General features: G+C 36.4%; 3 protein-coding genes across 15 annotated transcripts; 1 reads left to right on the top strand and 2 right to left on the bottom strand.

The window, feature by feature from the left end:
- Positions 1–8,208: 8,208 nt before the first annotated feature.
- Positions 8,209–26,425, bottom strand: LOC148311198 (uncharacterized). 3 transcript variants are annotated; one of them, XR_015837299.1, is made up of 11 exons: positions 26,295–26,403; positions 24,218–25,370; positions 21,772–21,864; positions 19,711–19,866; positions 18,018–18,178; positions 16,227–16,416; positions 12,357–12,499; positions 11,553–11,684; positions 11,166–11,252; positions 8,770–8,990; positions 8,209–8,501 (listed from the first exon to the last, which is right to left on the bottom strand). XR_015837299.1 is itself a non-coding variant. In XM_088257055.1 (10 exons), exons 1-10 carry the CDS (start codon positions 26,297–26,299, stop codon positions 8,870–8,872), a joined length of 2,310 nt encoding a protein of 769 aa, XP_088113181.1. In that variant the 5' UTR covers positions 26,300–26,415; the 3' UTR covers positions 8,593–8,869. The 3 variants fall into 3 exon arrangements, 2 of the variants coding, with proteins under 2 accessions (XP_088113181.1, XP_088113182.1); XM_088257055.1 differs by lacking the exon at positions 8,209–8,501 and having other exon boundaries at positions 8,593–8,990; positions 24,149–25,370; positions 26,295–26,415; XM_088257056.1 differs by lacking the exon at positions 8,209–8,501 and having other exon boundaries at positions 8,632–8,990; positions 26,295–26,425.
- A 2,726-nt stretch (positions 26,426–29,151) lies between these two features.
- On the bottom strand, positions 29,152–41,076 carry sel (canopy family protein seele). Its single transcript, XM_088257087.1, has 6 exons — positions 40,855–41,076; positions 38,668–38,735; positions 36,641–36,740; positions 34,358–34,509; positions 33,579–33,668; positions 29,152–29,418 (listed from the first exon to the last, which is right to left on the bottom strand). Exons 1-6 carry the CDS (start codon positions 40,943–40,945, stop codon positions 29,206–29,208), a joined length of 714 nt encoding a protein of 237 aa, XP_088113213.1. The 5' UTR covers positions 40,946–41,076; the 3' UTR covers positions 29,152–29,205.
- A 1,580-nt stretch (positions 41,077–42,656) lies between these two features.
- On the top strand, positions 42,657–109,611 carry Sin3A (SIN3 transcription regulator family member A). Of its 11 annotated transcripts, none has more exons than XM_088257085.1 (29): positions 42,657–43,052; positions 60,728–60,847; positions 68,658–68,748; positions 73,519–73,661; positions 75,318–75,535; positions 77,024–77,147; positions 78,411–78,498; positions 80,090–80,195; positions 80,959–81,199; positions 82,930–83,058; positions 83,470–83,649; positions 84,622–84,747; positions 87,332–87,443; positions 89,152–89,311; positions 90,291–90,484; positions 91,513–91,635; positions 92,646–92,869; positions 94,777–94,950; positions 96,113–96,217; positions 96,928–97,071; positions 98,285–98,513; positions 99,504–99,661; positions 100,914–101,049; positions 102,735–102,910; positions 103,290–103,494; positions 104,408–104,736; positions 105,310–105,555; positions 105,982–106,200; positions 107,261–109,611. In XM_088257085.1, exons 2-29 carry the CDS (start codon positions 60,770–60,772, stop codon positions 107,453–107,455), a joined length of 4,653 nt encoding a protein of 1,550 aa, XP_088113211.1. In that variant the 5' UTR covers positions 42,657–43,052; positions 60,728–60,769; the 3' UTR covers positions 107,456–109,611. The 11 variants fall into 11 exon arrangements, with proteins under 11 accessions (XP_088113211.1, XP_088113206.1, XP_088113202.1 ...); XM_088257080.1 differs by having other exon boundaries at positions 42,872–43,052; positions 78,411–78,513; XM_088257076.1 differs by having other exon boundaries at positions 42,872–43,052; positions 78,411–78,513; positions 94,777–94,953.
- Positions 109,612–115,411: the final 5,800 nt, after the last annotated feature.

Below are 115,411 nucleotides of genomic sequence, written 5' to 3'. Positions count from 1 at the left end.
CACTTTTGGTAGAGCACAAGAGACCCCAAAAAACATTGTACAGATCAGAATTGAATTTACAGTTACTTGTGATTAGTATACGACCTTGATTAGTGTACTAATTGGGAACATGAATGATGAAAAAACTGCCCGATAACAATGTGTTAACCCTTTCCGGTCCCCCAAAATTAAAAAAAAATCTAGGTAGACAGTTACATTCCAGGAAAAAAATATTTTATCCTCTGCTCCACATTCTGTTGTAATAGATACGAATGACAAAAATGTAAGCTAGGAATTTAAATAAATAATACTAATGATGAAAAAATGTGGAATAACATCCGACATGGGACCTAAGAGGAAAAAATCTATGTCGAATGAGATAATATAGGTGCACTGTGCACCATTTAGGTGCAGATAGGGTCAACGAAAAGTTGAACAAAGGTACCTACCTACCCAGATGGACATTCTCTTTTTTGTTTAATTTGATCTGCAGTGAAAGATGTTTTTTAGATTTGTGTCACATAATAAATTAGCCGTGCAGCAATTTTCTGTACATTATCTATGATTTTATCCCAAAGTCAAGCATGCGACTATTGAAAGGTATAGGAAGTATAATCAGTTAATATCTTTATTATTTAAGTATGTGTGCAAATTAAAATATTAAAAATATACATTTATGAGAGCAATAAGACTTTTATTGCCAGATTAGTTACCAGTAAAAAATATGTCTATAATAGTTATCTATCCCTACAGAAATATATTTTTATTGCATCCATAAGTGTATTAAAAATATTCGTTGTTAGTTTTCATATCTGTTGATTGTATTTATAATTATTGGGTATATTATTTTATACAAAGAAAAAAAACAGTTGATTTTCCATATTGAAATTTTCTGGTAATTTATCGAACAGTTTGCTTAATGGAAAATCCCTAACACAGATACATATTGTTGTTCACGTTTGTGTGGGTATATTTCACACATACGTGTGGGTATGAGGTTAATAATGATGAATCCAAAATGTCAAATATTCAAGAGAGACAAATTAACCCTTCCCTTACGGTGCTTTAACTTCCGCGTGCACCGGTGATATATCGCTCACTCCTTTCAAGAACGTCATAAATCAAAAATCGCCAATTTTCAGTTGTGCGTGTTTCATAAATCAAAATTTGTCAATTTTCAGTTCTGCGTGTTTTCGGAACGCCCAGAAAATGTACTATATCCCAGCAACAGCGGCATATTTTTAACATAATATTTACCCGCTACAGGACAGAAAGTATTGTTTTTGCATTTTGAAGAAAAGGTATTGTTCAAATATTTTTTTTAATATACTCAAAAATTTTCAAATGGAGAAAAAACCTTCAGGTTTTACCTAAAAAGATCTGTTGCACAGTAAAAAGTTCAATAAGTGGCTTGATATTTATTTTTAATACATTGTATTATATTTTTAAACTTTTAAAACGTTCTCCTGAAAAATCAAGTTTTTTGATTTATGACGTTCTTGAAACGAGCGAGCGATATATTTTGTACACCATATTAAAATGTGATTAAAAAACGGGAAAAATGTAAATATTCCTAAATGATGCTTTTATTGAGCATATTTGTAGTTGAAACGTATCAATTTTGTTATGTTAGCTCTGGTAAATATCTAAAAAAGAGAAAAAATTACATCGCAAGTACCGCCACAGCTAGCATAGCGACACGACCACCCTGAACGACAACTGGTAAAACAACGCAACTAAATTGAGATTGTCGGAAACAGTATGAAGTTGCGTGCGCGTGTATGTAAAGTGTACATACTCTGAGAAACGTTTGTGTATTGGTGATTCTATCCGCGATTTTTCTTACAATTTATTTATTTCCGTCGCTGAAAACGAATTAATGAACTTTATATTATAATACTTTTATGTAACACGTAAAAGTATTACGGAGGAATACAAAAATTCTGAGCCCGTATCTATTATATTTTATATTTATATTCTCGTTTTAAAAGTCAATTTGTAGTAAATACATTTCGCCGGGAGGAGAAGGTTAATAGTGACAAGAATTGATATGACAAAAATGTAGCTTTTGCAAATCGTAAATATATATATATAAAAGGATAAAAATCTTAACCAATCGCTAATTCATCTCCTTGTACATTTGAAATTTCGGATTTATTACTCTTTATCTGTCCCACAAAGATATATAATCCTTGTATGTACATTATAGGCCAATGTACATGAAGTTCAACGTACGTTTACCCTTGTATAAGAAGTCCGTTAAAATCAAATATAATTAAATATACATGGTAATAATACAATATTTTATTTCTAAATGCAAAAAAAAACCATACATTTTATTATTTTTTCACAAACACATCACAATTTCATACATTTCTTTCTAAATATTTTTTTCCATTTAAACCTACATCACGTTGACAAATAATCAAATCAGGATTAGAAAACAAACGCGTGTATATAATATTCATCTAATGACAAAAGTTTCAAGAATCTTTGCATAGACCATAAACAAGTTTTAAACATCTTTGTTTTTCTCGAAAACTTTGTGATTTTGACTTTAAACTAGCGAAAATAAGTGTCAGATCAAATATTTATACTAGATTTTCTCGCCAGTGTGATAAAACAACGGCCATCTTAGCCGGTGAACCAAATTTATAAAAAATAAAGCCTTTTATAAGTCTATTATTGTTATCAATTCTAATATTTTTACTACTGAATACATAATTTTATATTCATTTATTACATTTCGTACCTCTAGTTTTGAAGTATTATGTATACAAGTTCAAAATTATCATCATTTTGAGATGAATTATAAGGATATTTTATTTATTGTTTCGGCATTTACTTTGTGGTAACACCTGTTGAAATAATTAAAGAAAACACTTGTTTTTTTACCACTTGAGTTTATTTGAAGACTAGTTTCGGGAGCTAAGCTTCCATCCTCAGGTCTAAATGTTTACATTTAGGCCTGAAGATGGAAGCTTAGCTTCCGAAACTAGTCGTCAAATAAACTCAAGTGGTAAAATAACAAGTGTTTTCTTGAATCATAAGGAGTTGGTGACAAAAATAGCAATGTTAAAATAGCTTTTCTATGTCGCTCACTCCTTTCAAGAACGTCAGAAATCAAAATTCGTCAATTTTCAGTTCTGCATGTTTTTGGAATGCCCAGAAAATGTACTGTATCCCAGAAAAAGCGGCATATTTTTAACTTTATATTTACCCACTTCAGGGCAGAAAGTGTTGTTTTTGCATTTTGAAGAAAAGGTTTTGTTTAATTATTTTTTTAAATATACTAAATATTTTTCAAATGGAGAAAAATCCTTCAGGTTTTACCTTAAAATATGTGTTGCACAGTACAAAGTTCAATAAGTGGCTTGATATTTATTTTTAATACATTGTATTATATTTTTAAACTTTAAAAACGTTCTGCTGAAAAACAAAGTTTTTTTTTATTTATGACGTTCTTGAAAGGAGTGAGCGATGTATCATATACTAAGTTTCAAACACATTGAGTGTCACAAGCTAAAAATGAGTAGTTTTCAGATATATTTGGTATGACAATCTTCAATGAATTCTCTACTTTGCCATAATTTTGACTTGTAACATTTCAAAAGAGTACCAGAGGTACAATTTATAAAGCTAATATATTCAATTATTTTTTTACAAAAACTGCACCTCACAACGCTAAACATTTTACCTACATTGCGATATATAACATGTTAAAATTACACTTTATTTATAGTACAATGTATACATTTTTTACATAAGTATTTTTTAATTAAAAAAAAAATCTAATAGTTGCATGGATTTAATCCAAAATGTATTAATAACAAAATGCCATAAGGGTTTATATTTTTGGTGCCAAGCTATGTTCAATTATAGCCTTTTTATATATAAAATACACAAAGCTGACAATTGATCAAAAAAAGTGTAAAAAAAAAAAAATACATAATGCTTCAATGTTTAAGCTACAAATACAAGGAGATTATTCGGAACTAGCTTTGCCTAAACACGCGTAGCTGTGGCCCGGTCTAGTTAAATGGAAGAAAAGAAAAACCACACCTTTGATTTCACAATGCTTGTGGGCATACAATATTTTAGTAGCCGTCAAAAAGCACACTGACCGCCATTAGCAATGTTTTCTATTGCACATGCTGCTGTTACATCAAACAGGTGGCACTGCCATTGCGATAAAAAACTGTTTTAAAAATAAAAATTACCTGTCGTTGCGCTGTGTTTAAAATTCAATGCAATTGGTGAGTAACACAGAAGATTTAAGATTTTGAATAAAATATTTTCATTTTATTTATATACATTGTTTCGTTGAATATTAGCATATACCTTTTAGCTAAATATAATAAGAACTATTTATTTGCATTCTCAGACCTTTAAATTATCTATAATATACAATTTTTAATATCATTTTAGGCTATTCAAATAAAAACGGTATACTAAACTTTACACTGCGTAATAAAAGCTTACACATTTTACGCACATTTTTCTAAGTTTATTTTTTCTAAATTCATATGTTATCGAGTGGTCCCGGCCCTTATACAAACAAAATTATTATTGCATTCTTTACACGTCGATCTACATACTAAAACATTGAGGGAAAAATGTTACATTAAAATAATAAAAATAAAATAAAATAAAATGTTGCATTTTTATGCCAACCCCTACAGACTGGAATTAATTCATTTAAATAATTCAAAAATAGGGATATATCGCTCACTCCTTTCAAGAACGTTATAAATCAAAAAACTTGATTTTTCAGGAGAACGTTTTTAAAGATTAAAAATGTAACACAATGTATTAAAAATAAATATCGAGCCACTTTTTGAACTTTTTACTGTGCAGCAGATTTTTTTAAGTAAAACCTGAAGATTTTTTCTCCATTTGAAAAATATTTAGTTTATTTAAAAAAATAATTAAACAATACCTTTTCTTCATAATGCAAAAACAACACTTTCTGCCCTGTAGCGGGTAAATATTAAGTTAAAGATATGCCTCTTTTGCTGGGATATAGTACATTTTGTGGGCATTCCGAAAACATGCACAACTGAAAATTGTCGATTTTTGATTTATGACGTTCTTGAAAGGAGTGAGCGATATGTGCTTTCACATTTTCGTTTAAAGCCAAAACTCCATGCAAAAGTTCAGTATTTTTTTGCATAGAGCCCTAACCCTTTGTATCCTCCCCCCATCCAGTTTTCACTATTTTGAATATTTATTAAAATTATCTGTAATACCAACATAAAAAAATAAAATTTTAAAAAAGTACCTAATTGTTCTGGCAATACTGATAAGTTTCAGTTCAGTTTTAGCCCGAATTAATTGCAATTTATAATTTTATTCCTAATATTGCTTGGTTTTTGTTTAATCCGATATTCAAGTAAATTTAGACAAAAAAATATTGAATACATATATATTTAAATTTAATACACAATATTGCTCATTGGAGATCATTTTTATATATCACAAAATAATTAGGAGAAAAAGAAATCCAGTCTACCAGATTTCATACATAAAAAACACATTCTTCTTGCATAATAATTAATCTAAATTACATTCCATAATGGGACTTTTTCTGGGCAAGTTTGGACAAAATCCGGTGCATTCACAGACCGGGATCAATGCCAAAATTGTACATAAACCAAACCGACTTTGACTCTTGACCGTTCTCAACGTCTTGACTTATGTTGGCTTAGCAAAACACGGCATTTAAACAATAAAAATTTGGTAATTTTGGAATTATTGTCCGCCCATATATTTACAAATTGGAATGCAACAATAAGTATGGCATATTTTTATAAGTTTGCCATTGCTATGTGAAATTTCTCTGTATAGTAATAAGTGTGTTTGGCTACTATGCTAGAGGTCACAGGCTTAATTCCCAGGGGGGTTAAAAATAAACATCAGTGATTTTTCACATTGATGATTATTTAATTACACCCTAGATTGGTACCTGAAGTGCAAGACTGATTAACGATCAAGACAACACCGTGTCAATACTATGCAGTGCCCTATGCACAATTGGGAGCGGGATAGAAGAACAAGAAGAATTACATAGCAGTCCATTTATGAAAATGAAGTACAAAATGTATAAATATTGCAAGAAGCTGACCTAAATTTTCCTTATATTTTTAAACACATGTATATTTTTTTACTTATGTACACATTATATAGGTATGTACTAAGAAAAATAACATATGTACATTTTTTTTAAAGATATTCAAATAGATTTGCTCAGCTTCGATATTTAATAGGTGAAAAAAAATTGCCCCATCCCTTTAAAAATAATGATTAGATGTCCTATGCTAAAGCTCTATAATAATCATTTTAAAAAAATATCACAATAAAAATATACAAGACCTAAAGAAAAGTTTTAGCAAACATGACTTATAAATATATATATAAAAAGATAAAATAATATGTATATATAAAGTATTTTTCAGAGGACTTAATACTTTCAGATAAATTTGTTTTATATTCCATTTTTAAATATAAATTATTTAAATGAGAAATAATGTTGGCATTGAAAAAAAATCAACGACAAAAATATTCAATACTGTGTTACCTACCCACCACAATAAAAGCGGGGTCTGATGTATGTTTTTTTTATTTTATTTCATAAAATAACATCAGTAGTGTTAAAAAGTCATCAGAATCACAGGAAAACAGGTGCATCCGGCGCATAATAAAAATGAGTAATTAAAACCGCATATATGTAGCTTTTGTGACACTTCACTTTTTTTTGCTGACAACAAATATGGCTGATACATTGATTGAGTACAACATTTTGAGTGTGTCCAAATACTTGTTCACAAAATCTGGATTATCTCCAATTACAGGAGTTATTTTCATATTATTTTTTGACATCTCATCAAAGATGAAGAAGAATATGGAAGTCTGGGCATTTACGGGGCTGACGACCGTCATCTCACCAATGTCTCTAATGAAGTTCTAGTGATTCAAGAACAAGGTTTCTAAATTGGTTCACATATAAAGAACTTCCAAGATTTTGAGTAGTGTGGTTGTCAATAATGGGTAGAATTGGTGAATGTTACACGTGTGTAAAGTGATCACTTAAACCAGCCTATGACGGTCGTCAGCCCCGTAAATGCCCAGACTTCCATATTCTTCTTCATCTTTGATGAGATGTCAAAAAATTGATTGAGTACATTTTTTGTAGTGAGATTCAAATACATAACAGAATATTTTGAAAACAATCTCATCTGACTATATAATGTATTTACGCAATAATTTGTATGATCTGAAAGGATACGCTAACATAAAAACTCTTCATTAATCAAAAAATTTATATTATGTCTTTGAATATTTCGCTTAAAATATTATAAATAAGTATAATATTTAAACATTGAAAAAATGAAAATGGAGAATATGATTTAAAGCTTTTTGCCTGTTAACCTTTTAACCGCGTCAACTTTGTTCCTGAGAGACGCCCATACGCGGCGGTATTTAGCCGTTTTTAAAATGATTACTTTTATCATGTATTTAGTTAAGAAACGATTTATTTTCCTAATCAAAAACGTTCAATGGGATTCATTGTGCCTTTTTGGTACTCTATAATACACTTGTGTCACATTATTCTTGAAATATATCATAATATAAACAAATAAGATCGTAACATACATAAATCAAAGCACGCATCGTGTGTCACTCTTACCCACTGGCGATGCGTAGCGTCGAGAGTGAGACAGATATAGGGCATGATTATGGCGCGGACTAATTACCGACCGCAAGAAAAATCAGGGATCTGTTATTTTATTTATCCTTGCGATGTTACAAATTATTAGTCAGATATTTCAACAGATGTCATAAGGCCAAGGATTGACGTATTATTTTATCCAAAGTTCCACACCATGAAAAAATCCCTCCAAGTTGAACTGAGGTTCGAAACTTGGACCTAAGTGAAAACACAAAGGGTTATGTCAGCCGCGTGTGGGGAATGTTTTGTAAAAACACATACGGTTATGCGAGCCGCGTGGATAGAGTTAAAAGAAGACAAATGACCACTAAAATAGCCTTACAGCAACTTCGTTAATTTTACTAAATGATATCAATTTGCTTACTGAAGGCGTTACCTATTCAAACTGTTCCCGCAGTGCTTGAATTAATCATTCGTAAAATATAAAGCTTTAGAGATATTTAATGGGCAAGTATTTATTTTAAAGAAAAATATAGTTATACAGAATGAAATACTATTACTTTTTTTTGTTTTTTGACATCTCATCAAAGGTGAAGGTGAATATTTGAAAATAACTCCTGTAATTGGAGATAATCCAGATTTTGTAAACAAGTATTTGGACACACTCAAAATGTTGCAAATACTATTACTATTATTCGCAAACTAAATCACATTGATATTTGCGCACGGGACGTGTGTGACAAAATTTGCACGCATTCCAAAACCCATATTGAAATATAAACAGTAATAATATCTTATTTTGAGAAATAAGAAGACTGTTTTTTGATCCACTCACATTTTTATTAACAGCCAACTAGTTTCGGCAACAACCTGTTGCCCTCTTCAGGGTTTAACTTAAAGTCATAAATTAAACCCTGAAGAGGGCAACAGGCTGTTGCCGAAACTAGTTGGTTGTTAGTAAAAATGTGAGTGGATCAAAAAACCAAGTCTTTTTATTTCTCAAAATAATATATCAATATGATCCGCAAAGTTAATGCTTTCAATATTCAAAAAAAGTAATAATATCATTTTTAAGTATAAAATAAAAAAATGCTTTCAATGTATGAATTACAGAATGAGACAGTTTCGAGTGTGCGTGATCCAAACAAAACAGGCGGGAGAATAAACTCAAACACGCGTCGGTGCGGGATTTCTATCGCTGTTTTGATTGGAGGGCATTTTTCACGTGCGCGTGGCCTCGAACTGACGCACGCGCTCCGGTATGGACGCGGGCTCCACGGGCACCAGGTTGGACAGTTCCTCTAGGCTGTGCACGTACGTCAACTTGCGAGAGAATTTCGAACTGAAAAAAAATGGCACATTAAGACGATTTTTTTTTATTACTGTCTTAGCCCTTTGGCTACTGGGACTTTTGGGATCACTATGCTAGAAATTTCGTCAGCCTCCGTAGTGTAATGGTCAGCATGCTCAGCTACCATACTGTCCCGGGTTCGATTCCCTTACTTACTTACTTATAACCCTTATCCATAGGGCACTGCATCAAATTGACGCAGTGTTATCTTGATCATTATTTACATGAAGGCAAGGTGATCACTCTTGCGCTTCAGGAACTAATCCAGGGTAATATTAAATGCATATTACAGTGTTGAATCACTAATATTTATTTTCACCCCCCCTGGGAATCGAACCCGGGACCTCCAGCACGGTAGCTTAACACGCTGACCATTGCACCACGGAGGCAGACTCCCATCAATTCCCAGGGGGGGTTAAACAAATATAAGTGATTTTTTCACTCTTATATTTATTAAATATTACCCTGGACTGGTACCTGAAGCGGAGGGCTGATCACCTTACCTTCATGTGGTCATGATCAAGATAACACTGCGTTTATATGATGCAGTGCCCTATGCACCATTGGGTGCAGATGAGGGTTTGAAGATGAAGAATGCTAGAAATTGCATAGGTGCTTGACTAGAGGCCTAGAACAAGATGTAGAAGCGTGGGTAGGCACTTGACAAGATGGTCCAGCGACATTAAAAAGCGGCGGGCCTGCACTGAAAGAGGAAGGCCTTGGTTCAATACTAGACACAAGAAGAAGGCTGAAGGAAGAAAGTATGCTAGAATTATTTATGTATTAATGTTAAATCAAACACAGGTTTTTTGAGTCTACTAAGTTGTATTCTATTAACAAAAACACATAAAAAATTATCAAACGCATGTCATTCAAACATTTGTTTGATAATGCCCTAACAAGGCGAAACAATTGTCACAATATTGATTTTTTATGTGTTTTTGTTGATAAAATACAACTTAGTAACTAACTAACTAACCATCACGCCGCTTCCCCGCAGGGGTAGGCAGAGAGAATAGAGCGCCACACCACGCTGTCCTTGCAAACATTCTTCGCCTCTTCCACGTTCATGCATCCGTGCATTGTTACGACTCTTAACCTGACCACTTTCAAGTATTTGGCATACCTGATCATACAACTTAGTAGACTAAAAAAATCTGTGTTTGATTTAAAATTAACACATAAATTAAAATGGAGTTCTAAAAATTAACCCTTATAGTGCTTAGCTAATTTTCACATATTTTGCATAAATTGCTAATTGCTTTTCATCATCACTACTTTACGAATTTGACATTTTGTAGGTAGAAATAAAAAAACTTTTACTTAAAAAAATACAAAAATCAATGTTAAATTCACAGCAAAATAATTTTAAATGGTTATTTATAAATGTTATTAACTTATTAAAAACGTTATACATGCGCGCGCCAAGACACGTCCGCACAGGTCGATACTTAAATCAAATTGCGCAATAGTCGGTATTCCGACTCTCCGCACTTTATACGCATTCATAGAGAGTCCATCTATCGACAGTTCGCACTCTAAGGGTTAAACAACAAATCGATAAATAATGCTAGAAATACTCTGATTTCAACATAAATAACTCAAAAGTAAAATGCGTTCGATAATTTATCAACACTCTGTACTATTGTTGAAATAAATCTATTTTCGGATTCGTCATTTGGCGAGACAATAATTTCACAGGCCGGCTAATTTTGGGCACATTTGATATCTGTAATTTATGATGTGAGTCGTGGCAACTCACCAAAGCTCAAAGCAAGAAACTAGCAAGTTTTGAAAATAGGTGCCTGAGGCGAATACTGGGTATAAAGTGGTATGACTTGGTCAGGAATGACGATGTGAGGAGAAGAACCCAACGGCCCCTCATACGGGAAGTCCTGAAGAGGAGAAGGTGGCATGGTTGGGACATGTCCTTAGAATGCCAGCTGAGATTGGAATACCATTCACCGACTATACTTAGTGGAACTTGGAGGCGCCGGACTGATCTGGGAGGAAGCCAAGAAGATGGCGCGTTACAGAGTGACTTGGAGACGTCGCGTGTTGGCCACATGCTCCACCTAGGGAGCGAACATGGGAAAAGAAGAAGAAGAAGAAGAATTTATGATTGTCACCCTGCGTTCGGAGACCTTGTCTATGACTATGACTTACCTGATGAAGGGTCTAGTCATCCACATGATAGATTTGAGCCAAAATGTCGGATGGACGAGGTAGAGATGCTTCAAGCTCTTGCGTAATCTGAAAACACCATAACACGTTATTTAAGAATCTAAAAATACAATAAAGTGGATACAACTTCAAGCCAATCATTCATCCATGTCCGTTTTGCGTATGTAGATTCGTTACCTTCTTATAGGTATCTCAACATGAATTTTGATTTAATTGCGACATATTGTGTTATGTGACCATTTCAGATATTGACCTGACGAAGAGACGGGTACGTTTCGTAACCGGTAGACATAAAAATCTCGGTGAGTGGTTATATACTGATATTATTAACATTTTTGCAAAAAAATAAATAAGATCCATTGTTGTTACCTTCTGTCTATGAGCTGGTAGCACTTCTTGAGCCAGTGGAAGGTGGGCATACTGCGCTTGGAAGCGCTCCCGTGCAGGTATATGAGGATGTAGTCATCCGTCACCAGTTGCTCCATGGTGGTGAGCACATAGCTGCAAACGGAGACACTAAACGTCAGCTCATGGGTTCATGCAAGTGTAATATAATAACCATAGACAGGGGAAGAGTAGTGACCTGGTTGGGATTGTATTTACTTTATGGTATTTCAATTTTTTTTTTAAGGAATAACCCGCAAAGCCTCTATTAGAGGCTTGTCTGCAGGTAGGATAGTAAGGATAGGGAAGGTAAATGTGAAAAATACATCACAAATACCCAGACTAATTGAAAATAAATCTTTCTTGAAATTATTTTGCACTTGGCAGGAATCGAACCCACAGCGCCAGTTTCGCAGTCGAGCGTGTACCTAACTACGCCATGGCTCCTGTCATAGATAAAGATATAGAAGTATGGGTATTTACATGGCTTATGACTTGTCATAGGTTGGTTGAGTGATCATGTCCCTCAGACATTGACTATCACATGTGAGAATGTGTCCCTATTTTGGGCAGTCCGAAACAGCTTTTTGAGGTTTTTTTTTTTTGAGGTCAAGGGATCTTGCACCCCTTATATCGCTGCGACCTTTTTAGGTCTATTGTGACCTCCCTCTGCTAAAATTAACTCTTTGCTCTACCATTTTGCTGAGTTTTCCGAGAATTTTTGTTAGTTCCCATCAATATCTGCGAGCCAAAACTCAATCCAACAAAGCCCCCTTCTGGGATACTTACAGGAATAGGTTGTCCATCACATAGTTGTAGTCGACCCTCGAGCTGTCGGGCAGGAAGCAGGCACTGAAGACTACGATCGCGTCGCGCCGTCCCGACAGGGCATATCCGCCGTGCGACAAGACGCGCTTGTAAGGTTCTATCACCTGCAGGAAGAAAGGAAAACACATAACAAATCGGCAGTATTAACGCTAATTAAGGAAGGAATGCAAAGCTGAGATAAGCATTATCGATAAAATTAAGAAAGGTGTGTTGAGATGGTTTGGACATGTAGAACGAATGAGTGAGGAAAGAACGGTAAAACAAATTTATGAGGCGAATGTTAGTGGGAAAAGAAGCAGAGGAAGACCGAGAAAAACATGGCACGATCAGGTATGCCAAATACTTGAAAGTGGTCTGGTTATGTATGAGGAGATGCATGAACGTGGAAGAGGCGAAGAATGTTTGCAAGGACAGAGTGGTGTGGCGCTCTATTCTCTCTGCCTACCCCTGTGGGGAAGCGGCGTGATGGTTAGTTAGTTAGTTAGTTACTAGAGTACTGCCATAGAGGTGGCATGCATGGTTTGCTGTACTACTTGAGTGCCAAAAAAAATAGTTCTTAATGCTAATATTTTCAATATATTGGCCATATTATTTTTTAACCTTTAGACGCTCATATGCCGCGTGCAATAAAGGTAGCCGCCCTACCTGAGCATTTTTGTGAAATAATCGTGCGACTTGCTACCTACACGTAGCTACTAAAATATTTATCAGAACTAAAAATAAAATGATGGATGGGTATCTCAAAGCCATTATTTGCGTAAGCTAATATTCAGTTTTTGAATACTATTGTCATAAATGAGTCTTGTGAGTTTGTCCGTCTCTGTAGTGTAATGATGGTCAGCACGCTCGGCTACCGTTCTGGAGGTCCCGGGTTCGATTCCCAGGGGGGTCAAATAAATATAAGTGATTTTTTCACTGTAATATTTATTCGATATTACCCTGGACTGGTACCTGAAGCGGAGGGCTGATCACCTTTCCTTCGTGTGTAAACGACCAAGATAACACTGTGTTCATACGTATGAAGCAGTGCCCTATGCACCATTGGGGTGCGGATAAGGGTTTTTATTATTATATTGTCATAAATGAGTGTAATCCAATAGCGAAATGCGTCCTATACAGGACTGGTAGGCATTGAACCACGCAAATCCGCGCTCCCGTAAAGGACCACTGGGCGGCTAGAGGTTAAAACTGAATCATAAAAATGCAATTAAATTTCATAAAATATTTTAAATACTTTCCTTGGTCTTCCTCTACTTCTAATATATTATTAGATTAAAACCAATATTTTTAGCTTTTCCACTTTATTTTTATTTGACCAGCGACCGGGTTTCGTCGTTACCAACATCATCAGACTGGTGGGAGGCTATACAAATTGTTATGTTATATATAAAACAAGGCAGTTTTTTAAACAAGGCAGTGTTTTATGTATAACATAACAATTTGTATAGCCTCCCACCAGTCTGATGATGTCGGTAACGACGAAACCCGGTCGCTGGTCAAATAAAAATAAAGTGGAAAAGCTAAAAATATTGGTTTTAATCTAATAATATATTAAAAATGCAATTCCATCACGAAGTGTCAGTGGATAATATAAATTCCTCTACTTCTATTATCAACCACATTCGCCTGATAAATTTATTTTACTTTTTCTTTTTCCATGTTTGCTCCCTAGGTGGAGCATATGGCCAACACGAGACGTCTCCAAGTCACTCAGTCACGCGCCATCTCCTTGGCTTCCTCCCAGGTCAGTCCGGCGTCTCGGAGTTCTCGGTTCTCAGTGTTGCTGTACGGATGTGAGTCGTGGCACCTCACCAAAGCTCGAAGCAAGAAACTAGCAAGTTTTGAAAATAGGTGCCTGAGGCGAATACTGGGTATAATGACGATGTGAGGAGAAGAACTCAACAGCCCCTCATACTGGAAGTCCTGAAGAGGAGAAGATGGACATGGTTGGGACATGTCCTTAGAATGCCACCTGAGGGCATCAACCCCTCGTGTCTCTTCTCCCAACCCCGAGGATTCCGGCGCCCCGGAAGGCCGCTGACGACCATTCACCGACTATACTTATTTTACTATCCTCTCTTAACTCATTCGAATCACATGCCCAAACCATATCAACACACTTATCTTGATTTTATCGATAATGCTTATCTCAGCCTTGCATTCTTTCCTTATTCTTTGTTCTATATCTAATAATTTTAAAGAAAGGCATAGTAGGAAGGTGATTTGTTCTCAGCAAGCTGTTAATATAGTTTGTATTATTTCTAAGTAAAATTTTTCACGTTTAGCCAATAGAAATAACCGTTAATGTGTGTCCGTATGTCTACTCCAACACAAATATCTGTGGAGGAATATCGTCTTTTTCGGACAATAACTTGTTTGAAAATCCCCCACTTACAACCATTAACCTTTCCGGGAGTATGGACGTAAATGAACGTCGGTGCGAATTTTCCTTAAAGGAGTATGGACGTTAATGAACGTCTAAGTCCGTCTGTCAGTTTGTATGATATAACTTGTATAGCAATGACATCTGTGGATATTTGTGTGTAATTTTGTCATAATTGAAAAATATTTCGGAGGTGTTTTTTTAAAAAATTATTGTAAATATTTTTTTTCTTCATAATACATCGATTTAATGAAGGTTTTTTTTAATGAAAAAATAACCCACTCCCCGGAGAAAGTCGGACATCATTTTGTGTACTCCCGGAAAGGTTAAAAGTACCAAAACTCGAGTGACAGGAAAACATTCAATATAGATTTCATTCACTGTTTTTAAATGTATGAAGAAGTGCAATTATTGAAAAAAAATTGCAGCACATCAGAAGTGAATGTATGAAAAACTAGAAGAGAAAAATCTTTTTTGAATTTTCGACCTGGAAATTCCAAAAAGTTTCAACAATTTATATCTGTTAGCGGCTTATTTTATTGATATCTCAATATGAATGAAAAGTTGTATGGAAGTCTGAGTATTTACAGAGCTGTCATAGGCTGGTTTAAGTCATCACTTTATACATTATGTAACATTCACCATTCTACTCATGATCAACAACACATCACTCAAATTTTGGAAACTGTATTTAAGCTTTAATTGAAAAGGTCAACTGTATGTTACTTCGTCATTGTCATTTATTCGGCTGTCCACACTCAAAACACAGTAAGGGACATTTTTTGTAGTACGTTTTTTTTGTGTCCGACCCATCATGACGTATGGAATCGAAAGTAGAGCAGACACCGCTGCCACAAAAAACGCGCTTAGAGTGTCAGAAATGAAGACTCTGAGAAGCATAACAGGCAAGAGTCTTCGAGATAGATTGAGAAATGCCAAGATCAGGGAAATATGCGAGATCGAAGATGTCGTTAGGTGGGGAAGGCAACGAAGGAGACAATGGCATGTGAAGAGAATGGAACCATCCAGACTCCCCCACATCGTACTGTTTGGCCAACCCCATGGTAGACGACTTCCAGGCGGACCACCAAAGAGATGGGCCGATAACTGGGAATCAACGTCGCAGGAGGCTGATCCCTCTTAAAAACAGGCCGCAAGGCCTATAATAAGAAGAAGAAGACTTTTTTTTAATTTTTGGACTAAGTAGACTCTACTTAGTCCAACAATGCAATAAAAACGTATTACAAAAAAATGTCCCTTACTGTGTTTTAAGTTTGGACAGCCGTATAGTTGAAATTAATAAGTTTTTAATTGAACACAAATTTGGATATAATATTTTGTGAATAAACAGCATCAGATTTTTTAAAGGATCCCTAAAAAAAAAACAAGACAACAAATAAACAGGCCACAAGGCCTACATCAAGCAGAAGATGTTTTTTTTTCAATACCTTCATATCGATGGACCGCTTCTCCCCGGCCGGCAAGGTGACCTTGAGCCATCTCCTCGCCTCGGAGCGTTCCTCGTTCAGGGAGTACTCCGGGATCTTCTCGGGGGTGCCCTGGCCGTCGTCAGCTTCATCCGCGTCTCCCTCTTCATCCTCGTCATCCAGCGACCTCTGCTCACTCCGATACGCCACGCTGGCAAAGATACATATATGTTTTTTTAGACAGTAAACTTTACTTGGCAAGGACACATACATTTAAAAAAAACTAACTAACTAACCATCACGCCGCTTCTCCGCAGGGGTAGGCAGAGAGAATAGAACGCCACACCACTCTGTCTTTGCAAACATTCTTCGCCTCTTCCACGTTCATGCATCTCCTCATACATACCCGCCGATTATTACGACTCCTAACCTGACCACTTTCAAGTATTTGGCATACCTGATCGTGCCATGTTTTTCTCATTTTTTTTTTAAAAATAATAATAATAAAACCCTTATCCGCACCCCAATGGTGCATAGGGCACTGCTTCATATAAACACAGTGCTATCTTGATCGTTTACACATGAAGGAAAGGTGATCAGCCCTCCGCTTCAGGTACCAGTCCAGGGTAATATTGAATAAATATTACAGTGAAAAAATTATATATATTTAAAATTATATATAATACATATATTTTTAACCACTTTTTTATTGGTGCATTTTTTCTTCAGCCGGTTTTGACAAGAACCTGGTCATAATCAGGGTTTAACATGTACTAATTCTAAAACATTGAAATATTCATGGTGTATGTGAGTGGGCAGGATTAAGGAATGGGTAATTAAGTTAGGAGTGGGGGTGTGGAGTTTTTATTAATGTTATTTCTAGGAATAATAATAGGAAAAATATTAAAAATAGGAGGATTACTGAAATTCAATTGATTAAATTCAGTAACCTTTCCAGCAGTACAAAAAACTGATGGCCGACTTTCTCTGGGAAGTGGGTTCTTTTTACATGAAAAACAATTTTTTTTTTCTTCATAAAATCGATATATGTATTATGAAGATAGAAAATAAGGTTAAAATATATTTTTTTTAAAAAACATCTTTTCGAAATATTTTTCAATTATTACAAAAGTACACACAAATATCCACAGATGTCATTGCTATACAAGTTACATCATACTAACTGACAGACGGACTTCGACGTTCGTTAATGTCCACACTCCTTTAAGGAAAATTCACACTGACGTTCATTTATCTCCATACTCGCAGACAGGTTAATAATATTTAACTATGTTTTATCGCTTTTTTAATTTCTAAAATTTCTAAATTATGCAACCCTGATGATAACAATTTTTAAAACCATTATCCGCACCCAATGGTGCATAGGGCACTGCGTCATATAAACGCAGTGTTATCTTGATCGTTTACACATGAAGGAAAGGTGATCAGCCCTCCGTTTCAAGTACCAGTCACGGGTAATATTAAAAAAATATTACAGTGAAAAAATCACTTATATTTATTTTACCTCCCTTGGGAATCGAACCCGGGACCTCCAGAACGGTAGCCGAGCGTGCTGACCATTACACTACGGAGACTGACAACAATAGAGAGCGATGATAACAATAGAGGGTAATAAATGTATGAAAATATACAGGGACTGAATTAATTACACGCAATTGGCGGGAAAATGTTAAATCCGGGTTCCCATTAAACATTTAATGGTCCTTATTATTGAACTTCTTTTACAAAGTTCGGGAGAGTAAGAAAACAGTTAAGGAAGAGTGAATAGATTACATCGATGGCTTTCCTCACCACACAGTGTTGGACGGCGGCTGTTGGACGTCGCCCTCCTCGGAGCGGATGCTGTAGCCACACAGGCTGTCCACGCTGCTCCCGCTCCCCGACCAAGATCTACGCTGACCGGGCAGCCACTCCGAGTTCAGCGCCGTGACGGAATCCGTGTCCGCCTCACTCTGCAGCATAAGATTAAACGCATTCTCAGTATAAAAATTAAACAGTTTCAGTAATCACACACAGAATGATGGTAAGTATTGTGTCAAGATCAAGCTATAAACGACATTCAACCCTTGGTACATTGTATGAACACTATACTCGTAGCGTATCTTTGTAGCACCTCAGGCGTGGGCTACATTCCAAACCATAGTATTTCACTTGGTAAATACAACTATTTCTTAAAATTCTTTACAACATTTTGAGTGTGTCCAAATACTTGTTCACAAAATCTGGATTATCTCCAATTACAGGAGTTATTTTGATATTAATAATACAAATAAAATTTAAACAAAAAAAAAAAAAAAAAGCTTCTTTACATCTCACCAATAGATGTCTCTAGTGAAGTTCTAGTGATTCAAGAACAAGGTTTCTAAATTGGTTCATATATATAGAACTTCCGAGAATTTGAGTAGTTGTTTGAGTGGTTGTCAATTATGAGTAGAATTGGTGAATGTTCCACGTGTGCAAAGTGATCACTTAAACCAGCCGATGACGGTCGTCAGCCCCGTAAATGCCCAGACTTCCATATTCTTCTTCATCTTTGATGAGATGTCAAAAAATAATATCTTAAAATTCATTGTGACTCGTGTTTCAATGCATTCCGCATCATTTTTAAGCACCGTATGTGAAGCTACATCTTAATTTTATAGTCGTGTCCTTGGGACGTTCGAGGATAGAGAGTGTAGGAGCTGTTTCTTTATTTTAATTTATTTTTTATCAGTGGGAACATAGACAGGCTTTGATCGTTGTTAATTGTGGGTTTATTATTATTTATATTATTTATCTTCTTATTCTTCTTTAAGGACTAGGTCCTGTCATTCTCGGGTCGCTCCTGGGAGGTGGAAGACCAGCTATCCTTCCATCGTTTAGGTGGTCTTCCTGGGGGTCTGATCCCGCCTATGCTGCTGTCCGCTGCCACCCTCACCACTCGATCCGAACTCGCTCATCTCACATGATCTCTCCAGAAACGTCTTCTTTCTCTTCCCCATCGCACAACATCTTCAACATAGCAGATTTTTCTTATTTCTGAGTGTCTAACTCCGTCGCAAAGTGTTATTATTTATCTTCACCGTCAAATATAAATGAGCGATCGAATAAAAACCCAAGTTTCAGTGTGTGCGTGCTTGGCATGCTTTGTATTTTATGCGCATGTCGTAACGTGTTTACTGCGCCAGAAGTGCGCAGATCGTCTTACGCGGCAGTCGTGTCGCTACGCCAGCTATTGCGGCTACTTGCAATGTATTTTTTTCTCATTTTCAGATACTAACCAGAGCTACATTACAAAATTGTTACATTTCAACTTCAACTAGAGTCAATAAAAGCAACATTGAGGAATATTTCCGTTTTTCCTGTTTTTAAACCACATTTTCATATGGTGTACAAAATACATATCACTAGGATCTAGGAACTAGGAATCTGAAAGAAGTAGTAAGTACCTTATTTGGTTTTTAGATATAATCATTGAGGTGGAGCAAAGATGAATAGGGCTTACGATAAGTGGTTTAATCCTCCTCCTGGGGGCCCCGTGCGGCGGGGGACCCTGACGGGGTTTCAGGGACACCTTGCCCCCGTAGGGGTCTACCTCGGCACAGTACAGAGACTTCTCATTCTCATCGTGGGACTCCGACGAACTGTCTGATGACAAATCCTGGATAGAAACAAACAACATTACTGCTTCTCCCGACCGTTATCTGCACCTAACCTAACCATTATCTGCACCCAATGACGCATAGGGCATTGAATCGCATCGACACAGTGTTTCTTGATATTTAATTACATGTAGGCAAGTTGATCCTGTCCTGCACTTTAGATACCAGTCTAAAATGATAATAATAATAATCCTGGATGATTTATACAGCGCCATTTTCGTAAAAAACTACCTCAATAAATCGATATTTAAAAAAGAAACGCTGATATTTATGTTGATCTTACTGGGAATTGAAAGGGGACCTCCACCACAGTATCCAAACGCGCTTACACTATGGAGGGGTACATTCTTCTTCTTCTTACCCTTATCCGCCACGAATGGTACATATGGCACTATTCATTAAATACACAAAGGAAAGGTGATCACTTCTGCACTTTAGGTACCAGTTCGGGGTAAAATTAAATAAATTAGAGTTAAAAATCACCCATATTTATTTTGACCTCCCTGGGATTTTAACCTAGGACCTCCGGCATGGTACCCAAAAGCACTGACCACTAAACTATGGTTGCATACATTACTACATATCACCCGTCGCTAAATAAAAAATAAAACAATGGCGTTGGCGCATATGTAAGCACGATTGCGTTTGTGTTTTTGAGGTCCGAACAGGGAAATTCATCAATCAAAGAATTTATCATTCCACATACTTTGGGTTTACACCTATAAAATCAAGTTAGGGTTGGATGACCCAGACATTCATATATTTTTTTTGTTGATCTAACCTCACCTAACTTAGAAACATATCGCTCACTCCTTTCAAGAACGTCATAAATCAAAAAACTTGATTTTTCAGGAGAACGTTTTTAAAGTTTAATAATATAGGACAATGTTTTTAAAATAAATATCAAGCCACTTATTGAACTTTTTACTGTGCAACATAACTTTTTAGGTAAAACCTGAAGGTTTTTTCTCTATTTGAAAAATATTTAGTATATTTAAAAAAATAATTAAACAATACCTTTTCTTCAAAATGCAAAAACAACACTTTCTGCCCTGTAGCGGGTAAATATTAAGTTAAAAATATGCTGCTTTTGCTGGGATATAGTACATTTTTTGGGCATTCTGAAAACATGCACAACTGAAAATTGACGATTTTTGATTTATGACGTTCTTGAAAGGAGTGAGCGATATGTATTGATATAAATACATTTTACAAAAATAATACACAAATTTATTTAAAATCTCTAAAATGCACACCAAGTCCTACCAAAATTCATTTTTAAATCGAGCCTGCGATATGTGCAAAGTAATGCTTAATGAAATAGACGTCAATAATGTTTCTTTTAATACGTTTAAAACAAATATTGTTAATGACTATTTGACTAGTTAATAAAGAAAATTTCTATTATTTGATAAAAAACATGTAATGTAAGTCCGCCTCCGTGGTGTAATGGTCAGCGTGTTTAGCTACCGTGCTGGAGGTCCCGGGTTCGATTCCCAGGGGGGGAGGTGAAAATAAATATTAGTGATTTAATACTGTAATATTTATTTAATATTACCCTGGACTGGTTCCTGAAGCGCAAGAGTGATCACCTTGCCTTCATGTAAGTAATGATCAAGATAACACTGTGTCAATTTGATGCAGTGCCCTATGCACCATTAGGTGTGGATAAGGGTTTAAAAAAAATGTAAGTTAATTATATAGTTATACTTTTATGTACATGACAGTTTATTTTTATTTTTAGATTACTTAAGTGAAAACCTCTAATTGGAGTATTATTTTTATTTTTTTTATTTTATTATGTTATTTTTGTTAAATATTCTGTTGGTTTTCCAATAAATAAAAAAAAATAAATTAAATTAAATATAAAGAACGCTGTTACACATTAAATAAGCTCAACTTACATCTGAGGCGACAAAATTGGACAGCGGTTCGACCGGGGGATCATAGTTCAGAGTAGTTCTCAACTCGGACGGTGAATCGGGGACATCAGAAACCTGCAACGCAGAAAATGTAACTTACCATACAAATAGACAATTAATAAATGAACAAAAAAAAGTGTTTTTGCCTAGAATTTTCACTCATGAATTATAGTAACATTAAACACAAAGAGTAAATCCACTCACGAGTAGGCATAGGCTATGAAACTTAAAAAGTTGAAGCCTGAGTAGCGTCATGATAAACGGTGTTGCAAAAGCTGTAGCTAGATTACAGAGTCACTTGGACGTTAGGAATTCAATAGGACGTTAGGTAATTCAGTAGGACGTTAGGTAATTCAATAATAATGCAATAGGATTGCTTAGTTTTTCATTTTGATTTGCACTATTTGCCGTACTGGCCACAGTTGTGTTATTTATTGTTTCGGCATTCACTTTGTGGCGAGACATGATTAAATTATAAATAAAACACTTGTTTTTTATCACTTGAGTATTACATTGTTACGACTAGTTTCGGAAGCTACAGATGCTTCCATCTACGGGTTTGAATATAAAGTTTATATTATATTAAAGCCGTAGATGGAAGCATGTGTAGCTTCCGAAACTAGTCATAACAATATAATACTCAAGTGGTAAAAACATGTGCTCTATAATATATGTATTAATTTTAAATTTATGTATTAATTTTAAATCAAACACAGATTTACATCCCCCATTAGCTACTGTTGTCTTCCATAAATTATTGCTGCACGTGTTAAAACTGTCACTTAGAATTGTATAGCTACATAAGGACTGTAGTCCATTTGATCTTCACATTCGTTTGATAATGCCCTAATAAGGCGAAACAATTGTCACATTATTATTTTTTGTGTTTTTGTTAATAAAATACAACTTAGTAGACTCAAAAAATCTGTGTTTGATTTAAAATTAATACATAAATTAAAATGGAGTTCTACAAATTAAACGCCAAATAAATAAATAAAAAAATAAAAAATAAATAAATAAAAATTTAAAAAATGTTCTATAATAGTTCAATACGATTGTGTGTGTATTAAAGGTGAAAAGCGAAAAGAAGATAGCGCTGGTGATATTCTCAATTGTGATAACTAATTTTACATAGGTGGAAAAATAAGATATATTTTTTTTTTTATATCGCTCACTCCTTTCAAGAACGTTATAAATAAAAAAAACTTGATTTTTCAGGAGAACGTTTTTTTTCTTATTAAACTTTTTACTGCGCAAGAGATCTTTTTAGGTAAAACCTGATTTTTTCTCCATTTGAAAAATATAAAGTATATTTTAAAAAATAATAAAACAATACATTACAATAAAAATATGCCGCTTTTGCTGGGATATAGTACATTTTCTGGGCATTTCGAAAACATGCACAACTGAATATTTACAATTTTTGATTTATGACGTTCTTGAAAGGAGTGAGCGATATGACAAACTCACTCCCTTCAGAGAAGGTTGGATATCAATTATTGTACTCCCGGAAAGGGTAATAAACTCGGAAGTGGTCTCGTATAAGTGTTTTATTTTTATATTCAAATAATATCCAATTTAATAAAAATCATTTTTTTAATCACCAAGTTAAGTGGCATGATTTGTGTCAAATATGTTAGAATGAGATCATACATAATGCAATAATGTAAGTAATGCTATAAGCATCCTTTTTGCATGATAAAAACAGTTTATTAAACCTTACGTATTGTCAGATCCCTATGGAGAAATGTCTCTACGTATAATATATTTTATTTAATTACCAATTTAGATTGTAAATAAGATAGACCATATGTATAACAGGTCAATAGATTTTTTTCATATTGATAAAAATATGTAAAGAGATGGGGTTCAAGATGGTCTTGTTGAATTTGGTTAAATGGAGAATTCTGAATAGCTAATATATCGACAGCCCCTACGTAAAGTACTCTATCTGCAAATCGGTTACTTTACAGGAGAGAGCTTAGAAGATTTTTTCAACGTATTTTTATTTATTAACTAACAGTTTTATCTGAAATTCTTAACTAGTAATATACATTCAAAAACACGATAAAATAATGTATTAAATCGTTTTAAAACTTTAGTCTTCGTCAAAATTAAGTAGTTAGCGTTTTAGGAGCTAAGTTCATTTTGAAAATTCGATGTTGATAGCGTCTTATACGCCTGAAAACTAGGCGTAATTTATTTTATATTATTTTGTTTGTTTGTTTATATTTGTAGATTACGGTCAGTTGATAACATAACCCAATATCTCAAAATTGACAAAAATGTAGTTAGAGCACTTTACGTAGGGCACGTCGATATGATATACATAATATGTATACAACAGAAAGAACATCACCTCACAGACATAATCATGCACAGAAATGTTGCTTAAATCAAGAGTGAGTGCGTTATCCAAATAGGGAACCTTGTTGTCCTCCAATACTCTGACGGGACTCGGAGAAGAGTTGGCGTTCGGTACTATGATTCTACCGAGAACCTTGTGCGGCAATTGTTCCGAATTCGCACTGGCCACATGCTTACCGCGAACCTTCGGAACTTTGATATCAGCCTTGACTTTTTTCTTTCCGGCAACGTCCGGAATAGCCCTGGGCACTTCGTACTGAATCGTGCGGCAATCGTTGTACGCATTCTGTTTTCTAGAGTCTAATATATCGGGTTGTACCGACATCTTCGCAGCCGTTTTTCCCACGGATAATTTTCCATCGCACGTCGTATATTTTCTGTGCTCGTCCGAACTTGCGCTTCCTTCGAAGCTCTTAGCGCCATCCGTGAAATTGTCGGTAAAGTATAAATTGTTTTTCGACGTGTTTCTCTGCGGGCCGTCTTGGTGCGAGAATCCTTCCGAATAGAAGCTATTATTGTCGCCGTTCATCAGACTCTTGTTGAAGCTCTCTTCTTCGGTGCTCGACAGGCTGAGCATTCCGGAGTAATCGGAGTTGTGATTCGCCTGCGAATTGCGTAAATCTTCTCTCGCGTTTCTTCTCGAAGGGAGGATGAGATCCGGGTAGTTTCCCACCGACTGCGGGCTCTCGGGGCTGGACAGACCCATCAAGGGATGGTCTTCTGTCAACGTGAGAGTGGAAGACATGCGCGGGTTGCCGAGACGTAGCGGAGCGTTTGAGTTGTCGCCGTTTAAAGCGTCGCTTTTTTGAAGCTCGGAAAACTCGGGGTCTTTTACGTTTGCGTTTTCTAGACTTCTCGACTTTGATAGGTCTTCGCTGCCTTTGAGCGAGAGGATGCTCGAAGTGTCTTCGTACAGGGGGCTCACTGTGTCGGCTGTTAGATTATCGTTATCGGAATTTCTGTAGGAATCGTCGGTGATGAACTCGTGCGGGTGCGCTAGTCTCAAGACGCCCGGGTTGTTGATGAATGCGTTATCCGACCCCGCGTAGCTGTCTATGGTGTCATGGGGGGGAGGCGGGTCTAATTCTTTGTCGTCCAGGTCGGAGGGGGTGTGTTGGCTGGAGGGGAAGGACTCGGAGGCGGTGTCCATCTTCTCATCGGACACAGAGGGGCTGATCTGATCCTCCCCTTGCGGTACTGTGGGCGGGCAATCACTACATAGAAACAATACATAAAAAACATTACCTCTATACTCCAGATGAAACATATTTTAAAACACCAATATTGTAATGATGCATAACTCATTTTTGCAAGTAAAAGTATCTCGTTTACATTTTGCAATATCATTGCAATTTGTGTCAATGATCAATAGATACCGAAAAGTAGAGAAATTGCTTTTACACTATGTGACATTCACTTCTTAAACCAGGCACTGACAGGTCTTAAATCATGTAAATACCCAGACTTCTATATTCGCATCCCAATAGACTTCATTTAAAAAAAATCTTAATATAACTTCTTAAATGTGATACCAAATACAAATTTATCAGCGTAGTAAATCAAAATTGAAAGGTACTTTTCTAAAATATCGGTTATAATAATATGGCTGTCACAAAATTGATATCTTAAAAGTCACCCAATTTTTTTAGAATCATTAAAATAAACCACAGTAAATTTTTACTGCAATTAAAACCCAATTTACTTTCATAAACTTCGGTACTAAATAATTTGATTAATAGCGAAACAATTTATGTAATAAATGCATAAAAGATTTGGTTTGCATTATTCCGTAACTAAAAATTATGCAACAAAACCAAATGTGAATGGTTTGAACTTGCAAATTTGCGAATAAATATTTCAAACATTACCCACACGCTAATGTCACATTGCGACTGACATTTCGATGCGTAGTTCCTAAATAAAACAAAATACATTTTTACTAAAGTATGAATACATTACTATCTAAATTCAACAAACAAATGTTTCATTGTTATTGATAGCAAAGCCCATATAAACAAAAAAAAATATTTGGAATTTATCCCTGCATATTTGGTTCCGCTTAGCAGAACTTAAATTGCAAAAAATGTGAAAACCTGATTTGAAGGGGTCTGATATTGAGTGAAAATGTTAAACCGTACCTCATTTGTGAATAGAGCACTTAATATAGGAAATTATTGGCCGGAGAGAAAAACTTTTATAATTTTATTATAAACACTGGGGCAAAAAACAGCACCACCATCTTTAAACAACAATAAAATTATTGCCACATGAAAAAAATCTCTTGTCATTTTGACAAAACAGTGTTGCCGTTTGTTTATTTTCGATACTTAGGTGGATTAGTGTATGCAGATCGTCGAAAGTATCTACTTACTTTCAAAGATTTCTCTGATGCCCCATATGGTGTAGCTATAAGTTTTTATTCTATTCCAAATGGTCTCTAAGATACAAGATATTATGTATCCAAGACACGTATGTGTAAGTATGGTAAGTTTATATTGGATATAGTGATCTCCAAAATGTATTCCAGATGTTCCATATCTTCTTCTTCTTCCAACCCTTATACGCACCCAATGATGAATAGGGCACTGCATCGTATAATAAAAGAGTTTTCTTGATCGTTAAATACACGAAGGAAAGGTGATCAACCTTCCGCTTCAGGTACCAGTCCAGGGTCGTATAAAATAAATATTAGACGAAAAATCACTAATATTTATTTTGACCCTCTTGGGAATCGAACCCGGGGCCTCCAGCATGGTAGCCTGATGCGCTAACCACTACACTACGGAGGCGGACGGAAGAAATCGATGTTCCATATAGTGTAGGTTTTTATATTGTATCCTAAATTACTTCCAAAATGTATCCCAGACACTCCGTATAATGTGACTATACAATTACATGCATTACAGAAATAATAAAAACATTTTTGCTGTTGTTAAAACACTCTTTTATTAAACATTAAAATACTTTTGAAAATCGCAATTAATATCTAAATAGTACTTTACATAGTAATTGCACATAATGATAATATTGTCACATCATAAGCTCGTAATATCTTTTATTTCATAAATTCAAATACTACACAATAGAAATGATATTAACAAAGAAAATATCCAAACAAATTACAACAATTGTATATTATTTTTACAAAATAAATGCTCAGGAATGTTTAATAAATAGATATAAATTTGTGACCAATTTAAAAATAAAATCATATTTTACAAATATAATCACTTGTAAAACTTTGATTATACTGAAAATATGAAATGATGGGATAAAAATTCCCTATTGGCAAGAAAAAAAAAATAAAAGAGTAAAATGGATTTTTCAAACCCCAAGCCTGCAGACCGGTTTTTGTATTTACAACATATTTAATGTATGCGGCGGGTATGTATGAGGAGATGCATGAACGTGGAAGAGGCGAAGAATGTTTGCAAGGACAGAGTGGTGTGGCGCTCTATTCTCTCACCCTACCCCTGCGGGGAAGCGGCGTGATGGTTAGTTAGTTAGTTTTATATATTTAATTATACAATACATTGTCAAAAGTATACATCAATTTTAAATTCAACAAAGGAAAATCGTTTCTCCTATTGAACAGTAATATGTCCGCAGTAATATGATGCAGATGTCCGCCTCCGTAGTGTAATGGTCAGCACGCTTGGCTACCGTTCTGGAGGTCCCGGGTTCGATTCCCAGAGAGGGAGTCAAAAAAATATACGTGATTTTTCACACTAATATTTATTCAATATTACCCTGGACTGATATGTACCTGAAGTGGAGGGCTTATCACCTTTTCTTTGTGTGTTAATGATCAAGATAACACTGCGTTTATATGATACAGTGCCCTATGAACCGTATCATATATATAGCGGATAAGGGTTTTAAAAAATAATTGAAGAGTAAACTCATAATTAAATATGAATGTAAAATTCCATAAATTTTCCGAATTTAACCACTCACTACCTTCTTTTGATAAAATTGATCATATTTATTTTTGATACAAAAAAGTAACATAAAAATTATAGTTTTAGCAACAAAATGGATAGTTTAAGTGTGTTTAACAAATCAAACACATATTTTAGAAAATAAAGGAATGGGCGTTTGAAAACATTTACCTATTGGGTGACATATTTACACATAAATATCACAAAATGAAAATTTATTAATTAAAATGTAACTTTGATTTTAAAATCACTATAAATATTTTGTCCGCCTCCGTAGTGTAATGGTCAGCACGCTCGGCTACCGTTCTGGAGGTCCCGGGTTCGATTCCCAAGGGGGGTAAAATAAATATAAGTAATTTTTTCACTGTAATATTTATTCAATACTACCATGGACTGGTACCTGAAGCGGAGGGCTGATCACCTTTCCTTCATGTGTAAAACGATCATGATAACACTGCGTTTATAAGACACAGTGCCCTATGCACCATTGGGGTGCGGATTAGGGTTTTAATATAATAATAATAAATATTTTGTTATAACATAATTATAATGTCTACCGGTTTCGAAGCTAACCGCTTCTTTATCAAGACTGATAACTATTACTATTAAATACTATTAATCAGTCTTGATAAAGAAGCGGTTAGCTTCGAAACCGGTAGACATTATAATTAAGTTATAATAAAATATTTATGGTGATTTTAAAACAAAGTTACATTTTAATTATAAAATGGAGAATCACAAAGTTAGTGCTCCTAATATAAATAATATGAAAATTCATGTTTAAAAAAATGTAATCCTTTTACGAACAATCGAAAAAAATACGTTTTTCAACATTTTTACTTGAGTATTTTCATACAAATTAAGTATAAAATATGATCCCTCAATATCAACATTACAGTCCCCGCAGGCTTGGCATTATTTAGAATAATTAGGAATGTATATATGTATAATAAAAAAGTACAAACAGTTATAACAAAATAAATAGTATAAATTGTTCTTGAATAACAACCATAGAACACAACATCTTTTATAAAAAATAAGTATCATTTGATGATTTTGTATTTTTTTAAATATAAATAAAGTAGGAACGAAAGTTGTGTGTCACATTTTACAATTCCTCCATCACGAATCTGGGCTGCTGGTCTTGCTGTCCGTTGTCATCTCCTTGCTGTTGCTGGCCTCCGTCAGGCATCCCTCCCCAGCCGTACGGGTCGGAGCCGTGGAGTTCCGCATGCTGACGCTGCTTCTCCGGGGTCCAGTCTCGATCTTCGTCGCTGGGCAGCATCCAATCGAAGCACAGCTTGAGGTGCCCGGCGCATATCTGTGATTCAAAAGTACGTTAACCTTTGGGAGAGCATAGGCGAACCTTATAATCCTAAATAAATCCCCAAGCAGTATTGATAAGATGTTGCTTTTACACTCGGAGGTCCTTTAAAGTTAACTTTTTTTTTAATACATCTTTTAGTGCCCTCTTCGCATAGTTGTCTGTAGCGTTAACACATTGTAGTAGGGTGTTTCGAACAATAGACTCTAGCCTATAGCGGACGTTTTTCGCGATTAGCGCAAAAATACATCGCTTTCTTAAAATTGACACAATTTCTAAACCAAATAATATTTTCATCAAAAATAAATTATAATCATAATTTTTAATTAAGTACTCCGTATTTCACAGTTTTAGAAGCATTGTAAACTCTACAAAATAGTCTTCCCCTCCGAGGTATCATTCCCTATACAATGCTAATATGTATATTCAAATAATAAAATACCAAACAGTAAACAAAACAGTGCGAGCGGTATGAAAAATAGTCCAATACGTGAAATGACTCAAACTAAACTGGAGATTGAGATCGCATAAAAACTCTAGATTTCTGGCGATGCCTTTACAAGCGACACACTAGCCAATCCGGACAAGGCATCTCAAATAATGTAAACAGACTGTCGCCTAGCACCCAGGTAGCAGATTACCCTTCAACACGTTTTATTTCACGTTGATAACAAACCCGTATATTGCCGTTTACCGCCGATAACCGACAGTTGACAAAAACGGCATTTGCCGTGTCCTGCAGTTGACCGACAGTCCGCGAAAAACGGCAAATGTGTCCTGACGACAATGTGTTAACATATTGGTAGTGTAATGGCAAACGGGTATAGCTGTCATTTTCTAAGTTTGTTCCACAAAATGTCTAAAATAGTGTATTCCATAATCTAGCAAAAGGATATAGCTGTAGTTGTAATACTTATTTAGTTTTATTAATATGTATATGTACATATGCCATCCAAACAAAATATTTAATTTCACAAGTTTGTTTTTGCTCTCCTGTAAAATTTGGTCTGAGACAGACATACCCCTTTGCCTTTACACTACCGATATATCATTTCAAAATTGTCCTTAATAGGGAAATAATTTTTTTTTAAATTATGTTCAATATTTTAAGATTCCTAAAATATTTTTAAAATTAGTTTTTTCTTTCTCTATCAGTCTGCCTCCGTTGTGTAATGTTTAGCGTGTTTAGCTACCAAGCTGGAGGTCCCGAGTTCGATTCCCAGGGGGGTGTGAAAATAAATATGAGCGATTTTACACTATAATATGTATTTAATATTACCCTGCACTAATCCCTGAAGCACAAGAGTGATCACCTTGCCTTCACGTAACTAACAATCAAGACAACACTGTGTTAATATGATGCAGTGCCCTATGCAACATTGGGTGCCGATAAGGGTTAGAAGATTAGTACTGCTTTAAAACCAACATAGTTATAATATTGTTTATTTATACTTTTTAAAGAATTATTGATTTATTTATTTATTTGAACTTTTTGTACAATATATGTGTACATTGGCGGGCTTATTGCTATAAAGCAATATCTTCCAACCAACCAAAAAAAACAGACTAGTGTGAACGATCTAGGCTTGTACCTTATGATGTCTGTTAGAAATTAGTGGGGAGATAATGCTTGAACAGGTTAAGACAAGAATAAGAAAAAAGAAACATAAGAGAGCATATTTACAAATTAAGAATTTAAACAGGGTAACATGAATAGAAAAACAAAATGACGATAGAGTAAGGAAGGCATGGGAAAAGGGAATCAGGTAGAAAGTTTAAGGAAGAGAGGAGACCATTATTTTTTTATTATAATACATAAGATATGCATATAAATAAGTAATGTTACAACCCATTTAGATAATTAATTATCAGTTTAAGCTTTGGAAGAGATAATATAATATTGACTACAGTTCAAATATTTTTAGTGTCTCTCTCACTATTAAAGACATGCAATTATGCTTTGTAAGACACAGATGTATTTTGTTTAATTACGGCGGCCGCCAAGAACAATATTATATCCTGTAACTACACAAAAGCATATTTTTTCTTCAGGATTATTTCCACAGATGTCAGTAGTATGAATAATAAGCTATGTTTTTAGTTTTTAAAAAAACATTAAAATTCAACACTGGTCTAGAGATATTGTTATTTTTAATTTCGATACTGCGGACTCAGACATGGATTAGACATTATCAAAGCTATTACAGACTACTTATTAACTGCAAATAATGAGTTGAGACTACATATTTCTCCATTTTTTAATCATCAATACTGCAACTTCTAAAACAACTTACTTTCTTGTCTTTTTTATTAGTTTTAACACATTAACTGCCAAAAGACTTTTTCTTCTTCTTTTTAACGGCTTTTCACCCATCTTGGGTGTTATAGCCAGCGTCGAGCTATTTTTTATTTACACTTTTTTTACATTTGACTTTCAAGTGTTAGTATTCCTGTTAGTGGGGTTAGTTTAATTAGTAATGTTCATAGTAATCCTGTTCCAAAATCTCATTCACAAATGAGATTTTGGAACAGGTAGATGATTTCGTTTATTTGGGTAGTATGTTTTCTAGGGATGGAAAGATTGATAAAGACATAGAAAGGAGAGTGAATGCTGGGAACAAAGTGAATGGTGCACTGAAATCAGTTATAGCAAATAAAAACCTATCAGCGGAAGCTAAACTGGCGGTGCACAACGGAGTCCTGGTTCCAACTCTAATGTATGGAAGTGAAACATGGAGTTGGCAAAAGAAGGATGAAAGTAGACTGAATGCAGTCAAAATGCGATTTCTCAGAAGAATGTGCGACAAAACGATGTATGATAGATGTGCGAATAGTGAAATAAGGAAGGAATGCAAAGCTGAGATAAGCATTATCGATAAAATTAAGAAAGGTGTGTTGAGATGGTTTGGACATGTAGAACGAATGAGTGAGGAAAGAACGGTAAAACAAATTTATGAGGCGAATGTTAGTGGGAAAAGAAGCAGAGGAAGACCGAGAAAAACATGGCACGATCAGGTATGCCAAATACTCGAAAGTGGTCAGGTTAGGAGTCGTAACAATCGGCGGGTATGCACGAGGAGATGCATGAACGTGGAAGAGGCGAAGAATGTTTGCAAGGACAGAGTGGTGTGGCGCTCTATTCTCTCTGCCTACCCCTGCGGAGAAGCGGCGTGATGGTTAGTTAGTTAGTAATGTTCATTTGTGTAGGAAGTTTTATGCACCTTTACAAATTTATACAATTAATTTTAAGATATTTACAAATTATTTTATTGACAAATTTGCTAGGGGAGGTTAATAAGGTTAAGATGTTGGTGGGAAATGGAATGTTTATGCTGGAGAGCTCTGAAAGGAAGCTCGGGTAGCCGTCATGCAACGGGCACTTCCTCTTCAAGACGACATTCACACATGGCAGTATCCCGGACATGTATTCTAAAGTCAGCTTTTCGCTGCCAACCATAAACCACCAAACATCGATTAGTCGTTTTTTCTACAGATCAATATCCAATGTGATATTGTTCAACATAGCGGTAGCTCTTCCTATAGGCATAACCATCGGCAGGTTGGTCCTGTGTATAGGAATGTGAAACAATCTATGCCGACGCTGTCTTAGGTAACTATCAGGAACATACAGACCAATGCTCTGGATAATTTCAGGATTATCGATCATACCGCGCAACAATCGATAAAAATGCGTTATCAAATACACATTCCTTCTAGTCTCTAAACTATTGTAGCCAAGCATACCCTAGAGAAACTGGGTCGGGTAGAGCCAAGGATAATAGCCGTACTCTCTCATGTAGAGATACCTCTTTTTAAATGCGTTCTGAAGGTAAGTTACAAAGAAATGTAGGTAAATAAAGTGTTAACATAATACTGCATAGCAACAAACCTACTAATATAAATGTATTCTTTTTTTATTAAATATTCTGCTTAATAAAATAACAAGAATTTATTTTATAATTTAATTCATTTGCTAGACATTTCTACTTTTGATAATCTTAAAATTAGTTGTGTTGTTCTCTCCAATAAAAAGACTAAGCTCTTGTGCTTGGAGAGGGACAGCACTAATTGTTTATTGTTTATGCTTGTGAGTGATATAATTTACTTTTATATCCAAAAGCTTTAATAAAATAATAAGACAATAGAAAAAAACTTACTTCATCCTTTCCATCAGGTAAAGTATCACCTTTCCTCTTGCTATACAGATCCACAATGAAATCTTCATTCTCTCCCATGAGGCCATCACACTGTAACACAAAACATACCCATATTACAATCATAAATTGGAAATACCTAAAAACAGGCATAAAATTTATAAATTTATAAACTTTATAAAGTAAAACAACATTGTTTTAACTACTTTTTATTGGTACACTTTTTTCAACCGGTTTCGACAAATATCAAAAATCGTCATTTTTCAGTTGCGCATGTTTTCGGAATGCCCAGAAAATATACTATATCCCAGAAAAATCATCATATTTTAAACTTAATATTTACCAGCTCTACAGGGCAAAAAGTGTTGTTTTTGCATTTTGAAGAAACGTTATTGTTTTATTATTTTTTTAAATATACTAAACATTTTTCAAATGGAGAAAAAACATTCAGGTTTTACCTAAAAAGATCAGTTGCACAGTAAAAAGTTCAATAAGTGGCTTGACATTTATTTTTATTACTTTTATTATATTTTTAAACATTAAAAACGATCTTCTGAAAAATCAAGTTTTTTGATATATGATGTTGTTGAAAGGAGTGAGCGATATGTTATACATGTTTTCGCTTTACGTCAATTTTCATAATAAATCAATATTGAATAAACTTTGTTTTTCCTTTGGTATACCTCAAAAATATCTTGATTTGGCAGATTAAACAGAAAAAGTTTGCGGAACACTGTTCTAATGTCATTAGATGTCGGGTGGGTAAAAACTGCGGTACTTACATAAAACTCCAAGCTCTTGTTGAGGTCCTCGTCAGTCACAAAGTCTGTCAGTGAGAACTCACTGTTCATCTTCCCGTCGACCATCATCTGCATGATGGCAAGCTTCTGGGTCGCCTTGTACTTGACACGCACGTAGTCACTCATCGACTTACCTGCAAGTATTATTACTAACTCTTACCACTCTGTAGGCTAGACATTCTGGCCCGCATGATTCTAGTAGGCAGCTAGCCGTGGGCCACAATGTCTGGCCCGGCGCAGGTATAACTTTAATCACTGATTTCTCTATCACCCAAGTATATTCTACCAAAAAATATTTCAGATAAATGCGGTTAATCGTCGCAACATATTGAATTAACCAACATCTCTTCAATAAAACTTTCCATTACTTAGATTTAATCTAGGAAAAATAGATTATCATTTTGGGTGATATGTGAGAATATTTGTCATGCGCTAATATTTTTGGGACAGTCAGTCGTTATCCTTCATTTACGACGGTTCTCCCAGGATACTCCCACTTTTTGTGACCATATTTTTTCATTTTTATTTATTGACTTGGCGTTTAATTTGTAGAACTCCATTTTAATTTATGTATTAATTTTAAATCAAACACAGATTTTTTTAGTCTACTAAGTTGTATTTTATTAACAAAAAACACATAAAAAATTATACTGTGACAATTGTTTCGCCTTGTTAGGGCATTATCAAACGAATGACATTCGTTTGATAATGCCCTAACAAGGCGAAACAATTGTCACAGTATAATTTTTTATGTGTTTTTTGTTAATAAAATACAACTTAGTAGACTCAAAAAATCTGTGTTTGATTTAAAATTAATACATAAACCATATTTTTTCGTTTTGTGGAGCTGTTCTCCAAGGATACTCCCACTTTTTGTGACCATATTTTTTCGTTTTGTGGATATATTATATTTCAAAATTTTGTGATATTAGTGTTAGTAGTTAAAATAACAGAAATTGCATTTTTTTTTGTTTATAATAAATATTTTATAGTTAATCCGCCACGGAAAACGATGAAAGTTACACTTTCAAGTTCAGTTATAAAAACGAATGGTCATACGAATTGCCAGACAGAGTATCCCAAAATTAGGGAACCAAAATATTTATTTTAATGGTAGAAAAACGTCGCATTTTTTTGATCAGAGTAGCTGATCAGTTATGAGAAATAATGGTCAGAGTGGAAAAGGTTAAGATTTCTTTCCCATTGCCAGTTAACCCTAAGGCCACGACCAACTACGATACCAGTGAAAAAAAAATTGCTCCTACTCTATGACCAACTGTAAATGTAGTTAAAAACATTCGCCGTGCTTATCTCCATATATTTCCTTAATTTGACGGTAAAAATTTAAATGAAAAAGGATGATTCTTTAGAGTCAAGCGTTTACTACAACATTATTTTAAAATATGCTCCTTTTTACAAACGGAATTATTTTTAAATTACTTTTCTGTGACAAATATCCAACCATAAAGTCAGATTATGCTACGGCCATTTACGGCACTTTTATTCATTTTTGGCATTTTTTTGTTGCTAAAGAAATAACGCGCAAAGCCTTTATTAGAGGCTTGTCTGCAGGTAGGATAGTAAAGATAGGGAAGGTAAATGTGAAAAATACATCACAAAAACCCAGACCAATTGAAAATAAATCTTTCTTAAGGCCCAGATCTCAAGCGTTCAAATCAGAATGTGCAGAGCCCCGCTCAGCGCTCGTCCTGTCCTTACGCTCGATTTTTGAAATAATTAATATTCAATGCTTTTTTGTTTTTTAGAATATATAAATTTTTTTTAAATCCTTTTTTTTTTTGGGTTAAGGGATCTTGCATTCCTTATGTCACTGCGACCATATTGGGTCTATTGTGACCTCCCTCTGTATTACAGCTCACTGCCAAGACCTACATGAGTCATGTAACTCACGACCTGTCTTGGTGGTAGGAGCTTCACCTTCTTTTTAAATGATTACTTTTCAATAACTCTTTTTTTTTCAAAATCATATAATTATTTCGAAGAAAAATTTATTTTTTCGATGCCCAAACGATGTTTTAACAAAAAATAATTTACATAAAATGTTGACTGGATTTAGAGAAAATAATGTCGCGATTTAACAAATATTTGGCCTTAAATTTATTTTGCGCTTGGCGCGAATCGAACTCGCGACGCCAGTTTCGCAGTCGAGCGTCTAGCCAACTGCGCCACAACGCATGTCTAATGTTACATTATTTCTCAGGGTATGTATTAAAAATGATATTATAAATATGAATCACGACTTACAAATAGTATCCAGCATTTCTGAAAGGTGAACCTGGGATTTGGAGAGAGGCACTTTGTTCTGGTGAATGTTCCCCGTCTCATCCAGCCTGTAGTTGCCAACCTAGAAATTAATAATCAATTATCATTACAATATTTTGAGAATTTCTACATTTTTGTATACAAACACTGGACTGAATTCTCCAAGTGATTGTTACAAATTTATTATAATTACAGTCAAACCTCGATATAAGAGAACTCGACATAAGAGAAACCTCTTTAACCTTTCCCTTCCGGTGCTAAAATAAAATGGGCGTCCCGGTGTTGAAAAAATTTGCAATTTTAAATTGGAAATATACGGACATTCATAGCTAATCCCCTTAATTTACCCATCCCTTTATTTTGCCTTTGTTTCATATTTTATTTTGACCTCTAACCTCCGTCGGCAACAAATTAAAAATGTTCAGAACGATATATTGCAGTGTTGGACTCCCATATTTATTGTTAATTCTAGGGACTATCAAACCTTCGTTGTGTGTAAATCGTGTATCATGGTTGTGTACTAGAAGATTCAATTATTATTTACTATACACATCCACTATAATTTTTTAGATATACTTGTACATAAAAGGCAAGGAGAAATTTCTAAAGCAACTAGTAAATATTATTTAAAATAAAAACAGATGGAAGAGAGACCTCTTTATAAGAGAGAAATGTCCCAGTATCTTGGGTTCTCTTAGATTGAGGTTCAATTGTGGAACAAAAAGTATTCAAAACGGGATATTTTGACAAATATGGAAAAATAGACAATATGGAAGATGTAAAGTATTTTTATCGATTCGGCGTTTAATTTGTAGAACTCCATTTTAATTTATGTATTAATTTTTAAATCAAACAACTTTTTGAGTCTACTAAGTTGTATTTTAATTACAAAAACACATAAATTTCACAATCGTTTCAGTTTCAGTCATTTACAAATGCCATAACTAGGCGAAACAATTGTCACAATTTTTATTTTTTATGTGTTTTTGGTAATAAAATACAACTTAGTAGATTCAAAAAATCTGTGTTTGATTTAAAATTAATACATAGATGTAAAGTATGTTTAGAAAGATAGAGTAGTGTGGCGTTCTGTTCTCTCTGCCTACCTCGGAGAATCAGCATGAAGGTTGGTTAATATAAAGGTACAGATACACATGCTGCTAATTAAGCATGCTTCAGACGAGCATGCTCCGTAGCTGTATACATTGGCTTGAAATAAGCATGCTTATTAAATACAAACCTATTCAGACGCGCTCATAGCACGCTCCATCTACCCGCGCTGCAGGTAGCATGCTCGAAAATCAACGACTGTCAATTTTTGAGCAAGCTTAAAGAATTAGTAAGTATCTACTAAGTAGCAATTGCTCAATGATAGCATGCTTTTGTGCTAATAATGAGCACCTATACCTTCAGCTATTTGCATCATCTAAAAAAACAAACCAATATTCACTGCAACATTTTGAGTGTGTCCAAATACTTGTTCACAAAATCTGGATTATCTCCAATTACAGGATTTATTTTCATATTATTTTTTGACATTTCATCAAAGATGAAGAAGAATATGGAAGTCTGAACCAATTTAGAAACCTTGTTCTTAAATCACCAGAACTTCACTAGAGACATCTATTGGTGAGATGTAAAGAAGCTTTTTACTAAGCAGAAACTCTTATATTAGTATGTGAGGTCCGAATCCTAGATTATAATCACACACATGAGAAACGCCAGAAAATACCATTTTCATTTTTATTATTTAAGCCTTTAATTTGACCAGACAATTTATTTAATATATTTAATAATTGAATTGGTTCATATATACAGAACTTCCAAGAATTTGAGTAGTGTGGTTGTCAATAATGGGTAGAATTGGTGAATGTTACACGTGTGTAAAGTGATCACTTAAACCAGCCTATGACGGTCGTCAGCCCCGTAAATGCCCAGACTTCCATATTCTTCTTCATCTTTGATGAAATGTCAAAAAAATAATATGACAATCACTGTGTATTACTTACTTCAACTGTTTTCTTTGGGTCTATATTTGAAATGCTTTTTTCCAATTCATCTACTGCAGCACGACAGACTGTAAAAATGAACAACAATCGTAAAATAGACAGTGTATAAGTGGTCTTTGATTGTAAAACATAACTTAAATGGGGAGAAAGGGTGTCTATTAAAACCAAAAGTCTGTTAAATAAAAATGGGATGGAAACATTGATAAAAACATAGAAAGAAGAGTGAATGCTGGGGACAGATGAATGGTGCACTAAAATCAGTTTAAGCAAATAAAAATCTATCAGCGAAAGCTAAACTGGCAGTACACAACGGAGTTCTGGTTCCAACCCTTATGTACGGAAACGAAACATGGAGTTGGCAAAAGAAGGATGAAAGCAGACTGAATGCAGTCGAAATGCGATCCCTCAGACGAATGTGTGGCAGAAAGATGTTTGATAGATGTTCGAATGATGATATAAGGAAGGAATGCAAGGCTGAGATAAGCATTATCGATAAAATTAAGAAAGGTGTGTTGAGATGGTTTGGACATGTGGAACGTATGAGTGAGGAAAGAACGGTTAAACAAATTTGTGAGGCACATGTAGTTGGAAAAATAAAGAAGCGGAGGAAGACCGAAGAAAACTTGGCATAATCAGGTTTGTCAAATACTTGAAAGCGGCCGGGTCAGGAGTCGTAATAATCGTCGGGTATGTATGAGAAGATGCATGAATGTAGAAGAGGCAAAGAATGTTTGCGAAGACAGTGTGGTGTGGCGTCCGATTCTCTCCGCCTACCCCCGCGGGGAAGCGGTGTGATGGTTAGTTAGTCAGTTGATTGAAATAAATCTAAAATCTAAGAAAGAATACAAGGCTGAGGTAAGCGTTATCAATAAAATTAAGAAAGGTGTGTTGAGATGGCTTGGACATGTAAGAAACAACGGAAAAACAAATTAATGAGTCGAATGTAGTTGGTAATCCAAGGTTATGGTTTTTGAAAGAGAAGAATGCAGATCTGAATGTGAAATATTGGTAAACGGAGAGATTTTGGAACAGGTAGATGATTTCGTGTATTTGGGTAGTATGTTTTCTAGGGATGGAAAGATTGATAAAGACATAGAAAGGAGAGTGAATGCTGGGAACAAAGTGAATGGTGCACTGAAATCAGTTATAGCAAATAAAAACCTATCAGCGGAAGCTAAACTGGCAGTGCACAATGGAGTGCTGGTTCCAACTCTAATGTATGGAAGTGAAACAAGGAGTTGTCAAACGAAGGATGAAAGTAGACTGAAAGCAGTCGAAATGCGATCTCTCAGAAGAATGTGCGACAAAACGATGTATGATAGATGTGCGAATAGTGAAATAAGGAAGGAATGCAAAGCTGAGATAAGCATTATCGATAAAATTAAGAAAGGTGTGTTGAGATGGTTTGGACATGTAGAACGAATGAGTGAGGAAAGAACGGTAAAACAAATTTATGAGGCGAATGTTGGTGGGAAAAGAAGCAGAGGAAGACCCAGAAAAACATGGCAAGATCAGGTATGCCAAATACTTGAAAGATGCATGAACGTGGAAGAGGCGAAGAATGTTTGCAAGGACAGAGTGGTGTGGCGCTCTATTCTCTCTGCCTACCCCTGCGGGGAAGCGGCGTGATGGTTAGTTAGTTAGTTAGTTATGTAGTTGGAAATTTGAGCAAAAGAAGGCCGAGGAAAACTTGACATAATAGAGTATTTCAAATAATTGAAAGCGGTCAGATGAGGAGTCGAAACGATCGGCGGGTATGTATGAGGAGATGCATGAATGTGAAAGAGGCGAAGAATATTTACAAGACAGAGTTGTGTGGCATTCTATTCTCTCTACCTACCTATGTGTATTATTATTAGTTAGTAAAAATCAAAATCATATAAAACGTCAATCATAATTAGATTACCTTACATTACATTATTAAATCGTTCAAATTATGACATTAATAAAACATAAATGGGTAATAAAATATAAATAATTAAATTATGAATTATTTGTGGATGTGGCAAAAAATCTTCACAGGTGGTCCAGGTAAATTTTGACAGATAAAATTTCAAATCCATTTAAATAATTCAACACGATGGTTCATCATTCTCAATTAGTTAAATCACACCCATTTTATTTATAATTTGAAGGTTATACTGCGTTTAAAGCGAATTGTAATAAATAAAATTAAAGAAAACTCACCCAGACACATTAAATTCGCCGGGTCTATTTTGGCAGAACTGTGCACAGAAAAAAGCGCCAGTATTAAAAAACACGAAATTATTGACTTCATTTTAATTTTATTATGAATTATTCCAAGTTTATACTTTAACTAAAAAGATATCTATTAACGATTTGATTCAGTTCCCATTTAAAATAAAATACGTGTGTTTTTATCTCAAACGTCAAAATATACACGATTTCGATTTTGATTGGTCGATTTTAGACCAATCACAGTTGAAATTATATTTAAAAAAGAGACATCTATGAAAAAGTTTTGATGATATATTTTATAAAAAAATAATGGAGAAGAATTTTTAAATTGTATGGACTTCAAAAGTAGAGATTGTGACGTCATACGCAAAATAGGACTAGTTTTGAATTAATGATAGAATGATAGATAACAGACCATATGTTATTTAGTGATTTTTTTTCTTCTTCTAACTAACTAACTAACCATCACGCCGCTTCTCCGCAGGGGTAAGCAGAGAGAATAGAACGCCACACCACTCTGTCTTTGCATACATTCTTCGCCTCTTCCACGTTCATGCATCTCCTCATACATACCCTGATCGTTCCAAGTTTCTTCTTCTTCTAAATCTTATCTTAATTTCATTTTGTCGTCCTTTTTTCCTTTCCTATTTCCACTTATATCCTTTTTATCGTTACAATGCATTTTGATTGTTAGAACCAAAATCTGGAGGCTTATAAAAAACTTTTTCTGTATAAAATGGCGCACAGGGCACTACATAAAACATTACGTGCGATTGATGCGGTGTTAACTTAATCATTAATCTCATGAAGGCAAGATGTCCCACATAATATTTAAATCAATATTACAGGGTAACGATTCGTTATATTTATTTCAACGAACCAGGAAATCGATTCTGGAACCTCATGCAAGGGAGCAAACATATCAACTACCACACAATACTTCTGTGGAAAAAGATACTTAATTTACTTGAAAATAAAAATAAAATTGTTTTTATGAATTTCATTAAATATTGTTTAAACTTTGTTATTTATATTGTACGCAGAAAAATATTTCTTATCGTTAAAATAGTTTATTTTAGTGTTCCGTCGTCTCTGACTACCCCTCCGGAATAACTTGACAGTAATAGTAATCGAACAGATCTTTTCTCTTGCGATTTTGAGAACTTAAAAAAAAATATGATTCATTTGTTAATATTTTAGGGCTCGGCGTTTTTTTCGACATATTTTTCAACCACAAAGTATTGTTAATTTATTTTCCTACTCTTTCCTCATTCGCTGTTCCAAATGCCCAAATAATCAATATAATGCCTAAATAACAAATAATCAATACACACCATTCTCAAACTTGTCAATATTGTCCCTTATTTTTTTCGTAGTTTTTCAAAATGTAAAAACCATTTTAGTTACAAAGAAGTACAAGTTTATTGGTATTTTTCGGTGTCCATCAAAATGCAACATCCTCTTGGCGAACTATTCTCTTGTTCTACTATATCCTGCATTGAAATAGGTACGTACGCCTTATATCGTCATGTATACATTTCCGAAAAAGGTTGATAATTTAGATATTTATATTCATGTCACATTCTTCGATCATGGTGAAAAGCGAAGACAAAAGGAATTCGAATAAATCTGCCAGTTTCATTTCAAATACATACATCCTAGAACATATATAAACACACCTACGTTTTTCTGATACATAACATTTATGAACACCCTTGAAATTTATATCATCGTGCATATATGAACATGAATTGTTTCCGCTCTCTAGAAGCGGAACATTGGACGAATCCACTATTTGAATGAATTTTCAAAAATACTCTTCAAAATGGCTAATATTTTTTTTATATTAGGAATTTGTATATCAAATTTGATAAAAATGTCTCAATAACATTTTTATGTGTTTATTTATTTTTTCTGCTGTTTTTCATAGAATGGAATGGAAGCTGCCAACAAATGTTATTAAAAATAGACTCGCCCGACGTATCTCCGTTCGGCCGCGCTCGTCAGTTCTTGTTCGGTCACCCGCTGAGTTCGGACGTGTCGAGCGTAAAATGTGTTTTCTCTTGATACAACATTTTAGAATTTCAAACAACCTGATTAATTCAATATTTGTCGCAGATTTTGAAGAAACTGTGTGATCCTAGTGTAATTTAAGCCCGGCAGACACTTTTTGCATCGTTTCGAAGGTAAGAATCCGCTTATTGACAGATTGCATTTTTTGCAGTCTGTTTGCTATGTCACATTTAACTCGTTTTTTTCATCACAAATAGTTGAAATAATATCTCAATCACACTCCAAAAACATCTTTGAGTAACTGATTCTTTTAAATTTCCTTTTTTTTCTTTGTCGCTCACATACGTAATCTCCCCCCGAGTTCGTGAAGTTGCTGCGATGCCCTATTTTGAGCCTTAAAATTCATACGATTGTTATATTTTGATAAAATTAGATAAACAAATGTTAGTTAATTGAGTATTTTGGTTAAAAATGTCGCTTTTGGTGCGACGTTGCTCTTACGGCGGTGTGGTCGAATTGGGAATCAACGTCTTGCCAACGCGTGTCGTATTATGTTCATACGTTTGTAGATACTCAATACTAAAAAATAACTCCATTCAAGATTGCCGTGGATATTTAAATAAAATAATGCTGTGAAAGTTTTCGTGTATTAAAAATTCAAAAATATTTTCCGCTTTATTTTTTTTTAGAGCGGGGCATCTCCAATATGTTGTAGTTTGTATTTGTACATTTGTGTATTCGTTCTTTTTGTAGGATTATAGTGACATTTGGAAGTTTTAAATGCACCTGATTTGTAGAATGATTACATTTATTAGCGGTAACATTAGGTGGAAGCTTTGTTTATCCGTTCGAAAGTGTCCGACAATGGTCCGTACAGTTAGCCTACGATACGGCCGTTTTTGTTTTCTAGTTTGTTCGCCGGATCGCCCGAAGCGCCGTGTCGCTAAGGCCCAGAATCGTCCGCTTTGCGCAATGCCTCTTGTTTGCCTATCGATTTGGCCCCTCCGCCAATGGGAGCTCGGCTCTTGCTTTTGCGCTGTTGCCGCGTGATTTTTGAATAACCAACGGGTCGGTAGTAAAAAGGTCGTTCTTTCGAGCTAGCGGACTACTGACACTATCTACGTACTCGTTCCTTATAGAATCCGTTGACGACTTCTAAAGAACCGGGTAAAGATCCTCAAATCTAAAAAGCATTATATTAAATTAAGTTATTTTTTATTATATAAATTTAAGTAACGGAATAGTACACTCGCAGTTTTGCGCCTCCTTAGTGAAGTGGTCAGTGCGTTTATTTGCAATAAATGTAAGAGTTTTCGCCCATTTCGTATCACCTGAAGCGCGGGACAGATCACCTAGTCTTCATGGCGCTGATCAAGTTTACAGCACTACATTGAATAGTTGTAGTGCCCTATGTACTATTAGATGCGATGGGTCTCGGACGCATACTTTCATGGGAGTTTTAGTGATCATTAACCAGTTTTGTCACGCACGACATCCTTTGGTCGATTTCGAAAATTTAATAATACCTGTGTAATGATGTCGTAATTTCAATATCTCTTTATCTTTACAAGGCAAGGTAGTAATAATTAAAACCCTTTTGTTTTGGGAACGAATCCGGTGTCCCGCGAGGCGGCAAAGTCATAGAACGCGCAGCGATCGAGGAACGGGTACTTTACTTTATTCGAAAGTAACTAGATCGGAAATGAACGAGTCTCCCGGCGACTCTGCGTTTGTCCAATTTTCTACCAGCGCTCGTCTTGTCGGCCGGATCCCGCCTTGTTGATACGGCGCGCGGTGAAAGCAATCGGCGGCCGCCCCCTGGAAGAATGGAAATGTCTACATTTCGTGTGCCGGTGGTTCGCGGTGCCGCCGCCTCGGAGAGCGCGAGATGCTCTCTTTATTCTTGACACCCATCGCGGAGAAATGCTCGTCATGACCTATTTCCGTCCGGCATCGGTCTTCCCACGTTTGACGAATATTTTTTTGGCCGCCGCCTTAATATATGACAAACAAAAATACGATCCTACATAACGGGCGCCCCGAGATCCGCCAATTTATGCAATTTCCGACCATAACAAACCCCGCTACGTACGTACTGCACGCTACACATCTATAGCTGTTGGTAACAAACGCGAATATCCGATCGAATACGTAAACCAAATGTCAAACGTAAAAACTAGTTTGCGGCGTGAAATATCATTAAATTGTATTAAAGAATATATCAGTCGTTTAATAATAAGAAAGAATGTTATATTATCTCTTGCATATTACATAAATACACTCTCCTTAGAACACTTATCTGGAGTTGTCAAAAAAAATCAAAGATATTTGTGATGGAAAAAAATCGCCCCTATATTGCCTGTTCGGGTTACTTATCGAACATACTTTTTTTTTATAGATTATAGTGGTTTTTCGGCTAGGCTAAAAATATAAAGGAAATTGACAGTTGTCTATTGTTCTATCCAATGACAGTATAGCCATATTTTTCTACATTACCGTTCATTAGTTATTATATTTTAAATTGAGGTTAGGAATCCAATAGGATGCTAACTTAGTATTGATTGAGATGGTCTTTATTTTGTACATCTTTCATATTACATTAGGAAGGTTAAGGGTTCATTTATCAATGAAATATGTAGAATCAAAATTATTCTTCAGTTTTAAATTCCCGATTCGGATAATAATATTCCTTGCATCCCATTTTCGAGTATTTTTCGAAACGTTTTTTTGTAGCAACTTTTTGCAGTTCATTATTTTAATCCAAATTAGTCTAGTTCACCTTATTTTGTAGAACTTGCATATTACATTAGGAAGTTGGAGTTCAATAATCAATTAAAATCTAAATTATTCTTCAATTACCCAATTCGTATAATAAAATATCTTACATCCCATTTTCAAGTATTTTCGAGAGGTTTTTTTTTTGTAAAAACTTTTTGTAGTACATTACTTTATTGCAAATTAGCCTCGTTTACACTGGGCGGGCGATGCGCGTATTTGCGGACACACCTCTTTAATTTTTTGACAGCCGCCGAGAGTCCGCATTTTGTCCCGCCTCGAAAATAATAATAATAATGCTAGTTTGCAAATAAATATATCTCTATATTTCACGCAGACTTCTAGTTTTTTTGCTACTTAATTGTTTCCCGACGAGGAACTTAAAATATGCCGAAATAAAAGATAAATTATGTATGAATGCTTGTGTAGTTTTTTTGTTGTTGTTTTGGCAACAGTTGCTGTTCCTGACAATTCGAAGTTTTTTTAAATGGTTGGTTGTAGGTAATTTTGAAACAAGAGATCATAACAGACATTTTTGTGGGCTATTTAATTTGGATCGAACTTTGATACAATATAAAATACACACCTAACATGTTTACGGTCAATTTATACTTAGTATGTATGTTTTTATTTTGTAGTGAAATTAATCGATTTAAAATTGAATACTAACCCGTTCTAGTCCTCCAAAAATCCAGGTAGACAGTCTCACATTCCAATGGGCAAAAATTCATTTGTCTTCTCATCCACGTACTCTTGTAATAGATACGAGTAAAAAAATGTGAGTTTGCGTTTTAACTTAATAATATTAATGATCAAAAAAGTGTCGAATGACATTCGACATGGGACCTACGAGAAAAAATCGATGTCGAAAGAGATTCGACATTGGGCCTGTAATGGTTGACAAAATTCCAAAATAATAAATGTAGGTACACAATTCGATTGTCAAAATGACGATTTGTACGGAGCAACCCTAATCTCAATATTAAAAAAACTATTACTGAAATTAGGGATGTTCGTTTTGAATCGTCATTTTTAATATTAAAAAAAAATATCTTTACGAAGTGTATATTTTATTTTATAACACGATTCACGAGACACTGGATTGTTACGGCGTTATCATTAATATATGACGATATCTCTGCTCATTTGGCTTGAATCGTGCAGTTTGTATTTTATTTACGATTCTCCGAGAACAAGGATCCAACATTCGTTTTAAATTTATTGCAGCAGGTTATTACGGCATATTTGGCAACAATGCGTCGGGTCTTATAAAACATTAAAATGGTGTATTCCAGGATAATTTTATTTGTTATCCTGGACCGTCTGGCGCCTAAAGCGCGAGGTTGATCATCTCACCTTTGTCTCGACTACCTTAAATGACCACAGCAATACTATCATTGCAGTGCCTTATTCATTACTGTTTGAGAGTGTGATTAAATTTCAGTGACAGCTTTTAAATAAGAAGTTCTACACAAATATACATTTTTGGATTTTGTTGATACAGATTTAAAATCCCCGTCTCTATACTACATATGAAATCGAAAGATAATGAAATTATTTAAACATTTTTAATAATTAATGGCAAGATATATCGCCTTCTCATTTAATACTACCATCACGCCATTTCTCTACAGGGTTAGGCAGAAGGGATGGAACCCATCACTCTTTGGTCCTGACATACACTCCTAGCTTCAACATCATCCTACACCTAGTAATACATGCTCTCTAATTGCGTAGATTTTTGACTTACAATCTGAAAACAATGTTTAAAAAATATCGATATTTTCGTCATGTTTCAATTATTTCAGATTATTCGATTCTATTCAGACTAGAGACTAAAGAGATGTATGTTTTTTTGTTGTTGTTTTATTTTTAAATAAACATCCTCAAATCAAAATTGATTTTCATATCAAATTCGAGATCTGTTCTCTCTAGTATGCTGAAAGCATTTTAATCTAAAAGCAATTCTTAATATGTATCTCTGTTTTTCTTTTCGATTGAATTTGTTTTTCTTTTTAAATATTTTTAAAATATCATAAATGAAAATATTTCTGTCATTTTAATTGTTGATTTAATTTATTTGCATTCAACGTCAAATTGTAGGACCCTTTTGAATTAAATGTGTTTTAAATTGAAATTCTGATTCATGTTTTGAGATGCATCGATAATTTCGTAAAATAATTTAAAAAATACTATTCATTCTTTTCATGCAATCCTTGAAATTCATAGACCGTTTTTTTAGCTTTAAAAATCGTTTTTTTTTATTCTCTTATAATTTATTTTGGAGAGGATGAGGTATCACAGATTTGGCACAAACTGATATGTATTTTTTTGTTAGGTAAACAAACAATTAAATAATTTTAACCGTCCGTACTGACTGCCAAATGTCACACGTGTAGATAGGACTTTAATTACTCTTTTTTTGTTATGTTGTACGGTCGCTGTTATAGATGTTGTACATTTTTATTGCAATAGATCTTTAATCCGACCACTTATATTTTAAATTTGAAATCGCACTGTGACTTTGTGCGGGCTAGCTTCGTTTTCGTGAGTGTTTACGATTCCAACTATCCAGGTGTTATTATATCACGTGACCTCTGTGTACACAATGTATTCCGCTGATAAGACATATAATAATATAGGCTGTCTCGCTCGAAGAGCTGTTTTTCATTTTGCGATAAGGCGACGAAAACAACTGTGTATAGCGAGCATATCGTCGTCTCGTCTGAAAATAATGACTGAATAATTCATGAGAAAAAGTCGAGATCCGTTTTTCGTGCTTATTCTCCAGTGATACTGTGCCGCGTAGCAACCGGAGCCTGACGAGCCCGATTCCGATCTTATAAACACGCGGGATTATTTCCGCCGTGTAAAAAGGGTTCTCGCCCGTCTATTCCGGTCCGGCCCGTTCGATAGCGTTTGAATCCTTATCACTTTCCCGCCCTCCGTGGGCGCTCTGTCGGATCGCGGGCGATCTTGCAACGTCGCGTGCGAGGAAAAATGTCGAGATTCGGCCGCGAGTTGTGTACGCGGTCTGCCTCGTGCGGCGTTGCCACGTCGGGCGAGTCCGTATGTCTGGCTCGGGCGCTCAGTGGCCCGAGCGTAGCGAGCGCGGCCGTTTGCGCGGCGAGACTGTGCTAGCAGCAGCCAAGATGGCCGCCGCGTTGTCGTCGTTCGATCGTACGCCCGCACCATGTCCGTGTTGCGACCGCCCCGCGGAGCCCGGCGGCTGTGCCACAGTGCCCAAAATGCCCGATCCTGCGGGGACAGGGCGCAGTCTTCGCCAAGGCCCGCCAGGGACCCCGAGACAATGTCGGCTCGGCCGCCATTTGCCTGCCGCCGTGGTATTTATGGAAAGCCACGCTCGGCACGGACTGGCGTAAGCATGACTCTTTACACTTTCCAGGAGGGCGGGTTCGCGGCGGGGTGCGGGCAAATCGGACATCACTTATCTATTAGAAACAAACTTTGACTACCGATCTCGCATTCCTGCAAAAAAATAATCACTAATCAATTTGACCTTCGAATCGATGCCCTCGCCCTGTCCGCCGCCATGTTGGAAATATATATCGTGTACGTCTGTATACATGCATAACGGTCTATCACGATAACAGATTCTTCTGCGGTGTTATCGCGTATATTGGTGCAATTGCGCAATATTACGCAAACGTCAACCTCGTCCGATCCTTCTCATCCTATATTCCTAGCGACTTGACAGCGCACCGCACACCGGCAGGAGAAGGCCTATATTTATCGTATCTTCGCTCTCCCGCCGCTCAATTGATTCAAGGTCCCTTTGTTCCGCGTACAGAGGCGCGTGATTGGTCGGCCGGTTCACGTGACGCGCCGCGGAACGACCAATCGGCGCGCCGTAATTTAAATGTCGAGCGGAGACCCCGTTTCAATTAATAATAACCATAAGATAGAATAGGTGCCGCATATTTTTGTTTGAATCACAACGCACCATTGACTTCGATTAGCTGTGTACCTACACCTACCTTTGGTCAATTTCACGATTTATTATTTTTTGCTCGTCTAAAACTTGATAAAAAAAACTTGTTGACATGTTTTGTCGTGTGCTTTCAAGGTACTATTACTAACTTTGAATTGCGTCGCACATAATTGAAGTTAAGCCAAAACTTCTAAAAGCGTTTTCACTTTTCGATTATATACAAGTTCGATAATATACAAGTTATTATATTATCAGTAATACGAAAGAAAATAGCATAGCAAGTCTACGAAAGTAATATATGTAGTTATTATATTTAGATATCTGAATAACTAACCATCACGCCGCCTCCTCGCAGGGGTAGGCAGGGAGAATAGAACGCCATACCATCCTGTCTTTGCAAACATTCCTCGCCTCTTCCACATTCAGCATCTCCTCATACATTCCCGCCGATTATTCCTTATAGGTATACGATATAGTGTAATTTGTTAATTTTTATGAATTTAATTTGCAAAATATGGCTGTGGACTTTGTCGAATGAAAATGCCCGTTAAAAAATACACGATTTGAAGAGTATTTGAACCACCATTTCAGAAAGAAAAAAAATCTTGATCAACGCGGTTAGCAGGTTTTACAGCTGCGAGTATTTTTGCCTATAATTTTCACTCATTAATTACATGAAATTATAGTAACTTTAAACATAAAGAGTAAATCCACTCACGAGTAGGCATATGCTATAAAACTTGAAAGTTGAAGCCTGAGTAGGGTCATGATAAGCGGTGTTGCATAAGCCGTAGCTTGTTATCAGAGTCACTTGAACGTTAGGTAATTCAAAAAAAAATTACAACTTTTGGCGGGAGTCAAATGTCAAAAAAATTGTCCGCCATATTTGTAATTTAGGGATGTCCCATATGACGTAATGTTGATAGAGATGGGAGGATGTCTACTTTCTACTAAGTTTAGCTCCTCGGATATTGATGCGAGAGAATCGTTTGCAATAGAATATTTTTCAATAATAATTAATGATTTAATTGAAAATGCTGTAGAACCACTTGTACTAACTGCGTTACTTGCAATACTTAATGGCATTGTAAATTATGTTGGATTCATATCATAATGGACGATATATGTATATATCGTTAACCTCACGGGAGTCAAGAAGAGGTGTAATGATATTTAGATTCATTACTGGTTATATAAAAAAGAAGTCAGATAACATTTTGTAGAAATCTCGTATCTCGTTATGTTTGTTACTTGCCAGCAACTTGAAAAAATACTTTTTTCATTGGTAGGCACTTAAAAATGTTACAACGTCTCTACACTACATTTCACTTGTAAAAAAAATAAGTGTGTCTAAATGGTTCACAAATTTGGATTATCCCCAATGTGTCGGGTTGTGGTCCCGTAGTTAGTGTCGCGGACTTTTGAGTCAGAGTTTCTCGGTTCGATCCCACTCTACCACAATTTGATACCTATTTCTAATATTGAGCCGCTTAGGCTCACAGAAATAGTATGAAATTGTAATATTTGTGTTAGTAATAAAAACACAAATATTTATTTAAAAAAATAATAATTTAGGAGTTGTTTATGTATGTGAATATAATCCAGGATTCAAACTTCACATACACAAATGAAAGCGTTTCTGCTTGATAAAAGCTTCCCCCATCCCACTGTAGATGTTTCTGGTTTGATCAACATATCTAGAAGTTTCAAGAATTTGAGTAGTGAGATAGATATATGTACGAGTTTCAAAAACTTGAGTAGTGGGGTTGTCAATCATGGGTAGAATTGGTACACGTGTGTAAAGTCATCACTTGAACCAGCTTATGACGGTCGTAAGCCACGTAAATGCCCAGACTTCCATATTCTTCCTAATCTGTGTTGAGATGTCAAAAATAATGTAAAAAAATATATTTTGGTTTATTTTTCTTCTATCATTTTATTTTCATTCTCTTTCTCGTATCTGGACCCAGTAACCAAATTTGAATGAAGAATCCAAAACAAAAAATGGATAAAAAATAAGGGCTTTGATTTATATCATGAGTTTTGCGCTAGCGGCAGTACCTCTTGGGCTTCCGACCAGAGTGGACCTATGCTTGTTCCGTGAGCGTTGCCAAATGTTTTTTTGTTTTTAAATGTTTTCAGCAAATAAATCTAAATTATTATAATTTTTTACTTTATTTTTCATTTATAATTAATTAAGGGCTTAATTAAGCTTCGTCCGCATTTTTCCGATTTAAAATCGCTATTTTTTTTATTGTGTAGTTACTACCCAACACCGAGACGGCGTTTTTATTTTATCATAGGAAGGGAAAGGTTTATTTAGCTACTGTGTATGTACCATTATGTTTTAGGATTTACACCCATTGGTGTAATCCGATATGTGCTTAACCTATTAAACGGAATGTTTATCGCGAATGAAATACCACGATCAGGTCAACCATCAAATAATTTTCTATTCAATTATTTTAATCTTTCATATTTATCTCAAAACCAGTAGTGAAGCGAAAACAGACATGATCCTAACCGGGCATTAGTTATGAAAACCATTATTTGATACTTAAACATACCTTTGTATGCCAAATACTTGGAAGCGGTCAGGTTAGGAGTCGAAACAATCGGCTGGTATGTATGAGGAGATACATGAACGTGGAAGAGACGAAGAATGTTTGTAAAGACAGAGTGGTGTGGCGTTCTATTCTGTCTGCCTACCCCTGCGGGGAAATGGCGTGATGGTCAATTAAGTTAAGTTAAACATACCTAATGACTTAACCGAAGGTATTTTATAATGTAAATGTTTATGTAAAGAAATAAAACATCACATAGCTTATATGTTAGTGTTATCTACTACTATTACCGCCACGCCGTTTCCCCGCAGGGGTAGGCAGAGAGGATGGAATACCACACTTTTCTGTCCTGGCGTACACTCCTAGATTCCTTCGCATACATACATCTAGTCATACATGCCCTCCGATTACGCAGACTTTTGACTCCACCAGATTATAGGTCCTGATTGACCTCATCGTTTTTTTTTAAATATATAGTCAAATTATTCATTCTATCTGCAACATTTAAATCTTTCAGTTCTCTCATGCAATTATCTAAGTATAGGTTATACAGCCACGACGACATTACACATCCCTGTTTAACACCTTAGAGATGCTAAACCAGGATGAAAATGAACCACTTCCCTAATGCATGCAGTTCTATCCTCTTACAAGGCTGCGATGCCTTGGATAAGCTTACTGCTTGCTCCATACTCACTTGACCAGATAATATTATTGAAAACATTTTTGAGTGTGTCCAAATCCAGATTTTTTTACATCTTTTATATTATGATGAGAATGCCGTTGAATAGTAAGTCAATATCTAATTGCTCAATCAAAAGCAACAGTTTGAAATAAATAAACCGAAGAAGAAAACAGTATTTGTGAGTTTTTATTTGGGTCAGATTTAATTTGCTTTTAAATTTAATGTATAAGAATTATGCGGCTATTTCTCTTAAACGATATATTTATTTACAACATTTTGAGTGTGTCCGGATACTTTTTCACAAATATGGGTTTTATTTTTAAATTTTGACATCTTAACATAGATGAAGAAGTATATTAAAGTGTGGGTATTTACAGGGTATTCATAGGCTGGTTAAGTGTTTATTTTACACGCGTGTAACATTCACCGTTCTACTCATGATTGACAACCCTACTACTCAAATTTTTGGAACTCATCACCAATATCATGACGCTTCATCATTGAGCTCACAGCAGCTATCTATGGTTGGAAGAATTGTACTCACTTATATTTGTAATCCGCCTCCGTAGTGTAATGGTCAGCACGCTCGGCTACCGTTCTGGAGGTCCCGGGTTCGATTCCCAAGGGGGGTAAAATAAATACAAGTGATTTTTTTCACTGTTAATATTTATTCAATACTACCCTGGACTGGTACCTGAAGCGGAGGGCTGATCACCTTTCCTTCATGTGTAAACGATCAAGATAACACTGCGTTTATGATGCAGTGCCCTATGCACCATTGGGTGCGGATAAGGGTTTTATTATTATTTATTATTTGTATTTGTAATAATGAGCCGCTTAGGCTCACACAAATAGTATGCAATTGAAATATTTGTGTAAATAATAAAAACACAAATATTACCTTTTTCAATCAAATACAAAATTACCCATCCTGTCGCAACAACAAATTTTCTGTAGCAAACCCTTAGTTCTTTTTTAATTTTTTTTTTAATTTGTGACCTCACCCTTGGAGGGTAAAACCATGTATAATATATTATATACATATTGGAAAAATTTAAAATATGGAGGAAAAAAAAAACATAAAAAAGCTTATATGTTAGTCAAGCAGTATTTTCTTATATTATTTTACTACCATATGTCTTTGATGTCATTAAAATTTTAGCTATCATTTAATTTTTATTTTTGTGTACATTATTTCCTGTATTGTTTTCGTTTAATAAAATTTGTAGAATGAATTTAATGTTTATTATTTTATTTCACACCAGTTCCTCAAAATGTGTAGTTAAAAAATAAAAATAAATTAATCTAAGCTGCATTCTCATTTTTCTTTCTTCAATCCGGTAAATGGTCGAAGGCAGAATACCTTGCCGGTGTGAATTTTTATAGACGCGTATGATTGTATTATAATACTCCGTAAGATTTAATTACGGAGTATAAGTATGATTATACTCCGTAATTAAATACATTGATTTACCAGTTATAAGTTTAAGTAAAAATTGAAAATGATGTTTTCTTACGTTCCTCTAGTATGTATGTGAATATAATCCAAGATTTGGAGCTCACATACAAATGAAAGAGTTTCTGCTTATTAAAAGAAGATCACTTTACACGCGTGTAACATTCACCAATTCAACCCATGATTGACAACCACATTGCTCAAATTATTGGAACTTCTAGATATATCGATATGAGAAATACATCATAAACCACACCCCCAGAGCAATCGAAAATTAATATTATATTTCTTGAATTCTGGCGAATTTGGCGGGAATCGAATTTTCGAAGCCAATTTGACACTTTGAGATAGTCGTCAACACTACACCACATCACCTGTCAAAGTTCATAATATATACGCTTATAAATATACACTTCGATTATTCAGACGTCTGACTAGTTCCAGGTCTTCGACGATTTTCCCTGCAGTCACTTAAATGTTTTATCGTTCTTTGGATGCCCTGGGCGGGCGAATAAACGTTTAAGAAAAATGTTTACAAAACAGTACAAAGTTCGGCCACAACGTACTTCACATCGATTTTTGCAATATTGCTTTATCTAAAAAGTTATCGAGATAATATTTGCGTATACAATAATATTAACAAAACACCGACTAAATGACATGGCATCGTTATTATGTCTGGGGTTATCAAAACAAAGTACCTACGTAATATTTTCTGCCGGGATGCCGATAGCGATAGGGTAGCGGAGTACGCCCACCCCTAAAGTGTTCCCTTCTCTATTGCGCAGGTTGCTTAGTATTTTTGGTACTCTTCACACGTACCACCTGATAAATATAAAGTTCATGTGAAAACAGTCAGCCGTTCGATGCTCTGTCTCTATCTACACGGAACTAATTGATTATACGTGCTATCGTACGTATTTCGCACGCGGTTCGATTCGCGAGCTACGCCCCACATTCCGTCTCTTTCCCGCTCGTTGTAAAGCCATTACTTTACAGCTGTACTAGTCTGGCGCTGGAATAGATTAACGCACGTCGCGGTTCTCCGTCTCCCTCTTTTGTGCTAAGATGCGCGCCATTCGCTAGAGAAGTTTGTGTATTCCTCTGTCTGATTGTTACCGCGTTGGCCTTTCTTCTATAAAAAGTGTTGCGTCGCCCGCCGCTTGTTTGCGGCGAAAATTGCTACGCGTCGGTCGTATTGTTTGTGGACGTCTTCAATAATAAATCATAAAGAAGTGTTTTCGTCTCTGAACTAACTTAACGTGATGTAACATGTTATAAAAGAAAACCTCTATTTTCCATTGGTTTTATCGCGATAATCAGTGGCTGTTGGGTTTATTGTGCTTTAATCGTTATATAAAAAAATATTAGTGACAGTGTTTGTGCGCCGAAATTTTAGCGGGAGATAAAATGGTGGACACCGCTCAGTCAAGGTAAACGAAAAAAACTGACGATACGCGATATTAGGCCTCGTATTGTAGCATTACGTATCTAAAATAAGTTTCATTACACGATGTTTAAAATACGACGCTCGTAGCTAGCGTATTTATTTTCTGTTCGGGTTGAATTTGGGCGGCAGGCCATTATTTCAAAGATGGCGAAGTCTGTTTGTGTATATAACAAGTGCCGGAGGTGGGGAAGGATACGTTTTGAAGGTTACTTCATAATGCGACGGTTTATCTGCGTGCAGCACGTATTGCGTCGTTTTGGGGTCCGATTTTACCGTTTTGAGGCCGTTCCTCTTATTAAGGTCATGTTTTAATCGGTCGCTCTTATTTGATTCACCCAATTTCAAAAATATCGTTAGAAATCGCCTGTCAAATTTTCAACACAGACGATTGATGATTAACTCGACATATTTTGTGAGAAATTGACCCAATCGTACTTATCTCATCAAGTTTTGATAATAACCTTATAAAAAAAACCTAACCTCGAAAATCTAAAGTCACATTGAACTATCAGTCGAATAGAATATTATCGGCGTGAATTTCTTAAAGTCTAGCCTAACTCGTCTTTAGACACGTGTGATCACTTCTAAAATCCATGAAACCTAGATCGATTTAAATCGTTTTTAAACATAACCCAACATTTTACGAAACGTTAACTATTTTTTTAAAATTATATACTACGAAAGTATAGGTGTTAGAAATGCAAAGTTGTCATTTTTTCTCCTAATGATTCATCTTTGCGTAGCGCGTGTTCGCATCACTCGTTATTTTAGCGTCGCTCGAATGAGTAAAATAAAATAAAACTACATCAATCCCACTAAAATTCTTTAATTTTTATGTATTTTTTTATACAAAAATGTTAGTTGTAGTAAATAAACGCTCACTGTGAGTGGTTATAAACTAATATTACTAACATTTTTGTAAAAAAAATAATATAAAAGTAAAAATGACCAACCACAAAGTAAATGCTTTATATATTAATAAAATTTAGAATATTAAAATTCTCTCTAAACTTAGTTTTATTTTATATATATAATAATAACAAGTTTCATTTTATTCCTTCTACTTAGGTTAGGTCTTATTAAATACCCCTTAAAGTAATTTTATAATGGTCTGATGGTGTTTTTCTGCATTTATTGATTTGGCGTTTAATTTGTAGAACCCCATTTTAATTTATGTATTAATTTTAAATCAAACACAGATTTTTTGAGTCTACTAAGTTGTATTTTATTAACAAAAACACATAAAAAATTATATTGTGACAATTGTTTCGCCTTGTTAGGGCATTATCAAAGACATTCGTTTGATATGTATCACACACACAACATGACATAATGCAAAAAAATAAAATAAACCTCACACAGCTCTATCAAAAATGGGACCAATTGGTGCTGTATTAAAATGAGCACATGTCAAAAATTTGTTGCATAGAGTATATGTATGAAAAAGTTGTATGTAAAATTAGATTCTTCATCTGAAATAATTGGCATGTGTCCATTGTGCCACACGCCCATTTTATACGAGGATTCCTTTACTTTGGCAATTTTTTAGTTACTCGCAGTAATAGAATTCAGTAAACGTCCGGCTGCGCTGTTTGCCGGACGTGACTTCACGCCCAATTTTTTCGTAGAATGTATCTTCTTTTTCAAACTCTTATCTGCACCCAACGGTGCAAAGGGCACTGCACCATATAAACGCAGTGTTATCTTGACCGTTAACTCGCAAAGGATAATAGATATGTATGTATTGTATGAAAAAAAATACATACAAAATCTTTTAACACAGGTGAATAGATATTGTATGTATTTTTTTGTTTTTTAGAATATGAACTGTATTGAAAAAATATTTTTACTCTTTTTTCAACTTTATACCTTTCAATAACTCTTTTCTCCTATCAAAATCGTGGGATTCACAATATTTCGGAGAAAAACTAATTTTGTCAATACAAAAACGGTGTTTTAAGCGAATAACGAAATCAGTTATGTCGGATGTTACCTGAGTTAGAGAAAATTAAGTTGCGATTTATCAAATACTGGGCCTTAATCATGGCGACTCATTGTCCTGCCATATAAGTGAGATGTCTCTTTATCAACGTTTTATATGTAAAATCACTCACTCCTTTCAAGAACGTCATATATGAAAAATCGTCAATTTTCAGTTGTGCATGTTTTCGTAATGCCCAGAAAATGTACTATATCCCAGCAAAAGCGGCTTATTTTTAACTTAATATTTATCCGCTACAGGGCAGAAAGTGTTGTTTTCGCATTTTGAAGAAAAGGTATTGTTTAATTTTAAAAAAAATATATATTAAATATTTTTCAAATGGAGAAAAATTCTTCAGGTTTTACTTAAAAAGATCTGTTGCACAGTAAAAAGTTCAATAAGTGGCTTGATATTTATTTTTAATACATTGTACTATATTTTTAAACTTTAAAAACATTCTCCTGAAAAATCAAGTTTTTTTGATGTAATAATAAATCCCTTACCGCACCCCAATGGTGCATAGGGCACTGCGTCATATAAACACAGTGTTATCTTGATCGTTTACACATGAAGGAAAGGTGATCAGCCCTCCGCTTCAGGTACCAGTCCAGGGTAGTATTGAATAAATATGACAGTGAAAAAATCACTTATATTTATTTTACCCCATTTGGGAATCGAACCCGGGACCTCCAGAACGGTAGCCGAGCGTGCTGACCATTACACTACGGAGGCGGACATGGTTTATAAAAATAGATTTTGCAGGAAGAAGAAGGAAAGAAGAGGAGAGGAGTTTGTGAGTTCAAACCCACTCTACCTCAATTTGATACCTATTTTTATTAGTGAGTCGCTTAGGCTCACAGAAGTAGGGAGCTTGTCCACTACTCGGAATTACATGGAATTTCACGTCCGGCATGTCACTTAGCATTTTAAAACGATGATTGGCTTGTGCTTTTGTCCATATTTCTTTGGATCGGTGCTCTTGATCGGTGCGTGAACACGTTGTGCGTAAATTAGATCACGCTAAATTGTAGTTGCTTATATTTTCAAAACCGGACTGCCGGACAGTGAAATAAGGAAGGAATGCAAAGCTGAGATAAGCATTATCGATAAAATTAAGAAAGGTGTGTTGAGATGGTTTGGACATGTAGAACGAATGAGTGAGGAAAGAACGGTAAAACAAATTTATGAGGCGAAAGTTAGCGGGAAAAGAAGCAGAGGAAGACCGAGAAAAACATGGCACGATCAGGTATGCCAAATACTTGAAAGTGGTCAGGTTAGGAGTCGTAACAATCGGCGGGTATGTATGAGGAGATGCATGAACGTGGAAGAGGCGAAGAATGTTTGCAAGGACAGAGTGGTGTGGTGCTCTATTCTCTCTGCCTACCCCTGCGGGGAAGCGGCGTGATGGTTAGTTAGTTAGGACTGCCGGACAGTTAAATTTCGGGTAGTGACAATCGCCCTATATGTTATTGATTGTTTCCGCATTCGCTTTGTGGATGTGTGTGTAAAGGGACCTTTTGAAACAAACGCTCTTAGTATGAAATTGAAGTATTTTTGAAAATGGTAAAAACACAAATATTTCCTTAGAAAAATAAGAATTATTTATTTTCAATCCGTCTGGGTGCATTTTTCAATTTTTTATGTGCCCCAACTCTATATGATATGTGTATATGGAAGTCTGAACATGCCATTTTAATCTATTTTGTTTTTGTGTATCATTATCATCATCCTATCATTTTGTATTATTATTATCCATGTCTTTATAAGCGCCCTTGAGGTAGTATTTTACGAAAATGGCGCTACACAAATTATCCAAATTATTAATATCCCAGGGCTTATAACCCGGCGTTTGACTGGCTTAAGCGATCCCTTTATACACTTGTATAATGTTCACCATTATTGAAGATCCATATTGCGCCAATTTTTTAAACTTGTATTTATGCAATGATCTGAGATCCCTACCGCATAACGGCAATGTTCTCAGACTTCCATATATGTTTTATATTATCCACTGACACTTTGTGATGGAATTGCATTTTAATATATTATTGTATATCAAATCATGGTTATCAACTCCTGCCTTGTTTTATATATAACATAACAATTTGTATAGCCTCCCACCAGTCTGATGATGTCGGTAACGACGAAACCCAGTCGCTGGTCAAATAAAAATAAAGTGGAAATGCTAAAAATATTGGTTTTAATCTAATAATATATTCCATATATGTGTTTCATATCAAGTTGAGACACTTTTAAAAATTGACATCCCATCCGTAGGGTGATTTATCCAGTATCCATTATAATAAATAGTATTTATTCATTTATTTAAACTTCATGTACAGAAAACAAATAAGTACGTTGGCGAGCTAATTGCTAAAAAGCAATATCTTCCGACCAACCGAAAACAGACTAGTGATATTTGTCAAAACGAAAGACATTTATTATTACATGAAATTATTATATGTACCATAGAACAGGGCTTCTTTAATGTGAACTTTAACGTGTTACTTGAGCCCAGTACAAAAAAAATTTAAATCTTTATTTGGTCTATAATAATGAACATATCAACATGATTCATTGTTTCCCTGACAGGTGACACTTATTGCCATACTTCGATACTTCCTTCGATACCATAATCTAATTTTTTTTTTGTACTGGGCTCAAGTAACACATCAAAGTTCAAGTAGCCCCGTTCTACGGTAATCAAATTTTGTTTAAAAATATTGAAATGTTGATAAAGCATAAAAAACTGTACGCTGTCCAAACTCAAAACACAGTAAGGGACATTTTTTTTTTAGCACATTTTTTTGCATTTTTGGACTAAGTAGAATCTACTTAGTCCAAAAATGCAATAAAAATGTACTACAAAAAAATGTCCCTTACTGTGTTTTGAGTTAGGACAGCCGTGTACCTGTATTGCAATAATGATGATTGTGGTGTATTTGGAGTGTTTTGAAATTAATGTGAGATTTGTCTTGTTTGCAGGGCTGGTGATGTGATTTGAGGCCTGCCTTCCAAGTCAGGGCCATGATGAAACGTGCGGGGGTCCCGCGCCTCGCGGGCCCCGAAGACCAGCCGCCCCTGATCATAGCCACGGGGCCGCAGGTAATGACACCGACAACAAAACTTTAATTTGTACCAGAAGATGAAAACATCTGTCGTTTTCGAAACTAGTCGTAAATAAAAATAAAACTCATTAACCGGATCCACGCGGCTCGCATAACCGTTTGTGTTTTTACAAGACATGCCCCATACGCGGCTGACATAAGCGTTTGTGTTTTCACTTTGCTCCAAGTTTCGAACCTCAGTTCAACTTGGAGGGATTTTTTCATGGTGTGGAACTTTGGATAAAATAATACGTCAATCTTCGGCCTTATGACATCTGTTGAAATATCTGACTAATAATTTGTAACATCACAAGGATAAATAAAACAACAGATCCCTGATTTTTCTTGCTCACTCTCGACGCTACGCATCGCCAGTGGGTAAGAGTGACACACGATGCATGTTTTGATTTATTTATGTTACGATCTAATTTGTTTATATTACGATATATTTCAAGAATAATGTGACACACGTGTATTATAGAGTACCAAAAAGGCACAATGAATCCCATCGAACGTTTTTGTTCAGGAAAATAAATCGTTTCATAACTAAATACATGATAAAAGTAATAATTTAAAAAACGGCGAAATACAGCCGCGCACGGGCGTCTCTTAGGAACAAAGTTAACGCGTTTAAAAGGTTAAAGTGGTATATTGAAGTGTTTAATTTTAATGAAGTTTCATTCAAATTCATTCCGTCAGTTAGCAGGCGTAGTGGGGTAGACCCCAAATAGGCATTGTTAATACCATATTCTTTTTTGACTTCTCATCATCAAAGATGAAGAAGAATATGGAAGTCTGGGCATTTACGGGGCTGACGACCCTCATAGGCTGGTTTAATGGTTAGAATTGGTGAATGTTACACGTGTGTAAAGTGATCACTTAAACCAGCCTATGAGGGTCGTCAGCCCCGTAAATGCCCAAACTTCCATATTCTTCTTTATCTTTGATGAGATGTCAAAAAAAAAACAATGTTATATTTTAATTATAAAATGGAAAATCAAAAGTCATTACTTTGAGTATAAATTATTTACAAAAGACACTGTTACCGCCTCCGTGGTGTAATGGTTACAGCGTTTAGCTACCGTTCTGGAGGTCCCGGGTCCGATTCCTAGGGGGTGGGTTGAAAATAAATAATAAGTGATTTTACTCTCTAATATTTATTTAATATTACCCTGGAATGATTCCTGAAGCGCAAGAGTGATAACCTTGCCTTCATGTCAGTAATAATAATAATAATAAATTTGGATAACTTATATAGCGCCATTTTCGTAAAAAAAATACCTCAAGGGCGCTCAAGATCAAGATAACATTGCGTCAAAGCGATGCAGTGCCCTATTCACCATTGGGTGCGGATAAGGGCTAGAAGAAGATGAGGGGGCATTCTCTATAATGTTTAGAAGAAGACGAAGACTTACTTAAGTAATAAAAGTTTATTAGCATTTTATTCCTGAATTTTGAACATACTACTTCTAACTTAAATAATAAATAATTTAATAGAAGCATTTAGGTGGAGACTGCCCGGAGCATTTCCTTGTAACATCGCTCGCGGCGAGCATCAGCGAGCATCCGAAACTATGGATGGAGCGCTCGGCTCGCTGTACTGACTGCCTGAATGCTCGCATCGTAACGTGTTACATTACGACCAAATGCTCCGGCCAGTCTCCGCCTTTTGATTTCTGAATTGCAAATTATAATAAAAAATAATGTTTTTGTTTGTATGTGGTACAGGCAAAGGGTCAAAAGTTTATCTAGAATTTGCCATCTGTGTTTTGTTGCCCGAAACAACTCGATTTCTTTTCTTGTAATATCGCTAACTCCTTTCAAGAACGTCGTAAATCAAAAATCGTAAATTTTCAGTTGTTCATGTTTTCGGAATGCCCAGAAAACGTACTATATCCCAGCAAGAGCGGCATATTTTTAACTTAATATTTACCCGCTACAGGGCAGAAAGTGTTGTTTTTGCATTTTGAAGAAAAGGCATTGTTTAATTATTTTTTTTAAATATACTTAATATTTTTCAAATGGAGAAAAAACATTCCAGTTTTAACTAAAAAGATCTGTTGCACAGTAAAAGGTTCAATAAGTGGCTTGATAGTTATTTTTTTTACATTTCATTATATTTTTTAAACTTTCAAAACGATCTCGTGAAAATTCTAGATTTTTGATTTATAACGTTGTTGAAAGGAGTGAGCGACATGTCACAATAGATAATAACCACCCCCTACCTTTGGGTTATTTTCCGGCATATTTTTTATAAACAACCAAAAAAAAATCACACCGTTTGTTGTCACAAAATATTGTCAGGTATGAAACCTGACAAAAAATTGTCAGTGTATCCGGTACGCATTAAATATTTTTGGAACAAATATATTTTCTTGTAGGTCATACGGGTTAGCGCGGAATGGTGAAGAAAACCCGCGCGTATCACGTACGTTCATATGTGTATGGCGGGTAAAAAATAGTGTTGTTTATAAGTAAAACTTAAATTATAAATTAATTAATTCTCTAGGTTTCTGGTTGGTGATACCAGGGGTCAAAAACAGTAACTGCGACCTCTTATTTCTTCTCACGTATGTGCGAATTACGATGCACTAATTGCAAACAGCTGTTAAAACAAAGTATCAAATAGCATTCCAGTGATAAGGGTTAAAACAGCTGCACTTGTAATTCACAAATACAATTCTTATTCAATTCTGAAATATTTCCTTATCAATTTGGGGTTTAATTTGTACAACTCCATAATTTATATTTTTAATTTTAAAATCAAACACTGATTTTGTCCGCCTCCGTAGTGTAATGGTCAGCACGCTAGGCTACCGTACTGGAGGTCCCGGGTTCAATTCCCAGGGGAGGGGTCAAATAAATATACGTGATTTTTTTCACTCTAATATTTATTCAATATTACCCTGGACTGGTATCTGAAGCGGAGGGCTGATCACCTTTCCTTCATGTGTTAATGATCAAGAAACACTGTGTTTATCTGATGCAGTGCCCTATGCACCATTGAGGTGCAGATAAGGGTTTGAAGAAGATTTTTAGTATAATTTTTTGACCTCAAAGATGAAGAAGAGTGTGGAAGTCTGGGCATTTGCGGGGCTGACGACTGTCATGGGCTGGTTTAAGTGATCACTTTACACACGTGCAACATTCTCATTGTTGATATGCAAAGGCAATGGGAAAAATATAATAATTAGAGGTGGAATATATGTGATAAGATGTAGGTGACATGAAAGCGTTTAGGTTGAAGGATATTACTTTTATTTGGGAAAGGAAAAGGAGGAGGAATATTAGGTACTATGGGAGAGGAATAGGAGAATAGCAGCAATGGCTAGGGCACTCAGGGTTGCATACCCAGATTCATGTAGAAATCACTAGAGATTATTGGATTATTATGACACTCTTAAAATGGTTATTTTTTAAATAATTTGTAACACCATCAAGGCGATTCAAAGCAAACGTAGAAAGAAAGGATAGAATGTCATTCTTCTCTTTCTATTGTGCAATATTCTTCCCTTTCACATTCATTTGTCTCATACAAATCCACGGATTTTTCCCACCTCTGGCCTGTCCACGCCCAACTATTTGATGAACTTGATCATGCCAAATTTTCCTCGGCCTTCCTCTGCTTCGTTTTTGCCTCATATTTGTTGAACTGTTATGTCTCCTCTCGTTGGTTCCACATGCCTAAATCATCTCAACATGCCTTTTGTTAATTTTATCAATTAGCCTACCACTCGTAATTTTGCCATACATTTGTCTGAGTGATCCTATTTTTACTGCATTCTGTGTCTTTTGTGATTTGTGAGAACGCGAATACATTTCTGACAGTCTTGTTGGAAGTTACATACCCAGTTATTAATAATGAAAATCTGTTGAGAATATGTTCTCTGAGGGGGTAATGCTGCATTATCTAATAATAGATGTATTCCTCTTGCCTATGCTTAGTTATATGTTTGTATATATTACATATATCGCTCACTCCTTCAAAAACGTCATAAATCAAAAATCGTCAATATTCAGTTGTGCATGTTTTCGGAATGCCCAGAAAATGTACTATATCCCAGCAAAAGAGGCATATTTTTAACTTAATATTTACCCGCTACAGGGCAGAAAGTGTTGTTTTTGCATTTTGAAGAAACGGTATCGTTTTATTATTTTTAAAAATATACTTTATTTTTCAAATGGAGAAAAAACCTTCAGGTTTTACCTAAAAAGATCTCTTGCACAGTAAAAAGTTTAATAAGAAAAGAACGTTCTCCTGAAAAATCAAGTTTTTTTTATTTATAACGTTCTTGAAAGGAGTGAGCGATATAAAAAATATATATAACATTTTTTAAATAAACTAAATATTTTTCAAATGGAGAAAAATATTCAGGTTTAACCTAAAAAGTTCTGTTGCACAGTAAAACTTCAATAAGTGGCTTGATATTTATTTTAAGTATATTACATTATATTTTTAGACTTAAAAAACATTCTCCTGAAAAATAAAGTTCTTTGATATGACGTTGTTGAAAGGAGTGAGCGATATATGTATATTATTGGTTTATATTGACATCTCAACATACTTGGAAAACATGCAAGCTGGGGTATTTACAGGGCTCACAATCTGTCATGGGCTCGTTCACTTCTTAATTTTTTTATTTGGGCTCTAGGGATCTTGCATCCCTTATGTCACTGCGACCATATTAGGTCTGATATTGTGACCTCCCTCTGTATTACAGCTCACTGCCAAGACCTACGTGAGTCATGTAACTCACCACCTGTCTTGGTGGTAGGAGCTTCACCTTCTCGGAGTCCAGTAGAGGTCCTCCAAGGATGTGAATTCGTTTGTGAGCGAGTGCACTTTATAAAACCTTCAATTGACCTTTATTAATTAATTAATTTAATTAAAACCTTCCATAAACTCAAAATACCGACAAATATAAAAATTACAATTCACAATGGTGACTGCAGGGATTCAAATTGCAAAAACTTATGTTCTGTTTTATGTCCAAAAAAGAAATAAAATATCTAGGTGTAATAATAGACCAACATTTGAAATACCATAGTCACATTAATGAACTAGTAAAACGAATAAGAAAATGCATATATATATTCATTAGAATCCGAAACATACTAACCATCGACAACCTAAAAAGAGTTTACTATGCTATCGTTCACTCACTACTACAGTATGGCATTATTGCATGGGGAGGCTCATACAACAACATACTGAACTCAGTGAAAATAGTACAGAAAACCATAATTAAAGTCATCTTGAAAAAAAAAAACATATTTCCAACAAAATTATTATTTAAAAAATTTCAAGTCCCAAATATAGAATCCATTTATAAAAAAACCGCAGTTTTTCAAATACTAAAGGGTGACAACTATTTAAATTTAACAAAGAATTTATCATCGAGATTCTCAAACGATTTTTCTATTCCAAAATGCAACACCAAGCAATTTCAGCAAAACTTCAAATATTTGGCAATCAAACATTTCAATAAACTCCCTAAAGAAATAAAAAAAATAGATGATATAAAAATCCTCAAGAAAAAAATTAAAGCTCTATACATTTAAATCTTTAAAAAAATATATTAAAAAAACTATTATATCTTTTATTATATAACATTAAACCACGAGTGTAAGTCCCTTTCCAAGCACAAGAGCACAGACTCTTTTATGGAGAGGCACAGCGAATCGAAATATAAAAGTTCTACATATGTATAAATGATTCAAATGTTATTATGTTATAAATAAAAATGTAAATATATTAAATGAATAAAAAAAAAAAAAAAAATTGACACCTTTCACATGAAATTGATTTGATGGATAAATACCACTTCCGAAATTTGAGTACTGCGATCAATCATGGTTATATTGGTGAATGTTTAATGAACGCTTAACGTGACCGCTTAAGCCAGCCCATGACAGGTTGTAATAATAACGATAGTTTTAGATCGTTTATTATTATTTAGATTTATTGATAAAATTAAGAAAGGTGTGTTGGGATGGTTTGGACATGTAGAACGAATGAGTGAGGAAAGAATGGTAAAACAAATTTATGAGGGAAATGTAATTGGAAAAATAAGCAGAGGAAAACCGAGAAAAACATGGCACGATCAGGTATGCCAAATACTTGAAAGCGGTCAGGTTAGGAGTCGTAATAATCGGTGAGTATGTATGAGGAAATGGATGAACTTGGAAGAGGCGAATGCAAAGACAGAGTGGTGTGGCATTCTATTCACTCTGCCTACCCCTACGGGGAAGCGGCGTGATGGTTGTTTGTTAGTTAGTTTTAGATAGTTTCAGTAGCGCAAAAAAATTTAAAATAAAAAAAAAATCAACCTAAAACATACCATAATACACACACTTAGACTTAGATTATGGTATGGAAATGATAATGATAGAGAAAAAATATATGTATATTAAAAAAATGGTGGAGCCCTGTCTTCTTCTTCTTCATGAGCTCTCTGTCCTCCACTGCTGGATATAGGCCTCTTCCCCTTCTTTCCATTTCCGGTCGGTTGCTGCTTGCAGCCAGTTTCTTCCCCCCACAGCGACTATGTTGTCGGACCATCTCTTTTGGGGTCTTCTGTCACCTCTTTTTTCTCTCTGTAAATATCCTGATTTCCTTATTCTTCATCTATGTTGAGATATGAATATCTAAAATATATAACTCCCAAGTGGACAAAACCTAGATTTGTGAACAAAGATTTAGAACATAAAATATTGTGTTAATATGTTTTGTTTTTAATGTACATATTAATCCCAGATAACTAAACTATATTTGTAGATACAATGCCATTTGTGGATCGCACAATATTCACACATCGCTCACTCCTTTCAAGAACGTCATAAATCAAAAAACTTGAATTTTCAGGAGAACGTTTTTAAAGTTTAAAAAGAAATCACAATGTATTAAAAATAAACATCAAGCCACTTATTAAACTTTTTACTGTGCAACAGATCTTTTTAGGTAAAACCTGAAGGTTTTTTCTCCATTTGAAAAATATTTAGTATATTTAAAAAAATAATTAAACAATACGTTTTCTTCAAAATGCAAAAACAACACTTACTACCCTGTAGCGGGTAAATATTAAGTTAAAAATATGCCTCTTTTGCCGGGATATAGTACATTTTCTGGGCATTCCGAAAACATGCACAACTGAAAATTGACGATTTTTTATTTATGACGTTCTTGAAAGGAATGAGCGATATGTAGTAGCTTTGCAGAATAGTGATTTATTGTTAAATGTTTCTTACATTCTTCTAACCCTTATCCGCACCCAATGGTGCATAGGGCACTGCATCGTATTAACGCAGTGTTATCTTGATCATTCCATTACATGAAGGCAAGGTAATCACCCCTGCGCTTCAGGGACCAGTCCAGGGTTAAATAAATATTTGTGTAAAATCACTAATATTTCTTTTCACCCCCCTCCCCTGGGAATCGAGCCTGGGACCTCCAGCACAGTACCTGAACACACTAACCATTACACCACGGAGGTGGACATTATTACATTCATTCCTAATAAACCAAACTGTGTCATATAACCCCGGTTCCTAATTTTAATAAGTTTCACAGTTTCAATTGCGTAGTCAGCCGGATGTTTAGTTATTAAGGGTTAATATTAATAAATCTGGCACAGACGTGTGTGCCAGGCGCAGCTGTTGTGTCAAATGTGAATCGGACCTCAATACAATCTTCCCGTGAGTCGTGTAGATCTATGCAGGGACCGAAGCGCCCAAGATCACATTCCCAATTAACATTCAAGTGATGGACGCCAATTGAACAGTATGTAATTAGTTTTGATTGATTCCAGATACAGCCGCAGACGGTTGGCACTGTGCATGGGCCCGGGGGCGCCGTGGGACTCCACGAAGCCCCCTCTTCGCACCAAACTACTATTATCGGTGAGCATATTCAATCATTTTCTTCCTTGCGCGTTTTCGCTTTGAATCGGACCTCAATACGCCATCCTCATTTTGATTTTTATTACGAGCAATTACACTAATTCAAGATAATGATGAGGCTATATCAATACCATCTTATAAATTATATATTGAATATTAAAATTAAACTCTGATTTTTAGAGTCTTTATTATTAACACATTTTGGACAGGTAGTTTTTACACCTGCAGAATGCTGGCGACGGGATTCGATAGAGACATATAATTAAGACCTTAATAAAGAGATTGGTTTATAATATTCATATAAAAATATTGGATAATTCCTTCTTTTCTACCATTGGAATGAGGCCGGCATAGAAGATAACCTTGCGTTTTCAAGCATCAATCGACCTAACGGGTAGAAATACCTCTCACATATTTAGTGTATTAATTCGCTAAGTAAAAATAATAATAATGTATAGTTATTATTTTCATGATTTTTATTTTATTTTTTATAACACCGATTCAAAATAATCAGTACAGCAAAGCTTTGATATAACAGACTTAGATAATTTCATATAAAACCAATTTCATTTTCAAAGCTTTGATATAACAGACTTCTATAATTTCATATAACACCAATTCAAAATGATCAGTACAGTAAAGCTTTGATATAACGAACTTTGGATATTATGCACAAAAAGTATGGTCAAAAACATAAAAAATGTCCTGTTAATATTGCGGATGCTTAAATTCAGGCGTCGCCGCATGTAAACAATTTTTAGCGGCCATGATAATCACAAATTATGTGTCAAAACTTTAAAATTGCAAACAAAACATGATTTCCAAAGCAGGATTGCCAAAAGCAAGTGCGTCGATATCAAACAGCAATGTCACTTCATGATGAGTGTCCCAAGACAAAGGGACTTTTTAGATTTAGATTATTTAAATTTTTATTAGATTTTTTAAATGAAATTTTGTTTGTTTTGTGTTTTCAATACAGTCTTCATATTAAAGATTTTTTTTTTAAACTTATATGGCTTTAACGGGCACCCTCTCCTCCCAAATAATCTGTAATATGGAGGATTTACTTTATATTTATGTCAAACTATATAAACTGTTTACAACATTTTGAGTGCGTCCAAATACTTGTTCATAAATCTGGATTATCTCCAATTATAGGAGTATTTTTCATATTATTAAGTATTTGGACACACTCCAAATGTTGTAAATAAATTATCTGGTCAAATTATAAGCTAAAATGATAAAAATTAAAATTATATTTTCTGGCGTTTCTCATGTGTGTGATTATAATAATCCAGGATTCGGACCTCACATACTAATAAAAGAGTTTCTGCTCAATAAAAAGCTTCTTTTCATCTCACCAATAGATGTCTCTAGTAAAGTTCTAGTGATTCAAGAACAAGGTTTATAAATTGGTTCATATATATATATAGAACTTCCAAGAATTTAAGTAGTGTGGTTGTCAATAATGGGTAGAATTGGTGAAAGTTACACCTGTGTAAAATCACTTAAACCAGCCTATGTTCCATATTTTTCTTCATCTTTGATGAGATGTCAAAAAATAATATATTAACTGTCGATTCAAGTAGAATGGCTCAAATAATTGATGAATAAAAACATAATTTTTTACACACTCGCGTAAGTTGCAAAGTCCAGCCAACAGTTTCAAATTCAAATTAGAACTCCACCAAATTTCCTTGCCGTACAAATACCTAATTACAATAAAGTCAGCGGAGGTCTCCTGAGCTGACTGCATTACCATCGTCATTAGCATTGGCTGTGCGGCGAATCACGGCTGTTTCTTTTAACTCTGGAACCGTGTCCAGTGACGCTGGCAGGTTGACGTGCATACACATTCACGAGCACTAACTCTAGCAGGGTTCAGAATTCTAAAATTATAGCCAGTGGTGTATTACTTAAATTATCTTCTTTTTCTTTTTGTAGATCCTAAGGATCTGTCGCCCTTGGGATGTTGACTCCCTGCTGCCTTTCCATCTTTTCGGAGGTCTGCCTGGGGGTCTGCGTCCTTCAGGGTTACCTTGAATAGCGATACGTGGAAGTCTGTCGTCTGACATTCTGTTTATATGTTCATTCCCGTATCCCCTTCGTTGTCGTCCCCTCCTCACGATATCCTCCGTCTTGCACATTATTCTAAAATTATATAATTGATATCCTCCGTCTTACACATTATGCTAAAATTATAGCCAGTGATATTGCTAAAATTGTAGCCAGTGATGTTGCTAAAGGTGGGGACTGATCGGAGTCATTTGGTTGTAACGTTACACGTTACAATACGAGTATTTGTATAGTCAGTACAGCGTTCAGAGTGCTCCGTCCGAAGTCGGATGCTCGCTGCAAATGTTACGTTACGACAACCGGCTCGCATCTTGGTGAACACCAGAGATGCACCAAATATTTGATAATTATTCCTATTTGGCATAGTTTTATGTTTGGTATACGAGATAATATTTGGTTGAAATACATAATATTATAATACAATACGCTTTGTCCGTCACAAGTCCGCCTCCGTAGTGTAAGGTCAGCATGCTCGGCTACCATTCTGGAGGGGGGTTCAAATAAATTTAAGTGATTTTTTCACTCTAATATTTATTCAAAATAACCCTGGACTGGTATCTGAAGCGGAGGGCTGATAACCTTTCCTTCTTGTGTTTACGATCAAGATAACACTGCGTTTATATATTGCAGTGCCCTATGCACCATTGGGGTGCGGATAAGGGGTTTGAAGAACACTTTGTATTATTATATTACATTCTTATAATATACACTTGTAAACATGAATCATAATCATAAAGAACATATTTGTACACTATTTCCCGCGTGTGTCACTCGCTTACCTATATGCATTAAAGAGTGTGAATTTGCAAACAAAATAGTATACTAGACGGGCCGTATTATCCATATCAAGTCTAGTTACTATTGTGATGGTTTAAAAATTTTATCTCGGAAATAGGATAGGAAAATAAAAATACGGAGGGGATGATTGTTAACCTTTCTAGTAGAAAGATTTTTTTCTTCAAGAAAATATTTTGCTTGAGAATATAATAAAATAATAAATCCCTTACCGCACCCCAATGGTGCATAGGGCAGTGCTTCATATAAACGCAGTGTTATCTCGATCGATTACACATGAAAGAAAGGTGATCAGCCCTCCACTTCAGGTACCAGTCCAGTGTAATATTGAATAAATATTAAAGTGAAAAAATCAGTTATATTTATTAAACCCTTCTGGGAATCGAACCCGGGACCTCCAGAACGGTAGCCGAGCATGCTGACCATTACACTACAGAGGCGGACAAAAATAAAATAAAATAAAAAAGAATATGGGAATATAAAAGAATATAAAAATATAAGAAGACTGATATAAAATTTAAAAAAAAACATAAGATTATTATACTAAAGAAATAACTCTTTCCCCAGACGCAGTTTTGTAAGCAGAAAATCAATCCCGGATAGGTTTTTAAGTGTGTATATTTCAAATGGCACAAACAAAAGCAAATTATGATGTCATAATTTGTCTCCCTTGCGTGGACCTTGCGATCTTTATTTGCAATGGATCATATCGACGTGCCCTACGTAAAGTGCTCTAACTACATTTTTGTCAATTTTGAGATATTTGGTGTATGTTATCAACTGACCGTTATCTACAAATATAAAGAAACAAATAATATATAAAATAAAGAAACAAATAATATATAAAATACATAAAGCCTATTTTTCAGGCGTATAAAACGCTATCTACATTGAATTACTACACAATACTTGTTTTAGGTGCATATATGTGTACATAAGTGGTGATGTACATATGTGCCTTGGAATCGATACAGAGCATTACTAAAAAAAAAATACTAATCTGCCTAAGAAGTTTTTTTTTTAAGTTGTATTTTACTCTATTAAGTAAAGATTCAATCTTTTATTGGGTACTAGCTGTACCTGGTCACGTTTTGCTGAGGATCGGTCTAGTCAAACGGAAAAGAAAGATCAAAGATAGCACACATTTACAATATGTTGTTTGAGGCTATACAATATTTTAGCAGCGCCCATGAAATACGATGTTGGTTTTTATATATATTAGTTAATTTGCTTTTACGTTTAACAGATGGCGCTGCCATTGAGGTAGTAAAAAAATTATATATATATATATATATATATATATATATATATATAAATATATATATCCTAAAACGCTAACTACTTAATTTTGACAATGCACAAAGTTTTAAAGCGATTAAAAAATCTTTTTATTGTGTTTTTGAATGAATAATACTAATATATTATTGGATTAAAACCAGTATTTTTAGCTTTTCCATTTTATTTTTATTTGACCAGCGACCGGGTTTCGTCGTTACCGACATCATCAGTCTGATGACGACGACGACGAAACCCGGTCGCTGGTCAAATAAAAATAAAGTGGAAAAGCTAGAAATATTGGTTTTAATCTAATAATATATTAAAAATGCAATTCCATCACGAAGTTTCAGTGGATAATATAAATCTATGAATAATACTAGTTTAAAATTTCAGATAAAACCCTTAATATGTCAAAAAAATCTTCTAAGCTCTCTCCTGTAAAGTAACAGATTTGCAGATAGAGTACTTTACGTAGGGGCCGTCGATATGATTAGGTAATGCATGGGACGGACAACATCGCAAAACATTAATATATAAAGTTGGGCGCGAATGATAAAACTCTGTATATTTTTTATGCCATCGGAGAATGGAATTAAAATGTTGGTTTTGTTTGTCCTGCAGTGAGCACGCAGCAGGTGATTAACTACTCGAAGGGGACTCTGCAGTACGCGGGGGCGCCGTTCCCCGGGCAGGCCCCCAAGCTGACCTCCTCCCAGCCCCCGACCGTGCAGCACATGATGCCGCCTGTGCAGCTCCGCCACAAGGTAACCACCCCAGCTGGACGCAATTATCTCGATTAATTGATTCGGTAAAGCGACTTGGAAGGCAGGCCTCAAATCACATCACCGGCACTGTAAATGCTATAAAACTTCTCACGTTAGCCTTCCTCTCCCGCTGTATTTACTAACTCTCTTTTTAAAATGGGAATATCAATATGGTATATAATAAATGTCCGCCTCCGTAGTTCTGGACCGTTCTGGAGGTCCTGGGTTCGATTCCCAAGGAAGGTTAAATAAATATAAGTGATTTATTCACTGTAATATTTATTCAATACTACCATGGACTGGTACCTGAAGCGGAGGCCTGATCACCTTTCCTTCATGTGTAAACGATCAAGATAACACTGCGTTTATATGACACAGTGCCCCATGCATCATTGGGGTGCGGATAAGGGTTTTATTATTATTTATTATTAAATAATAAATACGGGCTCTGATATTTTTATATTCCTCTCTGTAATATAATGGATCATTATCAGACAGGACGAATTTCTTATTTAACCCTTGTAGTGCTGAGCTTATTTTCACATATTTTGCATAAATTGCTATTTGCTTTTCATCATCACTACTTGACGAATTTGACATTTTGTAGGTAGTAATAAAAAACTTTACTTAAAAAAAATACAAAAATCAATGTTAAATTCACAGCAAAATAATTTTAAAGGGTCATTTATAAATATTATTAACGTATTAAAAAAGGTTATACATGCGCGCGCCAAGACACGTCCGTACAGGTCGATACCTAAATCAAATTGCGCAATAGTCGGTATTCCGACGCTCCGCACTTTATACGCATTCATAGAGAGTCCATCTATCGACGGTTCGCACTCTAAGGGTTAAGATACTGAACCTACAAAGGATTGTATTAGACTCGTTTTGTGTTTATAACTGCCGATATAATCAATATTTTCATTCATCATTCTCTTTTTGAAAATTCGCCTTCGTAAATACGTTGTTTTCGTAAGTTGGTGATGTATGACGTCGCGGAAACGATGGACTTATTTTAATATTGGTAACATTGCTAATTATCGGCGGCTGTATTTGTTCATGTCTATGGATGTTTTCTGCCTTGAATGCGAGTTTGATATGTATCGAATAAACAAAATGAATGTTTTCCGCCTTTTGAGTATCATTGTTGAACAACAAACTAGTCAAAAATATCGAAATCCTTTAGTACACAACCATGATACACAATTTACACACAACTAAGGTTTGATAGTCTTAAGAATTAACAATAAATATGGGAATCGAATACTGCAATATATCATTCCGAACAGTTTTAGAGGCGCCATTATTTTTGTTGCCGACGGATGTTAGAGGTTTAAATAAAATATGGAACAAATGCAAATTAAAGGAATGGGTAAATGATCAAGAGTTAATTTTATGAAAATTCAAAGATGTTAATATTCTTGATTTTTTTCTCTTTTTTGTGTGTATATTAGGTTAAAATGGTTAAAAACAATATAAAATGTATTAAAAAAGAACTCCACCGACAAGACACACAAGGTGGCTTGGTGGGAATCTGCAAAAAAAAAAATTCTTAATATGTATAAATTGTGATTTAAATAAATGTATACAAATAAAAAAAATTAAAATGCGAGTTTGTCATGTATTGAATTAACAAATGTGTTGTGTTGCCAGACCGCAGGCGGCGGACAGTCTCCGGGGGGCGGCGCGCCGGGCATGGGCGTGGTGGGCGTGGGCGTGGCGGGCACGCCGGTGGCGGGCAACGCGCAGTTCCAGCGCCTCAAGGTGGAGGACGCGCTCTCATACCTGGACCAGGTCAAGTACAAGTTCAACAACCAGCCGCAGGTCTACAACGACTTCCTCGACATCATGAAGGAGTTCAAGAGCCAGAGGTGAGTGAGAGAGAGAGAGAGAGATACCATATCGCGCTGTGTGTTTTAACCTTGGAACCTTTAAAGTGCTGAGAACTAATAAATTGCCAACTCCTTTCAACAACATCATCTATCAAAAAACTACAAAATAAAGAGATTCCGACCTGTTTAAAAAGAATAGTTTATGAATCCTGCACACTGCTAGCGAGCACATATGCACTAGACCAGGGGTTCCCAACCTTTTTGTACTCAGCACATTCTAAAATATCGGTAGGGTGGCGGCCGCCACCTATTTTTAATCTACTCATTTTTAAGTACTGTCAGTAAAGGAACCATTCATACATACAATATCGCAAACATAGGAATGTATTTAATAAACCTTGGCACTCAAAAAAATTTAAACTAACAAATAAATAAAAATAATTAAAAAAAATTATGAATCTTTATGAAAAAATTCTGTGTCTGCCGAATAGTGGCGGGCACATACAGGGTTGGGAAACTTTGCACTAGATACTATGGCTCCGACAAAGAGAAATGGAGTGAAGCTCGAGTGCACACAGCACCATGAAATATCCATGCTTGGTTTTAGCCTGAGGGATTAAATAAAAAATGAAGATACCAGGAAAAGAACCAAAGTAGAGGACATCATGGATCACGCGGCAAAACTCAAATGGCAGAGGGCAGGACATATTGTAAGGCAGGACCCGACAAGATGGACCCCAAGAACTCTACGATGGAGACCTTGGGAGAGCAAAAGAGGTGTCGGAAGACCCCAAAAGAGATTGTCCGACGACAAAGTCGCTATGGGGGGTAGAAACTGGCTGCAAACAGCAACCGACCAGAGGAAACGGAAAGAAGGGAAGAGGCCTATATACGACAGTGGAGGTCAGAGGGCTCATGAAGAAGAATAAAAGAAGAAGAACTTGAGGACGTTTTAATCCATTTATATTTTGTACATCATAATCACCATCATCCTATTATTATCCATGTCTTTATAAATGCCCTTGAGGTAGTATTTTACGAAAATGGCGCTATACATTCATTCAAACCCTTATCCGCACCCCAATGGAGCATAGGGCACTGCATCATACAAACGCAGTGTTATCTTGATTGTTAACACATGAAGGAAAGGTGATCAGCCCTCCGCTTCAGATACCAGTCCAGGGTAATATGGAATAAATATTAGAGTGAAAAATTCACTTATATTTATTTGACCCCCCTGGGAATCGAACCCGGGACCTCCAGAATGGTAGCCGAGCGTGCTGACCATAACACTACGGAGGCGGACAATTTTACGAAAATGGCGCTGTACAATTTATCCAAATTATTATTATTATTATTAAGAACGATAATTTCTGCACACAATCAGCTGGCGCCGAGAAATGCCGCATTTCTAACTAACTAACCATCGCACCGCTTCCCTGCCTAGCTGGGCAGAGAGAACAGAATGCTATCGGCAATTGCATGAGTAAAATTTTTGTGACTCATTTTGTTTTCTTTTACCCTCAGCATCGACACTCCGGGGGTAATTGCCCGCGTGTCCAACCTGTTCAAGGGCCACCCGGAGCTGATTGTCGGCTTCAACACCTTCCTGCCGCCTGGCTACAAGATCGAAGTGCAGTCCAACGATCAGGTAATTTATTTATCACGGAAAACCCAACAGAATATTTACAGAAATTTACAATATGTGAAATCAAGTTTTATTGGGTGTACGAGTAATTTAATGAAGCAACATTTTGAGTGTGTCCAAATGCATACTTGTTCACAAATTTGGATTATCTCCAATTATAGGAGTTAGTCTAGTTTCTGCTCTATAAAAAGCTTCTTTACATCTCACCAATAGATGTCTCTAGTGAAGTTGTAGTGATTCAAGAACAAGGTTTCTAAATTGGTTCATATATATATATATATATTTATATATAGAACTTTCAAGAATTTGAGTAGTGTGGTTGTCAATAATGGGTAGAATTGGTGAATGTTGCATGTGTGTAGAGTGATCACGTAAACCAGCCTACGACGGTCGTCAGCCCTGTAAATGGCGAGACTTCCATATTCTTCTTCATCTTTGATGAGATGTCAAAAAATAATATCGTTTTTATATTTTAAGAATATAATAAAATGTATTAAAAACAAATATCAAGCCGCTTATTGAGCTTTTTTTATTTTATTTTTTTATTTGTCCGCCTCCGTAGTGTAATGGTCAGCATGCTCGGCTACTGTTCTGGAGGTCCCGGGTTCGATTCCCAGGGGGGTTTAATAAATATAAGTGATTTTTTCACTCTAATATTTATTCAATATTACACTGGACTGGTACCTGAAGCGGAGCGCTGATCACCTTTCCTTCATGTGTAAACGATCGAGATAACACTGTGTTTATATGAAGCAGTGCCCTATGCACCATTGGGGTGCGGATAAGGGTTTATTATTATTATTATTATGTATTTATAGAAATTCCAAGAATTTGAGTAGTGTTGTTGTCAATAATGGGTATAATTGGTGAATATTACACATGTGTAAAGTGATCACTTAAACCAGCCTATGACGGTCGTCAGGCCCGTATTTACTTCCAGACTTCCATATTCTTTTTCTTCTTTGATGAGATGTCAAAAAAGAATATAGTTTTTATAGTTATAGTTTTATGTATTGAAAACAAATATCAAGCCGCTTATTGAGCTTTTTACTGTGAAACAGATCTTTTTAGGTAAAACCTGAAGGTTTTTGCTTTGATGAAGGTCTTAAATTAACAAAAAAAGGTGTACTAGAATTGCAAACAGATTTTGATTGTTGTAATGTGCATATTTGGCTCTTTGGCTACTAAGTTTTCTGACCTATGCCAAAGGACTCCCCATTGGTAAATAAAACATTGTTGTAACGGTGTGTGTGTTTGTGTCCCCAGGGCTATGCGTACCAGGTGTCGGTGTCCATGCCGTCGCCCAACTCGGCGCTGCAGCATCAGCAGGGCCACAACAATGTCACCCACGCTGGTTTGTATCATAAATGTACAATACAACTTCTATACTTATTAGTCTTAGTGTCCCATCGCCCCATCACCCTTCATCATACACCACTCCCACGTACAGAGTTTTACTTGGTAAATACCACTGTTCAACACGTTGACTGCCGGGCGTGTCGAGCGGACGCGTTCTGAAGTTAATGTTGGGTTTATTGAAACTCTTAATTAAATTTTATGGAGATGACAATATATAACGCACACGAGGGTTACGTAACGTCCAAGTGACTCTGAAAGCTACGGCTTATGCAATACCGCTTATCATGACCCTACTCAGGCTTCAACTTTTTAAGTTGCATAGCCTATGCCTACTCGTGAGTGGATTTACTCTTTATGTTTAAAGTTACTATAATTTAATAGATTTATATTTTCCACTGACACACCGACATCGTCGTTACCAGTCTGATGATGTCGGTAACGACATAACCCGGTCGCTGGTCAAATAAAAATAAAGTGGAAAAGCTAAAAATATTGGTTTTAATCTAATAATATATTACTAAAATTTCATGTAATTCATGAGTGAAAGGCAAAAACACTCGCTGGGTTACAAGTTGAGAATGCTCCATACTTTATATAAGGGGTCCATTGGACACTGAATGGTGGTTTTGATGTTTACGGTAGACCAAGGGTTAAATTAATAACAAACGATCTGGATTGGTACTCCAAATTATCAATATGGCACTGTTTTCATACGATGCAGTGTCAGTATATTAGAGGAAAAAGGATTCTTGATTCGCACATGTTTTCAAATGTTCTGGCCCTTGTTTGACATATCCTCCTTTCAACAACGTCAAATATCAAAAAACTTGATTTTTCAGAAGATTGATGGTGTCGGGTTGTGGTCCTGCGGTTAGTGTCGCGAACTCTCGAGTCAAATGTTTCTCGGTTTGAACCCACTGTACCACAATTTGATACCTATTTCTAATAATGATCCGCTTAGGCTCACAGAAATAGTATGTAATTGAAGTATTTTTTTTATAAATAATAATAACACGAATAATTCTTTATTTTTTTTATATATAAAATGAGAGTTTACGTTATCCTAATTATGTTCTCGCCCGCCTCTGTAGTGTAATGGTCAGCACGCTCGGCTACCGTTCTGGAGGTCCCGGGTTCGATTCCCAGGGGGGTCAAATAAATATAAGTGATTTTTTTCACTGTAATATTTATTCAATATTACCCTGGACTGGTACCTGAAGCGGAGGGCTGATCACCTTTCCTTCGTGTGTAAACGATCAAGATAACACTGTGTTTATATGAAGCAGTGCCCTATGCACCATTGGGGTGCAGATAAGGGTTTTATTATTAATTATGTTCTGAAAAGTTGTACTAATAAATATTATGTTCTCCTGAAAAGTTGCCAGAAGTCCATTACACTTCCTATAATTATAAATCAACACAAGCTCTTTACATAAAAGAAGAAAAAAAAAGTTCTTGTAAATGTGCTCAAGAATTGTGGATATCTACAATACGACATATTTAAATTTGATTCATTATTTAAACTGTCATAGTTTGGTAAGCGTTGATATTGAAGCCAACTAAACCTTGTTTTCGTTTGTTCCCAGGGAGTCAGGCCGTGCTGGGTTCGGGGACCACGGGGCTCCTGGTGGGGCCCCCCACCGTGCCGAGCCAGACGCACACCCAACACCATCTGGTGCAGATCATACCCGGGTAAGTCGGGGCCTCTTTGCCAACATTTGTAAGCATAGACGCAGACCAGCGGCTCATTGCGACCGCAGAGTGATGCCAGCTTGTCAGTAAGCATTTTATATTAATTATCAGTATAAGAAGCATGCGTCTGCCTCCATGATGTAATGGTCAACACGCTTGTCTATCGTACTGAAGGTCCAGAGTTCGATTCCCAGGGTGGGGTCAAATAATTTCATTAATTGATTCGGCAGTCACTGTGTGGTAAAATCTATCCATTTTTAATTAATGTTTTACTTAGCAGATACCACTATTTCTTAAAATCTACTGTGACACGTGTTTCCATGCATTCCGCATCATTTCAAACACCGTATGTGAAGCTAATTCTAAATTTTACAGTTAGGTCCTTGGGACGTTGGGGTTAAATAAATAAAAGTGAGTTTTCACTCAAATATTTATTCAATATTACCCCTAACTGGTACTTGAAGCGGAGGGCTGATCACCTTTCCTTGTATATTTAACGATCAAAATAACACTACTTCTATTAATTTTTTATTTACACGATTTCTGTACGATACAGTGCCCTATGCACCATTGGGTGCGGTATGAGTAGAGAGAGAAGTAGAGCTTTATCATCCCAAATGTACCATTTTTCCATCTCATTTTCACTGGTCCACATTCTTCTCATAAAGTGCGTCTTATAGTCTGTAAAATATGGTAAATTATTAACTTCCTTAACCTATTTTGAACCAATTGACTAATGCAATGAATGGATTGTCTTCCTCAGGTCCGTGGGCCCGCCGATCACGCACGTGGCGCCGGGCGCGGGCTCGCCGGGCTCGGGCCCGCCGGCGCCGGCCAGCGCGCCCGCGGCCACCGCCACCGCGGCGCCGCCCGCGCACGCGCCGCCCACCAACACGCTGCACCACATCTCGCAGGCGCACCAGCAGCTGGAGGCGCCGCCCACGCACAGCGCGCAGCAGCCCGTGGAGTTCAACCACGCCATCGAGTATGTCAACAAGATCAAGGTGGGCATACAATATATATATATATTACAATATGCACTATGGTGCGAAGCTCTAATGTGCAAAGGCAAATAGCTGCAAGTTAAAAATAGTAGTTTTGCGAAAATAACACAATTGCTCTAAATTTTGATTGCCTGCGCTCAGTTAAGTAGGCTCACATTTGGCGTTAAACATAATATCGCTCACTCCTTTCAAGAACGTCATAAATCAAAAATTGTCAATTTTTAGTTGTGTATGTTTTCGGAATGCCCAGAAAATGTACTATGTCCCAGCAAAAGAGGCATATTTTAAACTTAATATTTACCCTCTACAAGGCAGAAAGTGATGTTTTTGCATTTTAAAGAAAAGGTATTGTTTAATTATTTTTTTAAATATACTGAATATTTTTCAAATGGAGAAAAAACATTCAGGTTTTACCTAAAAAGATCTGTTGCACAGTATAAAGTTCAATAAGTGGCTTGATATTAATTTTTAATACATCGTATTATATTTTTAAACTTTAAAAACGTTCTTCTGAAAAATCAAGTTTTTTGATTTATGATGTTCTTGAAAGGAGTGAGCGATATGTTAAATATGTTACCATAATATGGTAAATATGCACCTCTGAAATTTTTTAATTTGGTAGGACTCGGCTGTCCAAACTCAAAACACAGAAAGGGACTTTTTTTTCCTAGTAGGTTTTTTTTTGCATTTTTGGACTAAGTTAAAATGTCTTACTTAGTCCAAAAATGCAAAAAAACAAAAAAAAATGTTTTAAGTTTGGACAGCCGAGGTGTACCTTGAGTAGAAAAAGTTTGCCGTACACTGCACTATGGTATATGAAGCTTATTGTAATCTTTGCACAACCAGAGAAATAAATGTAGTTTGTGGACATATTGTCCAATCTTGCTTGGCATTAAAGATCTGCTGACTTATATAGTTTAGGTTGTGAATTGCATGACTCACGTAGGTCTTGAGAGTAAGCTATGACGCAGAGGGAGATCACAATAGACCTAATATGGTCGCAGTGACATAGGGGATGCAAGATCCCTTGACCCCACTTATAATAAATAGTTCTTGCATATTTTCGATTTTGTATGTATTTAATGTATACTCTTTAAATTTTTTAGTTTGTAATGTATATGTTAATTGAAAATAAATAAATTGAAAAAATTGAAAATTGAAATAAAAAAAAAATATATAAAAAAAAAATAAAAAAAAAACTATTTTATAATAGTACTAGTTTACGGAAAAAGCTTTAAAGCGTCTTTTACATACTGTCGGTAGAAAGCGGGAGACGTTTATAAGCATTCTATTTGCTTACTTTTGGTATAGCGAGTGTTTTTGCCTAGAATTTTCACTCATGAATTACATGAAATTATAGTAACTTTAAACATAAAGAGTAAATCCACTCACAAGTAGGCATAGACTATGAAACTTTTAAAGTTGAAGCCTGAGTAGGGACATGATAAACGGTGTTGCATAAGCCGTAGCTAGATTTCAGAGTCACTTGGACGTTAGGTAATTCAAAAAAAAAAAAAACTTTTGGTATAGTGTGAGACACCAAAAAAATACTGTACAGATCGGAATTGGGTATACAGTTACTTGTGATTAGTATATGATCCTGATGTTAGCACACTAATTAGGGTCGGAGTTGATGAAAAAACCACCCGCAAACAATGTGTATAGAACTGAAAAAATGTAATTCAAGATGAAAAACTTTCTTTTCAACTGTTTTTGTTTCCGTTGTGCAGAATCGCTTCAACCGCCAGCCCGAGAAGTACAAGCGCTTTCTGGAGATACTGCACGCCTACCAGCGCGGCCAGAAGGAGCTCAAGGAGCCGCAGGTCAAGCAGCAGACGGAACAAGAGGTGTACGCACAGGTGAGAAAAAAAAAAGATAAATAAAAAAAAACATGAGAAAATAAAAATAAATAAGAAAAATAGACAAATCGTGAAAAAATCAACCCTCCCTCTTGGGAATCGATCCCGAGACCTCCAGTATGTTAACCGAGCGTGCTGACCATTACACTACTGAGGCGGACAAAACTACGCCTTTAACTCATTACCCTTCAGTAACTCTTTTCTTTTCAAAATCATACATTTATTTTGAAGAAAAACTTTACTTTTTCAATACAAAAACAGTGTTGTAAGAAGAAAATTCAATTACATCAAATGTAACCTGGGTTTAGAAAAAATTAAGTTGCTATTCATTATATATTGGGCCCTAAGAATGGTGTAGGTATCTGATTGCTCAGTGAAACGTTCTTGTATTCACGCTTTGGTATCCCTCAGGTGGCGAAGCTGTTTGAGAACCAGGACGATCTCCTGCAGGAGTTTGGGCAGTTCCTGCCCGACGCCACGGGCGGCGGGGGCGGCGCCGGCGGGGCCATCAAGTCCGCCACGGCAGCCCTGGACGCTGCGCGGCCTGGCCAGGAGCCTGCACGCCCGAGGGCAGCCTCCCAAGTCCTCCAGGTAGGTGACCCTCGACCCAGCATTGTGCCTTGCTATTCAAACTAATTGTATTTGATACATAATGAAATCTCAATGCATGGAAGCGAAGTCGGCAAAAGGACGATAAACTGAATGCAGTCGGAATGGCATCTCTTAGTGCGGCAAAACCATGTATGGTACATGTTCCAATGGTGATACAAGAAAATAATGCAAGGCTGATATAAGCATTATCTCAGCCTTGCATTATTTTTAACCTTTTCCACTCTGACCATTTTTTCTAATAACTGATCAGCTACTCTGATCAAAAAAATTTGACGTTTTTCTACCATTAAAATAAATATTTTGGTTCTCTAATTTTGGGACACTCTGTCTGACAATTCGTATGACCGTGTTAATTAAGATTAACTGTATTTATCTGAAATATTTTTTGGTAGAAATACTTGGGTGATAGAAAAATCCGTGATTAAATTTATACCTGCGCCGGGCCGGACATTGTGGCCCACGGAGCTGCCTACTAGAATCGTACGGGCCAGAATGTCTGGCCTACAGAGTGGTAAGAGTCCCAAACCATCTCAACACACGTTAAGGTGTGTTGAGATGGTTTGGGTGTGCGGAATGAATGAGTGAGGAAAGAACGTCAAAACAAATTTATAAGGCGAATGTAGTAGTAAAAAGAAACAGAGGAAGACTATGGAAAACTTGGCAAGATCAGGTGTGTCAAATACTTGAAAGCGGCCGGGTCGGAAGTCAAAATGTTCGGCGATTATGTATGAGGAGAAGCATGAATGTGGAAGAGGCGAAGAATGTTTGCAAAAACAGAGTGGTATGGCATTATATTTTCACGGCATACCCCTGCGGGAAGGCAGACAGAATAGAACGCCATGCCATGCTTTTCTTTTTTTAAATCTTAATCGCTTATGCCAATTACTACTAGTAAAACGTAATTCACTTGTAGAGGTGTGTGAAGTGTCTCACTGTGTTGTTTGCCAGCAGCGCGGCGCCATCGACACCATGATGATGGAGACGGATTCCTACCACTCTACGCCGGCGCGGCCCGCTTCGCCCGTCGCCGTGCCGGCCGCGCCCGCCCGGCAGACCGACCAACCGCCCTCTTCGCAGGTCAGACAATCCATCAATTTTTTTTTATACTGTCAGACCCTTGATATGTCGCTCACTCCTTTCAAGAACGTCATAAATCAAAAAACTTGATTTTTCAGGAGAACGTTTTTTAAGTTCAAACATAAAATACAATGTATTAAAAATAAATATCAAGCCACTTATTTAACTTTTTACTGTGCAACAAATCTTTTCAGGTAAAACCTGAAGGTTTTTTCTCCATTTGAAAAGTATTTAGTATATTTAAAAAAATAATTAAACAATACCTTTTCTTCAAAATGCAAAAATAACACTTTCTGCCCTGTAGCGGGTAAATATTAAGTTAAAAATATGCCTCTTTTGCTGGGATATAGTACATTTTCTGGACATTACGAAAACATGCACAACTCAAAATTGACGATTTTTGATTTATGACGTTCTTGAAAGGAGTGAGCGATGTCTCATCTTGAGACGAAGCATCTATCATATTTATATTTAAAAAAATGTAAGTCTGAGCACGAGGCTTACGACCTGGCATTCGTCGGCTGGATTTCCAAAATCTATCAAATTACAATTGACCACTTATAATCCTAGGGTTTTTTTTTAAAAAAAAAAAATGTTTAAAAAACATCAGGTTTTTTAAAAATGTTTAATTGAAACATTATCCTCTGTTCAAATAAAATGTAACAATTTAAGCATAGTTAGTTCACAATTACTTCTACAATATTTTGTACTGATTCATCGTCAAAAAAGTAATTGTTAAATTAAAAATTGAAACCCATTTAGCGTGCGAGTGTGACTCGTTCAAAAGTATGAAGCGGTTTACATTTAAAAGGAATCCAACAACAGCCCATTTTCACTACTTTCAAAATAAATTCTGTACCGTAGAACGGGGCTACTTGAACTTTGATGTGTTACTTGAGCCCAGTACAAAAAAAAAAGATTTACATTTGTATTTGGTCTACAATAATGAACGTATCGACATGATTCATTGTTTCCCTGACAGGTGACACTTATTGTCACGATACTTCCATCGATACCACGATCTAAATATTTTTTTGTACTGGGCTCAAGTAACATATCAAAGTTCAAGTAGCCCCGTTCTAAGGTATATAAATTGTTTTAATGTTCTATAATGGGCACAATGGTACTATGACTTTAAAAGGAGGCATTATCAGGATTAGTGAGATTTATAGTTTACTATAATACAATTTATTACTATATTTATTTACTATATAAATATAAAACCCTTATCCGCACCCAAATGGTGCATAGGGCACTGCATCATATAAACGCAGTGTTATCTTGATCGTTTACACATGAAGGAAAGGTGATCAGCCTTCCGCTTCAGGTACCAGTCCACGGTAATATTGAATAAATATTACAGTGAAAAAATCACTTATATTTATTTTACCCCCCTTGGAAATCAAACCCGGGACCAACAGAACGGTAGCCGAGCGTGCTGACCATTACACTACGGAGGCAGACAAATTAATTTACTAAAGTACAATAAATATAATTTATTACATCATATCAAAATTGCTCGTACTTATTATGTCTTTCGAGACATCCTGTGAAATTTGAGAGCTTGGCGCGTCAAAGGCCATGTCCCTTGATGCACACAGGGACAGGAACGGAGGAAGCGCTCCGTATTGGCGACGGCTAAACATTAATAGCCTCGAGTCAACCCCGTACGCTTCCTACAAACAAATCTGCTGAGATCTTAAACCGAGCTTATAACACAAAATCACCGATAATATATATAAAAACTAATTAATCTCTTGATGCTTTTGAACGAGGAGTGTTGGCGGTCGGCGCATGTATCGTATCACGCCAACCCTACGAGAGTTTTGAGCATTGAATACAGGAACCGTTATACAAAAAGTGATCACTTAAGCCAGCCAAATGTCAGGTTGTAAACTCCGGGATGCTCAGACTTCCATCGTCTTTTGTTTAAAAATGATGAATGCTTTATCTTATGTTGAGACACCTGTAATATATTGTGGGTGTACTGGCAAAAAATGTTAACTCGAAAATATGAAATTTTTACTTAATGATGCAAATTATGTATATAGTTTTCAATGTTCTATAAACTGGCAAAATACACTCGGTAGTTTGAAATGTCATATTTGTATGGTTTACAAGTAAATCCAATAATAGTGCGTATTTTATGCAGGCTTAGTGCTTTAAATAACAGGGTTTAAATAAATAATTATTCAAACAGGGATTTTATATTTTCAGTTAATGTTTTACTTAGTAGATACCACTATTTCTTAAAATCCGCATCACATACTGTGTTTGAAAATGGTGCAGAATGCATCGAAACATGTGTCACATTAGATTTTAAGAAATAGTGGTATTTACTAAGTAAAACATTAATTACAAATTGATAGATTTTACCACAAAGTGACTGCCGAATCAATTAACGGATTTTATAGTTAACGGTTTTTTCCAGTGTACACATGATATATTGATATCATGCATTGGGTGAATAATCTATCGTTTGATAGTATCTATAGTATTAATTCATCAAATCTCTGAACCCTGTTGAAATGGATGACAGATGGAAAAGCTTGTTTGTTACAATGTTCCCCGTTCTTCTACCCAGGTTTCCTCCAATCACCACCAGAAGCACTCGACTTCCTCTCATCACACCAGCTCCAACCTGGGCTCCACCCACCACCTCAAGAGATCACCCAGCTTCTCCAACAACCAACTCAGTGAGTTTACCTTGAATTATTTTGATTTACTCATTATATCGCTGTGAAACTGCTTACCTTCTAACTGACTAAAAGTATAGTCAGTGGGAAGGTAGGCAAAACTTAAATTAAAGATGACTTAAAAGTATAATCTAGCTTGAGTGGTCTAGATTTTTTTCTTCTAGAAATGTATGAATAAGTGGGCAGATAGTACCGTAGAGCGGGGCTACTTGAACTTTGACGTGTTACTTGAGTCTAGTACAAAACAAAGATTTAAATCTGTATTTGGTCTACAATGATGAATGTATTGTGACAATAAGTGTCACCTGTCAGAGAAACAATGAATCATGTCCATACGTTCATTATTGTAGACCAAATACAGATCTAAATAAATTTTTTGTACTGGGCTCAAGTAAAACATCAAAGTTCAAGTAGCCCCGTTCTACGGTACTTGAACTTATTATTCAACATAATTATATGGCTACAGCTAGTTGATATAATAAGAGAGTTGTATAAAAGATAGGTAAGGAGGATGAATGGAAGGAATGATATCGCTCACTCCTTTCAAGAACGTCATAAATCAAAAATTGACAATTTTCAGTTATGCATGTTTTCGGGATGCCCAGAAAATGTACTATATCCCAGAAAAAGCGGCATATTTTTAACTTAATATTTACCCGCTACAGGGCAGAAAGTGTTGTTTTTTCATTTTGAATAAAAGGTACGGTATTTTTCGAATGTAGAATAAACCTTCAGGTTTTACCTAAAAAGATCTGTTGCATATTAAAAGTTTAACAAGTGGCTTGGTAATTTTTTTTTAATACATTGTATTATATTTTTAAACTTTAAAAATGTTCTTCTGAAAAATCAAGTTTTTTGATTTATGACGTTCTTGAAAGGAGTGGGCGATATGACAGATATTTGTGATCTAAACATTTATAGTAATTTTTTTTGTTTCTCGAAGGTGCATTGCTTAGACAGTGCAGGAATGAATGAGTAATGTTTTTGTTTTTCTTTTTTTCTATACCCATCATTCACCCGCAGTGGTTATACAGTCCTAGGGGACTCTTTGTGAAATGTGCATAGAGGAAAATTTTCTAAACACTTAAGGAATAAAAACTCTGCAGATTAATAAGGGGAGGAGGATGTATGGGCTGACACTTTGTCCCCACCGTTCAGGATCCCTATGCCCATTTAACTTAATTTCGAGAGATGGTTGTCATCTCAAAATTCCTCGTAATTATTACTGTCTTGCAATACATCCTGTGAAATTTGAGAGCTTGGCGCGTCAAAGGCCATGTACCTTGATGCACACAGGGACAGGAACGTGCTGAGATTGACTAAATATATATAGATGTTTAGTCAATCTCATATGCCATACTACTAAGATTATCTTTTTTTTAAGAAGGTAGTTTTCCCAGTTGCTTTTATTTTGACTCCAATTTAAATTACGATTGATATCTCATTGCGATTGCGAGTATCCTGTGAAATTTGAGAGCGTGGCGCGTCAAAGGCCACATCCCTTGATGCACACAGGGACAGGAACGGAGGAAGCGCTCCGTATTGGCGACGGCTAAACATCGATAGCCTCGAGTCAACCCCGTACGCTTCCCACAAACAAATCTCTGGAGATATTCCACTGAGCTTATAACACATCACCAAGGCAATTTTTTTTCTTTGTCCGGTGACATTTCTCGAGTGCGGTGTTATTGCAACGTGGTGATTACAGGTACGGTGGGACCGCCGCCGCCCAAGAAGCACAAGCTGTACACGCCGCGCGACGTGAGCCACGCGGAGGCGGCGCGCTACGGCACCATTAGCGACTTCAGCTTCTTCGACCGCGTGCGCAAGGCGCTACGCAGCCAGGAGGTCTACGAGAACTTTTTGAGGTTAGTCTCGGACGCAAACGCTTCCTAACGTTACACATTTTAACCCTTCCCAGTCCCCGACAAAATAAAAAAAAATCAGGTAGACAGTAATACATTTCAATGGATAAAAATTCATTTGTCCTCTGCTCCACATACTGTTTGATGACGTTAAAAAAAATGTGAGCTTGAATTATAATTTAATAATACTTATGAAAAAAAATTTGAATGACATTCAATATGAGACCTACGAGGAAAAAATCTACGTAAAAGAGATTCTACATTGGACCGTAAATCTTTTATTGATGTCTTCTTAACCCTTACAGGTCCCATGTCAAAACTCATTTGATATAGATTTTTTCCTCATGTTTCTCATGCACAAAAATGTGCAACCACCGCAACATAAGGTTTCTGAAACCCACTAATCTCTCATTCCTTTCAAGAATGTCATAAATCAAAAATCATCAATTTTCAGTTGTGCATGTTTTCGAAATGCTTAGAAAATGTACTGTATCCCAGCAAAAGAGACATATTTTTAACTTAATATTTACCCGCTACAGGGCAGAAGTGTTGTTTTTGCAATTTGAAGAAAAGGTATTGTTAACTATTTTTTTTTTAAACATACTTAATATTTTTCAAATAGAGAAAAAACCTTCAAGTTTTACCTAAAAAGATCTGTTGCACAGTAAAAAGTTCAATAAGTGGCTCGATATTTATCTTTAATACATTGTGTTATATTTTTAAACTTTAAAAACATTCTCCTGAAAAATTAGGTTTTTTGATTTATGACGTTCTTGAAAGGAGTGAGCGAAATACGTGCACACCGTAAACAATGTGTTAACATACTTCTTAAAAAAAGTACAAATCTACCCACCTCTACTACCTTTGTAGTGTAACGATTATGACACAGTCAAAAGAGGATGTTTTTGTTTCACCCTAATGTTGCCGATTGGTGGCCTAATCTCGATGTGTTGATTGAATGTGTCTGTTTGGTTGTTCCCAGATGCCTGCTGCTGTTCACGCAGGAGATAATCTCCAAGACGGAGCTGCTGGGCGTGACGGCACCCTTCTTTACGCGCCACCCGGAGCTGCAGCGCTGGCTGCAGGACTTCCTCGGCCCCGCGCCCGCCTCGCCGCCCCAGGCCTCCCCGCCCGGCCCGGGGGCCACGCCCAACGGCCCGCCCATGCTAATCCAAGGTAAGCTAAACTACTCAACTCGGTTTACTCCCAATCATAGAGGTTTACTCTCAATTGTGTCATCAGGTTTTTTTTTGTTGAAATACCTAACGTCCAAGTGATTCTGAAATCTAGCTACGCTTTTATGCAACACCGTTTATCATGGCCATACTCAGGCTTCAACTTTATAAGTTTCATAGCCTATGCCTACTTGTGAGTGGATTTACTCTTTATGTTTAAAGTTACTATAATTTCATGTAATTCATGAGTGAAAATTCTAGGCAAAAACACTCTATTGCGAGTATCCTGTGAAATTTGAGAGCTTGGCGCGTTAAAGGCCATGTCCCTTGATGCACACAGGGACAGGAACGGAGGAAGCGCTCCGTATTGGCGACGGCTAAACATCGATAGCCTCGAGTCAACCCCGTACGCTTCCTACAAACTTTTATAATTTATGTATTAAATACTAAAATCAAACACTGATTTTTAGAGTCTACTAAATTGTATTGTAACATACCGCCGAATGCTTTACTCTTCTGACACTCCCGCGTCCCGTCTCTTTCACACATGGCGATAGCACGTACCGGACGGCCTATATAAGGCCATTTCGGCTACCTAAAAATCAGAGAACCCGGAGCTGCTGCCGAGTAAACATCGCGCTTTACGCCCAGTGTGCTGGACTACTGCCTGAAAGATATTTTGCTTGTGGAGCTCCTTGATTACGATACGCCCAGAGTGCTGGACTATCGCGGCTGATAAGATGATAACAACTTGTGCACGAACCTTATTACATTGTTTTGTTAAATTAAAGCATTATACAATTACATTATCCTTGTGTTTAAATCAAGAACCCTTGATGTTATAGTATTTTATTTTTATGTGTGTTTAGACTCTAAAAATCAGTGTTTGATTTTAATATTTAATATATGAATTAAAATGGAGTTCTACAAATTGAACGCCAAATCTGTAAATATGATCCTTGCCTGATGTCCGGTGCTTTGTCGGCCTGAGCGGTATTCACTCATCTGTTTGCTCTCTTGTCTGGTCAGCATACACCCCGGGCGCGTACCTGTCGGGAGGGGAGCGCTACACGGGGGACGTGGACACCCTGGGGCCCGTCGGGGCGCAGCTGCGGCAGGACCGCCCGCAGGGCGACGCAGCCCTGGAAGTTGGTAAGTCTCCTGTTCTATCCCTCAAGTTCACCTAATGGTACATAGAATACCATATCAAATTGATACAGCGTTTACTTATCCTAAAGTGTTTTTTACTTTTGGCGCCGTCATGTATTCTCATCAAGTTTCGCCTCATATATATACATATACATAGCTTGAGAAAAAATAACTTATATTTTTCTTCTTTTACTTCTAACCCTTATCCGCACCCAATGGTTCATAGGGCACTGCATCATATAAATGCAGTGTTATCTTGATTGTTAAAACCCATGAAAGAAAGGTGATCAAGCCCTCCACTTTAGGTACCAGTCCAGGGTAATATTGAATAAATATTATATTGAAAAAAAAAACTTATATTTATTTGACTCCCCACTGGAAAACGAACCCGGGACCTCCAGTACAGTAGCCCAGCGTGCTGACCATTACACTACGGAGGCGGATATATATTTTTGATATATTAATGATATGTTTATTCAAACATTGATAAAAAAAAAAATTCACATGTTTTTAAGTTTTCAACATATCTTAATATCATATATTTGAAATAAAAAAAAAAAATCCTGTCCTTTTTCCAAATAAAATCTTTATTAACAGTTTGCGGGAAACTCTTAAAAATGTCTTTTACATACTGTTGGTAGAGAGCGGGAGACACTTATAAGCATTCTATTTGCTCACTGTTGGTAGAGTGCGAAAGACGCCCGCAAATCGGGTTTGTGATCAGTATACTGTGGGTTGGGCGGCAGACTGGCAGAGTATAATTAGGGTTGATGAAAAAACTCTCCGACAACAATGTTTTGATAATACTAATGATTATGAAAAAAATATCGAAAGACATTCAACATGGGGCCTATGAGGAAAAAATCCATGTTGAATGATTGCACATAGGACCGGTAAGGGTTAAAACTCATCAGTCTGGTCAGTGCTATCAAGTAGGTCTTAGTTCAAATGTTCTAGTGTGTGTGTGTGAACATTCGTTCAGGTTGCTTTATGTGTGAATACCTCCTCCGCAGACCTGTCGACGTGCAAGCGCCTGGGGCTGTCCTACTGCGCTCTGCCGCGGGGCTCGGCCGACTCGGTGACCCGGCGCTGCTCCGGCCGCACGGCACTCTGCCGCGAGGTGCTCAACGACTCGTGGGTCTCCTTCCCCACCTGGGCCGAGGACAGCACCTTCGTCACCAGCCGCAAGACCCAGTACGAGGAGTTCATCTACCGCTGCGAGGATGAGCGATTCGAGGTACCTATTGCATACTTTTACTAACTTCAGCATTCTTGTATCCAGTATTGATCAAAAGCATCCCTCTTGGTCTTACACAGTTCTCTGTTAGACGGGACACTCTCAGTGTAGGTCCACCTAAACCCCTATGGATATAGTAATAATAATTATAAATAATTTATATAGTATCATTTTCGTAAAATATTACCTCAAGGGCGCTTACACAGATGTAAATTGTGATACAAAAATGATAATTACACAGGTGTATATTGTGATACAAAAATGATAATTACGCAGATGTAAATTGTGATACGAAAATGATAATTACACAGGTGTATATTGTGATACAAAAATGATAATTACGCAGATGTATATTGTGATACAAAAATGATAATTACACAGATGTAAATTGTGATACGAAAATGATAATTACACAGGTGTATATTGTGATACAAAAATGATAATTACGCAGATGTATATTGTGATACAAAAATGATAATTACACAGATGTAAATTGTGATACGAAAATGATAATTACACAGGTGTATATTGTGATACAAAAATGATAATTACGCAGATGTATATTGTGATACAAAAATGATAATTACGCAGATGTAAATTGTGATACGAAAATGATAATTACACAGGTGTATATTGTGATACAAAAATGATAATTACGCAGATGTATATTGTGATACAAAAATGATAATTACACAGATGTAAATTGTGATACGAAAATGATAATAACAGATAAAAAAAATCATTTAAAAAATGTCAATCTGTTGGGTCGCATATCCTTTATTCAGATGGCGTTGCCGATATGCGAGTGTAGTTATTTCTTCAGATTACCAACCCCTTGGGTCATAATAATAATAAATAATTAAATAAATAAATATGGCCAGTTTATATGGCGCCATTTTTGTGAGAAATCGCCTCAAGAGCGCTCTACATTTTTTTATAAGTATTTATTTATATAACATGTTTTATATAAAAATTATTCATCTTTTATTTCATGTTTTTTTTTTGACAGTGTCATTACACACAAACTATTTCAAGTTAAATGTTGTGGGTAAAACAGCAAAATAATCGCCTCAAGAGCGCTCTACATTTTTTATATTAGTAAACATGTTTTATATAAAAATTATTCATCTTTTATTTCATGGGTTCTTTTTTTTGACAGTGTCATTACACACAAACTTTATTTCAAGTTAAATGTTGTGGGTAAAACAGCAAAATAATCGCCTCAAGAGCGCTCTACATTTTTTATATTAGTAAACATGTTTTATATAAAAATTATTCATCTTTTATTTCATGGGTTCTTTTTTTTGACAGTGTCATTACACACAAACTTTATTTCAAGTTAAATGTTGTGGGTAAAACAGCAAAATAATCTGATGTAGTTTAAGGGCGTTTGTGCACTACACGGAATTTTACTGTCCGGCACTTCAGTTAGCGTGATAGCCCCCTTAGGGCGATTGTCCACTACCCGGAATTTGACCGTCCGGTTTTGAAAAATGAAAGCGACTACGACAGTTTAGCGTGATCGAATTTACGCGCAACATGCCGATCAAAAGCACCGATTCGAAAAAATATGGACAAAAGCACATGCCAATCGTCATTTTAAAATGCTAACTGACGTGCCGAATGGTAATATTCCGTGTAATTCCATGTAATAGACAAAACCCCCTTAGTGTTAAAATACAACCATGGATAGCAGTAATTTAGAAATAAATGTCTCCAGGCTTTAGTTATAAGTGCGGGCGTTCATGTACGCCCATACTCCTTTGAGAAAGGTTTTATTTGGACAATTATTTACGGCCACTTCTTCCAGACAGGTTAAATATACCGTAACAGAGATAAAAACTGACTACAGTGACGACTGTTTGAAATGGTATCATCACATGACGAGGAACGTTTTGTTTTGGCAGCTGGACGTGGTGATCGAGACCAACGCGTCGACCATCCTGGCCCTGGAGGGCGTGCACAAAAAGCTGTCCCGGATGAGCTCGGAGGAGCAGGCCCGCTTCAAGCTGGACGACTGCCTCGGCGGCTCCAGCCCCACCATACAGCAGCGCGCCCTGCGCCGGATATACGGGGAGAAGGTTGTATGTACCTCGCTTCTACTATAGGTGTCGTCTAACTTGTAGTGCGTGTAGACATGCGTGTGTGTGTGTGTGTGTAACTTGGTGAAGAGTGTGCAGAGGTAGTATGCGGGTGTGTGTGTGTAACTCGGTGAAGAATGTACAGAGGTAGTGTGTCGATGTACAGTATGTGTGCAACTTGATCGTCATGAGCTGCACATAATGTGGTGTGAATGTTGAATGTAAATTATGCCATACTAAGATTTGACTATATTATGCCATGCTATGTTTGAGTAAATTATGCCATTCTTAGATTGACTTACTATCCATACAAATTATGTTAAAGGCATTAGCCGTTCAATAAATTAAATAAATGCTTGGAATAAATTATGCCATGCTAAGGATTGGCTTAATAATTCCACGCTTTGATAGACTTAATCATTCCCCGCTTAGATAGACTCAATCATTCAATTATATAATTTAAAATTTTTACATGGTTAGATAGACTTATTTATGCCATTTTTGATTAATGTTTTACTTAGTAAATACCACTGTGTATAAATAGTGGTATTTACTAAGTAAAACATTAATTAAAAATGGATAGATTTTACCACAAAGTGACTGCCGAATCGATTAATGAAATTATTTATGCCATTCTATGATTGACTAAATTATGCCATTCTAAGATTGACTTAATTATGCCATGCTTAGATAGACTTATATATGCCATTCTAAGATTTATTAAATTATGCCATTCTACGATTGACTAAATTATTCCATTCCAAGATTGACTTAATTATGCCATTCTTAGATTGACCAAATTATGCCATTCTATAATTCACTTAATTATGCCATACTTAGATCGACTATTACTCTATTTTAAAGAGGGTAGCTTTCCCAGTTGCTACAGTATGAATTTTGACTCCAATTTAAACTCAAATTCGATTGATATCTCGTTGCGATTTTTGAGTTTCCTGTGAAATTTGAGAGCTTGGCGCGTCAAAGGCCATGTCCCTTGATGCACACAGGGACAGGAACGGAGGAAGCGCTCCGTATTGGCGACGGCTAAACATCGATAGCCTCGAGTCAACCCCGTACGCTTCCCACAAACTCGGCATTCACACTGTGTGCCGCGAGCGAACTAAACTGGCCAAGGTGCTGATGAGCCGTGTCCCCTTTGCAGGCTCCCGACATTATAGCCGGCCTGAAGAAGAACCCCCTGGTTGCCGTCCCCGTAGTCCTGAGGAGACTGAAGGCCAAAGAGGAAGAGTGGAGAGAGGCGCAAAAGGTAATTTTTTATTACAAACATGAGGAATAGTTTTATTTTATAACCTTTTGGTTACCAAAATCCGATATATCAGCTTTCGCTACTTTAGGTTTTCGGTACTTTAGCATGAAATACGGGATTAAAAATAGGGATATTTTTAGTTAAATAAAACCCAAGAGATATATTTGATATAGAGATATTTTTATATAAAACCCTTATCCGCACCCCAATGGTGCATAGGGCACTGTGTCATATCAACGCAGTGTTATCTTAATCGTTTACACATGAAGGAAAGGTGATCAGCCCTCCGCTTCAGGTACCAGTCCAGGGTGATATTGAATAAATATTACAGTGAAAAAATCACTTATATTTATTTTACCCCCCTTGGGAATCGAACCCGGGACCTCCAGAACGGTAGCCGAGCGCGCTGACCATTACACTACGGAGGCGGACAAAAAGAGATATTTTTAGTTGAATAAAATCCAAGAGATATTTTTGACAATAGCACAGTGCTTACAAATTATCCAATACATTTTACGTTTGAATTATGTATGTTTAAATCATAGTTTTTTTGGTGTAGTAACCTCAAAAATCCCGGTAACCAAAGGGTAAAGCAGAATGAAAAATTAGAAAAAAAATTGACGAATTTTCTTATCAACTTTACATCTCTGTTAAATTGTGAATAATTTCAAGCTGGCTTGTGGATTCTGATTGTGTTTTGTGTTCACCAGGGGTTCAACAAGCAGTGGAGAGAGCAGAATGAGAAGTACTACCTCAAGTCCCTGGACCACCAGGGCATCAACTTCAAGCAGAACGACCTCAAGTCGCTCCGGCACAAGAGTCTTACCAACGAGATCGAGACGCTTTTCGAGGAGGTGAGATTCCGCACCTTTTATTCTTTCCCAAGGGTGGTGACTGGCCGGAGCGTATAGCGCTCGGCTCGCTGTACTGACTATACGAATGCTCGCATCGTAGCGTGTTACGTTATGTCCAAATCCACTCCGGTCAATCATCACCCATCATCACACATCGCTCACTCCTTTCAAGAACGTCATAAATCAAAAATTGTCAATTTTTAGTTGTGCACGTTTTCGGAATGCCCAGAAAATGTACTATATCCCCTCAAAAGCGGCATATTTTTAACTTAATATTTACTGCTACAGGGCATAAAGTGTTGTTTTTGCATTTTGAATAAAAGGTATTGTTCAATTATTTTTTTAATATACTAAATATTTTTCAAATGGAGAAAAAACATTCAGGTTTTACCTAAAAAGACCTGTTGCGCAGTAAAAAGTTCAATAAATGGCTTCATATTTATTTTTAATTCATTGTATTATGTTTTCAAACTTTAAAAACGACCTGCTGAAGAATTAAGTTTTTTGATTTATGACATTGTTGAAAGGAGTGAGCGATATGGAAATGAACTTGACCCTATTTTTGAGGTTTTAATTCTATGTTACCCTGGTGAATTTTAATGAAGGATTTTTTTTTACATTTCCAATATATGATATTAACACACTAAGGATGGGAAAGGTATCAAATATGATATGTTTATTGTTACAATTTTAAGTATTGACTTCATTAAGTAAGTTTACGCTAAGAGTAACTATAAATTACTCTATTTTTAAAAGGGTAGTTTTCTTTCTTGCTACAGCTTTAATTTTGACTCCAATTTAAACTCAAATAGGAGTGCGAGTATCCTGTGAAATTTGAGAGCTTGGCGCGTCGAAGGCCTCGTCCCTTGATGCACACAGGGACAGGAACGGAGGAAGCGCTCCGTATTGGCGACGGCTAAACATCGATAGCCTCGAGTCAACCCCGTACGCTTCCCACAATATTATTTATTTTATTTTAAACTTCATGTACAGAAAGTAAATATGTACATTGGCGGGCTTAACCAACCAAAAACAGACTAGTGACATTGGTAAAAAAGTTAGATACCATATAAAGCTGTTTGCAATCAGAGGAAAGATAGTGCTTGAATATATAAAATAAAATAAAAAATTTATTTATTTGAATTAAAAAAGACTGGTCATGTCACCTTGGTATAACTACATAGTGTGGATGTAACGTGTTGTTCTATTGCAGAGGCGGGAGCAGGGCGCGCGCGGGCCGCAGCTGTGCGCGCGGCTGGGCGGGGGCGCGGCCAACGGGGCCCTGCTGGCGGACGCCACGGAGCTGCTCATGCACCACGTGCGGCGCCAGACGGCCGTGCAGAAGCAGGAGAAGCAGCGCATCAAGCAGCTGCTCAAGCACTTCCTGCCCGACCTCTTCTCGCGACCGCGCGTGCCGCTCAGCGACGACGAGCGCGACGAAGGTAACCACCAATATGTCCGGGGTCGATTATTGTAACGGTATATAGCGGAGAGCTGATCAACTTTCCTTCATGTGTTGACGATCAAGATAACACTGCGTTTATATGATGCAGTGCCCTATGCACCATTGTGGTGCAGATAACGGTTTGAAGAAGAAGTATATATGTACACGGGTGTTCTTACTCTTATCAGTACCCAAAGGTGCATAGCAGACGCGGTGTTATCTTGACTGTTACTTATATGGAGCCAAGGGGATTACTTCAGCGCTTCAGGGACCAGTCCAGGGTAATATTAAATAAATATTGGAGATTGTAAAATCACTAATATTTATTTTCAGCCCTCCCTGAGCCCGGGACCTCTAGAATGGTTTTTGAGCGTGCTGACCATTACACTATGCAGGCGTACAATTACAAAAATATGCGGATTACAATAATAGGGCTATATAAATTATCCTCAATATTATTAATATTTAAAGCATTTACTGTGTTTATAAGTCAGTTTTACTTTTATATATTTTTTTTTACAAAAATGTTAGTAGTATTAGTATATATCGCTCACTCCTTTTAAGAACTTCATAAATCAAAAATTGTCAATTTTCAGTTGTGCATGTTTTCGGAATGCCCAGTAAATGTACTATATCCCAGCAAAAGCGGCATATATTTAACTCAATATTTACCCGCTACAGGGCAGAAAGCGTTGTTTTGAAGCAACGGTATAGTTTAATTGTTTTTTTAAATTATGCTAATATTTTTCAAATGGAGAAAAAACCTTCAGGTTTTACCTAAAAAGATCTGTTGTACAGTAAAAGTTCATTAAGTGTCTTGATATTTATTTTTAATACATTGTATTATATTTTTGAACTTTCAAAATGTTCTCCTGAAAAATCAAGTTTTTCATTTATGACATTCTTGAAAGGAGTGAGCGATATAACCACTCAAAAACGCTATATAAATGATTAAAATTTATTACAATTATTATTCCTTGGGTTGCAGATGACAAGGAGCTAGACGTGGCGCTGGACAGTCCCGGGTCCGCCGGGGAGGAGGGCAAGGGACCGGCGGCGCGGGGCTCCAGCGAGCGCGACGCCGACACCGCCCCCGACCCCCCCAAGCCACAGGAGGCCAAGGGCAACCTCAAGCAAGAAAGAGAGGTACACACTCGTTATCAATTCTATATACTGCTTTTGTTATTTTGTTAACATCAACAGGAATTGATTTTCGTGCTTCAATTTTTTTTCTTCAGTTTAGTGCCGAAAATTGGCATTTATAGTAAATATTATATTTTAGCAGTCTGCCCGCCGACCCTCAGTATACTAATCACAAGTAACCGCAAACCCGATACCCATCTGTACAATGTTTCTTGGCGCCTTTCGCGCTCTACCTGAAGTTAGCAAATAGAACGTTCGCAAGCGTCTCCCGCTCTCTACCAACAGTATGGAAAAGGACCCTAATTATACTCTGGCAGTCTGCCGCCCGACCCTCAGTATACTAACCACAAGTAACAGGAACACCCATTCCCATCTGTACAATGTTTGCAGGCGTCTCTCGCGCTCTACCTAAAGTAAGCAAATAGAACGCTCGCAAGCGTCTCCCGCTCTATCAACAGTATGGAAAAGGACCCTAATTACACTCTGGCAGTCTGCCGCCCGACCACAGTATACTAATCACAAGTAACCGCAAACCCGATAGCCATCTGTACAATTCTTGGTGTCTCTCGTGCTGTACCAAATGTGAGCAAATAGAACATTTTGATGGATGTGATTAATTAGTATTACTAACTCATTGTTATCGGGCAGTTTTTTTTCATCAACCTTGACCCTAATTAGTATACTTATTAGGGACATATACTAATCGTAAGTAACCGCAAACTTAATTCCGATTTTTTAAATTTTTATGCGTCTCGCGCTCTACTATAAGTAAGCAAATAAAACGCATATAAGCGTTTCCCGTTCTCTACCAACAATATGTTATAGTTGCTTTTGAGCTTTTCCCGCAAACAATGCGTTAACTCATTTATCACATTTGACAATCATATTTATTTTAAATTCGTAATAATGACGTAAGTAATGTAAACTGTAATATAAATATTATTTGGAGAGGATATATATATATTTTTTTAGAAACCCTTACTCGCACCCCAATGGTGCATAGGGCACTGCATCATATAAATGCAGTGTTATCTTGATCGTTAACACACTAAGTAAAGGTGATCAGCCTTCCGCTTCAGGTACCAGTCCAGGGTAATATTGAATAAATATTAGAGTGAAAAAATCACTTATATTTATTAGACCCACCTCTTGGAATCGAACCCGGGGGGGAATCAAAGAAATCCTTTACTTACTGCCAACATATGAGTAATGTTTTCATCGCTAGCAGATTTGATATGTTTTTCATTTTGGGCAGGTTTCCTCCGAGTCTGACAGCAACACAGCGCCCGCGGAGAAGGCCACCCGGAGATCCGAGAAGCTCTCCAACCGGGAGAACAAGGAAAACCTCAAAACCACCCGCAACAACAGCGCCGAGGAGGTAGAAAGCAAAGGTAACGCTTCAATCAGGTTCCTCACCCTTATTCCTGGCTCCGTTACGACTTATCGTCTTTGTTAGCTGTCGGGGTCAGCTCAGGCTGTAGGTCCTTCTGTCATTCCTAGGCCTTCGAATCATGTTTCCTTTCTACAGCATTCATTTTATAACTAACTGAATTTTATGGCAAGCTTAACTTTTCCCTTACTTCTTCTGCTCTGTCTTATTCTTCATTGCTGAGGGTTGTGACCCTTGTGGAAGCAATGACTCTTCTCCAGTTATCCCTTGACTGCGCTGCACGTAGCGCTCCAACCACTGAGGTGCCTGCTGCTGCCTTAATTTGATCGGTCCTTCGTGCGGGGATCTTCCTCTCCCTCTCTTTCCCTCCAGGCTACCGATCACAACTAGTCGTTCCAGGCTATCCTCGTTGCCACGCGCAATGTGTCCAAAGAACTGGAGAATCCGTCGGGTACAGACATTGGCCAGAGTCAAGCCATCCGAGCGTAGTTCCTGGCGAATGCCTTTCCCTTACAGTGCTAGAAAACTTCTGCGTGCAACGGTGATATGTATTTTGTACACCATATGAAAATGTGGTTTAAAAACAAGAAAAATGTGAATAAATTCCTAAATGTTGCTTTTATTGACCTAGTTGAAGTTGAAATCTAAAGGGGGAGACTGACCGGAGCATTTGGTCTTAATGTAACACGTTACGATGCGAGCATTCAGGCAGTCAGTACAGCGAGCCGAGCGCTCCATCCATAGTTTCCATAGGATGCTCGGTGATGCTCGCCGCGAGCGATGTTACGACGTTATGTTACCACGAAATGCTCCGGTCAGTCTTCACCCTAACAATTTTTTTAGCTCTGGTAAGTGTCGAAAAGGAGAAAAAAATACATAGCGAGTAGCCCGCAATAGCTAGTGTAGCGACACGACCGCCGCGCTAGACGATCTGCGCCCTACTGGCGCTGTAAACACGCTACGACATGTGCGTATACGCAAAGCACGCCATGCGGTGCACACACTGAGAATTGTTTGTGTATTGGTGATTTTATCCCCGATTTTTTTCAAAAATGATTTATTTCCATTGCTGCAAATGAATAACTTTAAATTATGATACTTTTATGTAAAACATAATTATACTACGGAGGAACACAAAAATTCTGAGCCCATATCTATGTATTGAATTTAATATTGATATTTTCATTTGAAAAGTCGAGTTGTAGTAAATACATATCACCGGGAGGGGAAGGTTTAACTGGAAAGTTTCGTATGTGCATTTCGCCAACTCAATGCTAAGATCATTTTTTTTAAACGAAGGTGTTAACCTGTTAACCGGGCGGTCCGCTGTCCAATTACGCAACTTGTAACGGGCGCAAACTCTTTCACGAAAATAGGTAGGTGAGTGTGAGTACGTACCCGTCACTGCTCACCCAGAACACGTCTACCACTCTCGATAGGGAAATGATACTGATTCACTCCATGTCTTAAATTTATGTGGAGACATGTATGGATGACTAATACCTTTATAGGAAAAATATACGTCCTGCCCGTTCCAGGGCGCAACATATATTTCAAGGCTATATTCATATGCCCTACCCGTACCCGATATTGTTTACGTTTGACGTATTTATGCGTCTCGCCCGGTTAACAGGTTAAAAATAAACAGTAGTTTAATGTTTTGACGTGTTGCCCGTCCGCCCGCAGAGATGGTGCCCTGGTCCAAGTGGTCGGAGAGCGGCGGCGGCAGCGTGCGCGGGGCTGCGCGGCGGCGCGAGGGCTCCGCGGACAGCTGCTCGGCGCGCGTCAAGCCCGAGCTGCCCGACACCACGCCCGCCACCGACATCAACATCGGCCTGCTCGGCACGCCCAAGCCCGACAAGGTAACTCTCAGACAAGACACTCGATGGTGGCAGTAAGGAATGCCGGCCACTCGGCATCATATTTTAATTTCACATCTATATTAGTAAAAGCACAATTGGTTTTTTCCCCTTTTCAGCAATGTTTGCAACATGGACTGGCCATCGTGTCCTAGTATGGAATGTTGAAAAAATCATGTGATCGAAGATCAACTGTTAAATTATCTGTTAAGTTATCTCAACAGGCCCTTAATTATGCCATGTTGAGATTGACTGTAAATTATGACATGTTGAAGAAGATTGTTTGCAAAGACTGAGTGTTGTAGCGTTGGTTAATTATTTAGATTAGAGAAGGGATTGGATATTACAAACAGCGCGCTCACTGGTGTATCTCTCTCTTCAGAGTTGGAGTTCGAGCCCGCCGCCCGGGCAGCCGGTGGTGTTCCTGGGCAGCAGCCACTGGTACGTGTTCCTGCGCCTGCACGCCGTGCTGTGCCAGCGCCTCGGGCAGATGCGCGCGCTGGCGGAGCGGCTGGCGCGCGACGAGGCCAGCAGCGCGCGCCTCCGCCGCCCCGCCACTGCCACCGCCCTGCGCCTCAAGCCCGACAGTGAGTACCCGTCGCCCGTCTCACTTCCATCCAGCCATAGTTGTCTCAACTTGATAACAAACACGCATCGTTCTTCCCTTTTCATGGAAGTCTGAGCATCCCAGGGCTTACGACCCGGCATTTGGCTGGTTAAAGCGATCATTTTGTATTTACGCAACGGTCTTAGGTTTTCGATACATTGTTGAAATATGGCAATCGTTACGGGATTGGGACAGCTAGAATTGGTGAACAGGTGTGTAAAGTGATCACTCAAACCAGCCTATGACAGTCGTAAGCCCCGTATATGCCCAGACTTTCATATTCTTGTTGATCCTTGTTGAGACGTCAAAAAATAAGTATATTATTTCGAGAGGAAAAATCTCGGTTTTAAACACTAAAATAAAATGATTTTACTCTAAAGTTTAGACTAAGCTGCACATACGGTGTTTAAAAATAATGCGGAACGCATTGAAACACGTCAGAATAGATTTGAAGAAAAATTGGTATTTACTTAGTACAAAAATTTGTAAAACTTGATGAAATTAAAATTGGACAGATTTCAGACAAATCGATGAATGAAATAATATTTAATGTTAATATTATTTATCATAAAAAAGTGGGGACTGACCTCCACATTTGGTCGTAATGTAACATGTTACGATGCGAGCATTCGTATAGTCAGTACAGCGTTCCGAGTGCTCCGTCCGAATTTGGATGCGTGAATGTTACGTTACGACGAAATGTGGAGGTCAGTCCCCACCTTTACACACTGCATTATTCACTCTACGGATGATAAGATGTGTCTCAGCTTGAAATGAAACATGTATTGTTCTTGTTATATGAAGGGAAAACGGTGAACTTTACACAAGTGTTGTTGATAGAAATCACAAAGTTGCGGTAGATAGATAGATATATTGGGGTGTTGTGTTTGCAGACACGCTGCCGGTGACGCAGTACTACTCGGCGCTGCTGGAGATGGTGCGCTCGGTGCTGGACGGCAACATGGAGGCGACGGCCTACGAGGACGGGCTGCGCGAGATGTTCGGCATCCACGCCTTCGTGGCCTTCACGCTGGACAAGGTGGTGTCGTACGCCGTGCGGCAGCTGCAGCAGTGCGTGCAGGAGCGCTTGGCCGCGCGCTGCGTGGAGCTGCACCTGGCGGAGCGCGCGCGCACCCCCGCACCCTCGCCCCAGGCTGCCGCCGCGCACCAGCGCCGCCTCGAGCGCCTGCTGCGCGACGAGCACGCCTTCCGGATGTGCATCGTGAGTACACCCACATTGTTAACCGGATCCACGCGGCTCGCATAACCGTATGTGTTAATGATCAAGATAACATTGCGTTTATATGATGTAGTGCCCTATGCACCATTGGGTGCGAATGAGGGTTTATAAAAAAAAAATTAAAAAAACATTTTATTATAAATTGATTGTAATGTTACACGGAAACCGGTAGACATTATAATTAAGTTATAATAAAATATTTATAATAATTTTAAAACAAATTCTATTTTATTGAAATAGATTTATATTATCCACTGACACTTCGTGATGGAATTGCATTTTTAATTTATTATTAGATTAAAACCAATATTTTTAGCTTTTCCACTTTTTTATTTGACCAGCGACCGGGTTTCGTCGTTACCGACATCATCAGACTGGTCGGTAACGACGAAACCCGGTCGCTGGTCAAATAAAAAAGTGGAAAAGCTAAAAATATTGGTTTTAATCTAATAATAAATCTATTTTATTGCTTTAAATATAAATTATACTATCCAAAATTATTGTGATTATTATTATTATTATTATCTAATAATGCGATGTTTGTCACGTTTCCAGTACGGCGGCGAGGACAGCCGCGTGACGTTTGAGCTGCTGGAGTCGGGCGGTCCCATGGGCCCCATGCTGGCCATCACCGGCGGGTGCTCCCCGTCGCAGCAGACGGCGCCCGCCGGCGGCGCGGCCGCGCCCACCGCGCGCGAGCAGCCGCACGCGCCCTCCGCGCCCGCGCGCCTTGCTGACTGGGCACGCTACCGCGAGCGCTACGCCAACCCGGCCGCCAGCGACAACCTGGACCTCTTCAAGGTGAGTGTCACTAACCTATCCTCTGATTAACATCATAGAGCAGTGCTCTCCGTAACTTTTTCTACCTACCAAACACAAAAATTCTTCCTAGAATTCTCTATAAATAAATGTAGAATTCAATCCAATAAACCTTGTTTAATTTTGGATATATTACCCAACAATTCAATATGGAATTCTACCCACTGTCTGCAGTTACAATAAATATACATAGTTTTGCCACATGGTCAGATTGCATTCCGACTGCATTCAGTCTACTTTCATCCTCCTTTTGCCAACTCCATGCTTGGCTTCCATGCATTGAGATTCACCATGTATTCTATTTGTTTGAATAGCAAGGCACAACGCCAGCTCGGGGTTACAATCAATATGCAGTTACAATAAATACAATCGCTAGTTACTACATCGGTGTTGTCTCTCTGCCTGCAGGAGGGCAGCGGGTGGGCGCGGCGCAAGGCGGTGTTCCTGTCGCGCAACGTGCGGCGCTTCCAGCGGAAGCACGCGCTGCAGCCCAACGGGCGCGTGCCCGACTACGTCAACGACGACCGCACCGACTGCAAGTTCGACCTCAACTCCTACAACATGGTCTTCGTGGTCAACAAGGAGCAGTTCCTCTACAAGAAGGATGCACTCACACGCGCCAGAAAGGTACAACACCCTGCTACCCCGCCATCCTGCTCACACCCATTGAAAGCTGTCTTACCGCATTCCCAGAAGATAATCTGGATTATCTCCTGTAATTGGAGATAATCCAGATTTTGTGAACAAGTATTTGGACACACTCAAAATGTTGTAAAGTACAAACACTCAAATGTTGTTGTCAAAAATAAATAAATCTGAATTTAAAAAAATTTTACCGTACATAATATTTTTGGTGTGTCCAAATCTTGGTTCACAAATTTTGGTTTTCTTCACTTTGGAGTCACATTTTTTTTATATTGATATCTCAACACTAATGAATAATATGGGAGTCTGGACATTTACAGGGCTTACGACCTGCCATGGGATGGTTGAGCGATCATTTTACACACGTGTAACATGACATACGTTGAAATGTCAAGAAATTACTCTTTAACTGGAGATAATTCAGTTTTGTGAACAAGTATCTGGACTCGCTAAAAATGTTGTGAATAAAATAACTGATCAAATTAGCAGCTACATAAAAAAAATTAAACCATGTTGTCAGGCGGGTATGTGTATCTAATCCAGTGGTTGTCAATCAAAGGTAGCATTGTAAATGTTACATGTCACTCACTCGTCGCCCAGAAAATGTACTATATCCCAGCAAAAGCGGCATATTCTTAACTTAATATTTACCCGCTACAGGGCAGAAAGTGTTGTTTTTGCATTTTGAAGAAAAGGTATTGTTCAATTATTTTTTTAAAATATACTAAATATTTTTCAAATGGAGAAAAAACCTTCAGGTTTTACCTAAAAAGATCTGTTGCACAGTAAAAAGTTCAATAAGTGGCTTGATATTTATTTTTAATACATTGTATTATATTTTAAAACATTAAAGACATTCTCCTGAAAAATCAGTTTTTTATTTATGACGTTCTTGAAAGGAGTGAGCGATGTGTGTAAGGTGATCACTTAACTGAGCCTATGACAGTTGTTAGCCCTTCAAATTCCCAGACTCCATATTCTTCTTCATCTATGTTGAGATGTTACAAATTGTAATGATTGTAATCTGTCCTTCTCTCCCCAGAGCCACCCGCGCGTGACGCTCCGGCTGGACGCACGCTGGCAGGCGTGGCTGCGCGTGTGGGGCTCACGGCACGTTAGCGGGGCGCAGGTGCGCGCCTGCCACGACTGGCTGCGCCGGGGCGCGCGCGCCGTGACGCGCGGCGCCGCGGGCGCGAGGCCCCCCTACCGCGCCTACACCACCTACACGGCCGCCTAGACGCGTTCGCACGCCGCGCCCTCTCCGATAACGTAACGGTGTACCGTGTCATGTCCGTGCTACATCAAATAGTTTCCTTTTTTGATTCAACACACTATCTGCGGGCGGATTCGCGCTCAAAATAGAGATAAACATCTCTGAAAAGAAGTGATAACTTTTATCAATACTATATACATGGATATGAGATCAAAAGATGCCGCAAAAGTCATGCGTAAAAATAACTTACACGCAATTTACGATTCGAGTCGAGTGAAAATGTAAAATTACCCTTCCCGCCCAACACCACCAGTTCAGTAAAACGGTCAAATTACCCTTCCCGCAGATAGTGTGTTAATAATTTGGATAATTTGTATAGCGTAAATGAGGGTTGGCATGATCGAATACTTGAATACTGTTGTGTAAATGCGGGTTGGCGTGATTGAATACTTGAATATCGTTGTGTAAATGCGGGTTGGCGTGATTGAATGCTTGAATACCGTTGTGTAAATGCGGGTTGGCGTGGTTGAATGCCTGAATACCGTTGTGTAAATGCGGGTTATCGTGAGATTTTGGGTAAATCCGCATCAAGATGAACTCGAGCTATAATTCCTCCCGCGTCGAGAAGCGCGCAGAATACCAATATTATATTTTCAAAATATATTCTTTACAAAAGATGATAATGATAATAAAAAAAAATACCACTCTGAACAGACTTTCTTTATTGTGATATTACTATATCTCTGACCAATGTTCGGGTGTGGAATTTAATAAATTCCGCACTCGGATTTAGTATTTAATTGGAATTAAAGAAAAAAGTAAATTTAAAAAAAAAAAGAAAAATGTAACGTTAACAAAAGTTGTCAGACCGAAGAAATCCGATTGGTATTTTTTTTCGGTTCGTAAAGACGATTCAAGAGTTGACCAAGAAATTACGATCGAGGCTCGCGAGACAGATTAGCCATAGATATAGTTTGCCGAATTTGGAAATACTTATTGTACAGTTAGGTTTTTACGATTTGTACATAATGTATATAGTGTATATTATTCATTTTTAAAGTTTAAAGATTATTCAATTTTGTACTATGTACGTGTTAGGTGACTAAAAACCGGCGACGTATTGGCGTACATCAGACCTCCAGACCCTTCCAAAGTACAAATTTCTTCTTTTTCCCTTTGCACTAGTTAGTGGATCCAGACTCAATCCTCACATGTTTTTATTTTGTTCAAAGGAATAACCCGTATAGCCTCTATTGCAGGCTTGTCTGCAGGTAGGATAGTAAGGATAGGGAAGGTAAATGTAAAGAATACATCACAAACACCCAGACTAATTGAAAATAAATCTGTCTCATCTCAAGCGTTCAAATCAGAATGTGCAAAGCCGACGTGTCCTTACGCTCGATTTTTTTTTAAAGAATTTATATGGGATGACTTTTTTGTTTTTTAAAATATATAATGAAAAAATGTTTTTATATATTTTTTTTTTAAATTCCTTACTTTGTAATAACTCTTTTCTTTTCAAAACCATATAATTATTTCGAAAAAAAAAATTTTTTCCATTCAAAAACTATTAGTAAGGATAGGGAAGGTAGATGCGAAAAATACATCACAAACACCGAGATTGAAAATAAATCTTTCTCGAATTTATTTTGCACTTGGCGGGAATCGAACCCGTGACGCCAGTTTCGCAGTCGAGCGTCTATATGACTACGCCGAATGTTGAACGACTGGAACCTGAGATTTCATACCAAAATTTCTCTGGACAGAATATTAAAATTCTGATCATTTTCCGCCTCATATGTGGTATCTTGATACTATTGACATCCTGTATAAATGCCTGATGATAAATCTCTGTTTTAATGATAAAATTGGGCCATGGTATCTCTGCTGCTGTATGGAGATCAGTGGCGTTCTCAGAATTTTAATGAGGGTAGGCAGTAATGTTTGGTAAGGATGAGGCATATCAAATTAAACAAATTATTTTCTTAAAAAAAAAATATTGTACTTACATAGCCATCATTGTAGTCTAACAAACAACAAACAAACTGTTTGTAAACTAACAGTTCTCAACAAAATCACAAAATTTCATTCCTATGATAGAATTGAGATGCTGGAATCTAATTAAATCTGGGTTTGATTCTCTGATTTTTCACAATTAAGGCGCCTTACAAAAACAAAGAATAAAACACAAGAACCCACGTAACGAAATATCAAAATTGTTTTTTGATGTTTGTGAAAATACTTTGCAAAATGTAGCTTAACTCTTACCACTCTGTAGGCCAGACATTGTGGCCCGTATGATTCTAGTAGGCAGCTCCGTGGGCCACAATGTCTGGCCCGACGCAGGTACAACTTTAATCACTGATTTCGCCATCACCCAAGTATATTCTACCAAAAAATATTTCAGATAAATACAGTTAATCTTAATTAACACGGTCATACGAATTGCCAGACAGAGTGTCCCAAAATTAGGGAACCAAAATATTTATTTTAATGGTAGAAAAATGTCGTATATTTTTGTTCAGAGTAGCTTATGTTATGAGTTATGAGAAAAAATGGTCAGAGTGGAAAAGGTTAACCGGAAGAATGTTCTGGCTGGATTCCCTAACGATTGATTCAACCCTCGACTGGCGCTATAAGCGTAAGACATCATCTTTCCTTGCCATCTCGTGTTGCCAGTTGCTCTGTCGATACAGTTGGCAGTGTTATAAACACATGATTGTTGCGTTTTGCCAATACGTCACTCGGTCCCGTACAATATAATGCGTGGGAACACAGCGTCCCTCAGTGATACAGACGTGCGCTCGCAATGAACGCACATCGCCATTTTAATCGTAAAAAATAAATAATATATTTTTATTACATTTAGTAAAATACTAGAAGCGGATGTGAAAAATGTCCTCCATCATTTTGACTTGCTCGACCCTTGATTCACGAAAATGATTTTTTTTTTTAAATCGATGTGTAGCATGTTATTTTAATACGGGCAATTTTGACGGTAGATTTGCGCATTTCGGCCAAACATTGGATTCTATGCATTTACAGAGTACAAAATTATACGTTTAGCTAAAAATTAAATATAAAATAATGCATTTCGCCAAATCTTTGTTGAAATTATGCAAATTTAGCTAAACGTACCAATGATGCATTTAACTAAATATGAAGGTTAATTTGAAAATATGAATTATAGCCGCATCACCTGCATTTAGTTAAATTTTATGAATATTCACTTTTTTATACAAAATTCTATTGAAAAAAGAAATGTGAATATTCATCTGTGCAGAAATCTACTGTCAATATCTGAGCAAATATACATTTTGGCATTTTGCATAATTTTTCCTTCAATTGTAACATTTTGGTGTTTTTTTAAACTTTATTTTAACACTGTATTGTCAGGGCACACATAAATACGAATTTGAAATAGATTCCAAGTGCTACGTTCAATCAGGTAACACTTTGTTATCGACCGGTGTTTTCATCAACCCCAACCTTAATTAGTATGTATACTAATCAACTCGGATCTGTACAATGTTTTTTGGCATCTCGCGCTGTATTAAACGTAAGCAAATGGAACGCTTGTAAGCTTCTTCTGCTCTCTACCAACAGTATGTACAGTCCCCGCAAACAATGTGTTAACATCATACAAGATCAGGTATTCAAGAAAATCGGACTGTCGACAGTTTTAAAAATGATGTACATATATACCAATGCAATGCTCAAAGGAGTCTATGAATATCAAATATAGATGACAGAATCCTTCAATGAAAATTCATTCATTCGAACCCTTATCCGCGCACCCCAATGGTGCATAGGGCACTGCATCATATAAACGCAGTGTTATCTTGTGTTATCTGCATCATATAAATGCAGTGTTATCTTGATCGTCAATGAAAATGATGAAACTTTTTCAAAGAATTTTGTTGTGTTTGTGTTTAATTTAGACTTTTATAGGCTCAATTTTGTACAATGTTTTGACCGATGCAGGATGAAAGAATGCTTAGTTTATAAACTAAGTCAATAAGTATCCCTGAAAGTTTTTTTTAAAAATCAAAGTGCTGTAAAATATAACATTTTCTATTCACTCCTATGAATTAAGACAGACATTTTTTTTTACTCTAAAGATTTTTTTTTAAAAAACACCAAAATGCTAAATTTTAAAATATGTTGTCAAGCCCTTTATTAAAATAAAAAAATTAAAATTGCTTGTAAGTTTTTATATGCATATTGTTGTATCGTCTTCCTGGACCCGGAAAATAATATTTTGAAGAAAAAAATATATAAAAAAAATACAAAAAAAACTTAATGTGTTGTGATGTATATTGTAATACATCAGAAAAATCTTTGGAAGTATTTTATAAGGATAGGAGGACGGTTTTATGTATATACATATATTATGTGTTGATATATTTAAATAATTTTCGTAAAAAAAATCAAATCTCAACAAAATTGTGATATATGGACATGTTTATATATAAACCAGTGACTGTACATATGTACATGTGTATATGTGTAGATGTAAATTTTAAGTCTTTGTTGATGTTTGTTTTTTGTATTTTTTAAATAATTCTAAGTGAGATCGAATCGTATACGTGTGTAGCCTTCTTGTAAATATGACATTTTTAAATATGTAGTTTTTTTTAGCGCGAGTCACCATCTGATCCACCGTATCCATTGTATTGGAATTTGCATGGGATTTTAAAAAAAAAAATTGTAATTCAATCTTCGCGTTTCTGTATTTTTTCACTTAAATTGCTAAGCGGTTAGCACATTTGACTCAATTCCTAGTAGACTAGCTTTCCGAAGTGATCGTAATGCATTTGAGTACTCTTTTCATCGTTAAATGCAAATTTGTAATATTTCAGTCTGAAATCATTAACTATTGCTACCAAAAAATTTAATACATCTTTTTCTCTCAATTCAATTTTTTAATGATTTGCATGATTTATTTTCATCAAATTTCATTGGGTTGGTGCATTTTTTATAACAAAAAAAAAATTATTTCCAAACCTTTTTATAACTGTGTATACTCATCAAAAACTAAGGTTAATTATCTAAAAATCTGCACAAGTAAGAGAAAAAAAAGTATTATGAAAATTATTTATTGAAATATAACTTTTACACGCTTGTTCATATGGAATTAAGTCTGAATTATTGATTTTCCTTTTAAACTAGTTGTGAGGACAACTAGTTTATGAGGTCTACATAATAGAGGGTGCATTATATCAACTTCATTTCATTTAAATTACATATAAATATATAATGAATTACCGCCGAGAATGTGAATATAACAGATTTAGTAAACAAAGTTCTCGAATATAAATTAGAGTGGGCAATGGGCGCGTGTCTAATTCGTCGACAAACATTCCATTGGGGCGTCCGTGCGGCGGTGGATCGGGTGCGTCACTCGCGCTGCGTGTAGGTGTTGCCATTTGTGAAAAATGCATCTTTACCGGACGGCTCGCCGCTGATAGGTAATTCCATCTCGACTGATAGGTTTAGGTAAGTGTTAGTGCTAGGCCGTAAGCGTGAGTGTTAACTTATTCCGGGAGTGCGTACATAGGCAGTAGCTTGGTTAGTTATAGCTCTAAATGTGTACAGATTTATACAGTCTTCAATTAAAAAACATACAAATATCTCCAGTGTTTTATTCCTCATCCCCTATTCCCTGTACCCTACATCAAATACATCATAGACATCTGTAGACTGCTACTCTCACTAATTACAGAAATACCAACTGTCAACTGGTATAAACATTTGCAGGTATTTTCATTTTGACATCTTCTGTCAGCTTGTTCTGTAATTTTTTTATGCTTAGTTTAAATTGAGTTAAACACCGGCTGAAACACTACAAGGGTGAAAAGCCATAAAAAAAGAAGAAGAAATTAAGTTAAAGATTTATTGAGCATATTTTATATGCAATTTCAATTTTAATACTTTTTTGAAAACAAAAGATGGCTCTAGTGAATATTAATTTCTTATTTGTGTAGGTAATGGAAAATGTGTTTCCTTAATTGGCTCACTTTAAAATATATGAGCAAAATTCTTCCAACTTCAGGACTCTCAAGCTGTCATTTTAAGATTTTTACTCTTCCCAGGCTGGCAATACTTTCAGGGGTCTCGGAAATATATTATGGCAGCCCCAGCTGCTGTCAATGAGTTATTTTTTTACATAAGGTAAGGAATTCCTAATACAGGTTTTTCACTTCAAATTGGACGTTTCACAAACCAAATTAGATGTTTTACAAACCAAATTGGACACCTTACAAATCAAATTCATTGCATTGTATTTTATAAAAAAGCTATAATTTAAAAAAATGTATTTATACTAGTGCTGCATATACTGCTAGTGTGGAATACCTGCACACATATTTTATTCCTAAGACTAGCAAGTTCATTAGTTCTCAAGTTGGCAAGCCTGCGCATTGTGCTGCCATAGTCTGCCCGCGCTGTGTACTCAACTTTTCGGACAGGATTTTCAATACCACTTTTTTTTTTATAAAATACAATATAATGTCCAATTTAATTTGTAAAAAACCTGTATAATATGGCAAGTACCAAATGAATTAATACAGAAACAGCAAGGTGCATGGTGAAAATCATAATGGTGAATTTTCAGTGTTAGGGCGCTTGTCGACTACCCGGAATTTTACCGTCCGGCAGTCTGGTTTTGAAAAATGAAAACGACGACAGTTTAGCGTGATGGAATTTACGCGCAACGTGTTCACGCACCGATTCGAAGAAAGATGGACAGAATCACAAGCCTATCGTTGTATTAAAACACTAACTGACGTGCCGGACGGTAAAATTCAGTGTAGTGGACAAACGCCCTTACTCGTTGGTATGCCAAAGCCATTCCTACTGTTCTCTTCCCATATAGCAGTCCTTTACCTATTTGGATCATGTCCCACTCCTATGATGTTCCAATTTAGTGCCCTGTGCACCACTTAGATGTAGATTCCCAGGATTGCCACTCCCAGTGTCATAATTTTAAATGAATGAAGTGTGGTGAACACTAAGTTAACAAGGGATTTCAACTTGTAACTGTTTCGAGGTTAGGAAATGGGTTGGAAAAGTAAAAACTCTGGTTTAATAAAAAAAAACATATATTTGTCATAAAATTCTGCCATTTCAGTGATAAGTGTCGCCCTCGGCGTAACAACAATTTTAATATATCAATAAAAAAGAGAAATAACACAATAATCTGTTTTTACCTAAAGACAAAGAAAAATATCAATGCGGACAGTTCTTATCTTGTCAGAAATAAGAATTTCATTGTGGATGTTTAAATTCCCGACAAATTTTCAACAAAATTTTTATTTTAATTTTAGATTTGTGCACAATAGATAAATCACATTTCCCGTGATTTTATCACAAATTCGAATGCAACTCCTTAATACTGTCGTACATTTACAATCTTTGCACATATAAAATTTGCCTCTTAACTTTACTTAATACTAAACTCCGGCTGGTTGAGTATTATCGAGTTGGATCCATAAACGAGTATCGTAAAGAAAACTAGTCAAAAAGGTTCATTGAAAGTTACAGGCAGTCTAATGACCATTTTGTATTGCACAATGCTATCACCACACGCCTACCGACAATTTGCTCAGAATTGTCGGTAGTTTAAATGCGTATTGCGTCTCATTCACTGTTAGCACAGAGGAACCGCATGTTACGCTACCTAACTATGCAGGCAAGGATTCAGTTTACCAATCTATATCTAGTGTTTGGCTGTCGCGCTGGAGGTCTCAGGGGGTCAAAACAAATATCAGTGATTTTCACAAATATTTAATATCAACCCTGAAGTGGAGGATTGATCGCCTTGCCTTTGTGTAATTGAGTTAAGATATTATTCGGTTCACTGCATCGATATTATGCAGTGCCCTATGCACCATTGGGTGCAGATAAGGATAAGAAGAATTTAAATTGTAGAGGGGCTCTAGATTCAACCCCAAGTTGCAATAACTTGATTGCTGCTTT

This window comes from Brachycentrus maculatus, unplaced genomic scaffold (assembly GCF_059751285.1).
Source record: "Brachycentrus maculatus isolate JH-2025_06_01 unplaced genomic scaffold, ASM5975128v1 h1tg000070l, whole genome shotgun sequence".
NCBI classification, from domain to species: Eukaryota; Metazoa; Arthropoda; class Insecta; order Trichoptera; family Brachycentridae; genus Brachycentrus; species Brachycentrus maculatus.
This window is presented reverse-complemented; position numbering and strand designations above follow the sequence as displayed.

Bases quoted from the DNA above. Each gene is read 5' to 3' on its own strand.
- Sin3A (XM_088257076.1), top strand. From the start codon at position 60,770: ATGATGAAACGTGCGGGGGTCCCGCGCCTCGCGGGCCCCGAAGACCAG. The intron at 60,848-68,657 runs GTAATGACACCG...GATTGATTCCAG, and splicing joins TCATAGCCACGGGGCCGCAG to ATACAGCCGCAGACGGTTGG. The intron at 81,200-82,929 runs GTGGGCATACAA...TCCGTTGTGCAG, and splicing joins AGTATGTCAACAAGATCAAG to AATCGCTTCAACCGCCAGCC.
- LOC148311198 (XM_088257055.1), bottom strand. The intron at 21,865-24,148 runs GTGATGTTCTTT...TCTGCGTTGCAG, and splicing joins TGCATGATTATGTCTGTGAG to GTTTCTGATGTCCCCGATTC. The intron at 19,867-21,771 runs GTAAGTTGAGCT...GTTTCTATCCAG, and splicing joins CCAATTTTGTCGCCTCAGAT to GATTTGTCATCAGACAGTTC.
- sel (XM_088257087.1), bottom strand. From the start codon at position 40,945: ATGAAGTCAATAATTTCGTGTTTTTTAATACTGGCGCTTTTTTCTGTG. The intron at 36,741-38,667 runs GTAAGTAATACA...ATTAATTTCTAG, and splicing joins ACCCAAAGAAAACAGTTGAA to GTTGGCAACTACAGGCTGGA. The intron at 33,669-34,357 runs GTAAGTACCGCA...TTTGTGTTACAG, and splicing joins ACAAGAGCTTGGAGTTTTAT to TGTGATGGCCTCATGGGAGA.